This window comes from Festucalex cinctus, chromosome 8, assembly GCF_051991245.1.
Source record: "Festucalex cinctus isolate MCC-2025b chromosome 8, RoL_Fcin_1.0, whole genome shotgun sequence".
Taxonomy (NCBI): domain Eukaryota; kingdom Metazoa; phylum Chordata; class Actinopteri; order Syngnathiformes; family Syngnathidae; genus Festucalex; species Festucalex cinctus.
In genome coordinates this window covers 9,795,531-9,939,709 of record NC_135418.1, presented here as the reverse complement: position 1 = coordinate 9,939,709, position 144,179 = coordinate 9,795,531, and the positions used below count along the sequence as shown (strand labels likewise).

The 144,179-nt window shown below is 39.4% G+C and overlaps 2 protein-coding genes and 1 long non-coding RNA gene across 4 annotated transcripts; 1 reads left to right on the top strand and 2 right to left on the bottom strand.

Annotated features, from left to right (window-relative positions):
- The first annotated feature begins 38,900 nt into the window (after nt 1-38,900).
- Nucleotides 38,901-74,082, top strand: camkvb (CaM kinase-like vesicle-associated b). The gene is made up of 11 exons (XM_077530744.1): nt 38,901-39,089; nt 63,957-64,064; nt 65,024-65,155; nt 67,831-67,905; nt 68,105-68,243; nt 69,040-69,160; nt 69,255-69,330; nt 69,602-69,738; nt 70,039-70,117; nt 70,222-70,309; nt 71,845-74,082. Exons 2-11 carry the CDS (start codon nt 63,970-63,972, stop codon nt 72,157-72,159), a joined length of 1,257 nt encoding a protein of 418 aa, XP_077386870.1. The 5' UTR covers nt 38,901-39,089; nt 63,957-63,969; the 3' UTR covers nt 72,160-74,082.
- Nucleotides 44,911-48,883, bottom strand: LOC144023340 (uncharacterized). Its single transcript, XR_013284533.1, has 4 exons — nt 48,833-48,883; nt 47,577-47,667; nt 46,666-46,726; nt 44,911-45,154 (listed from the first exon to the last, which is right to left on the bottom strand). It is a non-coding gene; the product is annotated as an uncharacterized LOC144023340 (long non-coding RNA).
- A 6,474-nt stretch (nt 74,083-80,556) lies between the features above and the next one.
- Nucleotides 80,557-140,238, bottom strand: sema3fb (sema domain, immunoglobulin domain (Ig), short basic domain, secreted, (semaphorin) 3Fb). 2 transcript variants are annotated; one of them, XM_077529240.1, is made up of 19 exons: nt 139,859-140,238; nt 138,090-138,255; nt 103,963-104,123; nt 103,589-103,651; nt 102,619-102,738; nt 100,299-100,388; nt 98,970-99,063; nt 96,360-96,479; nt 96,088-96,227; nt 94,663-94,777; nt 90,694-90,763; nt 90,461-90,605; nt 90,013-90,235; nt 87,366-87,454; nt 87,163-87,204; nt 86,465-86,621; nt 85,027-85,110; nt 84,606-84,739; nt 80,557-82,595 (listed from the first exon to the last, which is right to left on the bottom strand). In XM_077529240.1, exons 2-19 carry the CDS (start codon nt 138,205-138,207, stop codon nt 82,146-82,148), a joined length of 2,415 nt encoding a protein of 804 aa, XP_077385366.1. In that variant the 5' UTR covers nt 138,208-138,255; nt 139,859-140,238; the 3' UTR covers nt 80,557-82,145. The 2 variants fall into 2 exon arrangements, with proteins under 2 accessions (XP_077385366.1, XP_077385367.1); XM_077529241.1 differs by lacking the exon at nt 100,299-100,388.
- Between the last annotated feature and the right edge of the window lie 3,941 nt (nt 140,239-144,179).

Sequence of the window (144,179 nt, the reverse complement as noted above, 5' to 3'; positions counted from 1 at the left end):
CTCCAGGAGTTAAATGTGCCTGTTGTTGTTTAGTGTTGCTTGTACATGGTGGCCTTTACAGCTAATTTTCAAGACAAATATATCAGCAGCATTTCCATTTACAAAACAGGAATTATAACCTAAGTATATTTTATTTTACTATTACTGTGACCTGTCTGTCCTCTCATTGTGAGTTGTTTCCTTGTTGTCTCTACTAATATACAGAGCAGTATATAATGCTTTTCTGAGTCAGCAATACAATGGTGGGTGGACTGTAAACACAAACAACATCAACCTATATTTCAAACATGCAAGCTACAGCTGCCTTAACCCTGACACATTTATGAAATTAATGAGGACATATTTTCAAATCATGCATTTGCTCGTGTACACTTATTATATGTCTCCATATAGTTAATCAGTTTTTCTTTTTCTCTTGTTTATCATCACCTGCAGTTTGTGTCCTTTTTCAAGCAAGCTGGCATGCACATCATAAAGAAAGCATCAATCTTGAATATTTCTCCAGGGACCCGCCTGTCCCACAGCCAGTGGCGCTCCTGCCATTAGGCGGATTAGGCAAATGCTAGGGGCGCTTGTGAGCAAAAGGGGGCGACAGGGAAAGAAGTTTTTTTTGTGTTTTTTTTTAAATCCTTTGTCAGTCACGTAAACTTGCGCCTTCTGTTTCAAGTAAAGCATGGCCAGCCAACCACATGCTTCCTTTCAGATGTAGCTTTGATTGATAACTACGGCTAGCCAATGACAATCGGGATTGGGAGGGTGGGGTGGGGGGGGGGGGGGGGGGGCGCACCCTCTGGAGACGTGCATTAGCCAAATTTACTTCTGGGTTAGATAGTCGTGCGCTTTCGCCGGCCGGCGCTGACATAATGACCACCAAATGCCAAACCTCGATCCAGGTTGACACAGTTGACTTTGCTGGGAATCCTGCGTCCACTGGTCCACTAAACAACGTTTACAAGTGAGTGGCAAACTTTTTTTTTGATTAGTCAAGCCACACAGCACGGACGAATTGTAGCAATACACACTATACGGTTAAAAGACCCACGCAGTCACACAAACAAAACAAAAACTTTAGAGCATACAATTATTTATCACTAAAGCACAGTTGCAGTACAATGTAAGTTGAATGCTCTTTTTTTTTATTTCCAGGTTTGTTAATGTTGATGACTGTCACTAAGTTCTAATTAAAAAACAGCACTTTACACATCCTTTTGGATTGATATTTTGCTTAGTTTTTCACTGAACTCATGCGGCGTTTCTGTATATTATCGACATATCTCAACTCAACCTTATTTATAAAACACTTTAAAACATCCATTGCTGCATACAAAGTGTTGTGCATGGAATAGAAATCAGTCTTGCAGTAAAGACAAGTGAAAGAAAATAACACTAAATAAAATTAATTCTAGTAAATATATGTAGGTAAGTATAAAAGCAAAAAACATGTGAATAAGTAAATAGAATAAGTATAAATAAATAAAATAACATCATACAGCCCTAAATGTATGGTTGTACCAATAAGTATAAAATAAGTGTGGGAGATGCTCTAAATGCAGATTTCATCAGTAAGAAATTAATGTGGATATAAATTTTCTCTAATAAGGTATTGAGTACTACTCATATTGTTCTGCATCATCAGAACCAGTTATAAGAACCATCAACAATGAAATGAAAGCAAAGCACACCAGAAAAAAACAATTCTTGTGAAATGTAAACCCAACTTCTGCACGTCCCTATTCATGATACTGAGATAATACTCTGAATGGTTGATGTACATAATTAAGTTCGTCCTTTGCTAGGCTCTCATTATCCTATACAGTGATTTATTGTAGTACAATTACTACATTATTAATTTTGAACTGTAACTGCGGTTTTAAAATTCCAGAGACGTGAAGATACCGTGTGCCCTCTGTGAGTTTATGATAAATTATTTTGTGGTTGGTCTAAGAAGTTGTGCAGGGTCGTGTTTATGTTTGGTCTAATAAGAACCCCTCCGAGGGAGGGAGAGGGGGGCACTATCAGAAATTCTGTCTAGGGTGCCAAGTTGCTTAGGAACGCCACTGCCCTCAGTACACTCCTCTCACTCAGCATAATCAATATCCCACCAATGACTGCCATATCCAGTGACAACTATCTGACTTTTAGGCTGCATATGTTATGGGATCTTCATAGTGATGCTCTCGTAGCCATCGGCATCCATTTTTAATGATAGTACAGTATGTGGCCTCGGTGCTGCTCATCAAGTAGCTCAGCCTCCTGTCAGAGTGTGGGCTTGCTGAGAGGGATGAGAGCTCTTACTGCTGCTATGTGGAAATAGATGTGCCGTTATTACTGCCCACCTCTCCTGGACCATCTGTGGAGTGGCAGTGCGATGTGACAATTACATAAGATGTTCACAACAAGCCCTCTTTTTCCGATATTGTGCAAAATCTTTTACATCATTTCAATTTCTCCCCAGAAGGGTTTAACTGGTTTCATAATGATGCTTCCAAATTTGTGACTGTTGATTTTGACCAATACAGGTATTTTAAACCTGCAATGTATTTTTGTGTAAATAATTGGATTCATTTTTCAAGGCATCCCTGACTTCACAAATATTTTGTGTTCTTAAATTAATGTTTTTAAAGTGATATGAAATTTGTTATGTGCTGAAGGGTTGGATCACAAAGCGCAGACACAAATAAGGTTTTAACTATTTATTCACATAACTTGACTAAACGAAAAACAACGAGAATGCATCGAGAATCACGAGACGCCAAGTCCCCTTGGCTGCAGAGAAGCACAGAGGAACAGAGAGCAATAATTCGGCAACACACACGTTTCTCGGACAGCTTATATAGACAGTGAATCAATCTCATTGGTTGAGGTTAGACATGTACTGACATGGAATTATCTGATTGGTTTTTGACCTGTTGACCCAGTAATGTGATTAAAGATACTTGACATCACCTAACATCACATAGCATTAAAGATTCCTGACATCATACAGCATCACATAGCATTAAAGATTCATGACATCACATAGCCTAAAACTAGTTGAAACTAGATGATGGTTACATCAGTACAAAACAGACACTTGACTTCACACTCAACAGGTCATGAACTCAACTCCAACTTAACCCAGGCATGACCCCAGACATAAGACAAGACCCAAACATTACTCCTGCATGACCCGAGTCATGACAAAATTGACATCATTGATCATGTCTATTTTATCCTCCACTCAATAACATGATGAAATTAACAAGTTGGTTTCAGAATTCAAGCAATTAAAATAGGTTAATATTATTAATATTTATAGTATGCAATTAATTGTTCCTGTCTGAATCAGAATAATGCAACTTAAATGAATTCATAAATATACAAGACACATATACAGGATTACAAGTTGATATGATACCTGAAAATTACTTTTTTTTTTCTTTTGTTTTTACATTTTGTTTTTATATTTAGGGCAGGGAGAGGCAACTTAAACACTGCACATTTCCTAACCAGATGATGATGTATGCCATATCCATGTAAATATCATTCAAGATCAACTTTTTGGAGCGTTTAGCCATGTTAAATGTTGGTTCTTCACCCCCGCCTCAAAAACCACCCAAAGTGGTATTTATTTTCCTGCATTCACCCATCTGTGAGAATTCCAGAATTGGAAGAAGTGAAGCCGCCGCCGGCCATCTTACATTGCCGGTCACTAAGGTGTTTTCACGTTATTTTCTGCCTCTACCATTTATTACATGGAGTTGTACCAAGTCTGGGAGAAGCGCAAGATTACTTCAGTTGTGAAGTCCGGCTTCCTCCAGCTGTGCCAACTTGCTACAGTCACATCTGTTGTACCTCAACATGACTTTGAAATTTTCATTCATGCTTTTATCACTACTCGTTTAGATTACTGCAGTGTCAAAAATGAATTCCGCTCTGCTTGTGACAACTAAAACTGATCTCATTAAAGGCAGACTTTTTGACAATGGATCGCATTTTGAAGACAGTCCTGAATCCATTAGGTTTCGTATGCTCACAGTCTTTTGCTGTGATATATTTATGAACTATTGTTTATTTACTGACATATTTAAAAAGCTCATATTGCAATCTTATAGTTTGAACAATAGAAAGAGGCAATTCATTCAACTGGGGCTGAGATCCTTTCAGTGTGATAATTGCTGTGTGTTGTTTTTGATAAACCAAAGGCTATAAAGCCACTTTGGACTTCCAGGATCACACAAGGGCTTTAAGGGCTGTTCCACTTCACATATTACTGCCCCCATGCAATCTCGCCACAATAATCTCTTGCAGGTTTTTCACCCTCAGGAGGTATATTCACGCTATGCCCAGAGAAGATGACATAAGAGTAAGAAAAGAGAAGCAAGAGAAAATATACACTAAAATATTCCATTGCCACATTGTGACATGTTCAAAGGCATTTACCCAAGAGCTGGCTTCGTTTGAAAGTTTGCCAGCAAGTCCTACTGGGAGAGGAGATGAGATACTATATAGACCAGGGGTGTCAAACTCATATTACCTCAGGGGCCACATGGAGGAAAATATATGACCAAGTGGGCCGAATCAGTAAAATAATGGTATATAACATAAAAACAATTGCCATCAATTCTACGCAGATTTTCGCTATTTGTGGACCACCCCTAAATTACGGAGCTCAGCTGTAATCTATTGTTCCAAAAATTGAACACGAATGCCAATGGAACACGGCAACACTTTGCCAGTATGAGTTCCGGATGTGTTAAATCGACCTGTTTTGCATATATATTGTTCACAGAATGCAATGTCTGGCGCAGTTAATAAAGATATAAGGACGTTAATTCTTCTCATTTGTATTTGTGTTACCAGTAATTGAATTTGTGTCGTATTTATACGTTTGTCGGTCTATGATTTTTTATTTTTTTTTTTCAGAAAAATTTGAACAAACCCTAACTTTAGATTGTGTGTAAAATAATGACTCTAGGACAATTCCTTGTACAAGTTGCATTGCTCATCTAAGGAATGCTTGTGAGATTACGAATTTATGTTTGGATTGTGGCCGGCTGATTTATTAGTCTGGCATTACAATTTTTTTTTTTTTTTTTTTTTTACTTTACAAAATCATCTCGCGGGCCGGATTAAACCCCTTTGCGGGCCTGATCCGGCCCGCGGGCCTTATGTTTGAAACCCATGATATAGACACTATACACAGGCATTACAAAAACAAAAAAAAAGTCTGTTTAAGTGCACAATACATGCCGGTCATTGATGAATGGATACTGAAACTAGAGATAAATATGACAATCAGTTCAATGGACCGAGATAAATGTCGTCATAAGAGAATGAATTTGAACATAATACTTGTTCCCTTGAATTTTTTTTTCTACCTTCATATTAGGTCTCAAGGCAGCTGCAGTTTTAAAACCTAACCTAACCTGAACATGCGTGCAGTGGTCTTGTCTTTTCGTGGCAGCATTTGCCACCCACGCCAGCCAGCGGTGATGCATCCGCACACAAGACTAGATAAATTAGCACCCATCTTAAAATCTAATGAAAACCTGATGCTCTTCAAACCCCGCAGGGGCAATTTGCATAATAATTATAACATGGCAAAACCAGTGGGGGAGGATGGCACAACAAACTCCTGTCAAGGGAATTATTATTGAACATACTATAGAAAACTGCTTGGGACGAGTCAGACCTCTAGATTTGCCTCCAAAACGTAACTGATTTCACTACACACAAATATTTAGAGGGAAGTGACATTCACTCAAGACTAAACACTACATTATATACAGAAGACAAATGAAAATCAGAAGCACATTTACTTAAGTTTTATTTGTTTTGGACAAGCTCATAATCAACCTGTATTTTGACTCAATGGGTGTTTTCATTCTTAAGGAGAAAACTCAACAAATGCTTTATCCATCCATCCATCCATCCATCCATCCATCCATCCATTTTCTTGACCGCTTATTCCTCACAAGGGTTGCGGGCAAATGCTTTATTTATACCATAAAATATGTTTTAATCAGAATACATCAACTCCCAGCATTATTATAAATGTTGAGAAATTAATTTCACCCTCTTTCCTTAATTTACCTAACAAGATTAATAGAATTTCAAATTACGTAACTATGTCCTGTTCTGATGAGGGATGTGCGAGTACCGATAGCAGGTATCAGAATCGAGCCGACGTTCGGCCTTATCTCAAGGAATCGGTAGTCGTGACCCAATGGCCGATACCAATAGGCCTATCGGCCACTCTCTTGTTAGCCGTTTTACGAACAGGAACTAGGAACTAGAAGAATTGAAAACCACCATTAATTTCATTTTAAGGACAAATACTATATTGGGATATATAGGTTTTCTTTAAAATTATCTTTTATAGTTTTTTGGGGGAAATTGTATGTATCAAAAGTATCGGTACTAGGTATCGGTATCACTAACTACTCAAGAGTTGAGTACTTGTACTGGGATATATCTGAGAAAAAAAAAAAAGGGGTATCGAATTCAGTGATCCATACCATAACATAAGTTTTAATCAGAGTACATTAACAACTCCCAGCACTATTTAAATGGTAATAAATTAATTTCAGCCCAGTTCCCTATCATGATTAAATTAAAAACAAAAAAAACAAAAAAACATTTTCCTTCTCTATGTAAAAATGTGCCCCAAAATAGCTTTACAATAGCCTTTTATTAGACCATTTATGACTGAAACATCTTTTAACTAGTTACATGAACACCTTAGCTGTTCACAATGGGTACTCCTGCAACTGCAATCCTCGGGCAAATAGTTTTCAGACTGGATTCAGGTATAAATTTCCCGCCCTCTGTCTACCCATCATGTGCGCATTGTGTGTACGTGAAGACAGGAGTGTGTAGTTTCATTCTTCGGCCACAGGTGGCAGTAGCGATTAGAAATTGAATTTTCCACATTCAGTACCTTTAATTTCCTTCACAGAATTAACAGTATTTTGATATATGTCTTATTATGCATGTTCTGTTTTAATGATCTCCACCTTAATGAATGCATTTAGAAATCAGGTGGAATACGAAAATTGTCACATACAAAGTAACTTAAAAATTACAGTTCATCACTCAATGTTGCTATCATAAATAAATTATGTATTTTTTTTTAGATTGACTTTGTCAAGGGGTATTAATTTAACTTGCCCACAAATTAAGCTCTTTACACGTAGGGATTAAGTTCATCCTTTAATGTTCACAACCACTCTGGGGAGTGCTGAGAAATTTTACAGTTGGCAGGCACAATATTGGGAAAAAAGTGTAGGCAATTAGTGGAAGGAAACAGTCTTTCGAATAGTGTAGGAGTCCAATGTGAGTACCGAGAGGTGCTTAGTCGTTAAGAATATAATAATTGCACACACACGGCTCTCTCTGAGGAGGCAAAGTTTGCTCATGTTGAATATGACCAAATCATGCGACTTTGTGTTCATCTGCTTGCTTCTTCATGAACAAGGCATTTTTTTTTTAATGGCAGAAACAACCTCTCACTGTCACAACAATGTTGGGGAGCTCTGTTGCTCCAGCTCAATTCATTTTGCCCGGGCATGAGTGTTTCCAGGCTGGCGGTTGTGGGGCGAATCAGGACTGGCCACGATACTGTTATACCCAAGATTCAGGATTCAAAACTGAATTCACAATGCGTATTGAAGTAACCAGTCTTTAATGGCAAAAAGTTCAAGGCTGACAAAAGAGGGGAAAAAAACAAACTTCCAGGGAGGAAAATGTGGCTGGAAGAGCTTGGTGAAAACAGAGCTGAAAATTCTTTCCAGTTCACATATATTTTTCGTACAGCAAGAGCAACTTTCTCCTGGATTCTAACAACAACAAAATGTCATTTGAATGCAAATTGTAAGAAGTAACACTTCTCTGTGTGATGAAGTTGCAAATGTAAAAGGGCAGTAGTCCAATAATGGTCTTGTGTGTGTAACAGTTGAGCCAACGTCCTGGTAGCCAATGGAGGTCACCTCACTCAAGAGTACAGTTCAGAAGTATGTAGCTACTTTACTACTTTACTAATAAATCTCAGAATGGAACACCGAATCAATCTTTGTCAGACATTAAGTTGAAGTATTCATATAAAACAACTCTCCATAATCTAAGGTGGATAAAAAAATACATAAAAATAAAAAACCTTACTGTCTTGGTTTGAATGGCGTTTTGGTTGTTTTTTATTTTTACTTAGGTCATTAGGTTTAGGGTTAGTTTTTTTATTTTTTTTATTTTATCCTGGTTTTCTTAGTTTCAGTTATCTGTGTTTTGCGTTGTTGTTTGTCCTTGTGTGCCCCCCTAGCCTTGTCAAGCATTGTCACGTCCACCTGTGTTTGCCTGCCCTTCCTCATGTATCCACCAATCAGTACCCTCTGCCACTTGTGTCTTGCCCAGCTGTGTCTAATTGTGTCAATTACGGCGCTTTTCCACCGTACCGGTTCCACACCGAAGCGGCAATTTTTGTCCCCGGATGTTAGTGTCTCCACGGGACTTTTTCGGGGCCGAGCCGTTCCGTTGTAACCGCTGTTTAACCCTTTCGGCAACAGTTCTGCTGCGCCGGTCGTCGGGGGACTAGCGGGGCCGTGACGTCACCTGTCGTCTGATTGGCCGACAGCAACGCCGCAGACAACGCCGTGGCACACGCCCATTTCCTTGTTTTGAGCGAGAGAGGCAGAGGCCCCGTCGGTCTTCATCAAGTCATAAAAATACAGTATATACAATAAATATAATAATGTTTTACAACAAAGCTGAACTCTATTTATAATTTAAAAGGTACTTGTGGATGGATTTGTAATGTTTGTGGTTTTAAAAAAACATCGCAAGGCTGGTCGTGTGTTCCTATTTACTTGAATGAGGGCTCCAGCGGCAGCTCTTCCATTCACAAATAGCGTCGCGAGCCGGTCGTGAAAAATACATTATATACAAAAAATATAATAATGTTTACAACAATGCTGAACTATATTTACAATTTAAAAGGTACTTGTGGATGGATTTGTAATGTTTGTAGTTTAAAAAAACAAAACATCGCGAGGCTGGTCATGTGTTCCTATTCACTTGAACGAGGGCTCCAGCGGCAGACCTCCATTCACAAAAAGCGGCATTAGAGTCTGTGTATTTAGTCTCTTGCCCCCCCTCTGTCCGCGTCCATTCATTGTTGTTTCCCCCTGTCATGCTGCCGGTTTTCTGCCTTGTTGTTCCCCCGTATTGCATTGCTTACCTTTTGGCGATAGCTTTTTGTTTGGTTTAATTAAATTCCCTTTTTACTTCACCTTTTCTTCCTCGCCCCGCTTTTCTGCATTTGGGTCCACAGCCACACCTAAAACCTGACACTTACAAGAAAAATAAATTTTATTTCTGAAGAAAACAAAAACAGTTTGTGTGTTTGTCAATATCCTTTGTCATCTAAATTACCCCTTATATAAAAATACCTTCCAATAAAGTCTAGCACATGCTAGTCCCTAAAATATTTTTTTTGTTTTGTTTTGTTTTTTACAAATGTGTTTTATATTGGTCACAGTAGAGTGTATCTGACTGAAAAATTTCCCAGAGGGAGCCATCCCAAAGGGATCAATAAGGTCAAGTCTAAGTCTAAATCTAAGTCCAAGTCTAAGTCAATAGTGTCATCTTTTCAGACTGTGTTCATGAGATGACAGCAAAAAAAACAAAAAACAAAAACAAAAACAAAAAAACAGTATTTTTGTAAATATATGTATGATTTTAATATAACTGTGTATGTTGTGACTGAAGTGTGTATGTTGTAAAAGAAGTGTATCATTTTGCAAACAGTTTAGGAGTTATAGAAATTTAGTGTGGTGTTTGGATAATTGTGGCAATATTTTAATAAAAGGAGCCCTGTTTTCAAAAATTGTGGGTAAACAGTTGAAAGCCCCCCCCCCTGTAAAACACGTGTTGACTGCAGTAAGTGAAGCCTCATTTCTCACACCAGTGATATTATTTTATGCTTGTCAGTGAAAATTGCTTTGTTTAATTATGTGTGGTCAATTAAGGTTATACATGTGGAACATCATAAATTAAAATAGATCTTAAATATTGTAAGGCACAATGTAATGCTGATGCATCATTCTGAATCTCAGTTCAGCACTTTTAGCATTCCCTGGCAAGCTAATGCACAATTTGATGTGTGCCCTACATTTCATGATAATGACTGTGTGAGCTTAGTGCAAATACTTGTTAAAAAAATAAAAAAATAAATAAAAAAAATAAATAAAAAATCAGGACCGTAAACCACAAGGCTTACTGTAATAGATAGTAAAAGATAATTACATTGCTGGGAGAGAAGAAACAGTTTCCTCTATGAAATGACATTCAACTGAAAAAACAAGATAATTTGCCATTTGTATTATCTTATTTCAGTTGTAGGGCAGATTCTGTTATAATTATGAGAAGGAAGCTAAGATAATTTATGCTTTTATGATAGTGTCTTCTCTCCCTTAGTACCTATACGAGTATACGGGGCTTCACAACAATACTGTCAAGGTCTTTTCACACTGCACTTAGTTTTCATGTGGGGCAGCAAACAAGGATGACATCGTCCCAGTGGAAGATTCCCCATATTTGGAAGTGCTCGTGTAGTAGACAACGAGGAAGGCTGTTCTCACTCATTGCTTCTTGTTTTGTGAGCTCGGAGTAGATGAAAAGTAAATGTGACCGTCTTGTGCATCCTAAAGAACCACAGAGTGGAGGAGAAATGGGTGCTGTTTATTTCAGAATAGCAGCAGCCCAGGGCGTGACACACAAATACCTGTTTGCCCTTTGGCACGTCACTGAGCTGGAGGGTTTGAAATGCTAGTTTATAAAATGCACTGAGGCAAACATAGTGCTGCACTAAAAAGTCACGTGTCCGCCGAGCTCTAACTCTTTTCAACTGGCTACACTCATGATGATGAACGTGAAAAAAAAGAATTTATTTGAAGACATTAAAAATGTAATTCTATAATAGTATTACTATGTACAGTATATATTAGGAGTGGGAGGATACAGCTACCTCATGATTCAATACTGTGACTTTATATGGCCCATGATAACAATAATATCACAATATGTATGGTATTTGATATATTGTCAGAAATTTTATCAATGATATTTCACGACATTCAGTATGTGACAGTGGAAATTTGCCGATTGTTCTTCTTCGCCAAAAGTGTCTAGAGTATCACTTCTTCACCAATGTTTCCGCCTACTTTACCGTCATTTAGGGGATTAGCGCCCCCACAAACAGAACAGGAGAGATTAAGTACTGACTGTGACAGCAACAGATCATAAAAGTCATGGTTCCGATCAGATCATAGATTTGATCGAATAGTTTTTCGGATCAGAAAAAAACAAAAGACGATAAATAGTACTTTGTCTTCATTTATTTTTGAAAACACTATTGTCCATTAAATAATAATAATTAAAAAAAAATCAACTCAAACTGTCTAATATGGCCATTTAGGATTTAGGAACACAACTTTAAGTTCAATATGAGCCACATACATTCTTATTTTATACATGGTCCATGTATAAAATAAATATTACAGTTGTTCTCCATAGGTTTGGCACATTTTTTGAAACTGAAATGACATTTTCAAAATACCATAGACAAATCCCAAAACACAAACCCCTAATATGAAGCCTCTTCTCCCCTTTGCTACCAGCTATGCCAGTCTGCTTACCAAGACCAAAGCAGCTTGAATCACTAGTTTCATATAATAGAATAACTCATTCCACAAGTACTGTGTAACAGATGCTGTACCGTAAATGTACCGTACTTGATTATATCAAGTCGATTACAGTTCCAGCTTCCAAGGTTGTACAGTGTGACTTGTTACAAGTAGTCTCCTACTCTTTGTGATATGCTTGTTGGTGCAATGGTAATTGATTTCTCAATGAGTATGTGTTGGATGGCAACAGTAATCCCACGCTTTGCTTCAGTAGCACGATAGCTCAGGTTTTACAGGTCAATTGCAACAAATTTGCTAAAACGTACCCCACAGCAGACCCTCCTGAAATCAGTGACGAATGGTGATGTTCATGACTGGTGAGGCACTGACTTGTCTGGAGTTGGATATATGAGCCCAAAAAAGATTAGCCTATATTTCAATTTTGACCTTAATTGAAATCCTGTATTTGTTTTCAAATATTTGAATTGTTCTTCAATCAATTCCAACCTGTCCAACAAGGTGATAGCAAGAAAAACAAAATATTTGATATCGGCTAAGGTCAAGTCCATTGTTTTTCTTTTTCTTTTTTGTTCTCACATTTAAATGTTATCAACTTCTGGTCACTAAAACATAATAAACTGGCTCCAACATGACATTTCTATATTTTAGACTGAAATACTGTCATGACTGGGTCATGCCAGGGTTAGGTTTGGGTCCTGCAAGGGTTATGTTTTGGTCATGACTGTGAGGTCAAGTGTCTGTTTTGAACCGATGTAACCGGCATCTAGTTTCAACAGGTCTTAAACTATGTGATGTCAGGAGCTATGTGATGTCAAGAGTCTTCAATCTCTTTATCTGGTCAGCAGCCAATCAGATAATTCCATGTCAGCCCTGTTACCCACATGTCTAGCCACAACCAATAAGATCGATTCACTGTCTATATAAGCTGTCTGAGAAATGTGTGTGTTTGTCAGATTATTACCTCTGTTCCTCTGTGCATCTCCACAACCCAAGGGGGCTTGGCGTCTCCTGATTCTCGATGCATTCTCGTTGTTCTCGTCTAGTCAAGTTTGTTCTACGCCTCTCGATGTTATGCGAATAAAGAGTTCAAATCTTATTTGTGTCTGTGTTTTTAGGTAAGGATCCAACCTTAGAACGTAACAAATACACATAGACGGAATTTTGCATTGAAATTTTCAGTCTATGCTCACAGTCCATTAAGCACATCCTGCTGCACCTGTCCCATGTACTCTGTTGACTTTGGCCTGAGGACCAAACCAGGAGGGAGTTACTTACCTGCACAGGACGAGTGATTCATTGAATAATTTATGTCGGTCAGGGTAGTTCAAACATTAACGGCTGAGTGGGAGTTCCCCTCGGCACCTCCCAAGGGACATGCAGTAGTTGAGCGCCCACTCTAATTGCTAACTCTTGTCCAATGGAAGCCTTTAATTAAAGTGTGTGGAGAGTGCTTGAGTCTTCTTGAAGCGTTGCTTGTCAACCTTTGGAGTGACTAAGGGGGATGAGCAAAGTGTTCCTCCTATGGCCACTCTCATAACTCTGCAGCAATCACATGAAGGCATATTGGCCCTGACTGTAATAAGCCATATTAGCTGAAACAGTTATGAGATTTCAATCTATATACTGTACATTACACATCATTGTCATTACAGTCCAATATATTGCATGTGCTGCTGTAGTTGAGAAAGAGATAATGAGTGACCCTAATAATAAGTGTACTTTCTATTATAGTTCAGGTGTGACCACTGATCTTAAGAGCATAACGAGAAGAAAGGAACACAATTTTTCATCTTCTGGGGTTGATATATGAACAACTTTTATTGGGCATAGCATGAATGAAATGATTCTTCCTTACAGAATGATCATGTGTTCCTGAACCTTTAAACAAAATTATACCTGCATATACTGTTTACAAATGAGATATAAAACGAGAGCTCTGTGTTAAATATAATAATAATAATAACAATAATAGTAATAATAATAATAATAATAATAATAATAATTTTTAAAAAATCACCTATAAAGAGTGTTAATTTAACAATATGTATTTACAGTGTATTATTCTGGTTATAGTTTACAGTACTGTCAAACTTTTTCCAATATTTTGACTCTCATGCATCTAAATCAAACTAAGACTTTTCTACAGTAAATACATCCATCCATTTTTTTTTTATTAATTTTTTATTTATTTTTATTTTTATTTTTTATTTTTTTTAGGGGAAGTCAACTGTAAACATTTCTTGACAATAATATGTCATATGTAAACTTACAAGTCTAACATGCCATTCTGATTAATTAACATTTGTGGAATATGAGTTTTGCAGCAAAATCCAGCCGTTTTCATCCATCTCAGGGGGCGGCCATTTTGCCATTTTACTGTCAACTGAAGATGACATCACATTTGCTCAGGGCTCAGGAAATGACCAATCACAGCTTACCTGTTTTCTGAAGCTGAGGTCTGACTGGTTGTTGCCTGAGACCTGAGCAACTGTGATCTCATTTTCAGTGACAAAATAGCCGCCTTGTGATATTGATAAAAACTGCTGGATTTTGCTGCTTGGATTCCCCCTAACTAAACCAATATTAACCCAAACACCATATTTAGACTATAGGCTGCATAGAACATATTATTGTCAAGATATTTTTGGGGGGTTGACTTCCTCTTTAAATATGCCACTTGCCCTCATTAGGATTGAGACAGAGCAGAGGACTATAATGTAAAATAATTTCACTTAAACATCCTTTAATTATTATTATTATTAATTTGAGCTCATGACGAAAGTGTCTGGTCAAAGTTAAATCACAGCCTATTTTTGCCGAGTGGACTTTTATGCAACTGTGTGGAAACAAAAACAAAAAACCCTGATTGATCACGACACTGACAGAAGTGCGATGAAGAGCCCTCATGGCAGCTTTCCTCCTTGCTGAAAAGCATTAGCGCCACAATCACCACCTCCACTTCACAGGTGTGCCTGCCAAGCCCTATACAGTACAAACCGCCCACCTGACCACCCACCCACAACCTTGATGCACTTGTCACCTTTTCATTTATATGTTGCCATGGCCTTTGACCCAAATATATTGTTTATTTCTATTTATTGTCACTGCCCTCTTTCTTACCATCCTCCCCTGTACATGATTTTTTTTTATGCCGCTATCACAAAACTGTATTTAAAAAAAAAAAAAGGACAATTTTTGTGTTCCCACAGGACAGCGACGTTATACCCTTTAACTGGTGACTAGTCCAGGATACTGGAGTTAGTCATGCTCAAAAGGTCAACCAATGTTCAAGTTCAGCTTTCATTGATTGTTTGGGTGGGATTCAACTGTTATGACACTTTTACATGTTTTTTGTTACAATAGCAAAATACTATTTTGTTGTATTTTCTTGTAACCATATTGATCATTAGAAAGGAATATTTTGCACTGATGACGCCTATGCATAACAAAAGAAGCATTTATTGTTTTCCATATCTGGTTTTGCATGATATTGCAACACAGAATGTCCAAATTGTGAAAAGAGGATTTGGCAGATTACGCCCATTGTTGATTTGGTTCAAACATAGTACAATGGCATTTTTTTTTAGTACATAAACATTACAAGAAAATTGAATAAATAAAAATGGGGGATTGGGATCTACGAGTATCACGCTATTGTGAATTTTGGATTGAGGATCAGGATGCTGTTGGAAATTGAGCCAAAAAAAATTGTTAGCTGCATTTTGTTTGTTTCGTCCATTGCAGAAGTAGAGTGACACACAAACACACGCACCAACATGATGATTAAATCGTAGACAATATCCAAAACTTAACATTAAGAGGAGTATTTAATGTATGCATTTTTACATTAATTCAATTTGGTATATTATGTAAGGATTTTATTAGAATTAACTGTTCTTGGCAGTAGACAAATTTGTCAAAAATAATAATAAATATGTGTTCTGTTTTTCCACTTGTTGATGTTTTCTTCCAGCAAATGTCTTGAAAGTGGCTGCAGTCCATCATGCCAGTCAATGGAAAGCCTCTTGTCTTCCTGAAGAGAACTTACTATCTACCCACAAGCACACGTCGGCCACAACTCACCACCTACCAACTATTTGTAATGCAGACACTGTGTGGGGGTTGGCCTGCAGCAAGTTTAACTCATGTGGCAGCTCACTATTATGTATTTTATTTCCGCTTAAAGTCGTTTTTTTTCTTTTCTTTTTGCCTTTCTGTTCAGTGGAGTTTCTCACACTCTCTCATTTATCAATGTGCATGCACCTTGAGTAATGCTGTCAAAAGCAGAAGCTCCTGGTGTGATGTCCTCGGAGGATCCACAGAGCCAGGCCTGCCGTAGGATATAGTCATGCTCATACTTTACATACAGAATTTGTGAAATACTGCACCCCCCCCCCCCCCCCCCCACGCCCCCGCTCCACCCCTTATTTTTGGAAAGTATGACGATCGACCTTTTTTGCCACAATATCGTTATCGTCATGTTCACAATATTTAAAAGGAACACTTCTGTTAAAAAAAGTCAGGTTGATTTCCATTTGTGCAGTTCTAGCACCCTCTAGTGGCTAGTTATTAGTGCAATTTAATTTTCACGAGGGATGTTTTGGCCATCTGTGTTTAAAATCTATGCTAATTGTCAGATGAAGGGGAACCTAATTTGCTTGTGAAGCGATCAATGTGTGCTTGCATTACCAAGTAAGTGCCTCAATATTGTTATTAGAGATTGTAGGTTGTTTATATGCATTGTTGTTATGTACAAAAGTATGATATCGTGCTTTTTTTAGTATGAGCTCTTTTTTTTTTTTTTTTTAAACAATATATAGTGATCTCTTTTAAATATCGCCAACGCCCCCACAATATCGTGATAATTATCGTATTGTGACCTTCATATCGTGATATCGTATCGTGATGTTTGGATATCGTTACATCTCTAATAATAGGCTCTGATTAACAGTTTACTCACCTATGAAAGTTTGGCCTGACAATGTACACCAATGTTGAAAAATACAGGTTTTGGTGGTCATGTAGGGAAACAAAAAATTCAGCCACAACTGAAAGAAAAACTAAAAAAACCACATCAACAGGTGAAATACAAGCTTCTCTGTAAATAAGTGTTTTGCATAGAATGGGTCACATCTTAAAAATTCTGCCATTGCCTGTAAATTTATGAGCACAACTGTAACTTCTGGCAGAGCCACATGCAGTTGACATTTGTGTTTGTTCAGCCTGGTAGGTTGCTGGCATTTCAAAAGATAAAGATTATGTGGTTAAATCATATTCAAAGGTTAAAGAATAATGGCTGGAATGTAATCACGTTGCCTTGTCTTACTTTATCAATATTCATTCTTTTATGAATATTTCACTTTCATCAGCCATAATTCTGTATTTATTTTTGTTTGTTTCTGCCCCAAAATCTGGCACTGGCTCACAATCTTCTCCTCACATTTAAAAGATATGGCGTTTGTTTGTTGCTCTAATTTAGTTAGGGGGCAATTAGACTTGAAAGGTCACATTTATTTGTGATCATAAGCTTGTTGTGATAGTTTGATCTAATCAATGATATTCATTCAAAATGCCTCACAATGAGATAAGAGATGTATTTACATGTAATTCAAACAACAGTTTATGTCTTGTGTAATATAGTGCTGTTTCCAATAGGGAGTACAATGAGTGTGTGCCAACCGTACTTTATTCCTAATATCATAACAAATGTACACATTTACGTAACACACACAACACAGAATATGGCCATATACTCCATCAGACAATTGAGAACAAACAAAGCAAATCCAAATACACAAAGTATACATACTTCACATTCACAATGTGACATCATTAAGTACAGGTTCATCATAAAAAGTGAATGATGCAGTGAAACATTATGAATACAGAATGTATATATATATATATATATATAGTTTTCCACACAATTAGGCTTTCATGATGAGCAGCATGTGAGACAGAGAATAAACATAATGTGATCTGCGTTTACACCAAAAATATGTTTGCAGAGCGCAAATCGTCTACCAGCACCCGTCATTGCAGCTGGGCAGCCTGAAGGATAAACATTGTTTGCGTCCAGTGGGCACTGTGCCAGACAACTGGGTCATAATACCGACACAAACCTTCTGGTGATTTCAAAATGGTTATTTGCTATGATGCTGAATATGATGTCGACCCTCCCTGGGAGCCAGGATTGATCAAACCTTATGAGGTGATGCGCAGTAAGTCAGTGTTAAGTGTTTGATTTCGAGAAATACAGTAGTGGATGATATCTTATGCTTCCCCCAAACTTCTTTAATAACATTGTATTGTGAAATAAAATGTGAATGGCTGGGTTCAGAGTTCCTGGCATTATGCAACATCCATTACACCAAAACTGTCATATCTTGTCTTTGTTTTGTTTTTGTTTTTGTTTTTACCATTATAATTAAGGATGGGCAAGTACTGATGCTGATTAGACTTCGACTTGACTTTATTGATCCCTTTGGGATGGCTCCCTCTGGGAAATTTACATGTCCAGATGAGAACAGATAATAAAATAAAACAAAATTCCTAACCCTGAACATATTGGGGTATTCCTAAATAGCTTAAATATACCTCAGTTATCTATTGAACATAAAGATATTCTAGATGCCCCGCTTACTATAGATGAGATGAGTTGTATCGTGCTTTAGACAGTATGTCTAATGGCAGAGCACCTGGTCCAGACGGCTATTCGGCTATATTTTTTAAACATTTCTGGTTAATGTTTGCTCCATTATTTCTAAGAGTAGTAACTGAAATTAAAAGTAAGGGTGATATACGTCAAGATATGAATATAGCAGCAATTAAACTTTTATTAAAGCCAGAAAAAGACCCCACCCTCCCGTCAAGTTACCGACCGATATCACTAATTAATACCCATATTAAAATTATCGCTAAGGCCTTGGCATCTCGACTAGAGACAGTAATCTCGACAATTATTCATAGCGATCAAACAGGTTTTATTAAAGGTCGTCATTCTACTAATAATATTAGGAGGCTCTTTAACTTGATTAGTATGTCACAGCGGTATGATAAAAAGGCAGTTGTTATTTCGCTGGATGCAGAAAAAGCCTTCGATAAAGTTAACTGGTCCTTCCTCTTTGCTGTCTTAAATAAATTCGGCTTCGGGGAGTCATTCATTCAATGGGTCTCAATATTATATGATTCTTCTAAAGCTACAGTTACTACTAATGGGATTACATCACAGAGTTTTACTCTACAAAGGGGAACAAGACAAGGGTGCCCAATGTCTCCTTTATTATTTGCTATATTTATTGAGCCGCTTGCATTAGCTATACGTCAGGATAGACGGATCCAAGGAATCCACTCCGGGACAATAGAACATAAAATTAATCTATATGCCGATGATATACTACTCTATTTAGAAGAACCTGCTATCTCGCTAGGGGAAGCATTTAACTTAATAACTAAATTCTCTCACTTATCAGATTACTCTATTAACTGGACAAAATCAACATTATTACCTATTACAGAAAATTCATGGAATCCTACAAGTCAGGATCCACACTACTCCTTTCCTACAGGTAATTTAAAATACTTAGGTGTTAAAATTTCACCAAAGTTAACTGAATTAACTTCTTTAAATTTTTTACCATTATTGGATAGTATCCGTAGTGACCTGGAGCGCTGGAATAATCTTCCGATCTCTTTAATAGGACGGATAGCTACTATAAAAATGAAAGTTTTACCAAAGATTAATTATTTATTTTCAATGATTCCATTTAAACCTACGTCTAACTGGTTCCAATCGCTGGACTCTGCTATCATAAAATTCTATTGGAATAAAAAAAAGCCAAAATTAGTCTATCTACTCTTCAGGAAAGTAAATCTAAAGGAGGTTTAGAGGCACCAAACTTTATGTACTATTATTTAGCTAATCAACTACAATATCTTGTGCTATGGACACAACCCAACAGAGATACTAACTGTTGGTTGGAATTGGAGCAGAAGGATTGTAATAATCTTAGACTGTTAGATTTACTCTTTATTACAAAATCAATAAAACGACATAATTGTTTTAAAAACCCAATGATAGCCGCCACCCTGACTGCCTGGTGGAAGGCATTAGAAATTACAAACTCCCAATTGGCGCCCTGTGGGCTCTCTCCCATTTGGCATAACCCCGACTTTCAACTTAATAATCAGTCGTTCCATTTAAGCTTATGGGAGCAGAAAGGAATTGCACACCTTCATCATCTTTTCTCAGATAATAAGTTTATATCGTATACAAACTTGGTCCAAAAATATGAAATAAAAAACGGAAATTTCTTACATTATCTGCAAGTCAAAAATATGGTTAAGAAACAAATCCCAACACTTCAGGATACGCTCCAACTGCCTGTCTTAGCTAAAGATATTATAAAGCTTTCTCCAACAACAATAAAGAAGATATCAAAAATATATAAGTTATTTTTATACACAAATAAAACGTATTTACCGACTTTAAAATGGGAAAAAGACTTGTCTATAGTTCCGGAACCAGACTTTTGGACCCAAATCTGTGAAAATGTATTTAAAATGACCAAACAGACAAATTTGCAACTTATCCAATATAAGATACTTCATAGAACATATATTACACAATATATGATGAAAAAAATGGGACTCTCTGACTCCGACCGCTTTGCTGGACCGCGGTTGACGGCTTCTTTCTTTGGTGGTGGTCCTTATGCATGCCAGATCCGTCGCACCAGCATCTACTGAAACTCAACAGAAATAGCCTCTCCCTCCCACAGCCCCTTGAATCAGTGGGTGCTGGTGTCTGTGGTTCTCACTTTGCTTTATCTATCCTTCCCTCCTTCCTCTCTTTAGTTTTTCCTCTGGTCACTTGAGATCTCAATTTATTGGAAGTTTGAGGTTTCTGGGGTTGGCATGAGACTCTGGTTTTGTAACCACGCAGGAGGGGTTTTGTTGGTGCTGGATTTCACTTTGATGGATTGGATGTACTGGCTTCTATGGATCTCACTCTGCCTTATCGATCCTTCCCTCCTTCCTCTCTTTAGTTTTTCCTCTGGTCTCTTGAGATCTTGCTAAATTTGCTGGAATTTAGAGGCTTCCGGGGTTGGCGTAAGACTTTGATTTTGTAATCATGGGGAAGGCAGGAAGTGTTTGGTCGGTGCTGGATTTCACTTTGATTTATCTTTCTTTTCTCTTTATTTTTTTCTGACCTTTTCTCTGGTCTCCTGACCATTTAAACCTCACGACTCTGGCAAGATTCTGAAGTACCTGGTTAAGGCGAAGGGTAATGGGATATTTATAAGGCTTTAGGTGAATTAATGAGTATAAATTTATACGTATTTGCACGCACACGCACGCACGCGCACGCACGCAAACGCACGCACGCAAACGCACACACGCAAACGCACGCACACACACACACACACAAAAAAAAAAAAAAAGAAAAAAAAATGATGATAAGACGTTGAATCGGTAAGACTACCGAATGAACAATTCTGAGCTCTTTTAGAAAAAAAAATAAAAAAAAATAAAAAAAATAAAACAAAATTCAATCAATCAATAAATAAGGTTATTACACCAGAGATTGAATTAATAATAACAATAATAATAATAATAATAAAATGAAAAATAAGAATTCAGTCAATCAATAAATAAGGTTATTACACCAGAGATTGAATTAATAATAATAAGAAGAAGAAAAATAGAATAAAAAATAAAAATTCAATCAATCAATAAATAAGATTATTACACCGGAGATTTAATTAAATAAATTAAAGTACAGTAAAGTGCCATATATGTGAAATATGGGTATTTGATATCTGTATCCGTATGAAAAAAAAAAAGTGGTTGTGGTATGGAACATCCCTAATTATAACACAACCAGGGTTTTTGATCACTAGCCAATGTGGCTGGTCTAAAGTTACCAGCCAATCAGAATTTCCACCAGCCATTTTTTTTTCTAGCTCTACAGTTAATCAAACCGCCTCGCGCTATCGCTGTTTTTTTTTGTTTTGTTTTTTTCCCACATTGACTGCATTCTAGACAGCACAAAATACCAGCATTCGCACAGCCAATGGGTGTATTAAATATGATTATGGCACAGTATTATATACTGGAAATGTCGAAGTCATTGCCAAAGGTACAAATGCCGACCAAGAACAAAACATCGCATAGTGCAGCGCTGCCCACATTTTTTCCAATAAAAAAAATATGTATTTATAAATATACTAAGACTTTTTTTTATGGACAATATTGTGGTGTACTGGTTCCACCACTAGAGGCACTATGGAGAGGAGTATCTCGATGGGGACATAGAGAGAATACGAAGAAGTAGAACGGCGACAAAGACGAAAGAATAAAAAAGATACATTATTGAATGCTATTTTACGACTATGTGCTTATTGAAAATTCAGCAAAGTAAAAGGAAGTGCTTCTCGGAACACGAAAAAATATATGCAGGTTTGGCTTGTACAAGTGCATGAACCCATTCTGCACAATGCAACTCGTGTACATGTTTGTCCTTACTTGACGCTGATGACATGCAATGGAATCAGCCAGGCGGGATGCAAAGTCTGGACATTAGCTGACTGATAACTAGCTGCTCTTCCAAATTATCATCAGTTAGGGTGGAAAACGGCACTTATTGTTTTTATCAATGGATGAAAATAGCACTTCTTTGGAGTAATGAGAGCACACTGGCAGATGAGGCAAACACTTTGACACGAGATTATGAAAAATAGGGAGAGGGTTTCAAAGTAGTGTTTCAAAGGGGCAAAGAAGGGCTTTAAACTAGGGTTTCAAGATACAGTTTCAAATTAGGGGTTTTAAACTAGAGTTACAGTTTCAAAGGGGTTTTAAACGAGGGTTGTAGGGTTTCAAAGTGGAGTTTGGGGTTTCAAAAGTGCAGTTTTGAACTAGGGTTATGCTTTCAAACTACAATTAGGATTTCAAATTAGGATTTTAAACTCGAGTTAGGGTATCAAATCAGGCTTGTAAACTAGGTCTCAATATCGGGTATCAAACTATGATTTCAAAATAGGTTTGTAACCTAGAGTTAATGTTTCAAAACATGGTTGCAAACTAGGGTTAATGTTTCAGGGTAGGGTTTCATACCAGCGTGAGGGAAAGCATCCACAGCCACCCCACCCTCGCCATGTCCGTACCTGATCATAGATAAATGGTCATGTTGAAGGGCCATCCTGCTGTGATCAATGGTCATAATGTTAGGAAATGTTACCCTCCAACTTTGTCACCAAATTATTTTTTCAGGATATCAAAATGGCTGTGCTTTGCACGTCACTGCGCTGTTTCTGGCTTCCCACTAGATTTCTGGAGGGTTTCTGTAGGGAGTTGGTGACTTGCTCAACCTCGGGCATGTTTGAGTCATTTTGGTGTCCTGCTGCCTCAAGAGAATTTTGCCTGAGAGCATTGAAATGCTGATTTAAATCCAATACTAAGTGGTTGCATTTTTGTTGTAAGAAATTCAAAGCTATACATCAAGAAAAGGAAAAATATCCATTAAAATATTTATTTGTAATTGTGTGCTGTTGAATATGCTGCATACGCTTTTAATTTGCTATTTGCTCCCTATCATTAATCTGTTTTCTTTGCCTCCATCTATATTTTGAATGCACAACATAATCTCTTACAGTATGTGCAAATCATAGCCTATTGTAGTAAGCGGATCTCCATTTGGCATGGAAAGACGATGGGATGTTTCCTGCCGACGTCTCAGCTCAATGTGCTCGAGATTAACTGACCAATAAAGGTTTACTGATGGAGCGCTGACACTTCACGTCAGCACAGTGCACTGCTCCTGGAAGCTACGCAATCAGAGATAGAAAATCCATTCCCAGCAGGCATTGTGAGATGGATGGAGAATGAAAAGATGCTTGCTCGCTTAAAAATTCCATTTTCTTCATGTCTACAGGAATATAATAAGGCCTCCTGCTCTCTTGTCTGTGTGGCTCTGTGCCAGCAAAGCTCAGGAGTCAATCTTAACTTAAGGGTATGTACTGTATTTGTAAAGTTTGATTTTCCTCGTCATTTGATATTTACTCAGCGACAGTATTTGCAAACACACATATCCAGGAAACCATATTGTGCTTAAGTATAATCTACGAGTCAAAACGAGGTTATCACTTTAGGGAACACACATGCCGAGATCCGACAATCATACAGAAAATTCTGTGCGTTTTCATCTGAGATCGCATTTTGAACGCACGCGCCTGCCGCCGTGGGAGGCTAAAGACAAGATATCAGCAATAATCTCACTCGGCATGTGGGAATCATTTTTTGCCTCACTCTTCCCTGAGACTGAATTCACCTATTAACTCTTTCTGTTCCCCCGATGTTACACTGACGCTTGGTGGACAAACTTTCTGGAAAAAGATCATTTCATCTTAATCTTCACGTGGGCTGTTGTAAGTGCTGATCATTTCTAGAGGTGATGAACAGTGGAGCATCATGTGTGTTGATCACACAAGCCTATCAATGCAATATTTATGACTGATGAAGGAAGTGGATTTTTTTTCTACAGGAGATTTCTCACAGGAATTGCCAGCTAGCCCCTGTGCTCAAAATGTTTCCTCCTAAAAATGATTGTGTTCTCCTTTCCTTTCTATCTTCAGTAATGCACCACTGGAAGCTAGGAATATGTGTAGTCCTACCATTTTGAAATTAGGATTCCCAACTTGTTTCAGATGCAACATTAACGAGCCAACATTTTAAAATGCTTCATGTACTTTCAGCGCAGAAACTGTTCTTGGCTTTGGTCATTTTTAATTTTGTCATAATTTTCCATGGGTTCTGTGTCTCCCATTAGGTTATTGTGTTCACCTGGGCTTGTCAACCCGGGCCCCTGTGTCGTCCAATCAGCTCCCTTAGCCACTTGTGTCTTGTGTCAGGTGTCTCTTGTCTCATCAGTTTGTTTGTATTTATGATGCATTCGAGGATGTTTGGTAGTCGGACTGTTCCGAGTTCAAGCCAGGAAGTGTGTACGGGAAGTGTGAACTCGGAAGTTCCACTTGCGAAGTCGGGGGAAAAAAAGCACCCCGACTTCGCCGACGGACTACAAATGATGTCACTCTGCATTGGCGACCCCTTTGGAAACACAAACCATGAATGGTAAAACACAATTTACTCGAGTATAAAACTAGATAGCTTTCTGCATTCAAAAATATTCAACATAACTTCACATAACACAACGTAGGTGACCGTATGCTGCTATATCCCTGCATGAAATCATATGGTGAATTACTAAACTGTATGAGATGCTTATGAAATAAGATTAAAAAGAAAAAACAACAACAAAAACACTAAATGAAGCAAAATTGTGACAAGGTAAGTTTGCTGGAAGTCACAATGAGTTTTAAGAACCAAAAAAATAATAAATTACCACTATCCGCCATTTTGGTTGTTTACTTTGGCCTCGAATGCTTTAAGGTCGGAACTGGGGAAAAAACAACTTGGATATATCCGACTTCTGACCATCCTTGAATGCAGCATTCGTTCACTGCTTTTGTTCGGTCCTGGTTGGTACACTGACCATGTATTGTCCTTGTTACCAGTGTTTGCAGAGGCGGGCATTTTTACAATTTTTTGCTGGACTGTCTTTTGTTGAAATTACACCCTGTAATAATCGCTCTATTGCCGCAGTTTGAGTTTTTCACCCACACTTCTGTAGTCACTTTGTCCCCGCTATTTTAAGAACGACTGCCAAACGTGTCCATCAGTACTGTGCTTTAAGTGGAAAAAACCCACACTGATACTGCCCTTGTCGACTGTTGCCAAGGAAAATTCACAATATGAAAAATTCATTTTCATGTCAATGGGAATTGTTTATATTGTCACATAGCCGAATGCCATAAACTGACACACGAGCATTTTTACAATCATATCCTTGACTCAAACATTCAATAAACAAAGTATCACATGCATGTGCACCTTGAATCCCACTAGCAGATAAATCCAAAAATTTCTCTCGCTCTCTCTCTCTCTCTCTCTCTCTCTCTCTCTCTCTCTCTCTCTCTCTCTCTCTCTCTCTCTCTCTCGCTCTCTCTCTCGCTCTCTCTCTCTCTCTCTCTCTCTCTCTCTCTCTCTCTCTCTCAATCATTGGAAAAATTGAAATTTACCATTAATCCACAAATCTATGCTGTGTTTCTAATAAGAAATAATGGTGACAGATGGGACATCAAAATTTCTACTATAAGGAAACAGCATTGGATGAGCGACAAAACGCTACATGTTAAAATGGCATCCATGCTATGTCTTTGCACCCCCCTACATAGCACCCGCCCACCACTGCCATCAGCTGCACTCTCACACTCACATACATCCATTCAGTATTATCACATCCTTCATTCACACATATATTCATCACTTCACCAATAAGGAGTGGCAATGACACTCTGTAGACTCTGCTTCTTTCTTAGAACCTTTTCACGTACAGTAAATGCATATATGCTTATGTTCTACATTCACATATTATAAAATCCCATGCTTAGTCGCATCTCACCAGGTATGAAGATGTAAAGCACGCCACATGAATATGAGTGTCAACGCTTAGAGGATTACACAACCAGGCTGCCTTAGTTGCCGCATCAACAACCTGTCATCACGCCGGATCCGGTTCACCAGGTTACCATGGTTACAGTAGTTTATCTCCAATCAATGGATTCCATTTTTGAGTGATGAATCATCTCCATAAAAATCTGCAAACACATTTTTACAAGAGTGGAGCTCATCATAAAGTTATGTAATTCATGAAACTGTCATCATTTGTAATGAAAAACAGTATCTGTTGACTGTTAAAAAAATGCAAGAAATATTTAACCTGCAATAGAAAGTGATAATGAATAAATAAATAAATAAATAAATAAATAAATGCTTAAATGAAGGATCTAGTAAAATATACTCATACTCACATAAACAGAAAAGATGGAACAGCTAGCAAATATGATTTGGATAATCCCATATTATAGGGTTTCAATAAATTGCGGCACTTACTGCGTATGTATTTCTGTCAGCCAACTCCCATGGAGTGTGATGTCATGTGAATGCAATTGTGTTCTGAATGCAGAGTTGACATATGGTGTCCTGCTCTGGCATAATCGGGCCCTGTTCGAGAAGTAACTGCTTATGGCACACTGGGAAAGAAAATTCTTGACATCCTACAAACAAATAAGACGTTTAAAAAAAAAAAAAAAAAAAAAAAAAAAAAAGTATAAGCCAGGACATTTAAGTCTGATTACAAAAAAAGTTAATAATCTTCACTGGCTAATGTCGGCAATCATTTTATTTTATTTTATCTTGTCTGTACACCGTTTTAATGATCTATGCCAGGGAGAGGCAACGTAAATGATTGAGGGGGCCACACGTTTTCATCAGAGCTATGTATGCCAAAAATGTAATTAAATAAGGAGAAAAAAAAAATAAATTAAAAAAACGTGCTGGCCCATGCATAGTAAAAATCCTCAAATAATTGACGGCCGTTGAAATGCATTGGAAAAATTGAGGGCAAAAAATATAAACCCAAAATATTCTCCAAAAAACTCCAATATGTGCTTTGCATGAAAAATGTGGGCTGAAAAAAATAAGACAAAATAATAATAAGAATATTGAAAAGAAAAAAATTGTGTTATATGCTGAGGTTGGATCCCAAAGCGCATACACAAATAAGATTTTAACTCTTTATTCACATCGAGAGGCGTGGAATAAGCTTGACTAGACGAGAAACAAAGAGAGTTGCACAGAGGAATAGAGGTAATAATCCGACAAAACACACATTTCTCAGACAGCTTATATAGACAATGAATCGATCTGATTGGTTCTGGCTAGACGTGGGTAACAGGACTGACATGGAATTATCGGATTGGCTTTTGACTAGATAAAGAGATTAAAGATTCTTGCATCACATAGCTCCTGACATCACATAGCGTATTACCAGTTGAAACTAGATGCTGTTCCATCAGTTCAAAACAGACACTTGACCACACGGTCATGACCCAAACATAACCCTGGTCCCAAATAACACCCAGGCAACACGGTCCTGACAAATGGTCAGTGAATAGTTGAATCTATAAGTGGTGAAAAAAAATAAAAAATAAAATAGTGTATATGTAGTTCAACTAGCCCGGAAACTGGCCGTTTGGGAAACTCTACCAAGTTTCTTTCTCTTCACACTGACATAACCTCCTGTGTTGGGTTATATGGAAGTTGTTTTTATGTTTTTTAATGAATCACTTTGAACCATGCAGTATATAGTCCACATCTACATCATCCACTTCATGTTCCACCATTATCTCTAAACTACGCAAGCAAATGGAGTAACTAACATATTTGGATGTGGTATTAAATATGTCTACAGCTGTGAGAACAAAATCAAGCTTGTGGAAAACTTCAGCAAATCCTCAACCTTGGAGTCAGGATGATAATTTGCTGTGTCCTTTTTTCTTGGCAACAACTGATGGATGAAAGCATGCAGTCATGAAGTCTCTTTGACACATGCTTCTCCTGCCTGGAGCTGTGTATGAGGAGCATGGCAATCAGGAGCCGCCGTTACCATATGGGTGACCTGGTTTTGGCTGTGGGCCTCACAGATGGATCCCGTGCGAAGGAACCATCACCGATATCTTCTTACAAAGCAGTTGTATTTTTCACAAGAACACATCCTGTGAGGACACCAGGCTAGGTTTATAGTAATGGTGTACTTTCATTTTCATTGTCTCATTTTACTTATTTTGCATGCAATTCTGACCTCTGACTTTTTTTCCTGGGCTATTTTTGGCCCAGTATGCGTATTCCATCTCACTTCCTCCTGCGCACCAGGACAATAACAACGTTGGTGCATGTCCGATCCATTAGTGTGATGTCAGTCTGACAGATGGACCTGAAGAGCGCTGCATGACAAGCTGCTGGTGACATTTGCTGTAGCTCAGAATATTTTCAGAACATTGTTCAAGATGTGTTTCTCACCCCCCATAGAATGACAGAATATGGCAGTTTTATGAAATTATGGTTGTCTGTGGGCTAATGATGAGGATAGAGAGTTATGAATATTTTGATTTTATAAAATGAGAATATTATTGGAGGTCAAGAACAACTCTGTAAAAAAAAACAAAAAACAAACAACTTTCAAGTAAATACTTAGGCTGATGTGAAAAATTTCATTCCTGCAATTCACAACAAAGAAATTCTTGTCCCTTGTGTTCTCCCACCTACTTAAACAGGAAGTCAACCCAAAATTTGTCTTAATTTTTTCCTAATGAATTAATGTTCATAATGTGCTCAATGTGGCCCCACTCATCTAAACAAGATACTTTGATTAATGTTGTGTATGTGGAATATGAGATAAGGGGTGGGATGTTGATGGGATTTTGCCACTTGTGTTGACTGAACATGACATCACAGTTGCTCAGGGCTTAAGTAATGACCAATCATGACTCACTCGTTTTCTTAAGTTGAGCTGTGATGTCATTTTCAGTTGACAGCAGGTGACAAAATAGCTGCCCCCAGCGTTGGATAAAAATGGGAGGAATTTGCTGTTTAATTCATGTTCCTAAATTGCCATATTAGTCAGAATGTCGTCGTATTTAGATGAGTGGGGGCACATACGACATATTGTAAAGAAAACCATTTGACGACGTAAAAACAACTCAGCAAATTGTTTTGGAGTAACCAATTTGCTTGCTTTATTGTGCGCTAACATTAATGCCAAAAATGTCAATAAATTATATTTTAAAGTTGTTTCAACTTAAATTACTGTTTAGCCCCAAAAATTACAAGTTGTTTTTTTTTTTTCTTTTGTGCGATAGGAAAATGACATTTGGAATTTACTTCACTTTTGCACAAGACACCACATACTGTAGATAGAGCCTCTTACACGTGGAAGCCAAACAAGAAATTTGCTGCAAAGTCTCTGCCCAGTGTTGCCAATTTAGAGCTTTTGTTGCTATATTTAGTGACTTTTCCAACCCCTCCAGTGGCTTATTTTTCACACACAAAAAAAAACTCCTCACCACCACCTTTTCTCCTCGCCATCTTGAAGCTCGTAAGATTTGGCTTAAGGTAATCGGAAATGGAATCTTTGTATTCATGCATGAGAACAGGAATTGTAACTGCATCAAATTGTTTGTTAAATTGTTTTTCTATAGCAGTTTCAAGGGTCACCTACTTTATTTTCATTGATGTAATGTGAATGAAGCTTTCAATGTGTTTGACAAAAACGATCTTATTGTGTTATTTCAGGAGAGACAGAATCAGCACAGCTAGTCCTGGCAAGTATTGATAAACAATGGTTGCCGTAAATAAACATTCATGAAGACATCTGAACGTTGCACAGCCCTTTCACTTGGCTGGTTGCCTGCACTGGAAGCGTCCCAAGCCCAGCATAGACACACTCACCTGATAAACAGTAGGAACACTCTTGTTAATTAATTTCCATTTAATTATTCACACAATGGCTTTCGACAATGTCAAATGCATTTTTTTGTTTCAAATGCATTTTGGAGGATTTTTATGAGAAAACATTAACACAAAATATTTAAATGAAAGGATTTGACTATATCTATTTTTGTTTAGTTCCAAACTAATGGAGATTTAGCATCCACTCAAAACAAAAATAAATGAATAAATGCATTGATTGGGGATATCATGTGGATTGGATTGCTGCAGTATAAGACTTTCATTAAACAAAACCAGTTTGATCAAGTTTTGATCTTGTGGAGTTTTGTGAGGTTTTTTTTTCCACAGCAGTTCCTAAAACCACAGTGTATTAGACTACCAATGGAGTTTAATTTTTATTTTTTTCCACAGAGTTTAATTGTGGACCTCTGTCTACAGTACTGTGTGTTGTGCGTGCTTCAAATATGGTAGCAAATCTCTGGGAGTTTGTCATTAATAGAACCCTGGAAATTGACAAATTGGTCCCAAAATGGTTGCTTCAAACTAAAAATAATGGGATTCCTGTGTATTACACAAGCATGATGTTGAGATCTCAATCCTGATGGCAATTGGTAAAAATTGTGTTTGGCTTTATCTGTTTGTCTGTCTGTCTGTCTGTCTGTCTGTCTGTCTGTCTGTCTGTCTGTCTGTCTGTCTGTCTGTCTGTCTGTCTGTCTGTCTATCTATCTATCTATCTATCTATCTATCTATCTATCTATCTATCTATCTATCTATCTATCTATATTATTTACTTTTTTATATTTCCCACACTTTGCAGAACAAGAGATATCGTTCTGGAGGGCTGCATTCAGGACCCCTAAATGGGATATGTACTCTCCTGCCATTTTGGGATTTTTTTTTTTAATATGGGAAAGACACACACACACACACACACACACACACACAAAAACAATTAAAGATTGAGTGTAAAACATTACAAAGGGGCCTTACACCACTCTGTGCTTGTAGCCTAAAAATAACACAAGAATATCATATCAAAACGATTTATTTTTCTAGTTACTCTGGGAGCATTTTCACAGATTTACAGCAAATGGATGGGTTGTAGATATACTGATACTGCCTTCAAAACATTTATAAGCATCTCACCCATAGCAGTGAAGTTTATGCCGTGTTGTGTTCTAAGCTATAATACCCTCTTGAGATTTACTCAATTTTGAGCACAGGCTGCACTCTGCAAGACTCAAAAGACACTTTACACTAGAATGCTAGAATAAATAGATACACAGTGGAACCGCTGAAGTCGAATACTTTAAAGGTTGAAAGTTCGGAGTACAACAACATTTTGTGGAATACTATGAATCAAAAAATGAGCAGTCATTATGTGTAATGTAATGTCTAATGTAATCATGCTGCACAATGCGATGGGGGGTGGAAGATCGTCTCCAAGTGGCCACTTCCCAATGGACAACTTTACAGAAAGGGAATGAGGGGAGCTGCGTTCATTGGCCTGGAAAGATGCCTGTGTCCACTCCCATAATAGTGTAAATATTTTGTATTTTTTTTTCTTCCAGCGATGGCAAAGATGAGACATCTGATGAAGACCATTGAACTAAAACTAAACCTGCCATTTGGGCTTACGGTGTGAATACTGTTGCTCAGTACAATATTGCTGAAGGGATTTAATGTGTTGTGTTTAATTTTTAAGGAAGATGTCAGTGCTTGATATGAATCGACCTTCAGCATCTTCCCTGTATGTCCCCACAGACATGTCCGAGTCTTCATTTGGTATAAACATCTCACACCTCGATAATGATACTTCCCCTTTGGTGCAAGCAGGTTCTACCAGGTCATTGTAATACTGGAGATTACAAATGTTCAAATGCAATCCTTCTCAAATAGATGGTTGGGCCTCCCTTAGTGCAATGCCATGCGGTGACGTGTGTGACCCAAGGGAACAAGTTTTTTTTTTTTTTTTTTTGCTGTATGGGAATGAAATGTAATTGCACATCCACTACAGTAGGTGGCAGTGGTGCTCACATTGTCAGAGGATGCGCAGGGAGTATTAGCTCCTCCACAGAGGTGTACAATATAACAATTTTACAGACAAATGACACTATTATAGATGTGGCAGAGAGTTATATATAGAATGTTTTCTACCTCCTGGTGGGGTGTAACAAAAAATAATTAAGAAGCACTTAGCTAATCAAATTGCAGAACTAAAAAATGAGGCAAGTAGAGCTACTCTGGTGGTGCTGTGTAGTGGGAATGAGCAATAACAGTAATAAAAGACTGACACTTGAATTTGAGGTTATGAAATGTCATCAAACTGGTTGCCATGCATTGTCGAAATACAGCTGAATGCCAGGGATGTCACGATAAGGACAATATCGTGATATCGTGATATTAAAACTGCCACAATATCGTCATCGTCATGGTCTCAATATTTAAAAGGAACACATCTGTTAAAAAAGTCAGGTTGATTTCCATTTGTGCAGTTCTAGCGCCCTCTAGTGACTAGTTTATTAGTGCAATTTAATTTTCATTAGGGATGTTTTGGCCTTCTATGTTTAAAATCTATGCTAATTGTCAGATGAAGGGGAACCTAATTTGCTTTTGAAGCGATAAATGTGTGCTTGCATTAGCAAGTAAGTGCCTCAATATTGTTATTAGAGATTTTAGGTGGTTTATATGCATTGCTGTTATGTACAAAAGCACAATATTGTGCTTTTTTTAGTATGAGCTCTGTTTTTTACAATATTGTGATCTTTTTTAAATATCGCCAACGCCCCCATAATATCGTGATAATTATCATATCGTATCGTGACCTTCATATCGTGATAATATCGTATCGTGATGTTTGGATAAAAAATGGGGGGGGGGGGGGAATGGGGGGGGGGGATGTCTTAAAATATTAAATTATTAGTGCTGTTATGGTTAATGAAATTAAACATGACAGTGATGATCTCACACTTTTTTCTAAATTAAAATATAGAACAATAACTTTTAAAAATAGAATTTCTGCAGAGGACTTTAACATTGCCAAAAGTAAATAATCTACAACACACATATTTATGTTGCGATATTTATCTTGCAAAACTGATTGTCACGTTGCTTGTTGCCTTCGGCCGCGACCTTTCCAAGAGTTCCCAAAGTATCAGCATGCAGCATCCCCTCTGCAGGGTTGATATCATATCATGCTGTGCCCTTTGTGATTTCACATCCTGTTGAAGGGCTTGTTTGGGAAGTCAACGCCGCCATGCTGCACTTTTTCCACCAGAGGAAACATCAATAATGCCAAGCATATATTATTACAGCCATTACATCACTTTCTTTTTGTTTCTGTTCCGTAATGAGGAATAATAACAGCTTGATTTGTATTGCTCTACTGGCGTTTTTTGTTGCTGATGGATTACGAAATCATATTTCCCTGCTCATCGCCTCAATACGCACACAAAAAGAGCAACAAAGCTTCCGATCGCTCGTTGCTATAGCAACTCCAGCATGAACACTGTGATACTACAAGGCCAGGGCTGCTGTTGTGATATCAGGCACATGCAGAGAAAACAGCAGGTCGCTCTGACTACAAGTACAAGGCTTGCTAGCCAAACAGTGGCAGAGAGCAGCGGCAGGACGACAGGGCGTCTCCAATAATTAGTTGAGAACCACTGTGACCTAAATGGTACTCTACATGCTGAAACGAGAGGATAAAACCCACGTTAGAGTCTTGTCTGAATGGAAGGAAGTCGACTTTGTGAAGAACGTTTGAGTCTCACTTACGAGAACACCATCTTGAATTACCAGCTGTCACTTTTGTTCTAGAACTGAGAAATGGCAGCTGTGTCAAAGAAAGAAAATTACAATTCGGCTTTGCTCTCATTAGCACACTGATATAATCATGATAGGGCATAAAATGACTCACTATAGGTGCTAAGCTATCTGACACCCACTTTCCAGCTCCAACTGAATGACTTGGCGTTGTTTCACAACTCTTACACATATAATGGTCCTGCCTCTTGAAATATTTCATCCCCAAGAATTCAGGTTGTTTAATATGATATAAATTACAGATCAAAGTCAATTTTCCTTTCTTACTGTGTAATTTTAGGAAAGATAACTTCCGCTCAAATAGTGTCACAACGGATCCTTCATTGAGCTATAACCTCACATGAAGAAGGAGAGAAATGACATTGGGGACTCAATCATCCAGAATTTGAATATTTCAACACCGTTTTCCAATTCCATTTCAACACATCTCATAAAGCAAGATAACAATTAGCCTGCCTGTAAAGTTAATCAAGTGGCAGAGATCTTGTTTAATTCATAACCTCACCACCACCACCACCCCAAATGACACAGTGGCTCATTTGTCATTCCTTTGGTTTCAACAACCTTCGAGAGTTCATATAAACAGAAAGGGGAATTGAAATGAAGTTAAGGGGTATTTTCAAAGCTAAAAACATTTTGATTCAGATCACTTTCCCTTAACTTAATCACTATTTCTCATGAACCCAACAAACCTGATTTGAACTAGTAATAAACTCATTCCTAGATGACAGGAGTCATCTGAAAGTTGACACAACTGCAAACATACAAAAGTTAATCATCACTTATTGACATAGAAATGCTATAAACCGTCACCAAAATTCACATGCACATCTCTTCTCATGCCTACTGCCCAGAGCCTTCTCCGGGTACTCCGGTCTCCTCCCACATTCCAAAGACATGCATGGCAGGTTAATTGGGCGCTCTGAATTGTCCCTAGGTGTGCTTGTGAGTGTGGATTGTTGTTCGTCTCTGTGTGCCCTGCGATTGGTTGGCAACCAGTCCAGGGTGTCCCCCGCCTACTGCCCAGAGCCAATTGAGATAGGCGCCAGCACCCCCCGCGACCCTTGTGAGGAATAAGCGGTCAAGAAAATGGATGGATGGATGGATCTCTACTAATGTCAACTTGAACCTCTGAATATATCAAAACAATTGTTGCGAGAGTATTTTTGGATTTTATGGGCATTAAGCTTTTGTCTCACCATGCAGTACACTCATAAGTTTACATAACATAAGTTTTCATCCCCCTATGGTATGTAAACTTATGAACACAACTGTACACATACTGGTACTTCATGGTCTTATTGATTTGGGGGGGACAACTTTTGCACTTTTGAAGAACTATAAGTTTGTTTCATGTAATGCTTAAAGGGGTTTGGTCATTGCGTCTTCCGGGTGGATCATCTTAACGATTGGTTCTCGCACCCGTCAATCAATCTGCCGTAACGATGTCGTGCGTGCTCGTTCCTAGCTGAGCATGCGCACTTCGAGTGTTTGTAGCATGTAGCTTCAGATTCAGCCATTCATCGTTGTAGCTTCCCCGACCACACCGCATACTTCAAAAATGGCTGAAAGCCGCCAGAGGACATCTATGAAGTGAGGCAGGTTGCAGAGACTGATGAAGATGATGATGAAGATAAGGTCGCACGTTCGGCGCCCCCCCCCCCCCGCGGACGAGCAGGAGAGCTGGTCGGATGGTTTGCCACATGTGCATTTTTTTTAAAAAGTGACAAACGGACATTTGGCTTCTACTTTTTGAGAAGATCCTTGAATGCACCTTTAATACTTTAAGATCATTTGAATTTGACAGTTTACCAAATAATTGTGTTTTATACAAAACAACCTATAGGAAAAATAAATAAATAAAATAAAAATACAATAATAATAATAATAATAATAATAATAATAATAATAATAATAATAATTACATGTAGACAAACATGTCGAATGGTATCGTTAAAATGATTTTGAAGTTCACCATGCTATATCAATATTTGTTAATGTTATAAAACGAATGCTTGTTATATTTCTTGTACTTTAGAGTGTAGAATACATTTATTAGTGTTAACATGTTTTAAAATTTAGCACCCCATTGGAATTTGGCACTTCTGTCTGCAGTGTAAATCCAGCAGATGAGTGAACATGATTAAGGATCTGCTCATACGTTTATAACAGTCAATCAGAAATTATTTGATATCGCTAGAAGGCAGCAGGCTGAAGAACCCAAAAAAAGAGATACCTCTCACTTGTACATTAGCATCCTTTTACATTTCCACTTGTATGAGAACTTTGTAAGTCGATAGTTTCCCTTCATTGTGCTAGAATAGATAAGCCATTTGAATAAAGAAGCGTCCACATGTATAGAATGAGACGTCACAAATTCAATCCGAAAGGTATTATTATTGATTCTTTATTTCTCCAGTGGCATTCCTGCCAAATATAAATCATTTTCTTCCATGCTCATCTTCTCACAGTCATATGAAAAGGACATCCAGGCTTCTCTTGTACAAGCTGCTGTTTACTCGCCCACATGTACTCAAATCTGTTGAAGCCGGATTTTATTAAGCCCCTCAAACAACTCGGTGTCCACTAAAGAAACATTACAGTGTCACCTCCATTTTGGAATTGCAAGACTTTAAAATGGTGTCATTTGAACTCTACTTACTTTATAACTAATGAGTATTGAGGCAATAAAGAGGAAAAGAAATACTTTGAGCTTTACCTTGCATTTTTACAAGAATAAAGTTCTAGGCTATCTTTTGGAGGGGAGAAAAGGTAGTATATTTTCGAGAGGAAAAAAAAGTGTCACGCCGCCACCTGCGTGACAGGCCATGCTTTTATTGTCATAGTCATGTTTCCTGTTTTATTTTGAATTTCTGATTCCCTTCGCACCCCAGGTCACTTGCCCTTCCTGCAGTTCACTAATTACCGGTCCCCGCCCATGATCATGTCCACCTGCCACCAATCAACCAAGACAATAAAAGCCACCTGCATTCTCCCCTCCGTTGCCGAAGTGTCACACACAGTCAGTGCATGGAAGCGTCCCACAATCCCACAGTCCTCGAGTCCTTGTTCCCGGTACCTTATTGTCTTGCCTTGTTTTTGTGCCTTGTCTTGTTTTTGTGCCTTTTCCTCCCCAGTGGAGCGCCTTTTGTTACCCCTTTTGCCTTGTGCCTGTTTTTTCCTCCCTAGTGGAGAGCTTTTTGTTCTCCACCTTTTTGATTCCCATTTCTACTCTCAAGTTGAGAGTAGACAGCTGTTGGCGGAAATAAACCTGCTGCCTTGGTGGCTTACCTTATCCTGCGTCTGGGTCCTACCTCCTCGCTTCGTGACAGTACACTTCGGCCAGCATGGACCCAGCGGGAGTGTCCAAATTGGAGACCTGGCAGAGGCTTGAAGACATCGCCCGAGTCATTGCAGAGATAAAAGAGTTGATGGCTTTGGACCGTGGCGACTGGGGTGAAGGGTCGGACTGGCCTCAGAACCCCGAACCTCGTCTGCTGCAGCCTCTCGCCCCTGAACCTCGTCTGCTGCAGCCTCTCGCCCCTGAACCTCGTTTGCTGCAGCCTCTCGCTCCGGAACCTTGTCTACTGCCGCCGCAGCCCCTGGCCGCTTCGCCTGTGCCGCTGCCGCCGCAGCCCCTGGCCGCTTCGCCTGTGCCGCTGCCGCCGCAGCCCCTGGCCGCTTCGCCTGTGCCGCTGCCGCCGCAGCCCCTGGCCGCTTCGCCTGGGCCGCTGCCGCCGCAGCCCCTGGCCGCTTCGCCTGGGCCGCTACTTCCTGTTCCTCGTCAGGCGGCGCATGGATTGCGGCCGCCTCCTCTTGCACCAGTTCCGGCGGCGCCCGGCCAGCGGCCGCCATCGCCTGCACCAGTTCCGGCAGCGACCGGCCAGCGGCCGCCTCCTGCTCCTCATCTGGCGGCGAACACCCCGCCGCCACCTCTGCTCCTTGTCGGGCGTCGAGGACGCCCTCCTGACTGGCCCCGCTGGGACTCTCTTGTCGGGCGTCGAGGACGCCCTCCTGAACTGCTTTATGTCTGTACGGATGGGTGGGCCGTGTTCCCACCTCCGTGCCCCCTTCCGCCCGCCCTTGTTTTTGGACTCTTTGGGTCGGATGGCCGTCAGGAGCCGGCCATTGAGGGGGGGGTACTGTCACGCCGCCACCTGCGTGACAGGCCATGCTTTTATTGTCATAGTCATGTTTCCTGTTTTATTTTGAATTTCTGATTCCCTTCGCACCCCAGGTCACTTGCCCTTCCTGCAGTTCACTAATTACCGGTCCCCGCCCATGATCATGTCCACCTGCCACCAATCAACCAAGACAATAAAAGCCACCTGCATTCTCCCCTCCGTTGCCGAAGTGTCACACACAGTCAGTGCATGGAAGCGTCCCACAATCCCACAGTCCTCGAGTCCTTGTTCCCGGTACCTTATTGTCTTGCCTTGTTTTTGTGCCTTGTCTTGTTTTTGTGCCTTTTCCTCCCCAGTGGAGCGCCTTTTGTTACCCCTTTTGCCTTGTGCCTGTTTTTTCCTCCCTAGTGGAGAGCTTTTTGTTCTCCACCTTTTTGATTCCCATTTCTACTCTCAAGTTGAGAGTAGACAGCTGTTGGCGGAAATAAACCTGCTGCCTTGGTGGCTTACCTTATCCTGCGTCTGGGTCCTACCTCCTCGCTTCGTGACAAAAAGTTGTTAATTAAGTCAAATTACTGAGATTAAATGTTTAATTGCTGTCACCAGGCAACAATTTAATGAACATTACTGATCCAGAATATTTCTTAGTCTAATACGCACGTTTTTCTTTCTTCAGGAAAGGCAGAATTGTTTATCAATTCATTTCACGGTAGACTGATAATAATCTCGTGATGACATCATTAATGGTACAATTTGCGTGCTTGTCCTTCTAAATAAAAGTCCAAATGTACAGTAAGCGTTGTTGAGGTGACGTCGTCGCCCCGCGTGTGCTCGCTGTGAAGCACACACACCGCCGTCACCCCCCACCCTTTCGCTCCTCCACCCTGCTCGACGCACAGCGGCACAACAGATGGTGCACTATACACTACTATAGCACATATTTTGCTTTAGAACTTTCATTATACGCACTCATATTTACAACAAAGAAACCTTTTTGCGAGGAAAAACTCGACTTTTAACTCATAAAGCCCGTTTCGAGACGGAATTTGGTGTCAAGGTAAGTTGGTTCCAAATTACCTTATAATCTGTTATGTACAATTTGAAAAGCACAGCGGAAATGCATTGTTTTGTGTGTGTCTCGCTTTTGTTTTATTTTGTATTTGTTTAAGAACCCATGCAAGTTTGTTGAGGACGCACGCGATGCGCTCTGAGCAGAATGCAACCCAGCCAGCTTTATACGGAACGTCTTTCATTTCACTAGAAAGTGTTTTGATTAAACACATTACCTCAAGAGTATTTCATTAGTTTTCAGTGCGCACCTCGTTCCGTCCTTTGTGGCTCATGCTGCAATTGCAATTGCTGTCATTATCACTTAAATAAGTTTGTCAAGTTTAACATATGAGGAGACAGAGCCAGACGGTGCTATATTAATTTCCATATTATGTCCTACATTTTACTGAACAAATTACTGTACAGTAATTCCAATGCTTTTCAGACAGACTACACTTTATAGAGCTTATCTAACAGAATATATACCAAAGGTGAAATTGATTGTAGCCTATAGGATATGTTGTAATTATTTTATTTATTTATTTACTTAGATTTTTATTTTTATATTTAATGTACTTTTTGTAAGTCATGCATTGTGCTTTGAATAGACGTGCGTTTGTGCAGTAAAGTCGCTATATGCAGGAGATGACACATTTACTATCGCTGCCTGTGCCACACTGACACTAATCTGTCTGACTCGTTCATGTTCTCTGCAAAGGCGGAATTAGCTTGGGGACATCGCATATTCTTACACTTACTCCCTTACACTGTAACCATGGCCACCATCTGCATTGCTATAAAGTAAATAAAAAAAAAATCCCAGTTTTCCTTTTCTGTGCTGCTATATTTGGTTTATTATTGGACAAGTAATAGTCATACACATGTTGTACAGTGCACAATGGGAACATTTGTACTTGGAGTTGAAGTCATTCATCCATTATCATACAGCCCTATGGAGTAGGAGTCATATTGGGGCACCAATGAGCCATGTGTAAATGATTTGTTGAACCCTATAAAAGGTGGACACTTGCAGTGGGCCCAAGGTGGGCCATGGCACTAACAGCTGCTGATGGAAGGGTGGAAGATTACTAAATAGTCTCTAGCAATTTGTATGAAATTAGATCCCTGGAGCGAGATGCTTCATGTGCTCTTGAATCGGCACGTTGTTGGCATGGTGGAGTGTTATGGAAATGGGAGTAGTGCCTGGCAAATGAGGCATCAGGCTTAAAAAAAAAATACTGGCAAAAGAGGATGTTAGCAGTCAAAGCGGAATGAGTCTCCTTCCAAAATAGATCACCACTCTCTGCTTTTCCTTACGCCAGGCAGTACTTCAGTATTAAACATGCAGGCACCCTCAGTTTACCTTAATTTCAACAGTATGTGTATATTCACTGTCCATCCTGAATGCATTTTTAATATTTGTATCCAGTACTGATTAAAAATATAATGGGACCTTAGTGATTCGTCAGCCGTTAGGAGTCCTGTGCAAGACCCATGCTGCAAACTATTGGCACTCTGTGAGTAGTGAGGGAACTAAGCTGAATGTTCACATAAAACAACTGCAGTAATACACAGAAGCAAAAAGGGAAATACTACTGTGGTGAAGGTGCCATGTTGATATTAGTGTTGTTCCGATACTGATACTGGTATCGGCAGAGGTGCCGATACTGCATTAAAACAGTGGTATCGTATCGGTGACTACTCACAAGTAACATGCCGATACCATTCATTCCAACACTAATATAGGATTTTGGATGCAGCATCTTGTGTCTTGCTGGTGCACGATATTCACTGATATGTGACATGTTATCCTATTGGCCCTTGAATGCTCTGAACCAATGGCAGGACAGCTTTTTCATGTTGAGGAAAAAAAAACCTCAAGTATCGGTATGGTATCGGTATCGGCCGATACTGCAAAGCTGGGTATCGGTATCGTATCGGTGGCCAAAAAACGGTATCGGAACAACACTAGTTGACATCCAGTGAAACATAAGTCTTGCACTTCATGTTGACGTTGTGTTTTATTATTTTTATGTGCTTACTTTGCTGAAGCAACAAATATTCCAAATGGAATGTAACAAACTGCAAAAAGAAACAAAAGGTCAATCAGAGTGCTAGTGACACAACAGATGGAACAGTTTGTATCACAATTCTGTGAGGTCAAGAGTTGTTTGAAACTGTGGAAAGGGCAGTCTTTCAGAATGTCACATCTATTGCAGGCCAATTATAGTGGCTATCAAAAGTCTTTTCCGCACATATATTTGGGAGAGATTGTTTTGATCTAAAGAAGCAAAGGTGGACCATTTTGGCCATAATCCCAAAAGTTATGTTGGTACAAATACAACACCACTCATCATTAAAAGAACAGCAGTGAAATTGTCTTGGCAGTATCTTGCATGCTGTTTTTCTTCATCTGCAAGTGAGACATTAGACAAGGTGAAAGAAATTATGAACAGTTCAAAATAGCAACCAGGCTTCTGCTGATGAGCAAAAAAAAGTGCCCCTTTGTGCCCCTCTAATGGAACCTTCACTGCTTGTTCTTTTCATGACACAGAAATACAAATTGCGACTGATTTATCAAGTGGGTCTCAATTGTTTGAAGTATCATTTATTGCAAGTGTCGAGCAATCCGGCAAAGGAGATCGTCTGCCTGCAAGTCTTCTCCATAGTGCAAGTGTTACCCATGGCATCATGGAGCTTCAAAGGGCCATCCTGACTATCGTTCACAAATAGAATGATAGATTGAATTTGATTAATATTTCACCTTGGCATTGATTCGTGCCGAGACCGTAGGCACGTTTTCATTTGACATTTTAGTTAGGAATGGTCCAGTGTATGAAATACAGTCATCCCTTGCTATATCATAGTTCACTATTTGTGGCTTTGTCTTATTTTATTTATTTATCTATTTATTTTTTTATGCAGTGATTATTTTTCCACATGGGCTGTTACTGCAAAGCAATAAACAAGACATGAGGAAAGTGTGCAGGACAGAGTTTCAAAGCTTGGGATAATTTCTCACTTTATAAAAGAAGATAAAGTGCAACATGTGCCTGTTGCAAAGCACAATTGGTCTTAAGTTACGCAAGTGCATGTATTTTGCCTGTTAAATTAGCAATCGCTAATTTAATAAAGCCAACCATTGCTAGTAGAACAAACTTTAATCCTGCACCCACAGAAGGATCAACACAGCCACTGGTGCACTTTCAATCACTTTATTGAACAAATGTAACAAAATAGACAATCACATATCAAGGTTATAATTAGGGATGGGCGAGTACCGATACTAGGGATGTAACGATATGCAATATCGTGATATCATGATATTAAAACTGCCACAATATCGTCGTTGTCATGTTCACAATATTTAAAAGGAACACATCTGTTAAAAAAAAAAAAAAAGTCACGTTGATTTCCATTTGTGCAGTTCTAGCACATTCTAGTGGCTAGTTTATTAGTGCAATTTAATTTTCATTAGGGATGTTTTGGCCTTCTATGTTTAAAATCTATGCTAATTGTCAGCTGAAGGGGAACATAATTTGTTTATGAAGCGATCAATGTGTGCTTGCATTAGCTAGTAAGTGCCTCAATATTGTTATTAGAATTTGTAGGTGGTTTATATGCATTGCTGTTATATTATAAAAGTATGATATTGTGATCTTTTTTAGTATGAGCTCTTTTTTTTTTTTTTTACAACCCCCCCAATAGCGTGATAATTATCGTATCGTGAGCTTCATATCGTGATATCTTATCGTGTTGTCTGGATATCGTTACATCCCTAACCGATACCAGGTATCGGTATCGGGCCGATTCCAGCCTTTTTTCAAGTACTCGTGACGCAGACGAGTACAAGCGACCGATGGCAGAGGAGGAAGACGTTAAGTGAGTCCTCCTTGCCTGTAACTGGCGCTAGCTTGCAGCAGTTTTTCAAAACTTCACCGGTTTGGAAATACTTCAAAATTGTGAATCTTAAACTAAAAGAGCATTTTTGTGTTTTATTTTGAGCGTTAAGACTACTGAAGAGTGACTGTGCTGGTTTTTTTCTTGGTCAAAATTAAAGGAAATATATTTGTTTAAAAATATCTTTTAGTGATTTTTTTATTTGTCAAAATGTACTGCTGGTATCGGCAGTTGGTATCGGTATCAGTGAGTACTGAGGGTCTGAGTATCGGTATCAGTGAAAAAAAAATGGAATCGGACATCCCTAGTTATAATAGTTGACTACATCTAAAATTGAAAAAGAAATTGCCTGCGAAATGAAATAAAAATAATTTAGAAAACAAAACAAAACTTAACTCAAGTAACATTAACGTTTATAAAAATTAACTATTATCAATGCGAATATGTTCTTTGTTTTCACCTTTGTCAATTAATATTAGACATGAGCTTTCAGGGCTCATTTTAAGCGTATTTATGGTATTGATGTATGTTCATACATAAGAAAGAATTCTTTTCAGAATTGTAGTTTACTTTATTACACAGTATATAGTGATCTTTTTTTAAATCTTGCACTCGACAAACACTCCATATTAAAAGATTAAAAAAAAAATAGTACTATAAAAAAAAATAGTACTAAAATTAAGAAAAACTTAACTAATACAAACCAGTCTTGCTCTAAAAAGTAATTAAAGTGAACTGAATTTAAAACTCACCTAATATGCAGACAGGTTAACAGGTAGTCAACACTAGACTGGCTGGTCAACCGGGCACATGCCCGGTGGGCTGGCCTCTTTTGGGGTCGATGCGGTGCTATTTATCAATTATTATTTTTCCTCCATTTTACCCTAAGAGACCAGCCTACAATTTAGAGGGAGCAGCCCATTAATCTAATTAGTCACATCAAGTTTATTTATATACCCTTTATCACACAATAGTCTCAAAGGGCTTCACATTCCCACAGTTGACACATGTTAATGACATCCCCTGATAGAACCACAAGAGGACAAGGAAAAACTAAAAAAATAAAATAAAATAAAAAAAATGAAAAAAAACCTTCAGGAAAAAACAACCTCTCTTTCTTTCTAGCATCTCTGTTGCTCTGTAGCAGTGTGCACTTTTATTTTTCATCATTCTCTGCTATTGTACCAGTAAATATAGTCTATAACAGTCTATAGCTGGGAGCAACTATCCTTTATTATACTTTTATTGGTCATGATTTTGGAGATCTTTTTCAAACATTCATCAGTGGAAACAAACAGCGATCAGGGAATGTGTTTTTTATATTATCAATGAAGGATCCACCTGGTTTTATCTTTCATGATGCTTTCAAGACATGAACAACAGTGAAACAGTGAAAAAAAGTGTGCCTTACATTTGTGCAGTATGAAACATGAACCAATTTCAATGGGCTCTTTGCACAAATCCATTACTTCCTGAACTCATTACCACTTTCATTTCCTGTCTTTCATGAGTGGACAAGATGATTAATCCAGGTGTGCCTGATCTCAGTCACAACAACGGCAATGGCCAGGCACACCTGGATTAATCAGTTTGTCCAATCATGAAAGAAAGGAAACAAAGGAGTGGTTTTAAATTCAGGACGTAGTTAAGCTGTGCAAAGAGCCCATTGCATGGAACAGAAACAGGACAGTAGTGGCATGCCACACTCAATGATTTTTGTAACCAAGGCAACCAACAACAGTCACACAGAACGGTCAGATTAGCTACTGAGGTGTGAAGAAGAACCAATTCTGATTTTACATGAACCTAAATAGCCAATCTGGTTTGCATGACGACTATTAAAACAGGAATACCTTGTAGTGGCTACTTTTTATGATAATGTCAACCAGATCTGGAGATGCAACTATATAATTGGGTGTTTTATTAAATCAATCACAGTTTAATCGCATAGTGACTTTCCATTTTATATGAGCAAAGTGCAAGTATCAGAACTTGTTGATGCTCCATTAGTGACAATATTTCACATCAGTCATACAGCTCACCACCTCCTACCACACTGACCTCCTGTCACATGTTCCTCGTAGCTGGCGTGATGCCGCTTCACGCTTTGGTGGTGTCATTATTGAGCAGCGCCACACACCACATTACAACAAAACAGATGAACCTGCATCACTGCCGACACAAAGAAGAAAAACAGAGGGAAGTATATTTAGGTACAGACTGCTACTATTGACTGGAGAAAGGCCTCTGAGATTCAATTTCCTCATTCACGTGGGTGGAAAAGAAGCTGGAGTCTAGCTTTGTGGTAGATAGAAGATTTTTGTAGTGTGGCGAGTCTGCTCTTCGAGCCCCATTAGTTTATATGAGAAAGGCCAAGCATGCATCAGAGGACCAACCCCATGGGCTTTTAGTGTTCTTGTGCTGGAGCCACTTGTTTGCTTTCGATGAGTCAGTCAGTTAAAATGGGCTTCATTGTGCCCGCAGAGTTGCATTTCATTGGAGCCAATGTCGCAGAACAGAACAAGTTGTAATGTAAATGGAAACGGAATTTGAATGTACCGAACTTTAAATCAAGAGGAAAAAACACACGATGAAAAAAATTGCCTTTTTTGCAAGCCATAGTGTTATAGTGTTCCTGCGGGGGAGAAGCACACTTGACTTAAGATGGGGGGGGGGGGGGGGGGGGAACAAAGATGAAAATTTAAAAGCATTATTCAAACGAGTATAAGTAAACAACAATATATGCTCAGATGTGAGTGCATGACTATACGGCTGGTAATGTTGCAAATATAAGGACTGCAATGTGAAACGATACCGTCCAAAAAGAGAATTGTCTGGAAATGCCAGAACATCTATGCACAGCCTGATAACCATCACACGACGAATATGCAATTCCCTGTGCAGTAATGCGTCCTGCACACTCTAAAAATAGAATTGTTGAACCAATTTAAGATCACAAATGGAATTGTTAACCAATTTAATGAAATTGCTTCAATTTGTCACATGCGATTGAATTAAGTTAATCCAAAGTATAATCATTCATCCAACCATTTTCCTAACCGCTTACTCCTCACAAGGGTCAGAGGGATGCTGGAGCCTATCCCAGCCGGCTACAAGCAGTAGGCGGGGGACACCCTGAACTGGTTGCCAGCCAATCGCAGCAAAGTGAATATATTAAGTTGAATTAATTCTGAGTTCATTAAACTTAATATATTCACTTGAATTAAGTTCAATTTCTGACTAATTTTTGATTAACTTAATTCAAGTGAATATATTGAGTTTAATGAACTCATAATTAATAAAACTTAATATATTCACTTTGCATTAACTTAATTCAGTCAGGTGTTACCAGCAATTTTATTAAATTGGTCAACAATTCAATTTGTTCATCCAAAATGAATCCAAAGCGAATATAGTCAGTTTAATGTATCATAATTAATTAAACTTAATGTATTCACTTAAATTAATTTGATTCAATCGTGTGTTAACAATTGAAACATTTTTATTAAATTGGTCAACAATTTGTAATCTTAATTTGGTTCAACAAGTCTCTTTTTACAGTGGACCTTCATCAACGAGATCATTTGTCAAAAGGACATGCCATGTTCGTGAGAAAGTGGGCTTTTAATATAGGCCTATTGACTTTTTTTTTTTTTTTTTAAATAACAGACGGCAAAACTCACCATCTGACTGAATGAATGAGGAAATCATGTGTCATGTCTCTGATTTCAGTTCCCTCCCTTTCTGAAACAAAAACCACAGTTTCTGGCATTATGGGGTTAACTCAACTTTATTTATAAAGCACTTTAAAACAAGCATTTCTGTAAACAAAGTATATGATTATTAAAAATCAAGTCTGAGTCTCCTTTAAGAAAATTCCACGAGCTGCCACTGAATAGGTTGGTTGTTTAATTTCACACTTGACGGGTAGTTAGGCACTAAAGAGACATGCATGTTTGTCTACGAACAAAGGTGAAAATGTCATGTTACCTTTAGTGTGAAGCTTTTGAGCTTTTACTGCAGCTAATGGACCTAAATAATGGTGTTTGTTTTATGCATCAAACTATCATTATTACCCCTTTCCCAAAGCTCATACATACTCCAAACTTGATGTGTTGTGCTCTTCGGTAGAACCGGAAGGTGGCTCCCAAAAATACAGAGGCACGAAGGGGTGTGGTTCACAAAAGATTATTTTACACAACGATAATACTAAACATAAAGCGCTGGTTAAAGCCAAGAGAGAAAACAAAGGAATGCTGGACACAGCCAGAAAAACTCAAAAACAAAATGCACTTGTGGGCTACAAAACCGCACTGTGCGAGGAAATTAAAGAATCAAAACGGTAGCAAAAGCGGAATAAACTAAAGGCGACGTGGCAAATACCACCACGAGGAGAAACAATCACTCAGGCACAAGGTGAGGAAACGAACACTACGGCGCTTAAATGACTCAACGCGTGAAGAAACAAACACAAAACTACGGATAACAACTCACATAAATACAGGCAACAAAATACAAGACTAGACACTAGAATTTTGGTTGGCGAAATTGTAATAAGGCACTTGGACGGACAAGGACATAGCAAGGTCAATACCCCGACAAGGAGTGATTGCAGCTCTCAGCCTTAAGTAGATGCACTGGAACGAGCAGCAGGTTGCAGACACTCCCCTTCAATCAGACCAGGGCTGAAACACAAACAATGAACTGAGAGCGCAGTCATGACAATATGAAAGGTGATGGTCATTGCCTGAACTTGAAAGTCAGTTGCTATAGTTTTCTGAGTTGTTTTTATGTGAAAAACGACAATATCATGAAAACTAAGAGGCTACTATCTCTTTCTATATGATGCAGTTTCTCTATTCATGGTTTACTATGAAGCATTTGTGTGAAAATACTGTATCTGCCACCAAACGCAGACTGGCCAATGTGAATTTTGACTCACCATTTTGGTTTTGTCATGTTCCAAACCTACAATTTAAGGCTTTTTTTTTGTGTGTCTTACAGTAAGCTTTCTTTGTATTTCGCAGAAACAGTCAACATGATTATATTGTTAGTTGATTCCACATGGACGATCCATGTATTTCTCAGGGTTCCTCAAGGCCATATGCGGAACCGCTTCTACTGGGTCAGTTCTCACAGTAGGACATGTGCTCACACTCTACTTAGATAAGTGGACAGGCAGCAGGCAAACTTTCTGAAAAATAGAGGCAGTATCTGCTAATTCTAAGTGTTACCATGGCGACAGAGTTGGTACTAAACATAAGCATTTATGTCACACTGTTTTGTGACTTGGATGGGTGGAAAGCCATCAGCAAGGTTGCCAACAACTGTTTACTTGCACATAAACAGACCCACAAACAGCTTCTCCACTCTGCTGCAATTTGTAAATAAAATTCTATACAAGCTGGTTTATCTTGTATCATATAGTTATCCATCCAGCCATTTTCTTAACCACTTGCTCCTCACAAGGGTCGCGGGGGGTGCTGGAGCCTATCCTAGCTGGTGGTTGCCAGCCAATCACAGGGCATACAGAGACGAACAACCATCCACACTCACAAGTACACTTAGGGACAATTCGGAGCGCCCAATCAACCTGCCATGCATGTCTTTGGAATGTGGGAGAAGACCGGAGTACCCTTAATTTAAGGTTCCTTTAACGAGACAAATTTTAACGCGCAATTATTAATGACCGCCCCTTACTCAGTGTTACGGTTTGCGGGGGATTAAGGACCCAAGTGGAGGGAAGCAAGGCGTTGCGTGGCAGTGGCGCTCTCAAATAAGTTTTAATTTAACATAAACAAAGTGCAACACAAGATACATAGTACAAAATAACGCTTGGGGTAAACTTACTAATAGAAAACTGAACAGGCAGGACGGACAGGCACAGGAAAGTGTGACAGGGACAACAACAACAAAGACTCAACGAAAGCAGGGAACTAAATACACATGCTAACGAGAGACACCTGGACAAGACACAAGTGGCTTGGGGAGCTGATTGGATAACACAAGGGAACGGGAAAACGAGCACAGGTGGACATGATAAAACTTGACGAGACAGACAGAAAAGGAAACAAGGAAAACATGACCAAAAAAAAACAAAACAAACCATAACACTTAGAATACATGTACTGTGGGAATTCCAGTCACAACGCAAAAAATAAAAAAATAAAAAAATAGCAGTAATATATTTAATAATAATGCATATATATTTGTGGAGAATTGGGTCATGTTGTATTTTACAATTTTAAAAATGTGCAGAACTTTTCAAGTTATTTGATGTTAAATATTAGATCGCTCTTAATATGAAAAGAAAAATGCACCCATGTCTTACAAATACCATTATGACATCTAGTGGCAGAAAAATGCCCCAAACACAAATCAATATCACACTCGTTTTTTTTTGTTTTTTTTTATAGTACAGTACATCTTTTTAATTTGAACTCAATTTTATGAATTATTATGAATATTACTGTATCAATGACTGTGACTCTATGTCATTTTAATACAGAGATATTGCGATATTTTTTCTCACTGTTATAATACCATCAGAATCTAATATCAGCACGTTTAATTAATTTATTCTCAATACTAAGTGACGATTAGTATGTTAATTTGTAGTCTTGGTATTGCACTATTGCAAGCAAATCTGTGAAACATTTTCCCTGTGTAAGCTTGCGGAAATTTGCTGTTGACCTCAGAGGTGCAACTCGCCGTCAGTAACCCAACCCGAGCACGAGAATTTACGATGTGAGGATTATGCATGCTCCAAGCAACAACTTTAAAAACATACAAAGGCGTACAGGTATAATAATTTATACATTCATTACTTTGCCTTCTGAATCACTCGTGATTCTGGAACCAGCTTCTTTAGGTAAGAGAATATTCAAGCCAGTGGCAGTCTCTGAAATGAAGTACTTAAAACTGTAATGAACTTGAAAAAACATGCCTGGTATTTAATTGAATGTGATAATGTGTCTTACCACCTACACACCATGAAAAAGGTCTCCTGGTGATTGTGACTATACTAAAGACTATTTTACAGTCAAGTTGTGCAACACAATTATTCAATTCACGTCAAACTGTGAAAGTCAGTACAGCCGGATGTCAGACAGTCAGTATAATCCACTGGAGGTCACCGCTTAATCTTGTTTACAGTATATACACTAGGGAGGCATTCAACTTTTTTTTTTTTTTTTTTGATGTTGTTAGTTTATAGCATCTCCGCTTCCTTAATGCGCTCTATTAAATTTACAGCTCATAATTGGCAAACTCAGCAATTGAGGGAGCCTTTCAAATAATGTGCTCTTGACATTTAAAACGTGTCAGCTTTATTTACAACAAGCCTTTAGGTTGTCATCTTTCATGTAATGTTGATTTTATGTGGGCAATTAACATTTCTGTACACACAAGCAGCACAGAGGGAATGAAGTCTAATAGCATTGGCTCAGAACTTACAGTACGTCTCCTAATGTAGACAACGGGCCAAAAGACAACATGGTCCTGCACTTTAAATAACATTGCAATGTTTAAACGTGTGAATACAAACGGAAACATGTTTTCACACAGCAGAAGAATATTGATGGATGCTTCTCACTTTCTATGTAGCTCTATCACATCCATCCATCCATCCATCCATCCATCCATCCATCCATCCATCCATCCATCCATCCATCCATCCATCCATCCATCTCTGAACCGTTCGTTATGAATGGATTTTTGTTTTGTTTTGTTTTTACAGGCCAATGGTTGGTGGGTTTGCCTAACGCATGTTTAAATCTCAGGTTGAACCTTTCGGTGTGGAGATTGTATGTTCTCCCCATCCTTGCATTTGTTTTTCTGTGTATAAGTGGGTTTCATGTGGGGTTACGACAAGCGCCCAAGCCAAGATGGGGTACAGGAAGTAATTTACCCATAGGAAAGAGCTGAGAAGTTTTGTGCTGTTTATGGCTGTACCAACCGGTCTATTCGAGAAAAAAATAAAAGTTACTTTCGCGGCCCGAAAGTAGTAAGTCATAAAGGTGAATTAAAAAATACATAAATAAACAAACAAACAAATAAATAAACAAACAAATAAATAAATAAATAAATAAATTACCGAAAGTTGACGGCAGACATGGATTCAAAACCTTCAACTTAAATCCGGAGGAGCAAAGTTGGACAACGCTCGTACAGTGATCACTTCGTAAAAGGTAAGGATACAGTAATGAAATGACTTACATAGCTGAATAAAACTCAACAGGCCGATGTGATATTACATAGCTAACCAAAACATAGCTAACGTTGATAATACTATGTGGAGTAGGGGTGTGCTCAAAAAATCGATATGGCAATATATCATTGCGGGCCTCATTACAATACATGTATTGATACATAGGCGTCAGAATCGATATTGCTCATTAACTTTAAATAGGCAGTTAACGTTTGCCTTTGCAGCTTGCATTGTGCCTAAAAAAAAACAAAAAAACAGCAGCGTCTTTGAAGTTAATTGCCTTCAATTAATGCAAAAATAGCTCACCAGTGATTTGACACTGTATCTTGCTAAGAAAAATTAAAGCAGAGGAAGAATATCAACATTTATTTACTTATGAACTTAACATGGCACATGTGTCTTAATGTACCAATTTTCCTATATTTTGTTTAAAAAACAAAATAGAATGTGTGATATGAAAAAAAATTGCAGTTTTTATTTCCCCATATATTTCAAATAAGCACATTTTAGATCTGTAATTTTAACAATTTGATATTTTTGCTCATATCGGCTCGTGTCTGTTAGGTGTACATATGAATCTTATTATAAAATGCAAGTAAATTAATGTAAAATATCGGGATACGTATGGCCTTGAAGATCATGTATTGGGATACGTATCATATTGTGACCCCTGTATCATGATATGTATCGTATCATGAGGTTATACCCAGCCCTAATGTGGAGTTTGTTCTACAGCTTGTGTGTCCATGCTAGGTGGCTGTGTCTTTGTTTTTAGCAATGCTAGCTACGTTAACTATCACAACGAGTGGTTCTCCAAATTGAGGTCCTTCTTCCAGAATGGCCACAACATACGTTAGACCTCTGAGAATGGTTAACCTAGCAACACGTAGAAAATAGCAGGTAAAGTAACAGTTAGCCAGTTAGCTTGTAACCTGATGCCAGTGGTACCTTTGTGTACATTTGAGTTGAAAAGAGAATGATTCCGAATCACATTTACTCACCTGAACAAAAACAAGACGGCAGTCATTTAGTGCTTCTTTTGATCAGAATTCACTGACCCAACCACACACAAAATAATTGTAAGCTTCCAGGCTTCATTTGGCTCACGGCGTAGTACGATGTCTGGAGGACGAGGTAGTTCGCAATGCCGGTTGCCTCCACACCAGACAAATCCCACACGTTTTTGGAAAATCTCTTTTCCTCAGAGTATCCAACATATTTTACTATTTTTAGAGCCTGTCAGCTACGTCCAGGCTCACCCAACGCTTTTGCACAGTCGCTTTCCATCTTTTTCAATGGGTGTTCCCTACTTCCTGACACCCAGTTGAATTTCGCGCGCCGCCGGAATCACGTGATTGTAACTTCCTGCCACTGCAAAACATGCATAGCAGGTTATCTAAACACTAGAAATTATTGGGCGTGTGAGTGGATTGTTTATTTAGTCTACAATACAGTGATCAACATTCATTCAGTCATTTTTGTACAAATTTTATTATAAGCATTCGAAAATTGATGTATGAATCTTTGGGTTTAAGAAATAAAATTCTGTACTGTAAACAAGAATGTAAATGAAGGCAATGAAACCTTGCCTCTGGTAACCAGTGCAAGCACCATACTCAGTGTCAGCTTCTTAAATCAGTTTAATAATTGATAGAACAAAACCACTGAATTTCTTATTCAGGTTGTATTTGTGCAATTTAGGCAAAAGTAAACAAAATGTGTTTTGGCCTGTGATTCATAGAGAGAAGTTGATAAGATTAAACAGCCATTTTCAGTGTAAAACTCACATGCTTGTTTACATCTGGTGGACAGGCTACATGATTGAATCAATAGTTTTCCAGGTGTGCGGCTTGTTTGAAGCAGAAATAAGCATGTTGCTGTTCCCTGGTTTTATTGCAAGCAAGCTCTGAGGTGCTGTTCACTGGCTTTGCAATAACATAAATACGATTTCAAGTGTTGTGCTTCTAATGAGGCTTCCCTTCTCTGAAGCAGAACGATAATGTTCAGGTGGGTAGAAAAATAGTGCCAGGGGGCTGCTTGATGTATGGAACTGCAACTTCCTTTGTCTTTTTTTGGCCTGTTATTATAGATACACTTTAGAAAGTAGAAAACTGTTTATAAGGACAGGTTGTAACTTGCCTATTAGCTGCTGAGTGACCAAGATGAGGCTTTCTTTTCACAAGCTGTTAGTCAATGAGACTTACATAATGTGCGACAGCAGGTGACAAACTGATTAAGATCCTAAAATGATGACATGGCATTCCATGTCTGATTGATGCCTGGCAAACAAATGAGAAATCTCATAGATTCGTGAGAATTGTGAACCTGAGCGATAAGCTATACAGAACAATAACGGGAGATTAGAGGATGGGTGAAAGGAGAAGCTTGATAATTATTTCTCTACTTGCCCGAGCTGCCATGTCGGCGCTCCCTGCACATCGTTAACACAAGCGCTTCGGGATACAAAGATTCTCAATACAAGTCCAACATGAACCTCGGGCCTTGTGAGACACACTGAAGACAAGGAGACTGTTATTAATAATTCAATCAATTGTGTATGCATGGCCACTCTTAAACCACACTAACTTTATTTGGATCCAAGCAGCCTGCTTATTTATTTCACTTTCCATCTCTTCATTGGATTCCTACGTAATGTCCGGCGCTTTTCCCCTCGTTATGCACTCTTCATCACTGCTGTCCGCTGCTGCTTCTGGTAAGTGCTGTCACGCCGCCACCGGCGTGACGGCCCATGCTTTTGTTTTGTTATCCATGTTTCCCGTTTTACTTTGAAATCCTAACTCTCCTCTCACCCCAGGTCACTTGCCCTTCCTGCCGCTCACTCATTACCGGTCCCCGCCCATGATTATCACCACCTGCCACCAATCAACCCACACAATAAAAGCCAGCTGCATTCTCCCCTCAGTGCCGAAGTGTCACCGTCAGTGCATGGAAGCGTCCACAGTCCTTATGTCCTCGTTCATGTTGCCTAGCGTTGCTGCCTTGTTTTTGTGCCTTTTCCTCCCTTTTGGAGCGCCTTTAGTTACCCCTTTTGCCTTGTGCCCTTTTTCCTCCCTAGCGGAGCGCTTTCTGTTGTCCCCAGTACCTTTTGCCTGTTTTTTCCTCCCTAGTGGAGCGCTTTTTGTTCTCCACTTTTTCCCCTCCCTGTTCTCCTCTCAGTTTGAGAGGAGAGCTCTGTTGGCCGGAAATAAACCTGCTGCCTTGGTGGCCTACCTTACGCCTGCGTCTGAGTCCTACTTGACCCCGCCTTGTCAGTACACTTCGGCCAGCATGGACCCAGCAGGCATGGTCGAGGCCGCACTGCAGAGCCAGGAGGCCCGGCTCAACAACCAGGACCGGATCCAACAGACCATGCTGTCCCGGATGGAGGAATTGACCAGCCAGGTCCACGAGCTGGTAGGCCTTTCACGGCGTCGAGCGCCAGCTCCCACTGGACAGATTCCTCACCCTGAGTTCTCTGTACCGACCACGCCATTCACCGGGGTAGGATTGAGACTGGCCTCCCCAGAACGATACTCCGGTGAACCCGGACGCTGTCAGACTTTCCTCACAGAATGTGACATTCATTTTGAACATTTACCACAGGCATTTCCCACAGCCCGGTCCCGAGTGGCCTTCATGGTGTCTCACCTGACGGGACGGGCCAAAACCTGGGCGACCGCGGAATGGGCCAGGGGTTCCTCGGTCTGTCAAAGTGAACAGGACTTTCAAGTCGCTTTGCGCCAAGTCTTTGACCCAGAGAACAACGACCGAGAGAAGGCACGAGCATTGAGCCGGCTTCAACAAGGCAAAGAACCTGTCAGCGATTACGCTGTCCGCTTCCGAACATTGGCAACGAACAGTGGCTGGAACGCCATCGCACTTCACGATCATTTCTTAAAAGGACTCTCACCTGCCATTCAAGAACTTCTGATTCCCGTAGAACTCCCCACGGACTTGGACGCTTTAATCTCCCTCGCCATCCGCACCGATCATCGTCGCCAGGAGCTGGCTAAGATCGGCGGACCTCGAAGGAGGGAGGAACCCACCCCCTGGTCACGGCAACCGGAGGCCAGAAGGCTGCAACCCATCTTTTCTTCCCGACCGGAACCAGGAGAGGTGGACCTCGCCAGCGACGAACCCATGCAACTGGGAAGGGCTCGGCTTTCGCAAGAGGAAAGACAGCGCCGACGCCGAGAGGGCCGTTGCTACTATTGTGGTGGTCTTGGACACTTGGTGGGATCCTGCACCACGAAGGGCAACTCTCCGGTGAGTTCCCCGTCACCCCGACCCGCCAAGAACCACAGACTCACGCAAATTCAGATAGCCCACCACAATGTCACCACAGATCTGTCAGCCCTTATCGACTCCGGATCCGACGAAAGTCTCATGAACTGGGAGCTCGTAAGGCAAATACGAGCCTCCACCGAACCCCTTTCCTCGACCATCCTGGCTAGAGCGCTGAATGGCAAAGAGCTCTTCAAAATCACCCACATCACTGAACCTCTGGAAGTCCGAATCGGATCTCACTTGGAGACTCTCCGCTTCCATGTTTTTCACGCATCGTCCTCCACGTTGGTTCTGGGCCATCCTTGGTTGCGTGTACATAATCCCAGAATCGACTGGAACACTGGAGTCGTTCTGGAGTGGGGAACGGACTGTATCTCACACGGGTTGGAACCACCCTCACCCCGAAACTCCACAGCCCAGGTTCACCAGGTGACTCTCGTCCCACCGGCTCAAGAAGAGTACCCAAACCTGCACACTGTTCCCTCCTGCTACCACCACCTGCGGGAGGTCTTCAGCAAAACCAAGGCCATGACTCTTCCTCCACACCGACCGTATGACTGCCCGATCGATTTGATTCCCGGTTCGACCATTCCCAAGGGGAGACTGTACTCGGTTTCAGGACCAGAACGCCAAGCCATGAACAATTATATTGACGACTCCTTGAAAGCCGGCCTCATCCGACCGTCTTCCTCACCTGCAGGCGCAGGTTTTTTCTTCGTGAGTAAAAAGGATGGATCCCTACGCCCATGCATTGATTACAGTCCCCTGAATGACATCACTGTTAAGAACCGGTACCCCTTGCCCTTGATGTCCTCGGTGTTCGATCAGCTGCAACAGGCTAAGATTTTCACCAAGCTCGATCTCCGGAACGCCTATCACCTCATTCGGATCCGCGAGGGAGATGAATGGAAGACGGGCTTCAACACTCCACGAGGACATTATGAGTACCTGGTCATGCCATTTGGCCTCACGAATGCTCCAGCCGTCTTCCAGGCCATGATAAATGAAGTACTCAAGGACTTCATAGATCACTTTGTGTATGTTTACTTGGACGACATCCTGATTTACTCTCCTGACCTAATGAGCCACCGAGACCACGTAAACCGAGTCCTGCAACGCCTACTGGATCATCATCTGTACGTGAAAGCTGAGAAGAGCCTGTTCCACGTCATCACCATCTCCTTCCTGGGATTTGTTGTTTCACCCGGGAAGGTGGAGATGGACTCGGACAAGGTCAGCGCCGTACGAGAGTGGCCCACGCCGGACTCTCGGAAAAAGGTTCAACAGTTCCTCGGATTCGCCAACTTCTACCGTCGTTTCATAAGAAACTTCAGCACCATTGCCGCGCCCCTACACGCCTTGACCTCCCCACAAGTCCGGTTCATGTGGAACCCGGAAGCCGAAAAGGCATTCAGAGACTTAAAAGCACGATTCACCAATGCCCCAATCCTCAGGGTCCCTGACCCCAAACGCCAGTTCGTGGTGGAGGTAGACGCCTCCAGCATTGGAATTGGGGCAGTGCTGTCTCAGCGTTGTCAAGAGGATGGCAAGACACATCCGTGCGCCTTCCTCTCACGAAAATTATCCAAAGCTGAACGCAATTATTCGGTCGGAGATCGGGAGCTTCTCGCCGTAAAAGTGGCTCTTGAAGAATGGAGACACTGGTTGGAAGGCGCCGAACTCCCTTTTGTGATCTGGACCGATCACCGAAATCTGGAATACTTACGCCAGGCCAAAAGACTCAACCCTCGACAAGCCAGATGGTCCTTGTTTTTCAACCGCTTCGTATTTTCTCTGACTTACAGACCAGGCAGCAAAAACGTCAAGGCGGATGCGTTGTCAAGAGTCCACGAATTCGAGCCATTGAAAGCCGAGCCTGAGACCATCCTGCCCCGGGACTGCATAGTTGGAGCCATGAGATGGCAAATTGAGGACGATGTCAAGAAGGCACTGCGCAACGTCACTCCCCCAACGTCTTGCCCGCCACGTCGACTCTTCGTGCCTGAGGAACTAAGGTCTCAGGTGATACACTGGGCTCATACATCACAGCTGTTTTGTCATCCTGGAGTCCGCAGGACCATGTATGCGGTTGCCAGGAGATTCTGGTGGCCGGCAATGGAGACCACCATAAGAGTACATCGCCGCCTGTCCGACTTGTGCCCGCAACAAGACGTCCACTCAGTCCCGGATGGGTCTACTCCAGCCACTACCAATCCCATCCAGACCATGGGCAGAAATCTCAGTAGACTTTGTAACCGGACTGCCCCCATCTCACGGTAAAACCACGATCCTCACAGTTGTTGACAGATTCTCGAAAATGGTTCGCTTCATCCCACTAACCAAGCTCCCGTCCGCCAAGACCACAGCAGATATCATGATCCACCACATTTTCCGGTTCTACGGCTTTCCATTGCACATCGTCTCAGACCGTGGACCACAGTTCGTCTCCCGATTCTGGTCACAATTTTGTAAAGCTCTAGGTGCCAAAGCCAACCTGACGTCTGGATACCACCCTGAGGCCAATGGACAGGCAGAACGATTGAATCAGCAACTTGAAACCGGACTGCGATGCCTTGTCTCCCAGAACCCGACCACCTGGAGCAAGTACCTGGTATGGGTCGAGCTTGCTCACAACTCTTTGCCCACATCTGCCACAGGTCTTACCCCGTTTAAATGCGTCCACGGCTACGATCCGCCATTCTTCGCCGAACTAGAAGAGGAGGCAACGGTCCCCTCGGTCAAGGCCATGATCCGTCGGTGCCACAAGGTCTGGTCGGCGGCCCGGACGGCGCTCCAACGCCAGGGAGACCGGGTGAAGAGGGCCGCCGACCGGAAGAGGAGACCGGCACCAGAATACCGCCCAGGCCAGCGAGTTTGGCTATCAGCCAAACACCTCAGGCTCAAGGTACCATGTCCAGAGCTGGCCCCACGATTTGTGGGGCCTTTTCCAGTAACCAAGTCCATAGGTCCTGCCGCCGTTCGTCTTCGCTTACCAAGATCCCTCAGAATCCATCCCACGTTCCATGTCAGCCAAGTCAAACCTGTCCGTGAAAGCGCACTGGTGCCCTCCGAACCCGACCCACCCCCCCCCGGAGATGATTGAAGGCGGCCCCGTTTACAAGGTTAGAAAACTTTTGGATGTTCGTAATCGGGGCCGCGGGAGACAATACCTAGTGGACTGGGAGGGATACGGCCCGGAGGAGAGGCAATGGGTCCCCTCCCGGTTCATCGTTGACCCCTCGCTCATTGATGACTTTTATGCTGAACACCCTGACATTCCTGGGCCGTCAAGAGCCGGCCGTTGAGGGGGGGGTACTGTCACGCCGCCACCGGCGTGACGGCCCATGCTTTTGTTTTGTTATCCATGTTTCCCGTTTTACTTTGAAATCCTAACTCTCCTCTCACCCCAGGTCACTTGCCCTTCCTGCCGCTCACTCATTACCGGTCCCCGCCCATGATTATCACCACCTGCCACCAATCAACCCACACAATAAAAGCCAGCTGCATTCTCCCCTCAGTGCCGAAGTGTCACCGTCAGTGCATGGAAGCGTCCACAGTCCTTATGTCCTCGTTCATGTTGCCTAGCGTTGCTGCCTTGTTTTTGTGCCTTTTCCTCCCTTTTGGAGCGCCTTTAGTTACCCCTTTTGCCTTGTGCCCTTTTTCCTCCCTAGCGGAGCGCTTTCTGTTGTCCCCAGTACCTTTTGCCTGTTTTTTCCTCCCTAGTGGAGCGCTTTTTGTTCTCCACTTTTTCCCCTCCCTGTTCTCCTCTCAGTTTGAGAGGAGAGCTCTGTTGGCCGGAAATAAACCTGCTGCCTTGGTGGCCTACCTTACGCCTGCGTCTGAGTCCTACTTGACCCCGCCTTGTCAAGTGCAGCTCTAATTAGTGCAATAAAACATTTAAGAGACACCAAATTTACATCAACATCAATTAAATAATAATAATTATAATAATAATAATTATAATAATAATAATAATGATAATGATAATGATAATAATCATGCAGGATGTCCAATGAGGTTCTGAGCATGGAGGTAGCCTGTTTCACACTGAGCCTGCAAAAAGCCATGGAAGTGTATGTGATGGTAGTATGTTTAGATTACTGGCATTTTAGAAACACTTACACACAGGAAGTGGCACCTCTGGTTACATGTTCTTTGAAGTTTTTTTGAAGTTTGAAGTTTTATTGAACATGTAAACATAACATATAAACATAAACAAATAGCAAGCAAAAATTGAGAGAAAGAAAAGAAAAAACAATGTTCAAACTGTGATACCACCTCAAGAAAAAAAAGCAAGCGAAATGCATTTACAGGGATTATGTAAGTTGTAGAGCTGTCAAAATGAATCGATTCATTGACAAGTAATCATTTATCAAATTAATCGACAACTATTTAAATAATCGAGTAATCGTTTGGAGTCTTTTTTTTTTTTAATTTAAAATTGCCCAAATCCTCTGATTTCAGCATGTCAACAGTAATTGTTCACTGATTTCTGTTGGCCTTAATGAAAGAAGACTGATTAATAATCCGTCTTCTTCAGAAGATAATCAGTGATTATCTTCTTTGTTAATCAAACTAAGACATTTTCAAACATCTGTTTTTACTTTGGAAAACAATGGCCGAACCAGTAACATAGTACAAAAATCAATCCCTCTTTTTTAATCACTATATGAATACGAAGTACGAAATAAACACCAATCACTGGTTGATAAACAGTAATCGGGAAAAATGCCAACTTAAAATGAATCCGATTAGTCGATTAATCGATTGAATAATCATTCATCGATTCTACAAATATTTAACAGTGACGGCACTAGTTAGGAGGTTGTGTATGTACAGAATTAGTGACATGTGACAACTGCCTCACACCCAATCAGAGGTGCCAAATACATGTCCAGAAAGTAAAAAATACAATAAAACAAATGAGGAATACCTGCCACCATTTGGCTTAAGCCACAGGAGCGCCAACTCAACCAGCAGGTAATTGAGCTCCCGTTTACCACCATTTACCTCCATTGGCATGTCAAGGACTGCGCCGTTCACGCACCAATTTTAAATTTCCATTTAAATTTCTATCTATCTATCTATCTATCTATCTATCTAGTATCCATCCATCCATCCATCCATCCATCCATCCATCCATCCATCCATCCATCCATCCATCCATCCATCCATCCATCCATCCATCCATCCATCCATCCATCCATCCATCCATCTATCCATCTATCTATCCATCTATCCATCTATCCATCTATCCATCTATCCATCTATCCATCTATCCATCTATCCATCTATCCATCTATCTATCTATCTATCTATCTATCTATCTATCTATCTATCTATCTATCTATCTATCTATCTATCTATCTATCTATCTATCTATCTATCTATCTATCTATCTATCTATCTATCCACCCACCCAACCCCACCCATCCATCCATCCATCCATCCATCCACGAAAACCTGGAACTGGATAAACAGTATAAACAATAGGTTAGATTAATTTGTGGTTCTGTTTACTGATCCATAATATTTTTTTTAACCAAAAAGTCAACCTTTACTGCAACGCACCACCCTTGTTTTTGAAAAAAAAAAAATGGAGGCTAAATGTCATCGTTGTTTTGGTGAAATTTACTCTTGACCTTTTGCGGGTAAAATGTTTTATTTGTGTTGTTTCCGTACACAGATAGAAAAGAAGGCTTTTCATCTTGCTCATGGCAGAAGGTTTGTATAAAATGTAGTTGGTAAATGCTGAGGCTCAGCACTGTTTAACTTCACTTCAGTAAATCAGCATTGGCTCCGAGTAGTCAGCAGTTCAGTGAGTTGCTGAGCCAGAAAGTCAGTGTGAAGGCGGGGGGGCTGGAGAAAAGGATGGATTTGAAAAGTAAACATTAAATGAATGTTTTCCAAAACGTGCTAATGTGGAAGCATTACGCTGAGCAAGTTTTTTTTATTTTCTTTAAGAGTAATGATATTGTCAAATTCCTGAGGATGTAGTTCCTGAATATAGCATAGTAGCAGAATCAATCCAAGGTTCCTAATCATTTAAATGTATTGACTCCGTGCATACAAATGGCCAGATAGTATGTTTAGACTCAGAAATATCATCTTTCTCATACGCTTCCCTAATCTGGATGGAGCTGTCTTTGTTAAACAGAAGCAGCATCTTTATCACAATCCATTTGAACTCTCGTAAATTTTAGATGCTCCACTGTGGAAGACACGTGGCCATCTGAGTAATAAAGCGCCTGCAGACATTGATTGGTCAATCCATAGAATTGATAACAGAGAGAGTGAATGCTTTAACAGTGCTGGTAGTGATTAGGGCAAATGTGCCATAATGGGGTTACAAGCCATCCCTTTTCATATGACATCTTTTCACTATACTTTTCTCAGTGTTTTGCCACACAATATGTTATACACCGTGATTTTTAAACATTTTTTGCAACAGCGCATACCAAAGGTTGCTTCCTGGTTGACTATCGTTTTGTTTCTGTTTAGTCCATGGCACGGACAACCCTGTTGTTAACCACACAACAGAATGTTGAACATTTACGATTGGTGACCTCAGCTGTTTTCCGGACAGGTTGGAGAAGAAAAATTGCTCTAGAGACATCTGAAAATCTGGCCTTTGTTGACTTGGGAAAATGCTTAAAATTGCGCTAAATAAGAGTTTTATATTTACTCTTTAACTGTTTTTTATTTATTTATTTAGTTTTTTATAGCTTCCTGCCGAATAGCTTTACTTTACCATCTTTGTTTGCTTGATTTAGCTGGTAGAAACATTACAAAATGCTCTTTTGGAGTACAACTTTGCTGAGCAAAAGCATTTATCAAATGGACGGTATAGTGAAAGTGACACGAAGAGATGCAGAGGCAGCAAAGGTCACCCACTCACATCAAGTACAGCACACAAAGCCGTGCCTCCAATGAGAAAAAGGGAGTCCAGAGAGCACTTTTTTTTCTTCCTCAAACAACAGTTTGCTGAGCTTTGTTATTAAAAATGGCATTTCGGTCTGCTTGCTCAGTTACAATTAACTCATTCAGTGCCACTGACGGCTATACACGTCAAAGTAGGGCTGTGCAATTAATCGAAATTCAATTATAATTTCAATTATTACACCCCACAATTACAAAATCAGCATAATCATAAACTAAAAAGATTATTGATTTGTTTAAATTTACATTTTTGCACCTTTTTTTAATTTTAAAATAACAAATTTGATCGATTTTGTTTCATCCAAAAGGAACTTGAATATAATGTTTCAAATAATTTTATTTGTCTTAACATATTTTTTTTATGTTTAAAAATGTTCTTGTTTTGCACCAAAAAAATAAAAAATAAAACAAATATTGCCCGACTGCACAATGCATATGCTAGGCTCCAACTTTCACGTTTTTGCCAACATAAATAAATATATATTATTATAAATTCTGTTTGGTTCTAAACTTAATTATAGTGTTTCTATTTTTTTTCTACTCTGGTCCGAATATTTTTAAACACTTAAACATTTTCTTGTTTCATGCCAAAACATAAATAACCGTTTAAATAATCGTGATTTCACCTATTGCCAAAAATAATCAGGATTATTATTTTTCCCGTAATCGAGCAGCCCTATGTCAAAGATCCATTTTTACTGGGCTGGCAGTGAATGAGTTAACAGATTGCGCTTCTATCTATCTATCTATCTATCTATCCATCCATCCATCCATCCATCCCACTGACTGGATGATTGTGCAAACTCACAAAATTTGCCCGATTTTGGGTTTGCATCTATCATCCAGGCTGCCAGCATGAGTGCGGTGTGCAAAACAGTGTGAAAAACATCCATTTTACTCTTCACTCATTTGGATACATTTTTACAGCGCACTGATTTAGAAAGGCTCACCTTTTTATTCACACAGCCCAACTGATTGTGTTCACTTCTGTTCTGTGACAGCCGACGAGCATTAAAATGAACTTCTGATTAACACAGACAGGTTACCCTTGAGGAATAAGTGTTGTTTTAAGAAAGAAACACAGCCTTTCAAAACATATCCTCGTGTGAAGGGATTAAAAGCAGAGCATCTAGTACTACTGTACTCTTAATTGTGTTTACATATGCAAATATCTTATTTCACCATTATTGAATGGTGAGCTGTCCAGGGTGCACATGCCACCTCTCACTCCAGTCAACTGATATAAACGCCAGTGAACCCACAAACCTGAAATGGATCATGTGAATATCATCACCACTATATCCATGAGTTATCGAAGCTGCTAATGCTTCCCCGGAGCCTTTTTAAAATTCCTCTTTATTGCAAAAGTATTTCTATGTGACAGCAGGCACCACGTTGTGCCAAGACATCACCTACTGAAATTCTGCGACACAAAATGAGACTGTAAGGAAATTACTCCCATGACAAAGATGGAAAATGTATCTCCTTATTTAATATTCACCTCTTTCTCTGTCTGTCTCTGTCTATTTGTCCCCACAGGTCAGGAGTGGCTATGCCATTTGGCTGTTTAACATTTGGTGAAAAGAAGGATTATCACAGTCCTTCAGACGTGACAGACAAGTATGACATGGGTCAAATTGTTAAATCGTGAGTACTATAAATAGCAACAAACTTTTCCCCTTGTATTTCTTACAACTCATTGTATAAAGATAAAGTGGAACCTCTAAGTTCAGCCTGGCTTTGTTTGGATTTCCTTCTTCCACACTAAAGAATTGTTTCACCATGAAAACCTTAGCAACGTAGTTTCTAGGGCTGGGAATCTTTGACTGTCTCACGATTCGATTCGATCACGATTTTTGGGTCTACGATTCAATTCAGAATCGATTTTCGATTCTCGATTCAAACGATTTTCGATTCGAACTTATTTGATTGACAAATGATTTCTGCTTCAATTTACAGATATGCACAACATTGTCATGATCTACTCCAGTCTGCTCTGCAAGACAAAATGACAAAGACATTAAAGTGTCTTTTTTTTGTTTGTTTAAACATTTATTAATTTTGTATTGTAAGTGCCTTTTTCCACAAAAACAGCATGTGGGCTACAACTGCCTTTTCCCCTTCTTTTTCATTTCTAATTTAAATAAAATCGATTTTTGGATATTAATATCGATTCGATTCGATTAATAAGTGAGAATCTCTATTCTTTTATGAATCGATTTTTTGGCACACCCCTAGTAGTTTCCATCAACCGCATATCAATTAGACAACAACGTAATGGGATCATATTTTGATTTGTGAATCGATTTAAAGTATAAAGACATGGTATCAATTTCAGAGCATAAATATCAGTGTGTGGAACAGACACAACCTGTTCAGGAAACAAAACAAAATAGGACGACCTACGAGGTGATATAGAATGGGGGTTCCGCAGACTCACCTCATATTTGCACATGAAAAGAAAACATAAGGGAAGGGTAGAGGAAAAAAAACAACAATGTGATTTGAGAAACAAACAAGCAAAAAACCTCAGCAAACAGGCATACATTAAATAAAGTCACGTTGCCTATTTCCTTGAATTTTTTTTTTTTTTTTTTTTTTTTCAGGGAGGAGTTCTGCGAGATCTTCAGGGCCAAGGACAGAAACACGATGAGAATGTACACATGCAAAAAGTTCTTGAAGAAGGATGGAAGGAAGGTGCGCAAAGCTGCAAAAAATGAAATCCTCATTTTAAAGATGTGAGTTCCTTTAATCATGCAATCTCTCTCCCTGGATTTGATTGTTGAACACTCTTCTTGAACCCCATATAAGCATGATCTGGGCATAGCCCACTGTCATACTAGCAAAGAAATGAACTACCAGTCAAGCGTTTGGGCACACTTTTTAGTGCTATTGGATGAAAAACTGTGTCCAAACTTTTGACTGATAGTAGAAATAAACCAAGATGATGCAAGTTGTGTTTCTCTGTAATAGCTCATTTAAGTAGGGCTGTGTCAAATTGCATTCAAATTCAAGAGGCATATAAGCAGGGGCATGTGTTTTTAATTAATTAATTAATTAATTATTATTATTATTTTTATTTTTTTCATAAAGATATCACATGTGTGGTATTCTGTCTGGAGTCTTACAATTGAGTTATGCATAGTTCAAACTGTATATATATATATATATATTTTTTATTTTTTATTTTTTGGAGACCAATTACACAAACAGTGTGATAAACGATAATGTTGAATCAGAGTTGGGATGAACAATACAGAGAAAATGTCATGTCATTCTGTTCATGCCAGATGTTATCGATACATTATGATATGATAAATTTCAACTGTGGGACAATTGAAAACATAACATTTGTTCTATGTGGAAAGTGTAGCATTTTTGTTTAGAACTCAGTCAGTCATCCACATTAACATATGTCATCAGTCAATAAAGTAGAACTGTTGATCTGTGTTTTGCTGTCTAGATTAGATTTGTTTCATGTTTTGTTCCTTTCAGTCCTTGTTGGTTGGTTGTGTTTGCTGCTTCTGTTGCTGTCTGGTCTTGTTCCCATTTGTGGTTGGTTTGTTACTCGGAATATTGTTTTTGGAGCTTCTTCTGATGTAGTAGCCTGGTTCTTCTTGTCTTGTTTGATTTTTGTTTTGTTTTTGGAAAATAAATGCTCATTGTTTTGGAATACATCTTGTCTGAACTTGGGTTCACATTTTATTGCCACTGTGAAAATCCTGAACTACTAACAAAATGGCAAACATTTTCAAACATTTTTCTTTTGAACAAATAATAAACGCATTATAGTGTAACTCAGGGGTCTCCAAGTTGGGTCCTCGAGAGCTCCTATCCAGCCTGTTTTCCATGTTTCTCTCCACTAACACACCTGATTCATGATTGGGATCAGGCTTCTGCAAAGCTTTCTGATTAGCTGATCATTAGATTCAGCTGTGCTGAAGGACGGAGACATGGAAAATGGGCTGGATAGGGTCTCTCGAGGACCAAACTTGGAGACCCCCTGGTGTAACTGTTGGAAGTTGCAGTGTGATTATTTTAGAGCAGGGGTGGCAAACTGCAGTCCTCGAGGGCCGGAGTCCTGCAGGTTTGATAGATTTCCCTACTCGAAGTGCAGCTGATTCCAATTAACAGGCTCGTTACCAGGCTTCTGCAGAGCTTGCTGATGAGCTGATCATTAATCAGCTGTGTTGAAGAAGTGAAATAACCAAAACCTGAAGGACTGCGGCCCTCGAGGACCGGATCTCGCCACCCCTGTTTTAGAGTCTGAAAAAGACAACATATCTGAATGCAAGAAATATTTACAGGTGTTCTTGTGTGTTGAAGTGTATCAATATTCACACGTGCGTATGGCTCGACCTTACATTACAGTGAAAAGTCTATAGATTCTTTGCCAGGAACTCTTGCTAGTTAACTATAGGGGCTTTTCCATCGCTGGAACGTTCGGAGAACTTTTCAGATTACCTTGGTAAAATTCAGTTTTTGCATTTTTACACCACCAACAATTTTCAGGGTAATTAAATTCCCCATGGGGCATCCAACTACTACCTCAGCAGCAGGGTCTTGCTGAGCCAGGCAAGAACTTTGAGGAGGCGGGCTGCAATGACCAAGGCTGATTGGTCAAATTGTTTTTACATCAGCTGGGCTGATCAAACTCATTTGAATTTATTACCGAGAACTCTAAGACGCTGTGGAAACACAATTTTAAATTCACTGCTGAACTTTTACAACCAAGAACTCCCTTTACCCAGAACTCAAAGATCCTTGGCTTGTTGGTGGAAAAGCAGCTTTTGCCTATCTTCAGACAGGAACTCTCACAACTTACGATGTTGCCCGGTGTCTCAAAAAGTCTTCCTAAAAATTCTATATTGTTGTTGTTGTTGATTATGCAGTGTTAATATCTTGAATGCTCATATCTCAATATTATAACAAGATATTGTTAAGCTCTAGTGCCAACTTCCAGTCTGTAGTTTCTTTCACTTGTTCACGTTTATTTATGGCTTAGTTGTCAGCAAGAAAGAAGTAGGCACTTTATTATTGTCAACAGTAACAAATACAGTAATTGCTGGGAAATGTAATTAAACGAGTAGAAGAGGCTGTCATTCAAGTCTTAATGTAATATCGTTCATCATTAGGGGAAACCACAAATCGGCTCCTGACAAGCTTCCCTTATTGATGCTGCTGATTAGTAACACATGCTCACTGCTAATCACTGTCACTTCATTTGAATTTTCAATTCATCAGGTTTCTCTCAAAGGCTTTTACTTCTGATCACCAACGTAATAATTATATATATTATGTCTTTACTAATTTGCCAAATGGATTACATAATGTATTTTTTTCTTATTTTTAGTAAAATGTTACTGTAACGTGTTGGATCGGTTTTTCTCATCCTGACTGTTGGTCTCCTCAGGGTGAAGCATCCCAATATTCTCCAGCTGGTGGACGTCTTTGAGACTAAAAAGGAATACTTGCTCTTTCTTGAACTGTAAGCTTGAAGGAAGGAAACATGTCTGTTTGTATCCTTCCTGGCCCGCTGTGTTGATCATATACTGTACACATGAGTAGCAAAACTGTTTACAGCGTTTCAAATTTGATATTTATATTTTATATTATAAACATAAAGATACAGTACACCATAGATGTCTAACATGTAACAGTATAAATAACTTCCTCTTCTTCCTCAGTGCAACAGGCAGAGAAGTCTTTGACTGGATCCTGGACCAAGGTTATTACTCCGAGCGGGATACCAGCAATGTGGTGCGCCAGGTTTTAGAAGCTGTCGCCTACCTCCACTCTCTACACATTGTTCACAGAAATCTCAAGGTAACATGCAACTTCCTTCAAGAGCTTCTCTACATTGAACTCGTTCACATCAAAGCGTCAGAAAAAAATCCAACACATTTCATTTTTTGAAAATCCAATTGATTATTCTTCTACTATGAGAGAAAATTATATACAGTACATGTGCACGTCATGTTCAATATTGATTGTCCTTGAGAAAAAATATGATTTAAAATTTGTATTGCCTATCTCTCTCCATAATATTTAATTTAAGAGAATTTACCATTGGCCATAGGAACAAAGTGACAAGTATTCCAGATATACAGGACTGTCTCAGAAAATTAGAATATTGTGATAAAGTCCTTTATTTTCTGTAATTCAATTAAATGAGCAAAAATGCCATACATTCTGGATTCATTACAAATCAACTGAAATATTGCAAGCCTTTTATTGTTTTAATATTACTGATTATGCCATTTTCAGTCAAATATCCTTTCTCAAAATATTGGAATATTTGCTCAGACCAAGTAAAAAAAAAGTGCCATAATCATCTATATTAAAACAATAAAAACCTTGCAGTATTTCAGTTGATTTGTAATGAATCCAGAATGTATGGCAGTTTTGCTTATTTAATTGCATTTCAGAAAATAATGGACTTTATCACAATATTCTAATTTTCTGAGACAGTCCTGTACATGTTTTTTTTGTTTTGTTTTGTTTTTTAACCACAGTTGATTAAAACAACACTTTTGATTTTTAGGGAGCGGCTATGAGCTTTTGAATTATTCTCGACAACTTTTAACATGTTTATTACATTTATTCTTTCTAATGGGCGTAGTTGGAGAATTTGGTTTACTATAACCGCCTGAAGCACTCGAAAATAGTCATCAGTGACTTCCATCTTGCCAAGCTGGAGAATGGATTAATCAAAGACCCTTGTGGGACACCAGAGTATTTGGGTGAGATTTTGAAGTGCAAAACGAGGCCAATAAGACAGTACAGAGTTTTTTTTTTTTTTTTTTAACTAAACTTGGTTTCTTTGTTCCTCTGCAGCTCCAGAGGTGGTTGGCAGACAGCGATATGGTCGACCTGTGGACTGCTGGGCAACAGGTGTCATAATGTACATTCTGTGAGTCATCATGCCAATCACTTGTGAGACACAGTGTCTATGGTGCAGTAAGTTATATTGGTTAAGCTTTAATGCTAAGGTAGGCTAAATCAGAATATTTCCTCTGGATTATAATTGTATTGAATTAAAGAGTGATGCTTAAGTTTGGCCATGCAAACCCATTTTTTACATCTTTACTGCTTTTTTTTTTTAATTAACTTTTTTTTTTTTTTTTATATATATGTGAGATATGGATGAGGAAAAAAATGGCATCTGTGTTTATTGCTCCTAGACTGTCAGGCAACCCTCCTTTCTATGATGAGAGTGATGAAGATGATTATGAAAATCATGACAAGAACCTCTTCCGAAAGATCCTTGCAGGCGATTATGAGTTTGACTCGCCATACTGGGATGAGATCTCAGATTCAGGTATTCTTATGCTGAAGAGACAAAATACAATAACAACACTCCATGTGCGCATTATGCCCTGCGATTGGCTGGCAATCAGTCCAGGGTGTACCCCGCCTACTGCCCAAAGCCAGCTGAGATAGGCTCCAGCACCCCCACGACCCTTGTGAGGAGTAAGCGGTCAAGAAAATGGATGGATGGATGGATGGATGGATGTGCGCATTATTTTTGAAGTAAATGCCAAACATTCCAACAGTAATCCTGACATCCATGAGGTGAATAAACCCTTTGTTGAAGTTTCCATTCATTTCCCTCTGGTAGCTAAGAGTCTGGTTGCACGTCTGATGGAGGTGGATCAAGACCAGAGACTGACAGCCCAGGAGGCTATAAACCATGAATGGTAGGTGGCGTAGACCACATGAATCATTCTTTGTAAACACAAGCAGAGCAATTGAATAATAACAGACGGTTTCTGTGTTCTCTGTCCCCATTTTTATAAAACAGGATCTCTGGTGGCGCGGCGTCAGATAAAAACATAAAGGAAAACGTATGCGCACAAATCGAGAAGAATTTTGCTCGAGCCAAATGGAAGGTAAGTCCCGTGTGTCCTCTGTCAGATGGCTTCTTTTTTCTAACTTTAAGAGCTCATTGGATAGAATATTTACAAAAACAATTGAAGGAATGGAATCTAATCTAATTTATTGTCACTCCACATGTCATGAGGACGGAGCAATGACATTTACTAGTTACAACTTATCCAAGAGACAAACAAAAACAATGGCCAAGAGAAGGAGACAGAATGGGAAGCCTGACGGGTCACCAAATGGTGCCCCGATTTTCATATTTAAATCGAAAAACATAAATGGGAGGGGGGTGAAAAACCTCAAACTATGCTCCTTGCTGAAAAATTTGTTGAGAAAGGTTTTCACACTAATTGCACCACTTTATGAAACTCTAGTGAGGTTGGGCTGATAAGGTATGGCACAAAAGCGGTATGATGGACACTTACGACCAACAGTAGATGAGGAGGAAAACAAATGCCTGATATTGAAGAACATTATGGATTACGACACAATTCAAGGCAATTTGTGCATCTTTGAAGAATGGATAGATGGCATTTTCGCCTCATGGTTCTGAGCGGAGCACGTCCGCCTCCCAGTTCTGAGAACTCGGGTTCGAGTCCAGGCTCCAGCCTTCCTGGGTGGTGTTTGCATGTTCTCCCCGTGCCTGTGTGGGTGTTCTCCGGGTACTCCGGTCTCCTCCCACATTCCAAAGACATGCATGGCAGGTTAATTGGGCGCTCCGAATTGTCCCTAGGTGTGCTTGTGAGTGTGGATGGTTGTTTGTCTCTGTGTGCCCTGCGATTGGCTGGCAACCAGTCCAGGGTGTACCCCGCCTACTGCCCAGATCCAGCTGAGATGGGATCCAGTAAACCCCGCGACCCTTGTGAGGAATAAGCGGTCAAGAAAATGGATGGATGGAAGGGTTCTGAGCGGATGAGTTCAAATCTGTTCTCCAGCCTGTGGTGGTTTTTGATTTGGGCAACTGCCCAGGTCAACATTGTCCAGGGATGGCACTAGCATGAGTTAACCCTATAAAGCCAAACATATAATATTAAATAGAAGACATTTTGAGCCCTCTATTTCATGAGTATAATATATTTGTGTCCCATTAAGACTCTGACATATTTGATCTGCCACATACATTGCACGGTAATCCATTAGATGGCCGTATTACCCAGATGATGGCTTTTCCAGCGACCTTGCAAGATCGCCCCAATTGAGAAAGGAGAGACACCTGTACTTATTAATAGTGGGAAATGTTCTTTCAGATTTTTGTAAATACTAATATGTTTGATATGTCTGCTTGTTATTATATTTCTGATAGTCATAAATGTACGAATTTAAAGCATTGTGACCGGATGTATCAAATATGACACAAATGAAAAGCCATATGTGGAAGAGAATCTGATTGTTCTCATATATTTCATTCAAGGTTTTTAGGGTTAAAAAAAAAAATAAAACATTCACTATTTTTAATATGAACAGCTAAGCGCCAATCCTCATCTGAAGGCGTCAAGTTCAGTTATTATATTTTTAGCCTGCTTTCCAAATTGTCCTCCCACAGAAAGCTGTGCGGGTCACCACCATCATGAAGAGAATGAGAGCAACTGAACAAAGTAACACCAAGGCCTCCAGTCTAGCAGCCGGCGCCGCGGCAGACCCTGCAGCTCCCGAGGCTGCCGCAGATCCATCCGCACCTTCACCTGCTGCTGCCACACCGGACGAAGCCGTCACAGAGATAAACACGCCAGTTCTAGAGGTTGAAGCTGTGGCAGAGCCACCACCGCAGCAGGAAGCAGAGTCCACATCTGGTTGCAACGGAGATACTGTGGCTCGGCTCCATGTAGGCACCGATAAAGGGGACGACGAGCAGGGCTAAGCTGTGACCTCTGCAGACCCACCAACTCCTGCACACTGTACATTAACTGCTAGCATGGTGACACACTGACTCTGCTTCTCTTTCACTTGCAGCGTTATTATCATCTGGAGGCTGTGTGCTACCTTTCCTGACTGATCTGCATAGATTGAGCTTTCAATTTAAATTAATTGCGTCTTCTTTTACTAACCCCCAGTGTACAACAGAGTCTATGAAATATTTACTTGCGTTTTAAGGGGAAGAACAGATTTGCTGTCAAGCGGTGGCTTAAAAGACTTCGTTCTGATATGTGTCTCAGTGAAGAGGAAGAATTTAGGAAGTTGATTTCCTTTATTTTAAAGCTGACTTGGGAAGTCTTTCTGCCTGTATTTGTGCTGTAAATCAGAGAAAAGGGTAGACTTGAAAATCACCCCGTGTACCTCCTTGACCTTAACAAGGGAGTTGTCCTGTCATACTCACAGTACCTAACAGTTGCTGTAAGTTTGGGTCATTCCATACCAAATCCTTCAATGGGTTTAACCAAGCAGATTTTGACTTTAATGAAACTCGCTGTACTTGTTGAGCGTGATAGCACAACACTAAACCTCAAACTTACTGTTGATCGGAGAATAGGTTTGGGAGGTACAGCCTGTCGAATTTTAACATTTTCAACAAAAAGGGGCTTGGCCACCTTCCTTTGAACCCTTATATCTCAGGAACGACTGTGTCAATCTTCACAATACAGTTATTGTTGGAAATTAAGTTTAAGAAGGATTCCAATTCTGCAATGATTAAGACGATTGGTGCATGTAAACTTTTGTCCTTGTTGTTTTTTGTTGTTGTTGTTGTTTTGTTTTTTTATCTGAGCTTGAAATTGACATTTACAAAAATGTTCATAAAATGTAATCTTATCAGTTTCAGGGTAATTTTGTTTGTACTTCAATTGCTTTTATCCTGTGTAAAGCACTTTTATCAACTGCTGTCGTCTTAAATGTGCTCTATAAATAAACTTGACTTGTCTACCAGCAATAGAGATCCTGACGTTGGCGTCACGCGTCTCAAAATGGCCATTAGCGCAACCATTTTAGCAGCATAGAAAGCGCGTCTACCAGTTTGAGTAAATAGCAAACGCCAACTTTAAGAATGTTGTGCCACAATGAGACAAGGAAAAAAAAAAAGATTGTGCATGCTCCAGACTACCAAAAGAGTAGTAATGTGTCGCCAATGCTTTACTTGGTGGCCGAATCAGCAGATGCTCACTGTTACCACACGCAAAATGTCGGGGAAATAATCTGTTTCGTTCATTTCTGCTGCTACGGTTTAATGGATATTACACCGTTGAATTTAATAACTGACCAAAAACATAAAGAAGACTTTTTACAGTATAGATGATGGCAGACGATTTAGCAGCTGCTAAGTTGCTAACGTACATAAATATCACTGCAACACTTGAATCAAACTGGCAACTTCGATAGCATTTTGAGCACACACAAAGGGGAAATAAATCCGCATTGTACAAATTTTGTATGCATACAATTTGTATACAAAAAGCTTTTGTATGATCAGATTTGAAAGCACTAACTGGTTTAAGAGAGGGGTTAATTCCACATACCAGTGTCGCCAAGGTGAAAAAAAGCCCTTCTGACAATTCATCCGCATCCAACATGTTCACCTCACGTGTATATCATGTCCTTTTCATAAAGTGACTGTCAATGCTCTTGGGTGGAAAGCTGATGGTTAAACGCAAGTACAGTATTAGCTCTCCATGCCATTGCAGCCTAATAACACTGTGCCAATACGTTCCTGCTGCAGGGGGGCGTGTTCGGAAAAATAGTCACGTGAAGTCAGGATCTCTATAAGTGGTCAAAGTATCTATGAATAGTACTTGAAAGTTCATTGAAATGTGAATATTCAATGAATATCTGAAGGTAAGGATACTGTGACTCTATTGCTTGCTTGCTTAAAAAAAAAAAAAAAAAAAAAAAAAAAAAAAAAACAACTGAAACTTTTATGTTGTAGAGAACATGTGATAAATTACACATCAATGAAAAGTTTTGTTGAAGTCACAAGGTCAATTTTAAGGTCAACTAAAACAAAAAGTTACTCAAATATGCACCAATCTTTTATTGGCGATTTGGAATCCTTGATTCCTCTTTCCAACAACACTTGTTTTGTGAAGATTGATCCAGTTCCTGAGATATAAGGTTTCAATGGAACGTGGCCCCTTATGCTGAAAAAAAAAATATATATATATATATATATATATATATTAAAAAAAACAAACAAAAAAAAACGGTGGGCTGTCGCTCCCAAACCCCTGCTCCGATTGGCCTAAAATTTGAGATTTAGTGTTGCGCTAACACATAAAAAATAATATAAAATCATAAAAAAGCACAGCAAGATTAACTAAAATCTAAATCTGCTTGGTGAAAAGTTTTGTTCTTTCTTTTCTCTTTTTTTTGTTTTTTTTTTTTCCTTTTTTTTGTGGTGATTTGTCATGGAACGACCCATTACACAATGCTGACATGGACAAGTATTTGGCCCCGATGTGACCTCACACATAAGCACAGAAGAAAGAGCAAAAGTGTTTGGTCCTTTGCTTACTCCCTGCTCAGGAAAGAACCTCATAGAGAACTTTGTAGAAGTAGCGAAAAGAGCATGCATTCTCACTTTTTGCTGTTCATTTGGCATTTACAGTGACATAAAAAGTCTACACACCCCTGCTCAAATGCTCTTTTGTGTTCTGAAAAAAATGAGCCCAAAATAAACTATTTAAAAACTTTTTCCACCAGTAATGTACAGTATGTCACCTATAACCTGTCAATATCAATGAATTAAAAAAAAATAATGAATTAAAATGAATTTTTAAAAAAAAAGTGGAAAATTGTGTGCAACCAGTTATACTGTAATTTTCAATTAAGTTTTACTCATAAGTTACATTGGTGGTGGAAAAAGTTTTGAAATGTTTCCTCGTGGTCTCATCTTTTTTTATATCACAAAACTCAGTATCTGAACAGAAGCTTTTATATTCACTGTACAAAGCCACTTGGTGGATAAAGATGCACTGGCTCCAACTTGACACTTGGAACGAGGCGTAAATTGTTTTAAGAGTGTCCTTTACTCTGTGTTGTTATTTTGTGCCCTACTTCTATGTTCATGTTTGTCTTGTGAAATGTCTTCATCTCATGGCAGTTCGAAGCATCTAAATTCATTTGTAGCTTTTCTTTGTCCAAATCACCACAATAGACTTAATGATGCCACAACTGATCACTTTTCAAAGAGTTATTGTTTTACTACATGGCAGTCTGAGCCCATATACTTCTGTGCTATGATTACTGTATACATTAGCCGACCACATACGTCTTTTATGGGAAGTTTTGTGAACGTTCATTTTTTTTTTTTTTAAACATGATCGGTCATATACACTATTTAGCTGACTTCTTAACATGTACTTGATAAACAGTAATAATCAATATGTACCCATTCTTGTCACTAGTCCCCTTGAGCATAAATTATGAGCCACAGAAGAAATTCTAGAGGACATTGAGCAATACTTGACAGGCTGCAGAAACTGTGATTCTTGCTGTCCTTTGGATTGTCCATGTCTACTGTTGCTTTTGGAAGTCTACCAATATGATACATTTTTTTTGTGTGTCTGTGTGGGTGTGTGCATGCGTGAGTATGGAACAAAACATAGCATAATATAAGCAAAAGGCGGAAGAATTTACACTCCATTGTTCAAGTGAAACACATTGGCACAATTTGGGTATTGTATGCGTCAGCAACAAATGAACAATTTATAATGCCTGCTGATAAATACAGTGACCATATAAGCAATTACAGTAAAATCCTTTCAATAACACACAACTGTGTATAATCACCCTTAAAGCCACAGTGTGTATAATCTTTAGTACCATCTAGTGGTGAACTAACAAGTCATTCAATTTAAAAACCTACTATTGATCTCAATAACATGTACAAAAATAAAAAAAATAAAAATGTTCTCTTACATTAACTTTTATATATATATATATATATATATATATATATATATATATATATATATATATATATATATATATATATATATATATATATATATATATATATATATATATTATATATATATATATATATATATAATCATAGGTCTCATAATCACTGATTATATTACATGGCTACAGCCTCACTTTACAGGAGGCTGCCATGTTTCGCCGCCATCTTCCTGCTACGAATGCCTAAATGACAACTTTGCAAATTGCATCGACTGTTGGACCCAATGGGTTGACCGCCGCTTACCTTCGACAGCTGGTGCCTGCATGTGGTCATCGCTGAGTCCCGTGATTCGGATTCCGGCCGCTTGTCACTTTTTTTTACTAGCTACTAGCGTCTCCTGTTAGCAGCTCTTGTTAGCCACTCCAGCCTATGGATCCAATTAATGCCCGCTAGCCACTCTTGTGAGCTCCGTCGGCTAAATCCGGCTCGCTCGGTCTTTCGGCGTCGCTCTCCGGGCTTCACACCGGATGTCAAGTCGCCGTCGCTCGCCGAGATGCTCGTTTGCTCTCGCAAAATAAAAATTGGTGATAGGCTTGCGGAGTGTGGTCTCTCTGAGCCAACGTATTGTGCGTGCATGCGCTTCGGCTGCATTCTATGCTATAGCGACATCTAGTGGTCACTTATTACACATCCATCCATCCATTTTCTTGACTGCTTATTCCTCACAAGGGTCGTGGCGGGTGCTGGCGCCTATCTCAGCTGGCTCTGGACAGTAGGCGGGGGACACCCTGGACTGGTTGCCAGCCAATCGCAGGGCACACAGAGATGAACACACATCCACACTCACAAGCACACCTATGGACAATTCGGAGCGCTCAATTAACCTGCCATGCATGTCTTTGGAATGTGGGAGGAGACCGGAGTACCCGGAGAAGACCCACGCGGGCACAGGGAGAGCATGCAAGCTCTACCCAGGAAACCTGGACTCGAACCCGAGTCCTCTGAACTGGGAGGCGACGTGCTAACCAGTCATCCACCGTGCCGCACTTATTACACACTGTACCTTTAAAATATATTTTTTTATTTCTTTACTTTTCTTTCAAATATTGGTCTCTGTAACAGCCTATTGCACTATATTGAGTTATGTAGTGTCTGCGATTGGTTGGCAACCAGTCCAGGGTGTCCCCCTGCCTACTGCCCAGAGCCAGCTGAGATAGGCGCCAGCAGTCCCCGCGACCCTTGTGAGGAATAAGCGGTCAAGAAAATGGATGGATGGATGGATGGATGTAGTGTATGAAACATGATAAATAAATGATTGCATCCATTTATTATAAATATTTTTACAATCCCTGCAATTGGCTGGCAACCAGTTCAGGGTGTACCCCGCCTACTGCCTGAAGTCATCTGGGATAGGCTCCAGCTCCTCCGTGACCCTTGTGAGGAGTAAGCGGTTTTGAAAATGGATGGATGGATTTTTTATAATCCTCATACTTCCTAGGCACTGGTAAACATCTAAACAATGTCAACATTTTTTTGTTTCCTATTAAGCTCCCTGTATAATATCCCCCACTTTGTTTGGGGGTAAAAAGAAGAAAAAAAATGCTGAGAACGTGTGTTAATCACTGGATTTTACAGTAAATCAAGACTAAATACGCTTCATAAAATAATCATTGACGACCAGGAAGAACAATTTATCCCCATATATGTGTACTTTTTTCCCATTTGTAGACTTTTGTGGGTGGAATCTAACCCTTGTGCGCATGTGCGTGCAAATGTGTTGTTCGGGTGATTTCACCAGTTGATCTCCACACACCAAAAATATTGTCCATAGCATAGAACAAATGAGGATATGTATTTTCAATTTAAAAAAAAAAATGAAATGAGATTGTAAATGAATCCTTTCAGTGATTTGTTGCTGCAGTTTAACACATTCACTCTTTGTGCTTAAAATGATTTTGTTATTTCTTTTGGTGTTTTTAATATCTGTTAAATTTCCGAGATGTTTGTATGATTAGATGATGTAATGTAGTCCATCCTGTTGTTTAGGATGCCAGAGCCAGTTAATACTGTTTGAACACTGTTTACACTGTTTGAAGTAATGCTTTCTCCTCGTGACACTCCTCACTGTAGTATTCCATGTCTGGTCATTTACCACACATTCACAGGTGTATTTTTGTGGTTGTGATGTTTGCCAGGACCAGTTGTCACCTGTTGGTTCTATTTGGCATTTGTGGGTTCTGTAATGTTCCTCTTGATTCACTTGATGACTTTGGTGGTAATAAAATATAATTCATTTCATCTATGTGATGCCTTCTTGTGTTCTTTCTTTGAAGTCCCTTTAAAAAAAGTATTACGATTTCAGAAAAAGACATTTAAAAAAATGTTGATGTAGATTGCATCTTTGCAACTTCTCTCATTCTTGCAAGAGCTGATAATCAAGACAACCCTTGCTGTTTTCTACAAGAATAATTAGAAGAAAATTTAGTTGTGCATGGTGATAAGCGTTCCATGTCAGTATTGGTTAAATCCATACACGAGCCAGTCATCTTATAGTAGTTGAACATATGCACTGATCATCAGTCCTTGGCGTCGTGACCATTTTTGTTCGAGACAGCTCAACCAGTCAAACTGTCATTTCTGTCTCTCTTACTTCATGTCTACTCATGCTTTTGAGACAAATGGTTTGCCTTACATATGCTGATGGTTCCCTCTAGTGTCAGCTCTGTTTTCCACAACAGCCGCTCTCAAAGCTTTTTTTTTTTTTTTTTTTTTCTCGTTTTTGGTGGTCCCTTATCATAACGTGGATTGACATTGCAGGTCCCACTGCCTAATTTAATTTTAATGACTGTATCCAAATGTTGTTTTTCCAATTACACCTTGTTTATTTGTATTTGTATGTTAATATCCCATTCAGCTGAGTTTACATTCACAGGTGACATGAAACAATCCACATGCGCAGGTAACCCAAATTGCACTTAAAGAACAACACAAATATGATATCAACAAGACAATAGTATAAATAATGTGAATATTATTTCAAAACACTTTTAATTGGCCTGCTCTGAGTTGCTCTCTATTGATTGACTGTAAATGAGGGTAACCTCCACATCACAGAGAACTCGCCACTACTTGCATTCCAAATTTTGCCACGAATAGGGACCGAGCCCTGCCGCAAATAGCAAAAATCCACCAAGTAAATGATGCCCACACAAAAAGCTTTTAATTTGCCGAAAGATGTTGCATGATTGTGCCAAAGCACATTTTTAAAAATGTGTTATCAGATAAAGCTATGGCCTGACTTCATGAAACTCCAAAGCAATATTTTTTTTGTAAGACATAGTTTTGTCGAAAGTCTGCAAAAACATTTTATCTGGCAACTTTCAGAATCCAACACATCCTGCCAACATTGTACCCCATCGAGGGAAAAAAGTGGAAGATCTTAAACTGGCCAAGTTAATCACCAGATCTAAATCCAATAGAGCATGCATTTCTCCTGGAGGAGACTGAAGCAAGAAACCTCCCAGAAACAAAACAAAAGTTGCACTGTCCTGAGTTGTTCAACACATCCAGATGTAAATGCCATGAAATCAAAACTGGAATTCTCAACTTTTGTCTTATATTAATTGTTGATCTGAAACCCAAATGTTTTCAGTAACAAAGGAATCGACTTTGCCGTTCCAATACTTTTGAAGGGGACTGTATGTACACTTGCACTGTACACACAGTACCTATTGTACATACTTTGAATAGATCATGTCTCTGCTTCAACAATGAATTAAGTGTCTTGCACGCATTCATTGTAACTGACAGTGACCCACATTTCTACGGCTGAAGCACTGGGCCTAAGATTGGACATGGCGATAAATCGTCAACAAATTCCACATCTGTGTACGTGACACTATGTGGCTTGGCATCATGTCACAGGATAATGTCATTCGGGACATCGAGAATGGCTGTGCTGCTGGATTCTCGTATTGTAATTGAAGTCCAAGTTACTGGATTCGATGCATCTTGCGGTTGTGCATCTGATGGACGATAACACAGAAAAGATCCAGTGTGATGGAGGATGACTGATGCTGGCTTGTCATCAGACTCTTTGTGTGATGTTGCAGTGCAATTCCTTTATGCGTTGGCTTTATAATTAGAAATACTGTAATATTTATTTGTATATTAGTGGTTCAGATAATGGGTTCGATGGATTATACAACAAACTTGCCTAACTAATGAATTTTTATAGTCTATTGTCGAATTTCACATTTATTATTATCATGGATTTGCCATTGTTGAATTTATAATTGTCAGTCAAAACGATGTCTTCTTTTCACCAAACCTAACAACAGCAACGTCAAGACAAGGAAGTAGATCTGCACTTGGGTTTCTGATCTGCAAATGTGGTGAGTATTTGAAACAAAGGTGCATACTTAACACTTGAACAGATACAACTTTATTCCAGAGAGTTGAACATAGAAAACATCCATTAAAGTTCATCACAATGAGTAGGGGGAAGCATTCAATTCTTATAAAATATAGAGCTTTAATTTATTAGTTAGCAACAACAATGGAATGGGATGGATAGTACAAGTAATTTAAACATTTAGGTAATTATGCTTCATTTCATTTTGTTTATTTTTTTCCTCCAAAATCTGCCTCAGACAACCTTCTTTCTTCACATTTTTGCTGAATAAGGTTTCTTTAGCCAAACTATAAGAGAAGAGAGAGTAAAAGGAATACTTTTATTTTTCAAACATTTAATTATTATTATTATTGGTTTTTTTTTTTTAAACAATTTTGGACTGTCACATAACTATTTATAGGCAGTCAGTCATTTACAGATTGTGGATTCATCCACATATGAAAGTAAAGTCAATGGCCAAAATCTTGAATGTCCAGTTAATTTTTTTATTACAGTCTGTTTGGAGTTGAAGCACATTTACTGTTTTATCAAGTGTACTGTACTAGCAGTGATTCTCACATCCTATTATTCATCCCTTAGGTCAGAGAACATAAAAAAATAAAAACAGACCACATACATTTGATCAGAAATGCAGTACAAATATATTTTCATGCACACAAAGAAAGCCAGCTTCCCACTATTTGGTTAGTGTCACAACATTGTTACAATGCTCACTTGTGTGTACAGTAAATGGAAATTTCCTTTCCAAACATGGATGTCTGAAGACAGGAGAGCAAAAAGGTGTATGGACCTATTGCCAACCTTTTTTTTTTTCTTCTTTTTTTTTTTAAACAGTATTCACAGATGTCCACAATTGTGCCTGTGGCACTTGGCCCCAGCTGTCGGCCCTTTAAAATTAAAAGAATGCCCTTTGTACAAAATCTTGACTCTATATTGCACCACAGTCTCAGTATATATGACATTTGTATTTGGTAAAGCCCCACCATTACGTTATTTATTTTAATCTACTGTATGGTTCATGTAGAAGTGACTCACAGCAGATTAAAAAAATATTTTTTGTCTTGTATCTTCTGATTAAAACAGTGTGAATATTCATGTCCATGTTCCCCGTAAGTGTCAGTCCACATGCATCCATGTCGGGGTTGCGCACCAGGCGTTCCTGCAGATGTCCTGGTACGGCGTCAAAACAGTCAAGAAACAAGAGCGATCCCGTCACCGCTTATCAGCAATACATTTTCCCCTGTCACACACAGAGCTTCACAGCTGGGCTCCACGCAGCTTACGCAGTCAATAGCACAAACTTTCTCCAATGTTGTACGACAGATGAGTTTGGTAATGACAGTAACAGCAACAATAAAATTAACAACAACAATATTTGCCCCAAAGTTACCTATACACAAAGAGCCCGTTTTCTTTTAAGTACAAATAAATCCACAGAATGAAAGGCCTACTATATACAACCTACAATAAATACTGACATAGCATATGTGTTACAGTTTCAAACAATGGATGTTGTTGTTTTTCTGGTTTGTGTGAGTGTCTCCCAGTTTTCAGGAAGTGGTGGGGGGAGGTCGAAGGTGTTTGGATGTGATTGGCCTCCTCATGTCTCTACATCCTCCTGCTCTTCTTCCTCCGCTGCCTCCCCGTGATGCCGGCGATTGCGAGGCTTCTTCTGCTCCTTGAACTCTTTCAGGTCTTTGACCTTAAGGGCACCTAGCATGGGGTCTCCGAACTGCCAGTAGTCTTGGCAATACTGATTGATGAGGCTCATCTCTGGCTGGCTGAGAATGGTCAGCAGGTCCTTGTACTGGCCTGCGCTGGGAGTCCACTGGGTGCTGGAGTGGAGAGAAGATGCCAGCAGGCCCCCTCCGCTTTCTACCAGGGCGTTATTGACGGCACGGCTGGATAGCACCACCAACTGCAGCTTGACGAGGGTGTGCTTGAAGTTCTTTTCTGTGGCGGTGCACTGGTACATGCCGGAGTCGGAGGGTTGCAGAGACCGCAGGAGCAGACCTTGCTCGGTTTTTAAGATCCGTCCGTCAGAGCGCATCTACACAGAGAAAAAAATACTATGAATAACACTTTATTTTTTTCCCCGCTCCCAGCTATTTTAATGGATTTTGACTGATTTGCAAGACCCACAGAATATTCTGTTCTATTGCTAGAAAAACAACCAAAAGAAAGATGAGTTTCTTCTTTCATCAGGAAAATATAAAGTATATTTGTATCTGTTTCAGTTTTGCAGCAGTTAGCATTAGGATATAGCTAAGTTTCATTAATATTCACACTCCTGGTGAAAACACTGGCAAAAAGAGCTTGTTGCAACATGGCCCTTGCTCTATCGCAGTGGTGTCCAAACTAGTGTTAAACCTGTACAATATTTCTGATAGAAAATCCTTATTTGGTCAACAGGGATGAACGAAACAGAGCGAAAGCCAATTAAGACATGACGTGAAGCCCACCCTGTTGCCGTACAAGAGACGTTTATTGCTTCTGTTGAGTGTTTGTATAATGTGTCTCCCAATTAATTTCCTAAATAACAATGACGAGAAGAGTTTGCAACTGCAAAACCAGCAATTAAACAAGCTTCTTCTTTTTTATTTTCTAGTTTATTGGTTCTTTAACCTGGGGTTTGATGGAACCCCGGGGGTTTGGTGAGTTGGTTTCAGGGGTTCAGCGGCGGTCAAGACGCACACCCGACATGATCCATGATGATATGACCCGCTTGGCCACCATTGGCTGCAGGTGATTACGCTCCATTACGTGGCCTATCTGTGCTGCAGGGAATTTGGTGCACTCAGTAGTCGACGTGTTGTTGCTGTTGGTACGTCATGTGATTGCTTTATTATTGTAATTCATCCATTTTCTTAACCGCTTACTCCTCACAAGGGTCGCGGGGTTTCTGGAACCTATCACAGCAGGCTTCGGGCAGTAGGCGGTGTACACCCTGAACTGGTTGCCAGCCAATTGCAGGGCACACAGAGACTAACAACCACTCGCACTTACAAGCACACCTAGGGACAATTCGGAGTGCCCAATCAACCTGCCATGCATGTCTTTGAAATGTGGGAGGAGACCGGAGTACCCGTAGAAGACCCACAGGGGCAGGCACGGGGAGAACATGCAAACTCCACCCAGGAAGCCCGGAGCCTGGACTCGATCTTGTGTCCTCAGTACTGGGAGGCAAATGTGCTAACCACTCAATCATAATGCCGCCCCATACTATGTCAAGCAAAAAATAATAATTTAAATCGTCTGGTGTTCCACAGGGCTCAATGCTGGAGCCTCTGCTGTTTTTATTTGTACCTTCTGCCCTTAGTTCCACCTTAAGAAAGCAGCAGTGGTTGTTTAAAAGTACTCTACAGAATTGAGTTGAGTGACGGGAATCAGCGTCCTAACTGGCTGATTAGCAATGCCAAGTTGAGCAATTCTATTCCGGCACAACTAGCACTCTAACAAAACTAAAGGAACACTTCCTCAGGCTAAATGGAGATGAGCAATACAATAACACAACGCTTTCTGAATTCAAGCTGAAGAGAGCCAGATTTGAAGAAAAGACTACTCTCTCCCTGTTCATCAATCACCATAACCTGTAAACCATAGTCAGCTTGTGATTGACTTTTTAGGCTTGCTCTTGCTCAATTTGGGCATTTCACCATTTTTTTTTAACTGTCACTTTGTCCAGTTAGAATAATCATAGGAACTTTATATAATACTGTTGCATACAAAATGTTGCCTCATTCATTTTCATGATTGCCTGTGGGGAATATTGCATTCAAATTTGAGCATACTGAAGGTTGAATAACCGCTGAGAAAAGTGGCTATTTGGAGTCCAAGTATGTATATTATGACCTTTCAAGTATTTTGCATACCTAAAAAGCGAGAGGAAAAAATAGACCAGGAGTCAACTGAAAAGAAAATCATCAATCAGGAAGCATTAGACTGGTGTTGTATTATTGTATACTTCAAATGGAATTATTTATCACCAAGTTGAAAGAAAAAAATGTCATGTGCTCACTACCATTGGCATGTTTGAGAAACACATTTCCTTGCATCTCACCTCCTTCCTGCGGTCGCTGTTATCTCGCTGTAGATGCCATTTGATGATGGCATGCGGGGAGCGGGCCTGACACTCCAGGAAGGTACTGCTTCCCTCCACCCCATACTGTACCATCTCTAGAGTATTCTTGTTAGCTGCGGGGCAAAAGGAGAGAAGTGTTACCATGGCAACAAAACACTCATTACCATGAGCTCCCTTCACCCAAAATCTTAGGAGTGGCAAATCAAAGCACTTGGCTTCCGCAGATTAGCATAAAACTGACACAAGGCAACCATTAGGGCCCATTACAAAGAGTACCATGAACAGTTGTAAGTACCAGAGACACACAGTTGCTGCCACTCTTGAGCTGATTAGTAAACAAATAGCATCACCAAAAGCTGAAACATGAATTTGGGGATGGTGTGAAGAACAAGCACCTTACCGTTGGAGTTGAAGCCACGACACTGGCGAATTGGGTTCCCGTACTTGACGTCCTGTCTCCGGCTACGTCTGAAGGGGTCCGACCAGTGTTGCGCAATTAAGAGAGAGAGAGGGGGAAAAAAAAAACGGCATAAAGCAACTGGAAGCCCTTCAAAACATTCAACAACAGACATGACAAATTCCACTAGGTGTAAAACCACAAACCAGTGACTGCAACTTTAGCTATCACTTCAAGGGCTGAAAATTGCCAATTTATTGCTATAGTTATTTTCTAAGACAGCTGTTTTCGATCTTTTCACACCAAATACTGTACCATTTTAGAAAATACTTGGCTATACTAAGCTTCAGTAAAGAGGAGGCAGGTTAGAATACTAAAAAGTATCATTCATTTTGTGAGCATACTCATAACTCTAAACACCTGCAATCACCTTTCCTCATGGAAATACGTGGAAATAATCTGTTCCAGGCTCCCTTCAAAAAAAACAGCAAAACATACAGTGATGACAGTTATATAGTATTTAAAAGAATTAAAGGAGAAACACTTACTCCAATGCACATTGTGCTGCTCATTCTGGTGTGTGCATCTTGGCCACCAGATGGCAGTATAAGACAGATATACCCAGAGCCATAGATTCATAGTTTTAGAGCTACTACGATGTGATTGGTCAATTGCTTGACATGACATATGGACGCCATGTTGTTACCCTTCTGCTGGGATTTCGTAGTGTTCTGCAATAGGCGTTTGCACTTTCAGGTTCCTTATGACAAACAAATTACAGAGGAACCTTTTCTAATACATTCATTGGTACCATGAAAAATTGGCTTTAATATCAAGTATCTTGCTTGTTATATCAGGAGCCAAAGACAGGAGATAAAGCAAATATATGTAATCAAATCTCTTATTTTAACATAGATTATGTATGAACACACTGATATATTTCCAGGATTCACAACGTTGAAAAATCAAAATCCATGTACAGTAAAAATATACCATATACTAGTAAATAGCCTGTATCATACATGCAGTGCAATACATCAAATCTTAAAGAATAAAACAAGCGGAAAATATAAAAGAAACTGTACACCTAGTTTGTGAAAGAAAGTTATTTTGCGTGTAAAACGATAGGCATGCTTGTGCGTTACACGCTTGAGCGTACGCCCCCTCCTGTGGTCGAGGGTAACAACATGGCGTCCTTTCAGTTGGCTAGACTCACTCTATATACGGCTCTTGATATACTGTACTGGAGCCTCAACTCTCTTGGCGTCTTAGTACAAAAGTAATAGTCATTCTTTGTAGAGGATAAAGAATATATGCCATTGAGCATTGTTACAGTAACTATCGACATCAGGGGTGTCAAATGTACGGCCTGCGGGATGGAGCAGGCCCGCAAATGGGTTTAATCCATCTTTGTGTGCTAAAACCAGTGTTGGTGCTCACCTCTTTTGGGAAGCGGAGTAACGGGAGCACGACTTGCCATCCCAGGCGCAGTAAGGGTCTCTGGCCAAACAGCAGTCAGCACACGCTTCCCCGTAAACGTCACAGCGGTGGAGCGCTAGCTGGGTCAGCCCGACCGCAGATGACACATACAGCTGTTGCTGTTAGGAGAAAGAGAAAAAGGTGGAAAGAAATTGTTGTTACAAGGTCGAATTAGGCAACACAACACAATTTGATGCCAAAAAGAAGACTAAAATTAGCTCTAAAACTCTTATCGTGCAAACTTTTGTACGGTAAGATTTAATACATTTCTAAGATTCTTACAAGTGATTCTCCCACACACAGTTTGATCAAATATACTCTGTTACAATAGATGATGAACTAATTCAAGGAAGACCAACACCTTTCTAATGTAAAGTTTAGACACCTTTCAACACTGAAAATGTCATATTAAAATTCAGTCATTTGCAAAAAGTTCTACCGAATCATGAGCCATATACTGTGTTAACCAAAGTAACCCCCCCCCAAAAAAGGCTTAACTGAGTATTAAAATCTAATTGTATTTTTCCCCAGATGCATGTGATAAATGTCTTGCTGTATACAAACAAAAACAAAGCTAAACCACACATAAAATATGTTTTCATCATTTAAATTCCTTTACAGTACAACAAAACACATCCATTAAACAGACATCATGCTTACCCTTTTAGATGATACTTTCATTGTTGTAATAGGAGTTGGAACCTTAAAAATAAAAATGAAAAGGTATCAATGAAGTAGTTTTTCTATCTACGATAGATAGTGTCAAGCAAAGGAACTATGAGGACAAGCCAATGAACATTTATAGAACATTTAAAATATATGTGTGAAATGTGAAAGAGTAAAAAAAAAACACAAATGCTGACCCTGAAGACCTCAACCTCCTCTAGTACCAGCTCCTCAGTTTGCAGGGCGTCTTTGGGAAGAACAATAACTTTCTGAACTGTTCCTTTGTCTGTGGAGCAAACAAACACAAACGTGCATATCAACAGCAATTTGAGTGGATCATTTGGAATGCGGTGCAAATCAACCAGTGTGCTACTCTATTAATTTGTTATACTAAATATAATCCCACAAAGAGAAATTATTAAAAATCAATATTACAGGCAAAAATAGATGGGCACCTAAACCCAAATTCAGAAGAGGGCAGCGTTGCCATAATTCGCTGGAGGTTGTTGGCCGAAATCTCGCAATATATGGCCCTGTTCATCTTCTACTTAATATGGTGCAGTCATCCCGTGTAGAAAAACAGCGCCAAAGCACGACGCTTCCACCTCCTTGCTTCACAATAGGGACGGTGTTCTTGGAATGGTAGTCATTCTCTTTTTCATCCAAACATGGCGAGTAGAGTTAATACCAAAACATTCCAATTTGCTCTTATTTGAGCACATGACATTCTCCCATGATTCAACTGGATCATCCTGAGGGTCTTTGCCAAACTTCAAACGAGCCTGGAAATGTGTTGACTTAAGCTGGCGAACCTTCCGTGCGCTGCATGATTTTATGAATGCGCGTGCCTGTTGTAATGGAAATGCAATGGAGGCCGTGTAGTGTCGTTCCGTGCAGTGTGGTGTGGTAGCGTGCCGTGCGGGGCTAATTGAAAAGCGGCCTGTGTGTATTACCAAGAGTAACCTTTGAAACAATGGTCCCAGCTCTCTTCAGGTCATTGAGCAGCTCCTCTTGTGTAGTTCTGGGCTGATTCCTGGCCTTTCTTGGCATCACTGATACCCCACAAATTTGAGATCTTGCATGGAGTCCCAGTCCAAGGGAGGTTGACAGTCATCATGACCCTCTTCTATTTTCTAGTAATTGCTCCAACAGTTGATCTTTTTTTCTCCAAGATGTTTGGCAATTACCCCATAGCTCATTTCACCCTTGTGGTGAGGTCGACCATTTTGTCCCTGGTGTCTATTGACAGGATCTTTATTTTTGCGGATGGTAGCAGTTGTCTGACAGATTGTGAGGTGTACATGTGTTTATGCACCTAACAATCTCATGAAGGTGCTACTAAGTAAGATTAATAAATGTCACGAGCTGGAGGTTGGATCCCAAAGCGCAGACACAAATAAGGTTTTAACTATCTATTCACATCGAGAGGCGTAGAACAAACTTGACTAGACGAGAAACAAAGAGAGTTGCACAGAGGGACAGAAAGCAATAATCCGACAAACACAAACACTTCTCAGAACTGTCTACTACAGACAGTGAATCGATCTGATTGGTTGTCACTAAGTAAAGGATTAAAGATTGACATCACATAGGTCCAAACATCATCTAAAGGAGTAAAGATTGACATCACACAGGTCCTGACATCACATAACATCACATGGCGTCTTTCCAGTTAAAACCAGATGATGGTTACGTCGGTACAAAACAGACACTTGACCTCACGGTCATGAACCCAAACTTAACAGGTCATGAACTCCAACTTAACCCTAGCGTGACCCCAGACATGACAATAAGTTGATCGGCGGTGGACTTTTTTGAAGGCACAGTAACAGGTCTTTGAGGGCCAGAATTCTTGATGATTGACAAATGTTTACTTATTTCTAGCTCTAATATACAAATAAATTATTTAAAAATCACACAGTTTGACTTCTTGAATTTTTATTTTAGATTGTGTCTCTCACATTGAACATGCACCTTTGAGGAAAATGTATTTCTAAGTGGGTGAACTTGCAAAATTGTAGGGCGTTCAAACACTTATTTTCCTCACTGTATATGCACGCTTTGAATATCTTTACCTTCCTTGCACTGACTGATTGATTGGTTTTAGCACATTTAATGTAAAGAGTGACAAAATGGCCACAACATTCCTGATTTTTTTTTTTTTCTGCGTATCCCTTGATATAAAAACTGGGGCCACTATTGCTCTAAAACAAACTTTCGCTGTCCTCCTACTTCAGAAGAAATAGAGCCTCCTTGACTTCTGTTGGCATTCCTGTGAGCAGGATACATAATTTATTGTTATGACTCGTGTGCAGGGAGTCTTCAATGGTGGGCTGAATGGTTGTGTTTGACAGCAGCTGAAAGCCAACACATTCCTCCAGCAGGCCCGCCATCACATATAAAGCCATTCGTTTCCTCTCCATAATGCACAGATGAACAAAGACGCCAGTTGGGAAGTGGCGGAACGCACAATGTGGGGGCTGCTTACTATGCAGTGTTTGTTGTCATTAAGTATGTCCGCACCTCCCTGGTGTTAATCTGACATTGCCCTCCAGGTAAAACTACACAGTTGTTTTTGTGAACAGAATGAGTTCCAAACAATTTGAATAGGTCAAACCACCAAGTTCCACAACAGCAGAAAAGGCAAGAATGCATTTATTTTTGTGGTAAATCTCTCCATTTATAGTATTTTTCAACTCCACGCTGACTGGTAATATCTCTTCAGAGTAAACAAGGAGCCTTTGAATTTGTTGTCACTACAGCTACTTAAACGTTTTGTGAAAATAAAAGAGATGCCACCTCCTATTTGTGTACAGGTAAAAACAGAAACAGGTCCCAACTTACCAGTTCCCAAGAAAAGCACTTCATAGTTGCCATCCGCAGCAGTCACCTGGTCCACTGCAATGGTGGTGAACTCATAGTCCACGTTGGTGCGCACCACTAGGGGGCGCTTGTGTACTGGGTAGACTGAATTGTACATGGCAGGGTGATTCCTCATGAAGTTGATCACGTCATCCGGGTAGTCTTTAGTAGACTTCATGTTGGGGGTGAATGTACCTCCAGGGCACTACAGAAGAGACAGAATCAACAATATTCAGCATGTTCAGGTGTAGAAAAACACATAAAGACCTGTCTTAAAGAAATACTGAGTTTAGGTGTGCTGACGCTACGTTTTGGTAACACACTTTCTATTTGTGGTTTAGGGTCAAGAAAAATCAATGTTATGCCAGCTTGCTGTGGGATTCATGTGTGGGGTCCATGCAGGGTTAGACCTTCTATAGGTGAGCCTTACTGTGCCTGGGCGGGGGTAGGGGATCTTCCCAGTGTAGGCCACCCACTGGTAATTGGGACCTTCTTTGTGAGCAAAGGGTCCATTGAAGACCATGCGGATGTCAGCCATGGAGTAGACACAAACGGCCGAGCCTTTGAAGACAGAACTGTGACAAGGAAGAAAATATTTTTAACAAAGCTGAACAGCATGAATTATAATTCAATTATTTTGTAGTGAGTACATAGGAAACGAACCCAGAGACAGAAAAGACTCCGAATATAACGGGATTTTTGGTGTCCTGTGTTGGCTGTATGTAAACATCACCTAAAAAAAAGAAAAGAAAGGTGTCACATTACTTCAATGTAAAGAGAAAAAACTAATGCAACAGCATACTCATTTAAAAATATTTACACGGGTTTCTGTTAACCTTTGTAGAGACCCACCCTCCCAGAAAAGGACGTCATCTGCCAAAGATGCTGAACTTTCATCTTTGTGGAAGAAACATGCTACCGATTGTTAGCTTTAGAAAAAAGTGGGATTTGTGCCTTCACGCTTTGAAAATCTCCAAAATCCCACAAGAAGCCAAAATAGCTATAAAAGGTCAGGTGGGTCGTGTGACACTTAAACAGGAGTTTAAACAAATAATTTAGTCTTATATAGAAATCAATCCATCTATCCATTTTCTTTAGCCCTCAGAGTTGCAGGTGAGCATGTCCCAGTCGCCAGACAATCGCAGGGCACAAAAAAAAACAAAAAAACAAAAAAGAAAAACTGATATCCACACCAGTTAACAGTAGTGTTCAATTAACCTAATACACAAGTTTTTGGAATGTGGGAGGATGCTGCATATTAAAATGCTATTAACAAAATATTTTTAAAAGAAATAATGTAAAGTAATCTCATCGACTATACATAAAACCTACTTTAGTTCTCCTTTATTCAGAGTTTTGATATTTCCCAAATGCCAAATTTAGATAAACGTCATTTATAAGATGTAAATAAACTTTTTTTTTTCTTTTAAGGAAAGCTACAGTATGACTCTCGTGGCTTTTTGGAATGGCTTCAAATAGAAACAGCTTACATCATAAAACTGAGTCTACACTGAGCCTACTTTGTGTTGTGCTAGAAAAGTGTACCCCAATATAGGCACAGGTGACTAGCTGAAAAAAAAGTTGAAAAAAAAAAAAAGTTGAAAAAAAATGTGAACAAAATGAAATAAAAACGAGTGCTTAAAAACAAACGAACTGAAACTATGCTTTAAGTTTATAACACCAACACTAACTATAATTATGCATTGCAAAAGTGTTCTTCGTTTTCATCTTATGAACATATTTACCAGATAAAAATGCACAAAGCGCCTTTTGCTGTTCAAATTCAACAAGGAAACAGTGAGTAATTCTCCGAGAACAGAATTAATTGAAGCATCCATTCGTCTGTTAGGTTTGTTTGCATAACATGTTTAGACCAGTGGGGCTGCATAAAACATATTATAAAGAAAATTCTTGGTCTGACGTCTCCTTTAAAAGTTCAAGTCCAGAGAATACACTTCAAACTGTTGCCCTTGATCTAATGAAGTTTGGCAGAAACTGCACAGGAGTCTATTACATGGATGGTTACCACAATGATTCAAAGGGCAAAAATCAATTGCTTTGCGCAAACCTTGATACAGATTCCTTATATAATGATTCGCTGGGGAAGATCCAGTTTCAAACAGTATGTCACTAAAATCAGAGCACCATTTGTAAAAAGACAGATGAGTCACTATTTTGTGTGCTCGCAGACGTGTCACACATTTCTCAAGTCGGAGTCACCTTTACAGTTGTTCAAAGGGTTTGAAATAATTGTCACCTATAAAAAGCAAGCTATGCTTTTCGGGACTGCAGCTGGGTCAAGATGAAAGCAAGAACTGGGTCATTATGATAAAGTGACCTAAACTCTAATCAGACACCTTGAGCATGGCACTTTTCATTCTTGACATTAGTTCAAGAGCATTAGTGATCTCGTGCATCAGTCCTCAGTCACTGCGTGCCTCTAGTGAGAGAGATACAGGGACATACCCAGCCCCCTTCCCCAGAGAGACTATTCTCACAGTCACACGCATTCCTCTTTGGTGATCTGATCTGCAGACCATCATTCCCCGTTTCCACACAAACTTAAAAAAAAAAAAAAAAAAGCAAGAGAGACTTGCGCAAGACATCTTGAAAGGAAATGATATGGTGAGGGGTGGCGGGTGGGGAGGGTCCTGCGTCTTATTACAATACCCTTGATGGGTCATAAAATGGAAAGAAAGAAGAAAGCAACAATGTGGCCCAAAAATCCAGCACATGTGCGTTAGTGTGTATGAATGTAGGACACTTTTGGCAGGTGCTGCTGTAGAAACAGAACCTATAGGTTTCCTTTTAGCATATCAGATGCGATCGTACTTGACAGGTAGTTGGAAATAAATATGCTTTGAATAAATCTGGCCTTTTTGTCTTATATTTTGAGCAATTTGATACTTGCTGCCAAAATTATGAGCTGCATGAAATGCTAGATTTAAAACAGATAGTCACAATAGTTCCTTACAGATTTCACTTTTAGAAAGTGTATTTGTATTACATTTTAGGTGATATGTTCAAGAGATACTTCGCTTATTTAACCCATTATAGCAAATTTTAGGGGTGTTAAAAAAAATCGATTCGGCGATATATCGCGATACTACATCGCGCGATTCTTGAATCGATTCAATAAAAAAAAAATCGATTTTTTTTTTATTTTTTATTTTTTTAAGAGCTCAGAATTGTTCATTCGGTAGTCTTACCGATTCAACGTCTTATCATCATTGCCTTTTTTTTTTTTTTTTGTGTGTGTGTGAATCGATTTTTAAACTTCCAATTTTAATGGAAAGATATTCAACAAAACGTCTGACTTCGGGTTAGGATTCACACCTTGAGCATGGAAGAATGTTATATGAACGGAACATTAAGCCTTAATATTTTATTTTAATGCTGTTCAAACATGAAACATATTACAACCTCTATAAGACTGAAATTTCAGATAAATAAATAATACATTTTCATATAAATCTTACACTCTACAAGCTTACTGATTAGTATTTTCTAAATTTGAATGAAAAAAAATCGCAACAATCGAGGTATAAATTCGTATCGGGATTAATCGTGATACGAATCGAATCGTCAGGTACTAGGCAATTCACACCCCTAATAGCAATAAAAAGTACCGTATTTTCCGCACTATAAGGCGCACCTAAAAGCCTTCAATATTTTTACAAAAGCTGACCATGCGCCTTCTAATCCAGTGCGCCTTATATATGGATCAATATTGAGCCGCAACAGGTCTCGCTGTCAAGACGATATCGGTGACCCTGCACGATCGGTGACGCACATGCGCAGAAGATCCCTCCATCTTGGATCGCTAGCTAATGCTAATACTTTACCTCAGAGAAAATAATAAAACAGCTGTTTATTCATTTTGGGAGTGAATGGAGTTGTCAGAAAGTTGGATTGTAATCTATTAAAAAAGTTTGACTGATCTATCTGACTGTTTTGTTGACATTCCCTTTAGCGCAGCACCATCTAATGGATGCATAACGTAACCCCAACCTCTACTGTAGCACCTTATAATTGGAAAAAGTTTTAAAATATGTCATTCATTGAAGGTGCGCCTTATAATGCGGTGCGCTTTATAGTGCAGAAAATACGGTAAATATTTTGTCTATAATTTGATACTTTCATTATTTTTCACGTACAAATAGTACCTTTAAAAACACATTTTGCAACTTGCTGTCGACTGAAAATGACATCACAAGGGCTCAGGTAACCAATCACAGCTCACCTGTTTCTAGGTTTGGTCATGTGACATTCACAAGCTGAGCTGTGATTGGTTACCTGAGCCCTTGTGACGTCATTTTCAGTCGACAGCAAGTTGCAAAATGTGTCTTTAAAGGCACTAATTGTACATGAAAAATAATAAAAATATCAAATTTATTATAGGCAAAATATTAATGTTTGACTGCCAAAAATGGTTAAATAAGTTAATTATCACTTTAAAGTTCTGTGCTTGGTAAAAACGTTAGACTTGAACTTTGATCTAAAATTACTTGAAATGCAATTAATTTGATAGAAAAAAAAAAGATGACGCGGGAAATACATCTTCATTTAGGAAAATATTAAAGTGTTGATAGCAATGTTAATTGATGTTGCAAACTGCATTTTTGTACTCACGGAGTTCATCAAAGTGCGTCTCCATTGCATCTGCCCCTGGCACCGAGCAGATGAGGCGGGCCTTCAGGAAGGTGCTCCACTTGTTGACGAGACAGCAGTGACCGCCATCATCATTCTGCGGGAAAAAGGTGAGAACGCTAAAAAACGTTTTGCCATGGTTTGGCCACAAGCACATCCTATCCGCCTACTCAGCTTCCTACTCGACTATAAACAAACCACAGGTGGAGTCTCCCACACAAAGCTCAACATGTTGGTTTGCATTATGAGGAAGCTTCACGGAGGATGGGGGTTGGGAGGATAAACACAGTCTCCTCGTATTTATACTTTTCCATCTGTGGTGGAGTAAACTAAGACTGGAATTGATTTAGCCAGCAATCATCCTTAAAAACAATACACAGTATTACTGCTCCATGATAGAAAAACCTATTAAATATGAAATTGCATAATACTTCCTCGACATATGGAGTCATATTGATGTGGTCCAAGATGCTTTGTCAAGTAAGTTTACCGATTGTAAATGATTTCAAATGACACCTTTGACAATTTACAGCAGTGTGTCCAAACTATGGCCTGGGGGCCATTTGTGGCCCACCGTCCATTTTTCAGTGGTATGCGGCATATGCTAAAATTGTATTGACATTTGAAATTGAAATAATATGTAAACACACTATACAATTCAAAGAGTCCCTTTCAGCCTTCAAGGTTTCTGTATGTGCCGCATGGAGGAAAACGTTTGGAGATCCCTAATCGATCGTGTGAGTAATATGCAACTTCCTCAATCAATTTTATGGGATTTTTTACATATTCATCATATAAATGTAAGAATAATTATGATACAGGCTGTAGATGGAGTGCAGTTTTGATGGCAATAGGGTTGCAGAAATAACCATATATGTGATGAAGTAACAATGTCTCCCAATAATGTGATAAAAGGTACTGTGAAGGGGATGTTTGTATGCTATATACTCTTAGTCGCATTGAATATAATGTGAATGCAAATCCAGACAGACAGTATAACCAACCACTGTCCAGAATACCGGTACTTTTTTTCCATCTCATCTGGTCACTTCGTATTTTGTGAAGCGTGCAGATTTTATTGGGAATAAAAGTCTACATTTATGAATCATAACTCTGTTACTTTTCACTGTATTTCTACACTGAAAGTGATGTAGGGCGATCAGACCGAAAAGACCGTAAGGTCAAGAGGTGAGAGGGCAAAGGTCAGCCTAACAGACAGAGGGACACATTGTAGACAGGAAGGTTAAAGACACGTGTGGATTCCAGCACATCAGTGTTGGCCAAATACAAGTCGAGCATATAAACACTTCAACACAGTGGGCGACTCTTAGGACTGTTTTCATCTTGATGCTGGTTTTCTTCAATATGTTTACACCCCCAAACAAACACACTGCATAGTGTACACACCAGACAGATGCGTCCAATGCGGGATTGGGTCGCAGGACTCTGGCCCATCTCAGACGATGTCTCCCGGAAGAAGAAATACAACTTGTCGTCATTTCTTTCTGCACTGTCAGGGATGAGGTGCACATGGACGAAAGTAGGATCTGTGGGTGGAAGAGGCTGACATATTTTATACACTGAATGCACTTCCTGCTTATTTCTTGTTGATAAACTCCCAATTGAGGGAAGAGTTGTCGATTTAATATGGTAATGTCTGGAAAAAGTACGACATTTACCATTCAACCATCTGGAGTTGTACTGATCGGTTCGCATGGCTGTCTTAGACCCCAAAGTCCGGAAAATGGCTGAGTCTGTTCCCATGAAGTCGACATAGACTCCAGCATACAGTTCACCATCTGAAAAAGAAATAATTCCATTTAGTAACATTTCACCACAACTGGCACAAAATGTACAGTATAAGTATTTTACAGTAATGTATTTTCTGATCTAGATCTTTATATAAAGTGATCTGTATGTACTAAAAGTCTATTTTAGGATGATTGTGAACAACAACAAATGGCAAGTAAAGCATGCAATTACAGTATATTTTCAACTATAAATCATCTTTTTCATAGTCTAGCTGGTCGTGAGACTTGCATTCAGTTTTGGCTTGTGTAAATTTAAAAAGTTTGGACTTGCAACCGAAGTCCTCGTTCCCTTAAACAACTACTTTTGGTGCATTACTGCCACTTTCTTTAGCATGAAGCATTCGTCACAAGAAGGATTTACTATTTACAGCACCAAAAGGAGCAATAACTGACCAAGATTCTTCTATCTTTGGTCACAATGAATGCAAAGCGGGATTCTAGCTAAGGTAAGCCATTTTTAAACTAAAAAGAAAAACTTTTATACAGTTAGAAGTGGAAGTTTCGGATATAACCAGACCTCGTTCACTGCCGTCAACATGATTAGGGAATGCGGATTTTGGCTGTGAATCTGAGCTCTACTGTTCTTGGGCTCAGTTTTTGTAAGATACATTAAAAATAAAATGCAATTATATCTAGCGACTTAGTGTATGTTTCTTTCTTCTCTTGCATTTTCTGACCGGTGTGACTTAAACTTCAGGGCAACTTATAGTCTGAAAAATACGGTAAAAAACGGTATGTTCACTTTTGATAGTATGCCTAAGATGAGGTCAATAGCACAGGTAAGAACCTAAGCAAAGTAAGCTTGTTCCGTTTTTCTTTCAATTACATTGGGTAAGGAGGACATACTGTTATAAATTAATTTCACAACATACCATTTTTAATGAGCATTTTCAGAAGTATATTCCCCTGTTTCTTTCCATTTTGACTGCATTACAGGCAGTTTCGTGTGTGTGCTCGTGCGTGCATGCGTGTGTACGTACGTACATGTGTGCATCCTATTACCGGCTTACAAGGTACTTTTTGGAAAACCCATAACAATTGATTAAGAACATATATGACAGGTAAACCATTACTAAACAGTTCACTAGAAACCTCTTCAACAAGCCTTCAATCATTATTAAGACATAAAATATAAGCACATGCGTGTGTGCGGACAGATGGGTGTACTGTATACGGCAGCCTTATTATGCCACAGGAATGCAAGGTGATTGTCCTCCAGCTGCTGTGTGGGCCCCAATGGAGAGCAGGTGCGACAGCAGAAGGTGGTGCAGAGGAAACAAAGACCCGCTTTACATTCAATGTCCCAGTTCTCTGCGACACAATGTATTTTTCCATCCATCATTAAAATGTTGACGGATGATCAGATCTAATGTGAAATGTGGCGTAGCCAATGGTAAACTCAATGCTCTGGCTCACAGCTTGACAACATTGTCCCTTCTATGATGCCAACTAATGAAACTAAATCCATCTTTGATGACAAGATTTGTTCCATGCAGGTCAGTCATGAAGAAAAACTGTGCCTCACAAAGAGACTAACTGTCACGGCAAGTATAAGGTCTGGATATGACCTTGAGCCACCTTTGTGAATGGAACAACGACAGACAGTTGTTTTTGTTGATATCTATCTATATATATATATATATATATATATATATATATATATATATATATATATATATATATATATATATATATATATATATATATATATATATGTATGTATCCTCCACGCACTTTTGTTAATATTGAGCTTTGATCAATGATCATTTCTCATTGATTAATACAGGGATATCTTCAAAATTCATTCATGCGCAGGAGGTGGGTATCAATATTAAACCGACGAATAAAAGACGCAAAAAATAGTTTATAATATTGAAGGGCAAAAAATTGGGGGAAAAGATCTGTGAATCAACGGGTGCCGCACAACAACAACAACAACAACAATAATAATAATAATAATAATAATAATAATAATAATAATAATAATAATAATAATAAAATATCATAATAATAATAGATAGATAGGCGAGTACCGATTCCAGGTATCAGTATCAATACCAGCCTTATTTTAAGGTATTGGTACTTGTGACTGTAGCCGTTACCATCATCGGCCGCCCTTTCATGGCTGTTGAGGAACTAGAAATTAGAAATTAGAGGAATATAAAATTGCCATTAATTTCAATTATATTTTTTAAGAAAAATATTATGTTGAATACATAGGTCTTTCTTTAAAATTATCATTTTTTGGGGAAAAGTTGCGTAGTAGTGGTATTGGTATTTGGTATCGGTGACGACTCAGGAATTGAGTATCGTATCGGCATCGGACCGAAAAAAAGTGGTATCGAACATCCCTAACAATAATAATAATAAAAACTAATGCACCAGACCTTTAAAAAAAATAATACACTAACTAGTATATAATAGTATATAATGATAAGGAATAATACTGATAACGATTGTACTATCATAGCCACTCACTAATTAAAGCTGAAACACTGTTGAGCTTGGGATCGTAGGAGCACTTTCCTTTCCCAGACTCCACTCTGCCAGGCTCCAAATGGAAAATATTTTCCTGCAATTGGAAAAATCAGAAGGAGATGGCAATAAATTCAGCACTCTTGATCTTGTCACAGTGATTCCCTTGTGTAGGGAAAATGAGGCTCGCTCTGACTCCGGTGGGACCTGGTGGGGGATGGAGTATTAGAATAATGAGTGTGCATTCACACAGACACACAAAAAAATGCAATACGGGGAGAAGGAGGAATTTCAAATCCATCTTAAAAGTACTGTAACGCAGAAGAATGTGCTGTGTGCTGCTTTTCTCAGCACAATGGAGCCTATGCCAAATATTCCTCAGATACAGGTCTACGCTTGACACCTGTAATCCAGCACAGTGAAAACAAGACCAAGATAGAGGTTGCTTGATGGATGCTCATTGCATCCCAGCACGCCAGCACTGTAAAGTGATTATTAGAAATTTATGAGTGGGAATAATTGAATCAGAGGCATGCAATGGCATGTCCTCTGACTGCGCCTCGAAGACCAGCAATCATGTCAAATCCTCATTTCAATTCACTGTAAGGACGGAGTTGTCTGTCATGGTCCATCAGTACCAAAGTGCAGGATCGACTGTGCCATCGTATACACCCCTTTACATATTCCAACTCAAATTTGATTACAATCACCATTTGTGCAAACAAGAGCATTTTGGAAGCTCTCTCTTAATCATTGCCCTACGTTGACATATTAAAAAAAAAAAAAAAAAAAAGGTTCAAGGACACATGCTCCAATTATTTTATCATCCTGCTGGACTGAATATGCTACAAGCTCCTACAAATAATATAACTAGAAATTATTCACTCAAGCCACTAGTTAATTATTTAAAGTGGTTGGGGAACATGTTCAAATATGCAGCTCTTTTATTTCCTTGCTGCACAGCCAGTTGACTGGTGTTTGCTTTGGGCTAATACAGTGGGAGCGGGTAAGATGGTGACGAAACCTGCTGCATCTGAGGAAGACACTGCACAACATTCCTGTTGAAGGGTGAGGGGTGTGTGGGAGAAGGAATTGATAGCTACATAGTATGGATAGGAATGAGATCATGAGGTTAGCATAAAGAAATATGTATTTTAAAATGAGAACACACATGTTAAAAAAAAAAAAAAAGTCCACAAAATGGTCAAAAAGCATGCTAGGGGTTGAAAAGTTGAACGTGATGGTCAGAAACAAAGAAATGGCGCATGCAGCTTGTGATTATGATCCAAAGTAGTATGCAGGCCTGCGGTGCAAACAGGGCCGACATCACACCTTTAGTCCAAGTGTCTCATGCACAGTGTTGGGTTCAGCTGCACGGTTTGCCCTTCCTCTGGCCTGGGCCATCTGTAGATACATGGATGTCTAAAACAGGAGATAGCAACACAGTCTAGGTGTTATGCCACTGAAATGGAAAGGGGTGGGGAACTTCGAAAAAGTTTAGAGACTTTCAGTTTCATAAATGACAACTACCGGTAAGTATTTGCATTACAAGTATACGTTTGAAGATTTATTTATTTATTTTTTGCGCAATTGTTTAATAGAAATTTGGATAAACAAACACATGAACAAATAAACAAATAATAAATAAACAATGACAACAAATATTGAAAAAGTTTTCTTATGTGCATCTGAGCAAAGTTATAATCTTTGAATTCCTCACTTGGCTGACAATTGCGCTCACAGCAATACAGTGGTACCTCTACTTATGAAATTAATTGGTTCTGGAAGAAAGTTCTTAAGTAGAAAAATTTGTAAGTAGAGACGCATTTTCCATGTAAATGCCCTAATCCGTTCCAAGCCTCCCAAAATTCAGACATAAATGTTTTATAAAGCATAAAAATGCATCAAAACATGTAACAAATACATGTTACAATTAGATTATTGCACAATAAATGAGAGTTGTGCATAATGTAAATAAAGAATAATGAATAAAAATGATGGTCATTTACCTTTTTAACTGCTGTCCTCATCGTTTTTTTGCCCTCTTTGGTTCATGTTCTCCTCTCTCAGAAGTGTTTTTTTTTTTTTTTTTGCCTGGTGTTTTGTAAAGAACTGATCCATGGATGTTTTTTTTATTTATTTTTATTTTTAAAAAAAACAATCCTTCGTTAATGTCCAATGCAAACATCATCTTAGTGAGCAAACGCCCGACTGGTGAACACTTTTTCTGGGCGATTCTTTTAAACAAATTCTGAAACTTCATGGAAACTTCCGGTATGGCGAGGCATCTTTTTCCAAAAAAAGGCCCGTCTCGTCGCAATTAAAAACTTACTGTGCCTTCATCAATAACCAATTGTTTGAATGTTTGCACAAATTCGTTGGCCGTTAGTTCATACATTTACGAAAAACGGAACACCTCATGGGCCGCGGGATGAATGATGAGGACGCTGTATAGACACCGATCTAGTATACGCTCATAGATACCTATGGTAGAGGTTCCTCTTAGCCAATGGGATGCCAGAAACATGCACAAACACCGATCTAGTATTTATGCTCATAGGTACCTATGGTAGGAAATAGCCATAGCCGAAAGTATGTTGCGTTCGGTAATGTATTTTTACCTTTCGTATCTAGAAATTTCTTTCGTAACAAGAGGCAATATTTTCCCGTTGAGGCGTTTCGTAACTCGAAAATTTCGTATGAAGAGACGTTCGTAAGTAGAGGTTCCACTGTACTCAAATATGTGTAAAACGTGGAAAGAAAACAACCTTCTCTTTAACGGACAAAAGCAGGAACTTTCCAGTGACACACCATAATGTATTATGTACACAAGTTCTCCCATAGTGGAGTTTACTCAAAGTTCTAGATCAGGGGTGTCCAAACTACGGCCCGGGGGCCATTTGCGGCCCGCCGTCCATTTTTTAGTGGCCCGCCATATATGCTAAAAATGGCATTTGACTCAGTTCAAATAAAATAAAAACAAAAATGTTTGGAGATGGTCAAAGGAAGAAGGGAAGGTGTCGAAAAACACAAGTGCTATTAAAGGTTATTTTAGTTAACTAAAACTAACGAAAAAACTAAAATTCAAAAAACAATTTTGTTCACAAAATAAAATAAAAACGAAGATGCTTTTTAAAAAAGAAAATTAACTGAAACTACTTTTTATGTTTACAAAACTAACTAAAATAAAACTAACTATAATTATAGCAAAAATGTCCTTCGTTTTAGTCTCCAGTAGTCAATTACACCTAATATGTCCTATTTATTGAATTCCCATGGTCATCATTTGGAAACAAGTACAATACTTAAACAAGAGAGGATTTAATGCAAAGGAACAGGCAGGTTATGGTTCCTGGCTTGGTTTAGGAAATTCAAGTGGTACCATTAAAGGCTGAGGCTAAGCAGAAAGGGCTTTAACAGCGCATTTGGGACAACAGCTGGGTGTGAGTAAATCTGTGGCGCCCACTTACAGGCAATGCACCACAATCAGGCTTAATAGTGTTGGAAAATCATTAAATATAAGTACCATAGCATGATGTGGATAGAGAGCATATAAATATATAAAAGGAAAAAAATGAGGCCCCAAACTGTCCACAATGAGTGGAGAATGAGATTTATTTATTTTTTTTAACTTGCCCGGGTAAATTCTTACCTGAGATTTACGCCCCCTGTTGACAAAGGTACAAACTGGATTGTAAGCACCTGTCCCACAGACATACAACTGTGTCCTATTCCATGGCTCAATTAGACGGATGAAGTTAGCACACTCTTCCTGAAGAGATTAAGAACAGATCATAATTGTGTCAGAATATTAAAGGGGAAGTCAACCCAAAAGATTCTTTACAACAATAAATTGTATGCACCCCCACTAATCTAAGCATTGATTAATATTGAGTTTGTGTAATTAATATGAATTAAGTAGCAAAAATCCACCCATTTCCATCTTTCTCAAGAGGCAGCTATTTTGCCAATTGCTGTTGACGGAAAACAACATCAGAGTTGCTCAGGTCAGGTAACGACCAATTACGGCTCAGCTTGCAAATGTTACATGACCAAATTCAGAAAACAGGTGAGACGATTTATTGTTTCTAGTGTCTCCATAGCCCAAGTTGTGTGTCATTTTGATGTTCTTCATCATATTATCAAGGTGAGAGATGGCACCTCTGTCCTTTTGCACCCTTTTTGTCATTTAAAGTTCATCGTATGCTGTGAGGACCCGTTTTGGACTGTTTTGTGTTTTTGGCTGTGACTTTCACTGGAGGTGTTTGTTGTTTCACATGGTCAATAAAGACTTCAGTCTTCTCTCTCAATTAGCTTCAAACCACATGCGCAACAAAAGAAAGTACCAATTTGAAGTGAACAATGGTGTATTTTGATTGGCGAAGAAGATTTTGTTTTGCTATTTCTGATTGTTATCGTTTTTCTGCACAGCAGTTTGTTACAGCTGCAGCTGTAGAGATTGAGAAAGTATGAGTTGAGAATTACAGCCAATGGTGTAAAATTATACTGGGGGGATTGCAAACTTTCAACTAAATACATATATAGAAAAGGCTGTGGATATAATTAATATAAATCTAATGACGTGCTGGGACTACGGGTTTGCTGTCAAGAGGGATACTTACATTGGCGTCTTTCCCACTTACGAGGCATTCCATCTTTCTTCGTTCAGACACTGGCCAGTGGATCTATGAGCAGGAAAACAGTTAATATTTGCAAACAGTTACACTCCACTTGTATTTATGAACGTTTCAGTTTAAATTTGCAATGGACGTCCACCAAGGTTAATATTAGGCCTTCGGGACTCACTTTAATGACTCACTATACAACAGGAAAAGTAAATGCCAAAAAAAGTGGATTTGAGCTAACCCAAACAGCTGCTGCTGGTGTACTGGAGCAGAATATTTTGCCCTGAGGGCAGTGTTGAGTTGAAGTAACACCACTTCATTTCAGTCTAACATGTAAGGGGAGAATGTGTGGGCGAAAAAGCAGTTCTTACAATATGAGGATCCTTGTTGATGTCATGGAGATCCAGAGACAGGATGTGATCCTTGCTACCAATGTACATGCGGTCATAGTCCTCGTCCATCCGCAAGATCCGGTAGTCAGATGTGTTGAGGAGGTAGGCAAAATGATGAGCAGTACCAGTAGATCTTAGCTCTGTATGGAGGAAGAAATATTCCTATTTTTGAAAAATGTGGTACAAATGCATTAGACTCTCACTCGTACAACTCAGAGGTCTTTGTGACTCTCCTATTTATCCGTTTGGAGTTATCTGATGGTTTTCCATGAACAATTATGTAACTTTACCCCACAAAGGAAGAAGTGCGACTGAGAGACTGTCACAAGGTGTTGATGGCTTGATACCACCTGGGTAGATCTGAAGATCTGTAGTCTTTCATCAAAGGTTCTCAATGACTCGTTATACACCGGTCATCTAAGCATTTTTGTTTGTAATATGCCACCTTCTGAGGTAACATCAGAGGCATGACTGTCATTGTGTAAAGAGAGGATCAAGTTTAACATCAGAGATTCATTGCTCATGAAAGGAACGTGAATAAATCACAGCTTGTGCCCTGCGATTGGGTGGCGACCAGTTCAGGGTGTACCCCGCCTACTGCCCAGAGCCAGCTGAGATAAGCTCCAACACCCCCCGCGACCCTTGTGAGGAGTAAGCGGTTCAGAAAATGGTTGGATGGATGGATAAATCACAGCTTAACTGTCACACGTCATATATGTTAGTTTACTTGGAAGCCGTGTAAACGTGCATACAGCTTTGATGATCATCTTCATTTATATTGAACAGTCTTTGGTGAAGGTCAGCTTGGAGTGTGCCTTTGGTAACCCAATGCAGTAAACGTCCTCTCATGTCAAGTGTAAACCAATCTTCCAACAGCAAAGTGCTGGAGTGTTTGTTTGATACGGCCTTCTGGGTTCAACAACCTTCTACAAGAAAAGCAGCGAGGCCATGCCACACCATGGGCAAACACACGCTCTACAATCAATAGGGGAGAGGCATTAGTGGTTAGGATTTGCATAGTGTTGGACAAAAATATATGTTCCTCTTCAACTGGGGGAAACTTCTACTGTTTCATCTCCATTCTAAGGACAAGAGCAAGCTGAAAGAGAGACACACATTTCAAGGATACCCTGAATCCAGTTGTGTTGATTTAAAAGCCAAAATGTGCTGGAAGGTAATCGGAGGATTATCTGACAGTTATTTTCTTGAATCATTACGTTCAAATTTTCACACGTTTTGAAAGACTTATTGTGTATTTTGCATTACAAGCTTGAACTTGGGAAACATTCATTTAAACTCTCAAACTGTCCACCATTAGGGCTAAAAATAAAGACCATTGCAAGAAAGTGACCCACCAAGTAAGGTAATACCACTCAACTTTTTAGACAGAAGTACATTTAAAAGGACTGCACTACTAAGTAAACGTTTTAAAATTTAAATCGCTATATTTGGGTGGTTTAACGTCATTATACTGCCCGCCAAGGAAATGTTTACGTCAGCCAAGAGATGGACAGCTGTCAAAGCCGTGTGCAGAGGAACTACAACATGTGGCCTGACCCTGTGATTATTTGTGTTGGAGTCTTAAGTTGAATGATGACTCCCCATACACCCAGTTGAGCTGCCCAGTTTGTTGTCTCTGTGTGTATAACACGAACAAAATGGCCAGGCACATATTGTGCACTCACACCCATCCCTGGGCCAGTCAAAGACATTCCTGAAGCAGGTTTTCAGCAACTCTTCATTATATTTGTTGTAGCGCGATGGGATCTTCTGTCAGCTGAGGTGGATATGTGAAGAGTACATAGCAACAACTCCCTGTGCAGAGAACTACACTATACTGAACAAAAATGATCATGATCATCTGATTAATACAGTCGGCCTATATGATGTGTTCTAAATTTACTGCACAGTATGTCAAGATTGGCCTCAATTTCTTAAATCCAGAATTGAACACTTACTGTATGAGGTGATGGCCCAGTGAGAAAAGCTGTGCTTGTAAGTGAAACTTTGCTCTTTCATTACATTGAATAACTCCGAGCTTAAGTTAAGTCTCTGGCAATGTTCGGACCTGACATTAATGTGCCTCTCAGGTGATCCGATTACAAGTGGACACGTTAGCTCACGCCTGGCATCTGAGTATGACTAAACATGTGCCTCTAGTGACCACTTGTGATTAGATGTCACTCTACTGCTCTATAAACATAAACACTGACATCATTTATTTTTATGCAGTAAAGTCAGGACTGTAATTTTAACCAGTAGAAAGCAGCACTGGACTTGTCAAGCCTTGTTTGACGAAGTGGCTTTGAATTCTTTCATAAGGGTTCCATTAATACGGAACTTTTTTTTTTTTTAAATGAATCGCCTATTAATAAAGCCAGTGTTGTTTCATATGCTTGTGTAGATGACAGCATTGCTTTGGAAACTAATGGGAAGACATTGGAAAACTGGTCTAAAAGAGAACAGTTTTTAAAATGTATAAATGCTAAAAAGGAAGCCGTGTATATGTAAAGTGATCAGTTTGGGAAAGGGCGGACCCAGAACTGTTACCTCAGTTGTACTCCTCAAGATCATTTTGTTTTGATAACACTTCCCTAAAGCAACATGTACACACAGGTTACTACACCAGTACCGTGTAAAGGGAGTGTCACATCACATATGCAGTAAATATGAGACGCACATGCATGTCGATGATGAAGGGTGTTCAAAACATGCTTTTGGATAAGAGTTGGTTAGGATAGGTAGATGTTTTGCATGTACGATTCTTTGTGAAATGTATGTGAATAAATATGGTTTTGACTATGTTGTCATCTTGACTTCATTTTGTGTGTACGTTTTGGTTAACTTTGTTGGGTCTACACTCACAAAGGGCGGCTTTGACTCGTGAAATGACCGCACCACTCTGTGGACTGGCAATAGTGCCAATAGTAGTGAAAGTAAACCAGGGAGGGGAATAAGATACTTGCACTAAGCAACATCTTGACTTCAAGTCATGCACCTGTACACTGGTACTTGTGTGGTGTGCAGGTGGGCAGATAGCAGATAGGAACATGAGCTCTGTCTCAGGTATTTAAAAAAAAAAAACATACAAACTGCTCTCTGTTGAACACAGACAAGAGGTCTTTCGCACGCCATCTCTAAGACGCAAAAGGAGAAAGATTTAAAAGTTTAGAAAGATGAGTCCTGAATATGTAGTGGGTTCACGTTAACTGCCGCAAATAAGAAATGGGTCATGACGTAAAAGTAAAAAGAATATATACCTTTAAAAAGAAGTGCAATAGATTAGTTGATTAGGGAAGTAGTGGATTATCACTAGAATTATGTATTGTAATTCTCTATAAATGTACAGCCTTTTTGATCCATCCGTGTAGCAGTCATGCTATCCAATCAGCATCGATATCCCATATCTATTAGGTAGATGGATTATCTCGGCAAAGGAGACTTACTTATGCATATTTAGATAGATTTGTGAACAATAAAGTGATATAGGCCTGCTGTGTATGTGTACATACAGTAGAAAATGTTAAAAGTGGTCTTTTTTAAGTTCAGCTAAAGAAAATGGGAGCAAAAACATAAGTGTGTATGAATGGAGGGTGGGGCAGGCATGAAGCCAAGCATCTCACATTCCCTACAAGACAGTGATATGGGTATTCTAGAACATAGTGATCAGGTTTCAAATACGGAAATATAATCACACACCACTGCCGATGACAGAGCAATGTATTTTCTTCTTGAAGGCTGATAGGGAACAACTAGAGTTTCATGATGAGGGGATATCAAAAGTAAGCGGTGTGCTTTGATACTGACTATGAATCACCTGCTCAAATATTGAGCTTGTGTCCTAGAACATCACACACGTTGGTCTACCCAAGCTGTGTCCTGAGGCCATTTCCAACAGTTAGAGGAGTGTTAGAGAGGAGTGTAGAAGTGCAGGAGCCATAATTGGGGTGAGGGGTGGGAACGGTGTCATGTTCTCACACATCTAAGGGAGTTGAGGTCAGGATTCTCCACAAAATATTGTCAGTATTAAAGAGTGGGGAAAAAAACAGGATAAATCTATTGTCTCAAAAAGCCCTTGTAGCATGTAGCATGTTGCTACTACCTAATTGGTACAAGCTGAGCTGTGTATAGCTCTAATGTTTTAATTTTTGCCTAAATAAGATGTGCCTTGGCCCTTGAAAAAGTTAAAAGGCTTAACTGGTGCTACACAGATTTATGACCGTGTTAGGGCACCCCCCCTTGCCCCAGTGTAGCACAGTCTATGATTGGAGCCTGTCAGAATTAGCTCCTGTCCAGCAGCTTATATCTTAAAGAGATAGTTCGGATTTTTTGACATGAATCTCTATTTCATCCTCACCTCCAGTGTGTGCGATCAGCACTGTACTTACCCCTGACAGCGTTCTGTGACACAAGTTCTGGTCCGGTGTTGGACGAGAGGAAAATAGTCCAGCAAGCTGGCTGCGGTCACGGAAATAATAGTTTTTTCTTCTAAAAACAATTTGTGTTCAGAAGAGTGATACATTTGCATCCCAATACTCCTTTCTGAAAAAAGTCAGACGCCATTACCGCCGGCACTACTTTTCTGTTCGTTCGTATCACTGCGCGGCGCACCGCATGCAGCTGATAGACGCGCACTAATCTACAAGCTGTTTGTCTTTTCGAAGGCGGAAGGCGCGACTATCAGCTGTCTGCACTCTGCAGCGCGTCATTTAGCTGTCTACAGGGCGACGCGCAGTGATACGAACGAACAGAAAAGTAGTGCCTGGCGGTAATGGCGTCTGACATTTTTCAGAAAGGACTATTGTGATGCAAATGTATCACTCTTTTGAACATAAATTGTTTTTAGAAGAAAAATGCTTTTATTTCCGTGACCCCGGCCAGCTTGCTGGACTATTTTCCTCTCGTCCAACACCGGACCAGAACCCTTGTCACAGTACGCTGTCAGGGGTAAGTCAGTGCTGATCGCACACACTGGAGGTGAGGATGAAATAAGAGATTCATGTCAAAAAATCTGAACTATCCCTTTAAGGAGTTGTGGTTTCCCCCATTATCTATTCAGTTCAAGTTTCTCACAGTGATACCGAGTATTAGCCGGATAAGGAAGTACCTAATGCAGTCTAAAGGCAATCAGTGAACACACCATCAGGAAGATTAGTTAACGCGCTTCTGCATTTGGTGTGTATCCACTGGATGTGGCTGCTTTTTGTCACAAAATTTGAAATCTAATCAGTAAAGCCACAGCACGTTCCCACACCGTACTAAACACATCCTTCTGTACTATTTGTGTTTGTACCAGACATGGGTTGTTTAGCTTTGTGTCAGGTGCACACTTCAAAGGCAATAAAGGAGATGACACCATCGTTTAAGTATGTGATTTCTGTGTTAGAGGTTAGGTTTAGTAAATGAAAAGGAACAGCATCTGACCACAACACCTGTTTTCTGCAGCTTTGTGACATTCTGGACTGAAGAATAATTAAAAGACACTGTGTCACATCAGATTGGTGACAGCCATCAAATAGCATACAACAAATAGCAAAACATCCTGAGATGAGCCACCGCACCGGCCATGTCAGAAAAAGAGCATTTGTTTTGTATTTATCACCCTCAGATTGCAATGTCGATATCCCCCAACCGCCCACCACTACTCTATGATTAAAAAAAATAAAAATAAAATCTTTATTAGTTGATTTTTACGTCTTTTATTTATTTATTTATATATATATATATATATATATATATTTTTTTAGCATTTATCAACTGTAAAGTTATTAAAGTAGCACAAGGTCAAGCTAATCTACTATGGCCTATTTGTATTCTGTTACTATGAGCTCTTTCACAAGGTGTAACCTTCTCATGTCTCAACAAGTTACATATGATCCTTCATAATGGGTAAGCTATACGAGTGATATCACTAACCCTCTTCAATAACTACCACTCCTGACCCATATCCATACTGTCCTGAGTTGCACTGTTAAGCTCTGTATCCATTTGATGGATGGCGCTTTTTTTTTTTTTTACCACCACAGGCACCTCGTTACCACCCTTGCTGTCCTGACGCTCTCGTGCCGACCCGGGGTGCTCACCCGCTCTATAATTAGGATTCACCGTAAGCCCCATCCTTCGCCAATCCTCTGTCACTCCTTTGCTAATGGCACCAATTTGTATTCTCTGTCAGCTCTGATGAGCTCTCATGCGAAAAGATGGCCTTATCAAAGGACTTCTGGCTACCATCACCTAAGCTCCGCCGTTGTCTGCCAAGCCCTGAATACTGACAGACAGGCAAAAATAGGTGAAGGAGCATGGGTGCAGAAGGACCTGGTGATATGTGGCTCAATTTTCAAGTCCATTCTAAAAGCACCAAAACAAAATGGCATGAAAATGCCAATTCGTGTACAGAAATCTAATTCCCAGAAATCAGTGCAGTATCCAACCACTACAATTAGTGAGACAATGATGTCATCTGTAAATCAAATTTAGCAAATAGTGCACTACACATCTAAAGTTGTAATTTACTTGTGGTTCCTAGTATTTGTAAAACCCTGCAAATATCAAGTCCTGTCCTATGGAACCATCTTGCAATTTTAGTCTGCAAGACAGACATTGTTAAATCAAGTCAAGTCACCTTTATTTATATAGCGCTAACTAGGGGTGTGAATTGCCTAGTACCTGACGATTCGATTCGTATCACGATTCACAGGTCACGATTCGATTCGATACCGATTAATCCCGATACGAATGGTCACGATTCGATACCGATTAATCCCGATACGAATTTATAAGTCGATTGTTGCGATTTTTTTCCATTCAAATTTAGAAAATACTATCAGTAAATTTGTACATGTACACTGTAAGATTTGCATGAATATATTTATCTAAAACTTGAGGCTTATAACCGTGAGCCACTGTACACAAACAGTTTGCAATCTGTTTCACATTTGAACAGCATTAAAATAAAAATATTAAGGCTTAATGTGCCGTTCATATAACATTCTTCCATGCTCAAGGTGTGAATCCTAAAAAAAAAAAAAAAAAAAAAAAAAAAAAAAAAAAAAAAAAAAAAAAAATCGATTCTGCCGATTATTGAATCGATTCGAGAATCGCGCGATGTAGTATCGCGATATATCGCCGAATCGATTTTTTTTTAACACCCCTAGCGCTAACACAAGCTAACATTAATTTTTCCGTGTGGGGAGGGCTGACTTATAATAATGTTTTACTCCTACTTTTTAATTTACAGTTCTGGGTCCTAGACATTGGTTGTACAATTCTGATTTGGGATGGGAATAGAAAAGTGTTTCTTTTTTTTTCTTTTTTTTTTTTAGAACCAGTCTTTTTGATGCCCATGAATCGGTTGCTCGACTGACCATTTCACTTATCAATTCCACTTACGCCGTAAGTGGAGAAGGATATGAAGTGGATGTGAAGCAGGCTTGCTGATTAGCTGATCATTATGCCGATGTCAGACTACACGAAAACAGCCCGATTTTAGCCCGACCGACGTATCGTGGACAAACGGGGCATGTCGTAAATGATTTTAGGTTGTCTTGACGTAGCTTTGCCCGTGTAGTGTGACACGTTCAACGATTGGTCGCCTGTTGTCCGGGACGGTTCACGACCATCACGACGAAAGTCTAGCATGTTAGAATTTTTGCTCGTCTTGACGCATAATGTGACATACCTACGTTGTCGTCCGTTTGGTTCCACAGCATTGACCAATAGCGAGAGGGAGCGAAGCGTCAATCACACACTGAACAGCACTTTATAGCTCTTTTTATATATGTATACATGTGTTTATTTATTCGTTTATGTATTTATTTATTTATCCCCTGGATATTTCATGGGATGGGGCCAGACAGGTGCATCTCGAGGGGGGGGGGGAGCGCCCGGCTGCAGCGCTGCGGCTGCATGGAGCGCGCACGCATCCGTGCAACCCGTCAGGCAACGGCGACTTGAATAGAGGACCAAAATATATGTGACTTTTCTTCTAATAATTTCAGAGATTTGGGCATATGAGTAGGGATGGGCACATATTTAGTGAGGATCGATCAAAATTTTATATAGTCGGGCCAGGCCTCGCCGCCTTAACTGTCACCCGCTCTCACTTGAAAGTTTTTTTTTTCCCCTCGGAGTGAGTAGCGTACTATCCAATGCACCGTACTAAAACAAGTCAAATCTGAATAAATGAAGCAGTAAAAAATACTCAAACAATATAATATTTCAGTATTTGCTAAAATAATAAAACAAGATGTCATCCGCAAATTAATTAACAAAATCTGCTATAATTACCCCGGCGCATATAGGCCTAAATAAATTAAAATACAGTGTTGGCTACTAAATCATATTTTAAACACTATTGCGGAGCAGGGAGCGCAAGCAATGCGCTCACATCACACTTTTCCCATGCATGCTCCATTCACGCAAAGACTCCCTGTCCTTGCCTCTTTTTTTTGTTTTGTTTTGTTTTTTTGTCCCACCTCCCCGACAAACACGGCCGACGCGTCTCTCTTGGCAAGACAACACGCGATGATCGGCTGGTGTCTTGTCGCGTTCAGACGTGTAGTGTGATTACACGCCCCGTCCACGACACGGAGCAAATTTGTCGGGTAATGTGACAGCGCAACTGTCGTGTAAGACAAAAAAATCACGTAGTCTGACATCGGCATTAGAGTCAGCTGTGCTGAAGGACGGAGACATGGGAAAAAGGCTGGATAGGGGATCTCGAGGACCAAACTTGGAGACCCCGGTTGTCGGGTGTCGCAATTCTCCAAGTGCGTCTCAGAATGATTCGGAAAACTGAGACACTATACACACTCACACTCATCAACGGGAACGCGCAATTGAATGGCACAAGGGTGGCTTTGCAAGTATTGGGACACAGCCTATATGTCGTAACAGTAACCAGAAACAGCGTAGGTGTGTGATTTGCGGAAGTCGGAAGTCTGTGGCATCTACTCCATTTAAACACTAGAACTATATGTCACTGTTGCAAATAAGTGGGCTTGTTATTTTTGGTTATGACAGGTGTACGATAATGTCCATCAAAATATGATCGTTTTGAGTCCATGGTACGACAATCCTATATTTCCCACCTGGCAACATTGTCATCTGGTTTGATTGACAGCGGTAGTATCTTTATTAACTGTTTGATTCAGATTTAGAATATTGGGGTATCCCCTGTAAGCATTTGAGGATTATGTGGATGTGGAATGTAGAGAACTTGTAGGGAAGGCAATCGCCCCAAGAGACATTTCTTATAATAGCACACATCTGCACAAGCAGGCTTGTGTTTTAACTGATGGTTTTATGAACCGTCTCCAGCTCCGTATATAATGGCCTTGTCCCATTTCACATGGCAATTCTTCCAGCCATCATCATTTTCCTCTCAACTTGTGTTATGAATTGCATGAGAATCTGCCAACAACTGATTGCTTGACCATGTCTAATACTATTTTCTTGATTGATCCAAATAGTAGAATTTCCCAGCATGAGCTGGATCTCACGAATGCTGGTCAGCGGGGTTATTGTAGCTTGAGCCAGGAGACATGAGCAGGTCAAAGGTCACTGGGAAGCAGTGGCAATGCTTTATGTTCTGGTTTAATCTGGGATTAGCTCAGGGTCAGGGTTATCTCTCCTCAGCCTGAGTAGAATCAGGAAACAGGGATTGCCTGGGGTAAAGTGGCATTACAGGATAGCCTGCCCAGAATCACAGCTAACATGTGTTTGACAGTACAGAGGAACACTGATAGACAAAATGTGTCTGTTTCAATGAACACAATGTTGAACACAATCCTCTCAGCCCTTCTAATAATTCCAAACCAATGGGTTTCACCTTGGCAGAGATTCACATGATTTTGGACCATGAATTACTGCACCCAATAAACCATAAATCACTGGTACTGTCCATCCACGCTCATCCATACGATCCGGTGTTCTGACTACAGTTTGCATGGTAAATATTAATACAGATACTACAGTAACCATACAGTACATCTGAGACTGTATCAAAGAATCGTGTGTACCAGAAAGAGTATTAAATGACAGCAGAGGGATTGTGAGAAGACATGAAGACTTGTGCTCCCTGCCCAAATGAGCAATATTCCCTTTACGCCTTATCTAGGAAGGTCTCAGACTCTTGTCAAGAAATAATCCCCACATTCTAGACACACTCAAGAGAGAGACACACTCAGCATCCCTGCCCGGCGTCTTGGAAACAGACACAAATGACTTTAGGACAGTTTTGCTGTAATGAAGATGGAAACCCCTCTCTCCCAGTGGGGAATGTTGCAACAATGAATATGTCTTGAAATCAGTCACTGCGGGAAACTTGGAACTTGAAAAATACTTAACACATAACCAAAAACAAATCTAGCAGATTTCTAATGTACTAAAAAGCTATTAAAAATGCCCATCTTTGGGGTTTAATTTTAATGGCAATGTTGGCTTTTCAGCCATAAAAGCCAGTGGTGGCCAATGGAGTTTTCTCCAAGAGGGGCTGCCGTTGTTGTCATCATTGTCTTTTTTCAAAGGTAAGTATTGGAGCATGTAAGCATCATTAACATCTTTTTAACCATAATTATTATATTAAATTCAAATTATGAAACTGCATAGACAGAGCCCGGGACACACTTTGTCAGATGTCATGGCAGCCAGCTCTGGGTGCTAGAGCGCTGTTTATGTCCAACGTAAAGTCAACGGGTAGATTTACGCGGCCCAGACCAGAAATGTATCAATATCTCTCCTGTTTATCTAGCTAACAATCTATCAAACATGTGTTTGACAATGGATTTCCTTGGAGCGGCACCCTAGTGCCTTCCATTGACCAGTCGCCAATAAAAAAAAAAAAAAAAAGCCCTCATCACTATCACATTATCTCTGTTAACTATAAAAACACACAAAATCCATTGAAGACTCAAGATAGTTATGATTTTTTTTTTGTCATCTTATCTGTTTTCTACACTAAACAAGAACCCGATGGTTCCCTTCTTTGAAGGAACAACCCATTTTAGCTGAAACGTGGGGGCTTCAAATGTCTTAATGAGACAATCACTGCCTCAGGTGAATCCTGACAAGTCAGTGGGAGATTTAAAACACAGGATACAGCAGCCTTTGGACGTGGCACCTACTGCCATGCCCCATAGATATGCATGCTTTATTTGTTGAAGCAGTGTGGGGTCACACTGTGGGAGTCCTGTTGTTCCAGCCCCTTCATGAAAATGACAGGAAAGCAGGACAGACTGTGACAGAAGCCATTGTGGCTCTGGTCAGGTTTCTTCCTACCGCTATGCTCATGCTGCTCCCCCACCCTGTGAGGTGACACCTCAGCACGCATCCTCCTCTTCTTGGGGGAAAGCACGTATAAGTAGTGCACTATTAAGTAGTATTAATAGGAATGTATATTTAAAAGACTGAATCATCATTTATTATGATATATGGGTGATCATCAAGTGATAGTTGGTCGAGAGAGGTGCTGATGAGAACAGGATCCTTTCTTTGAGGAGGTTGAGTTTTAAATGTTCCTTTAGGGTAGTGTTGTAGTCAAGACCACACCAACCGAGACCAACACATTATAGAGGCCAGAGAGTATCGAGACTGAGGTGAGACCAAGACTTTTGGAGGTCGAGACCAAGACAAGACCAAGACTATAAATATATATAAAAGAAAAATTACAAAAGAAAGAAGAAGAAGACCAGTATCTTTTCTTTTCTTTTTTTTCCCCATTTCGATTGTCGGTACAGTATATGTATGTATACTGTACATTATACAATTAGAGCTGGGTTAAAAAAAATGTAAAAAAACATCGAATAATCAATATCGAATTGATTTTCATTTGAGCCTGACATCGATTCTTAAAACCCTGAATCGATTATGATAATATCTCTTTTTCCCATAAATTCATAAGAAAATTAAGAATTCAAAGACAATTTTGTTTTGTCCTATATGGTTTTCTTGCAATTTACTGTTCACATGAATTTAAAACTATTTTCTTACATTTATGAAAGACCTGATTTATTATAACCTGGCAATAGCCAGATTGACAATTGTGACTTACTCAACGGAGTTCTCCACAATAGTTTGTGAACTCACAAAGAATTCAGCTTGCAGAGCAAGGTTATATTTATTGCACTATAATTCAGAATCTTTTTAATTTATAGTTACAATTATTGAATTAGAATTTCAAAAATATTTTCATCTCCTCCTTGCTGATGTCAATGTTAGTTAACACTTAATTATAACACGTGTTACTTACAGTAATAAACTAGATCATTTAACCAGTTACTGCCGCTGAAAATTTTTATTTGGAATTAATTTTTGTAGAGTTTTTATCATGTCTTTGAGAAGAATTGCTGTTCCATAATTAATCAATATCGATTGAATAGAAGTAAACTGAATTAAATCGGAAAAAAATCAAAATCAAATCGAACAGAACTCTTGTGAATCCAATTCGAATTGATTAAGGAAATCAAAATCGATACCCAGCCCTATACAATATCCATCAAATCCATTTTCTTAACCGCTTGTTCCTCACAAGTGTTGCGGGGGTGCTGGAGCCTATCCCAGCTGGCTTCGGGCAGTAGGCGGGGCACACCCTGGACTGGTTGCCAGCCAATCGTAGGGCACACAGAGACGAACAACCATCCACACACACAAGCACACCTAGGGACAATTCGGCACGCCCAATTAACCTACCACACGTCTTTGGAATGTGGGAGGAGACTGGAGTACCTGGAGAAGACCCACGCAGGCACGGGGAGAACATGCAAACTCCAACCATGAAGGCCGAAGCCCGGACTCGATCTTGCGTCCTCAGTACTGGGAGGCGGACGTGCTAACCACTCAGGCGCCCCCTATACAATATGTAGGCTGTGATAAGAGTAACCCATATTTATTCAGTGTTAATGACTGTGTACTAGTTAGCAACACAGTGTAGCTTACAGGTTCACTGTTGAACCAAACAATCCACTTTCTGCTCAACCCATTTACTGGTTTAATGGATAGTAGGGGTGTTAAAAAAAATCGATTCGGCGATATATCGCGATACTACATCGCGCGATTCTCGAATCGATTAAAAAAAAATCGATTTATTTATTTATTTATTTATTTTTTATTTTTTTTATTTTTATTTTTTAAGAGCTCAGAATTGTTCATTCGGTAGTCTTACCGATTCAACGTCTTATCATCATTGCCTTTTTTTTTTTTTTTTTTTTTGTGTGTGTGTGTGAATCGATTTTTAAACTTCCATTTTTAATGGAAAAATATTCAACAAAACGTCTGACTTCGGGTTAGGATTCACACCTTGAGCATGGAAGAATGTTATATGAACGGAACATTAAGCCTTAATATTTTATTTTAATGCTGTTCAAACATGAAACAGATTACAACCTCTATAAGACTGAAATTTCAGATAAATAAATAATACATTTTCATATAAATCTTACATTCTACAAGCTTACTGATTAGTATTTTCTAAATTTGAATGAAAAAAATCGCAACAATCGACTTATAAATTCGTATCGGGATTAATCGGTATCGAATCGAATCGTGACCTGTGAATCGTGATACGAATCGAATCGTCAGGTACTAGGCACACACGCCTAATAGTGTTTCCTTTACTTAAGAACTTCTCAAGTACCTTGGGAGATCGACTAATACCTGAAGTTTTCATTGTTTCTTTTTCTGTTCCCGTGCTTTTGACAATGCTACGCAAGCTAACTTTGGCTATAATATTGGGTAGGTTCGGAATATGCTCTTAAATCCGTGTACTACACTGAGAGTGTGAAGTGCACTTTTCTCCCATTAATTCCCAACACAGCAGTGTGTTGCAGCAAGACCAATACTTGTGTTTTGTTTACAACTCAGCTCAGTAGTAATTAACTCACTAGCCCACACTCAGCTCACATCAACGTTAGCCAGCCAGCCAACAACCATCACCAGAAAAGCTAGAGACCAAGCGCCACTTAACTGCAAACTTCCGGTGGTGGGGGGAAGAGTTCATAACTTACCAAATAACTTTACTTGAGATTATCTATGGTACAGGAATGGTGAATGGTGTTTATCAAGCCACAACCGTCACTTCCATCTCCTACTGCCCAACATACTGGAACAGTGTTTCTGCTTATATGCCGCTTATCATGTGTTTGCTGAGTCATGTGTCATGTGTGAATGTCATGTGTTTGCTGAGAAAGGAAATCGGTAATTGTAATTAATGAGTTCTACTAAATGTGTAGTTCTCTTAAGGCTCATTAGAATACGTAAGAATGCACAAGTGTTTCAAGTGTTTAAACATATATTCTTCTAATTGTCATACAGTGCAGCTGCTCTCTCTACACACTGGTTTGTAACCAGAATGAAAAGGTTCGTTAGTCCTGCTACACTGGCATCCCATTCCAAACCAAACAAAGTAAGCAAAAAGTTTGGGGAAAGCTCTTTGTTCACTCAATGTTCAAACAGTGGGAGACAGTTGAGTTTGCATGTGCCTCGGATACCCCGACCTTCCCAGACAGGAAGTGGGATTAGAAGACAAATCCCAAATTTTAAAGTATATGTCAGCACAGTCACTACATGTTGTCTCATCACGCTCTGTCTCTATTCAAAGATCACTCATCTGAAATAAATGTGATTAGTCTTCTACAAACAGCTTTGTGTTTCTGGCTGCTGCTGTCTCTCTGGAGCACTCAACTCAGGGAAGTCCAAACTGGGCTTCATCACCCAGAGGGTCACAGCATTAACCTTTTGTATACACACACCACTGTTCAGCAACACTGCAGGCTGCCCGTGCTGAGGTCACAAAAACAAACCAAACAAACACACACAAAAAACCAGCAAAGCAAAAGCCATTAATTCTAACATGCACTGTGATGGTATAGGCTTGCTGTTCTGAAATCACGGCTGTTTTTAAAGGCATTCTAAGACTCTCAGCTCTTATCCTGTTTCTGAGGCAGAACAAGATAATTGGTTCTTGAAAGAAGTAAATAATCTAATGGGAGGGGTTGTCCCCACCTGACCAGAAGCATTTAATAGCTCTTTTAAGTCGGATTTGCACTGCAGGTCCAAGTAACAATTTTGATCAAATGTATGTATATCTTGTTTTTTTACTGACATGTATGTTTCCAAGAGAAACATAGCCATAGTGTTTACACTCATATGAAAAAGTTTGGGCACCACTAATAGTTTTCAAGAATTCCCTTTATAAACATTGGTTGTTCGGTGAAAGTTCCGCACCTGCCTAATTTTGTTTAAGTAATTACTGCACACTTTCTGTAAATCCAATAAATTCATTTAACTTCTCAAGTATCATTGTGTCCGTCTTCTATATGATATATTTATCTGAAAGCGCTGATCCGAAGAACCAATGATTTATGAAAGAAAATCTTGAAAATTATTAGGGGTGCCCAAACTTTTTCATATGACTGTACATTAAGGGGATTGAAGCTCCGAAAGCATCAACAACAGGCAGTGATAGCATAGAATTAAGCAATAATACAAACATATTACTTATCTTTACTATTTATCTTGTCTGCATGACCGATTCCTGTTTAATGTGCAGCCCTTCGTATACAGCAATGCTTGTTTTAAAGTGCTTTATTAATAAAGTTGAGTTGAATTCAGTTGATCCTTCTCCTGTCTGTATCAGATTTTACACATTGGGAAGACACCTTCTGATCTGAGGATTGACGATTCCATTCATGATTTTTACTGAGTTTGCCATTGTGCCTATCTGAATCATGCAACTTAAGAGCAAAAAAATAAATAAATCTGAATTGTGTCACTTGAATCATGCAGTGTAAATCCAGCCCGACTGATTGGATTATTCTAAAACCAGACATTAAACACTATGGCTTAATATATGCCAGTACTCCCTAAACACATTGCTTTATGATGGTAACCGCTTTCTAATAAAACAGTTTGGCATGATTTAAGAGCGAGTCTAATTTGTTTAGCACTATCATTTTTCAAACAGCAATTTTGTTTTGCAGGCAACCCCTTGTACCTCTGTAAGGTGGTTGAAGGGAGTCAATGGATATAGGTGTTGAGGGTAGGAAGAGGATGGCGGTAATGTCGGGTCAGTGAGTTTGCCAAGCCGATTTGCTCATCCCAGTTTGTCACTGTTAATCTCTGTGCAACTAACAGGCTGATAGAATCAGCCTGATAACTGCAGGAGATGGACAGAGTAAGAATAAGACTGAGTGAGTGAGAAAGAGATGTGTTGTGGAGTGTGTTTGTGTGTGTGCACGCTCCTTCATGGCAATGGCATGCATACTTGGGCTTATCCCTGTTTTTGACACGCGTACAGATAATATGCACAGCATGCCATTGCACACATATAGACATGGACACACGCACACACATAAATCGCTTACAAACAGGTGTGACACACAATGGCTTGTAGTTGGACGTGGCAATATGTGTGGTTTTACACTGTTTGACATTATCATAGTCATATAATGGATACAAATGTGTGCAATAAAGTAATCCATACGCATGAAATGTTTCTTGGAGCTTTAGGGAGAGATTGGGCTGCTTACCAAAAGCAATACTCTTAGCCCTTATCATAGTAGCCATGTGTGTTTCAATATAGGTTTTATTACTGTAAGTAGCATTAAAGTGTTTTCTGTATGAAAGCAGCCCATTTAGCATATGATTTACCAGGTAGAATAGAAGAAAGAGAAGGCAATATACAGTATGTGCTACAGATCATTAGAGCTTCTTCAAAAGAAGGAATATGGGAGTGTTTGCTTTGGCAATGAGGAGTTAACTCAATGCTAAACAAACCCTGTTCTTTTTCTTCAAACCCCACAAAGGTCTTTTCATATCTCACCATAAGCACATCGTGTCTTGCACAATTCAGGCAATATGCTTAATAAATCAATTTCCTACCAAACAGTATTTCTCTATAATAGTGGAATCCATTTTGAACATGACATTGCTGCCATCCAAAGACACACATGCCATCTTAAAACTTAAGTGAGTGACATGATGGATTTTACTTTTGGCAGGTCTTCATTTAGAAGACCAGCTTGTACATGTTTTGTCTGTCTAAAATCTGACAGTATTTTAGACACCTTGTATTTCAACAAGTTAAATGGAAACATAGCTGTCAAAATATATTGAGAAAATATCATAACGACTCAGTTACCAGGGTGTGTGTAAAGTTTTTAAAGTCAAACTCAACTTCAACAGCTACTTCGGAGGAACTGCAGTAGAGATTGACCAATATGTTTTTTTCAGATACAGATACCAATTATTAGTATTGAAGAATGAAAACTTAAACAAGTAAATAGCACCCGACAGTAAATAAAGTTTGACAAAATTTCAAAATACCTAAAATATTAAATTTTCAATTATTTTAGTTTTAATTTGTAACAAAAATATCAGATGCAGAGTTTCCAGGGTCAGCAGCATCTCTTATAAAGTTAACTGAAAGTGAAAATTTAATAAATACTTCCCTCAAGTCAACACGGGTTTCATTTGATGTATTATAGGCCATCAGATTTTTTTTTTTTTTTTTTTTTTTTTTTTTAAAAGGCTGATGCCAGTATTGGTATCAGTGTCAGTATTTGTCAAAATGCTGTCAATAATGGCCCAGCTAATAATCGGTGTATCACAAGACTGCAGCATCATACGCCTTCTTGATGAGACACAAAATCAAAATGGTCATTTAATCATTCTGAAAACATTTTACTGCTGCGGTGAGATTGTTTTAAGCTTTGCTGACAGTTGGTTGCCTGCTTAAATCAGATCCCAATTTGTTTTTTGTTTTTGTTTGCTTTTTTAGCTGTTTGTTAAATAGTTGGACACTGCACATCTCATTCCAACCTTCTGCTGCTAAATCAAAAGCTTAGGAGAAAAAACAAGCCTTCTTCATCGCTTGTCACTGCTTTGCCCTGCTGCTCTGCTTCCCACAGAAGTCATCAAAGTAACCTTGAATCTCAAGTTGAAATAGCAACTGTCAATCACTGATTACCAGCAGGCTTTACACATTCACTTAAGGGCTTCACTTTCAAGTTTGAGCAATTTCAGACAAAATGCAGTCAGAAAGTAACACATGAGTAGGAATTAATGGGACATACGAAGGCCGAGAGAGGACACAGCCAGTATGCAGAAGAAAGTGAGAACATGTGTGTCAGGACTCAGTACACCATACTGTTTGAAACCACCTAATGTTTGTTATATAGGTACCGTATTTTTCCGCACTTATAAGGCGCACCTAGAAGCCTTAATTATTTTCAAAAGCTGACCATGCGCCTTATATATGGATCGAGATTGAGCCGCAACAGGTCTCGCTGTCAAGACGCTATCGGTGACCCTGCACGATCGGTGACGCGCATGCGCAGAAGAGCCCGCCATCTTGGATCTCTAGCTAATACTAATACTTTACCTCAGAGAAAATAATAAAACAGCTGTTTATTCATTTTGGGAGTGAATGGAGTTGCCAGAAAGCTGGTTTGTAATCTATTAATAAAGTTTGACTGGCCTATCTGACTGTTTTGTTGACATTCCCTTTAGCGCAGCACCATCTACTGGTAGCATAACGTAACCCCAGCCTCTACTGTAGTGCCATATATATGGAAAAAGTTTTAAAATATGTCATTCATTGAAAGTGCGCCTTATAATGCGGTGTGCTTTATATACGGAAAAAGTTTTGAAATATGTCATTCATTGAAGGTGTGCCTTATAATTCAGTGCGCCTTATAGTGCGGAAAATACGGTACTGTAAAACAGTGAGAGAGCAACACACGATCCAACTGTTCGCATGTTTTGAGTTTTTTTTCTTTTGTTATTTTTGTAGATGCACACAGTTAGAAACATGCGATTGTACCGTTGTTGGCATGAACCCCGCCAACTTGCTTCCCTTCCAATGTAAAAATTGCAACAAACTCTAAATTGTCTACCAATTAAATATTGTGCATCCCTACCAGAGATAATTCAGAAAAAACAATTTAGGGAAGCAAAAGCAATGCCATCTGTGCCCCCATCCATCTAGCATTTCCCATCACCATTGTTCTCCTCATTAAGAAGAGGAAACCACTTGTCTAATCTCAGTTGTGCCTGAGGTGACAACCACTCAGGGTAACCGACATAGACAGTTTGACAGCTGAGGAAATGTACTGAAGTATGACAAAATCAAAATTTTAATGACCAGTCAGCCTCTCCACACTTGACTTTCAATTCAAAACGGCAAGACACATGTCAGACTTGATATTTGACTGACAGGTTGAATATCCCACATTGTGACCTCTGCATGAGCGATTCCAAAATGGGATAACGAGCTACAGACCTGAATGTTTTTTCAACAGATTTCTGACACTAACCAGAGACCACAAATCGTTTGTTATCCAAAAATTAAAATTAAAAAAGGCAATAAATGCATTTTAATGAGTATTCCTACTGTACATGTGGTGAGCGTTCACTTTTTCGAGTGGGCATGCTTAAGTGTCACATATAGAAATATTTACATGGAAAAATTTTGGGGTATTTTTATTATTAATTTCAATATTAAATATTATTGAATTATTATTTTATACCACTGTCTAGGTATAAAATTAAAGCAGAAATATTCAGGACTGACGCAGGTTGTTATGCACACACTGTAAGCACCTCCGTGGTGAGTGAAATGACAAAATCATAATTTGCCAATTCGTTGGAATTTACAGTATTCGGAACTGGCTCATGCCCATCATGTGGGCTCAACCCGGGAGAAGTTAAAAAAATGACATCGCCGAGAGCCGCAAGAGGTTTCAACCAACAATAAAGTTTGCTCACCTGTAACTGCAACTAGCCACTGATGTTTCTCGTACGTCCTTTCTTGAAAGTGAGGGACGAAATTCTTCCCTGTTTTCGTGACGATTACTTCAGTAGGACGACCACTTTAAATTATATTCTCGCTGGAGCATTCCTGGAACGGGCCGGATGACCGCGGAGCACGGCCAAGAATGCTGGAGCCTCCGGGGCGTGAAATCTGACATTTGCCGGCCCTCTGTCTCCGGGACGCAAAGCCACTGACTGCAAGCCAAGTACGCCAATTATGCGCATGCGTGTTGTCAGGCATGCAGCTAGACTGTCAGCCTTTTTGCCATTCAAAAGCGCACATACAGAAACAACCTCTCGGACTAACACAACTTTATTTCTCATTGCGCATGTGCAAAAGCTGTCGGCTTTTCCGGTTTACAAAGCTGAGCTTCCTCTCGCAAGACACTCGTCTATCTGCTGTCGACTTTCCAAAAAAAACAACAAAACAAAAAAAAACACACCTTTCCGCTGTCGGTTTTCCACCTCTCCGCAAGGAAAACAGGACAAATTACACAGGAATTTAAGACCAAAGCAGTAGAACCAAGGTATTATATAACTATAATTATTTCAATGATTTTATTGAAGGGCTTGGGCATGCACCGCATTAATAGCTTATTATGACTGCTCGACACTGCTGTACATGTAGGTAGAAGATACATTTTAAGCCTGGTTTGAGTTGCATTGGCAAAACAGTGAGAAAAAAAAACTCCTTCAGATATTATTCAAAGAGAAAAATAACTCTTGATAATTGTGTGCTCTTATTAAATGGAATTTCTATTACAACCAAGGATGTGAGTGAGACAAACAGGTGATTGACACTAAATATTTTATCTTAATGTTTTAATCTTAAGAAGACTATGTTGATTGCATTTTTCCAAAATAAATAAATCAGATTTCAATACTAACATACGCCTTGTCCGTGCATGGCTGCTGCTGACTATTCACTTCCCCTTCAACCCTGGAGGCAATAAACGGCTGTAAACAAAAGCTACCTCCCAATTGCACGATCAATGTTTCTCTAAAACATTTTAATTGCCAGCAAGTGAGACAAGTCAAAACAGAGTTTGTGGTAAACCAGCTAGATTATCATGACAAAGTCAAATAATCAACACGGATGCCAGAAATTGACGACCACAAAAGAATACGTTTGCGGTCTTAAGATGCGCACTTCCTCCAATGCAAAAAGCTCACTCAATTTAAACAACAGCCAAATAATTATACACACACACACAAACATTTTTTACGGTCTGTGTAATATTTTGTATGTTCATTACTGAAAATCAAACAACTGTCACTCTGCTACTTTCTTCAGAAGTTTGAAACAATATACAATTACCTGCTACAAATCTCTATAAGGATTACTTGGAGATTTACTTATGTTACAATTTCAGAGGGGCACTTAGTCCATTGCATTCAATGGAAAAAAAATACTTTTCAGTCTGTATGTGATACTAATATTTAATCAACTTAATACTGCTACTAAATATCTCTGTGAAGAACCAAAATAAAAATAGTAAAATATTAGCCCTTGCACCCAGCAGAGTAAACAAACAGTATTACGGTATGTAGGATACGATGAGATGATGAAGATTAAATGACAGGAAAACTATTTGAAGTGAAAAAATCAGATGCATTCACAGCAGGCTATAAATTGAGAGGAAAACTATTTGAAAGGGGTAAAAATCAAATGTATTCAAGACAGGGTTCAAGTTATAAATACTAGAACTACGGGAGCCCTGATTGTCTCTTTTTATGGGGGGCTTGGGGCCCTTCTTGGTGGCTTTTCAGGGGCTTGGGTGTGCTTTGTGGCAGCTTGGCTCCCATTGGCTCCCACATAACTCGAATCCTGATCCACAGGCATGACAGCTCTATTCATAGATGGTTCAGACTTGCCCTCTGATGAAAGTGAATTTCCTCAACACCTCAAGAGGCCATTGCCAAGCTGCCAGTTCATGTTGCTAAGAGAGATCAGGGATGTGTTAAAATAAAAGAAATGAGGAGACAGAGGTTAGTTTAGCCCCAGGAGTGAAAGGCTTGTTGCTGCATCGATACTAATCCTGCTGCCTGCAGTTATTTTAAAGCATGTCAGAACTCGATCATCCTCCGGCTACGTCTTAACTACGTATACGAAAAGATGTTAACTTTACCTTGATGGAATAGCTGTGATTTTATGCATCTCATATTTATGGACTGTGAAACTATGCTGATTTAATTTTCTTTCATTTCCAAGTATTTTACATTCACATTAAAAACAAATAAAAACAAATTCTGACAATTTAACAATATAAATGCATTTAAATTCTTATTTTTTAAAGGATGAAGTTGCTGAAACAAAGTGGCCGAATATAATGGTTTGACATTTCCATATACAGTCGCACAGCAATGAGTCTGAACATACCTTAGAGAAAGGGTGTCCAAACTTTATTTATTTGAGAGCTGCATACAGAAAAAATGGAAGTATGCAAGAGCCAATTTGAATGTATTCAACTTGAATTTATTAAACATGCAAAAATCAATCAAGTAAGCAATTACACGTCTGTACTTTCTGGTGAATTTGGGAAACTTAAAATTAGTTAAGCGTTTTTCCAAATTTTGGGGTGGCCCATAGCCTTGTATTACACTAAACTAGATACACCCCTGCACTGAACAGCAGTCGATTCCCATCTCAACATTCACATCCAAAGCAAGAGCAAACTTTTAGAATTGCTCTGCACAAATTAATTATTAGTAGCAGTGGCACCTATCTTTTTTTTCACACACTCCCTTGTCATCAATCTGTTCACCTCCAACTTATTTCTTATTTTTTTGTTTTTTTAACAAACTTTTCGGGCCATGTCAAATGTCATTTTTATATATAGTATATGCTGAGGGCCTCTGAAAAATGAATGGTGGACCGCAAATGGTCCCTGGGTCATAGTTTGGACACCAATGCCTTAGAGATTGTCGACAAATGTGAGTGAGCTTTTCGGTGGGCCTGTAGCCTCAACAGACCTACTGAAGAGTTAAACCCATTAGCCATTCTATCCACATAACGTGTCATTAGAAGTGTCACATCTCACCTTACCATCATTTATCTCTTAGAGCTCATTAATTCCAATCAATTACCTTTTCTCAATGCCTCTTCCACATTTAGAAAAACAGCAAGATCGCCGTATTCACTCAAGCTCGTTTGCCTGCCTTCCTCAAGTTGGTTCTACCAGCTATTTTTTTTTTATTATTCTTGATGGATTGTCCACATTGAAAGGTCATTCCTCACCACAGGGTCCAGGCATGTGACAGGGGTGGGTGCTATAATCTTACTCTGATCACACATTGTGATGGGACTGGGAGGTAACTGTCTTAATTGTGGGTGTTAAAATAACACTTGTCACAGTTGCGCTATTTCTAACAGACCATCAAACAGAGGAGTGACACTATCAGGCATTGAACCTAAAGTCGGATTAGGACATTTATTATAGCTGTGGAAGGGTCATAGATACAAAAAAATAATAAAAACAAGCATATGACAGTATAAGATACAGCAGATGGGCTTGGTGAATAGTTAAGGTTAAAGAAATGTGTCTGTCAGATGCAATGTATTCCCAGCAAAAGTCTCATCCAACTCACTAACACCTTGCTAGGATATTTAAAAAATAAAAATAAAAAAAAAGTACGTACGTACGACGTATGTCAAAAGGGATGAACAGTAAGAGAGTGAAACTGGATCCAAACTGTAGCACAGGGGAGAGACTTTGAATTGTCTCCTAGAATGTGGGAAAACAAGTAGAAGTCAGAGAGAAATCCTGGTCCGTAACCTGCGTGCCTCATTTCTCTGTGAACATTTTTTCTGTCTCTGCCTCCCTTCGTCAGAGTAGTTCATCTTGGACTTCAGGCCGTTTGTCTTTCAGAGAAGAAATGCAAAGCAGGCTACTTGGAAACTCTGGGAAACACCGCAGGACTTTCCTGGGGGGGATATTAAATATGCCCAATGAAAGTCACATGGTAAACTGGCAATAAAGTATTCATTACCTTTCCATTGAATGGCTAAGTAGAAAAACAAGCAATTGGGAAGTCAAACATGGATTTAGTATTACCACTCTCTCACTCAAAGATTTACAAAACAATGAGGGTTCTCATAGCTGTACAGCTTTTGCTTCTTGCTCAAACAAGCAGGGAAACGACAATCAGAAGGGGGTGTGCCGAAACAACATGAGCAACATTAGGGTGTTACCAAATATTTTTTACCAACGCTCCCTCTAATACTCATAATCCTCTGTCACTTGTAACGCATCATCCACTTTCTGTTCAGCACAATGCCAGAATGGGTTTGTTGTATTTAAACTGCTACTTCTGACATTTTCCCCTCAATGTAAAGAGCTCATTTTTCACCTCTATTCTAACCTGCTGTCCTCTCTTCACAGCTTCACAATGTGCTCTTTGATCATGGACTGGGAAAATCTATAAGATTCACTGAGTTGGTCCAGCGGGAGGTTTTGCGCCACATTCATTGACCAAAAAAAAACTCTGATGCCAGTTTGATGGCCACCCCCAGGTCTCCCAGAGGGTGAATGAACTTCTCTGAATAACACCCAAACCTACACAAACGCCCCTGCAGCTTTAGGTCCTTCATTAAGCAAAAGTGTGTGGGTGAGGCCAAAACAACAACAACAAGGGGAATTGTACGGCAGAGTTCCCGTTTCACTTTGTCACCATCACAAGGAGGCACCGCCAGGGGACGGAGTGAAAAAGGATGGGTCACTGACAAAAGCAGCCTTCCAGGGGGTCACCACTGGCTCCGGACAAGTCTCAATGGATGCTAACTAAAGTCCATCCTCACACATTATAATTAACACCTACTCCAAAAACAAGCAATAGGGAAATCTCCAAATCAGCATTTCAAAACCACAATGACATCAAAGTGCACGCATTGTACTGCACCCAAGGATCTTATGGTAGCAACTCTTCAGTGTCAACGTCCAAGAGCCTCGTTTCTTCTCATAAGAGAAAGACCTCATCACCATTGCTCTTGAAAAATAAATAAATAAATAAATAAATAAATTACTATATATGTTTACGTATATGTTCAATTAACCCAAGCAAACTTTAAGCACCAGCATCCCGTGCCGTGTAGCTGATTGGCCGACGGGGAGAACCAAGGATGTTGTTTTGCCCCATTTTAAATCCATCTTTGTCGTGTGTAGCTCGAGCAACAAACACACATTTCTTCCCTGGCGTCGACATCCGTAACCTCACATATATGTGACACTTATTGGAACATGTGGTCACATGACCGAGTATACTGAGTGCTTCATTATTACTCGAATGGGAATAAGATGAATCGCCACTTGTTAACAATGGCCAATCCGTTACTTAATTCAAGTCCCGACTGGTAAGTAGAATAATAAAATACTTTGTGCTTCCACCACTCCATCTCTTGTGTTTTGACGTTGTGCCGTCATGTGATTTAGCAGCGTAAACAAGCACAAAATCCGAGGGATGTCGTCCATCCATAAACCAGCACGCATCGACAGCAATACAAAAATCCAGGAAAGAGGTTTTGCATTTCTACTGCTTGCTAAGAGCCCTTTGACATGCAGTCTGAGGGGTTGAACAAAGAAAGTTTTCTGTATATTCATAAAAATGTTCATAAAACTGACAAGTCTCCCAAGCTTGGCAGAAATCATCTGCAGACCTTGCCCTGTCAGCTTTTTTTCATTTCAGGAATGAACCCTGTTCAGTTTTACATGGGTTTAACATATGGAATCATTTAATGCATCCCCATGTTTTCTTTAGTTTTTTGCTTTTTGATTAAATTCTGCAGATAAAGTCCATGTTTTAAATGTAAATGCATAAAATCAGATATTACCCTGGCAGGGAGAAATTTACGTATCTAATCTTGTATATTAAACCCATAGTGACGAGTGGTTTGTGTAAGGCAACAGATGCAACAACATGTCCCTGAAACACAAGACTGATAGACAACACTGGGTCGTCAGTCTTTGGGAGAGCCGGTCTCAGTTTCATGGAAGCCGGCCACAGACAGACGCTGTAACCTGAATCAAGATGCTGTACCAGTGTAACACTCAAAACACACCGCAAAGCACCGCTCAGACCAAGTTCAGCACATGCCATGACAGGAATCCCATACTGCACATTGTGATTTCATGAAATTACAGTTCCAGTGTAAAAGGTTAAATAGCCTTAACTGAATTCCAAAAGGTTTTATGCTTGCACTGACGGTATTCTGTCACTTTCACTTTCGTCTGAAATGGGGACGTAATAGAACCTTATTACCTGCTATCTTAGTGCTATTGTTGTTGTCCATTGACGGATTTGGTCCATCAGTCATCTCCAATGTGTTAAGGCTAAAGGTGCTCACAGACATGCAGCTAGTCAATCTCCAATTCATCTTACATTCATCTACTAATGTCTGGATTTCAATATAGCACAAACTCTACCACAAGGGAGCTTCTGTTGGTTTTCTCAAGAGAGAACACAGACACACACCCACACATAAGTAAGAAGTGACTAATAATCAAAGATTAACAACAGACCTCAACTCTCAGACTTAAATACACTTGATGGTTTTTGTTTTGTACTCGGTTTCTTGCCAGCTAGCCTTCACAGCTTGAGCACAGCAAAATGAAAGCTGCGGTCTTCCAAGATGTGCTTATACTTAAACTTACGTCACTACTTTGCTATCTGAATTCACTATCTAATTGTTATCAATAATTGCAAATGGTGCGTGCCTTCTGTATGTGGGTAGATAACAGTAGAACATAATTTTTACTTTGCTACAACTAGGGCTAGGAACAAAAGTCGACCAAGTTGGTTGGGTCGACCACAAAAATTGGTCGACGCAAAAAATGGATGCATCAAAGCTGTTTTAATCATTTTTAAAAAGATGTTTGCGGCACCTGGAATTTGCCAATTTCGTGTTTCCGCACGGGCACTTATTGCTAACGGACTCCAACCGTCATTCACCACAACTAACTAAGATGCTTCTTAGAATTCTAAGAACCCTGTTTGTGGTCTCTTTAGACAAAAAAGGGAGAGAAAAAAAAACATTGCTACATGTATTATTTTTGTAACAAAACAATCTGCGTCAAAATCGCTAAATAAATAAGAGCTTTAATTAATTTGGAGGAAATTAGGATTGCAGAGAAGAAAAAAATGGTAAGAGTGAGTTAAGATCGGCTTAGCTGTGATCAAAGATAGTATGTCAAATGTGGCGTGCATATAAAGTAGAAACTCAATGCATTGCATGAACAACGGTAATAACCCTTTAAACATTTACTAGTTTAAGTGACAAAGCGGTAGTAAACAGACACTCCCAAAGATTAACTGACAGTGAACTGCTGACAACACCCCATGCACTTAATATAAACTTACTTTCTGCTCACATCTTCCTCGCAAGGTATTAAAGACCAAAATACAGTCAACCCCCACTTTTCGGCATTTTCAAATTCACCTACTCGTAGATCTTTTCTTGAAATCTATTTGTTTGGGTTAAATCTCCAGCTGCAACAAACAATGTACCAATGTAACAATGTATGTAACAATGTAAAATACCATGTGCAGTCTTGTGTTTATCTCGTGTAATCAGTGATGGGAAATAAAGTATTTTGTTACTTTACTTGAGTAGTTTTTTTTTCAGTACTTTGTACTTTCCTCAGTATTTATTTTTTAGACTACTTTTTACTTTTAACCGTTACGTTTTAACACGAGTATCTGTACTCTGTACTTGATACATTTCCAAAACAAGGTCGTTCCTTTGTTTTGAAATGCATGAAACTATTTTTTGACCTGGAAGAAAAAGCAGCCGTCAATGTCTCCTGGCTCCGCCAATCATATGAAGCGTTTCACACGGTCCCGTACATCCGCACTTGTGATTGGCTCTATAACACGCGATCACATGATGTGCAATTAGCTAGATTAGAACAACCCGCAAATATGAGGACAATGCGCCCCACCACTACAGGGGATAATTTGAACTTGATAGTAAGTCACAGTCAATTGGCCGATGTATACCAATTATAGCTCCATTAGCTAATATCTTTCAAAATGATGAAGGGAGAATCATCTGGTAAAAATACTTTTTTTCTTCTACTTGTCAAAAGGCAGTACTTTTTTACTTTTACTTGAGTAATTATTTGAGTGAGTAGTTTTACCAAAGTTGTTTTTTGCTCAAGTAATTGCACATTTACTGAAGTAGATAATGTCAGTACTTTTCCCATCTCTGCATGCAATACAGCTAATGCTGTAGTGTAGCTTTGTCAGCTGGTGGAAGGATGCAACTAGCCAGCATGAACACAACACTGAACTCCCTCATTGGGGGTGGGGGGCTTCTGACACTGCAATGCAACACATCTATGTTCACACTTCACACACAAAGAATTTGCCAGGGAATGAAAATAGGAGCAAGCTGTCGGCCATTTACTGTAGTGTATGCAGACGAGTTGTATTTGGAAAAACAACTTGGCAAAAGCACCCGTGAGTTTGTGTATTGTGACAAAGGTGACTCATATTCTGTTGTCCCAATGGTTTTGGCCTTTGTTTTATTTCAAAGGGATGGGAGGTAATGGAAAAAAATCATGCTTACCAAGGCTGTCGCGATAAGCAATAAATCAATTCAAGTGGCACTAAGGAACTTTTCAACCTTTATAAAAATATTTTTATAACTGTTCTGATGAAACATCGACTTAAAACTGGCTTGAGGGGCTCTGTATGATTTTTACTAGCACTAAACAACTTTGAGGCGGATGGTAGGAACACTGCCACACAAAAAAACTACAAATGTGCTGACTACTTTATGGCGTACGTCACTTCTCCCTTCCCCTATTCGTTGCAAAGATGGAAGTCAATTCAAATGTTGACTCCTGTTTTCAACAACTGAAAAGTTTTGACAAGACAATAAAGAAAAAGGGAAGCTACCCAGATAAAAGGACAGTCAAGGGTCAACATTGGCCTGGCTATTACTCGCTGGCATGAGCTCAAAAACATCATTTTGAAATAATATGGACAAATAGAGCTGATATCAAAGCCGAACGCAACAGCCCATGTGTGATTATTTGGATGTATTTATTATTTTACCATTATCATTTTATTGGTTATCATTTATATTAATTTTTATATGAAAACCTCAATGTTATTGTTTGGCGAAATAATTTCTGGGGCCATTTATTGCCAAGCAAAATTTCTTATCATGACAGGCCTAATGCTTACTAGTATACAGTATTATAGTATTTTATTTTATTCATATGAGGCGGCATGGCTCAATAGTAGAGTAGTCATCTCCCAACCACAGGTTGTGGGTTTGATCTCCATCCCTTGTGACCACCTTGAAGTGGCTTTGAGCAAAACAATGAACCCTAATTTGCTCCCAACTGTAAATTTTTGCGATGGTACGGGTCGGTTGTACAAGTGTGAGGCAGCCTTAATGTAACTAAAAGTATCGTTCGTGAGGTAGGTAGGGCTGTGCAATTAATCAGAATTCAATTACAATTTTGATTACAAAATTGGCATAATCGTAAAAAAAAAGAAAACAAAAATATTATTAAAGACTAGGGCTGAAATGGTCATTATTTCTGCCTCTTCAATTCTTACCAAAATAATCACGGTTATTATTTTTTCCATCATCGAGCAGCATGTGGCCAATTACACTTCAACTATCTCAAGTGCAGGCATGGACAGAGATTTTGCCCAGATGTCTGCAAATGTCACCCTGAGTGAAGGAAGGTGTTGCAGCCCAGATGAAAAAAAGTCATAATCATGGACTTAGCTTTGTACAGTATATACCCGATGCAAGAGGTCAAATCTGTTGAGAAGTAATGCAAGCTAAAAGCAACAATGTATTTGTAAAACATTGTCAAGCTCGACTGACCAGGGTACGAATCCATCCAGAAAAGGTTCTGTTTTTAGTCTCTTTAGAGTGTAGCACTAGATGGAAAAACTGGGCATATTGAGCTAATATCTTAAAGGCTTTCAGTTACAAAGGTACTTGCATGACTTGCGTCTGAGAGAGGCCCACTGCTCTCACACAATCCTTTCACGTTAATGCTTTATTGCAGCAGACTAATGTAAGTGGAACCTCGAGTTACAACTGACCTGGTTTTTAAACCAATCCCGCTATGCACCAAATTTTGAAAAAAAAATCACCATGACTCTGTTTTTAATTTTCCCCCCCAAACACCATGTGTGTTCAACCATTAATGTTGCATTATCAAAGAGAGTAAGCCATCTTCAACACTTTAGATCAGTTAGTTATTTGTCAAATTAACACCCACATATTGACTGACCAATAGTACAGTATGATTTGTGAAAAAGTATTAAATTTAGCACATTTTTCCATACTAGGTTTTGGCCCAACATCACGGATATGCTCCTTTAAGTTACAAAAATGTAGAGTCATCGGGATCTGGGTGGAGGAGTGAAACTGTCATTTGCTTGTGCCGGTTGGCGTGGGTTCACTTCCCCGCCAGGGAGACCACGTTTGATTGTGTGCATGTTCGTGTGAGTGAGTGAAAAAGTAAACAAAAAAAACAAATGTAGAGTCATCCAAACAATTAATATTTGTAATAATTAGATTGCTTCCTTACATTCTGACAAACCCAAATTTATGTGAGTATTCACTCAATCTTGCATATTTTTTTAAATGTTCCACACTGATTTTCTTCATAAAATACACTATGTCTCTCTGTTCTTGCTGGCGACAGCAGTCTTGTCTCAACTAATCTTAAAATGTCAACTGACTACCTGGGGGTAGATTTGTTTCACTCCTTCAATGAAAACAGGTTTCTCATCTGACATTGATTACACCTTTCCTACCTGAACTGGCAGTCGTTTTGCTAACTCTGCCCTTTCTCCTCAGTTTACTGGCGCAAAAGATGTGATAAGCTTGGACAAAGTTCCGCGTCTAAAGTTTCGACCTCAGACCTTTTTGCCTTGTTGGAGTTGATACCTTTTCAAACAGATTCTCAGAACAGTTTCACATTCGTTTTACAACATCGCCGTCTACATGCACTGATTGCCCTGTCATAAAAACTGAGTGCACAACAGGATGCCATGTTAAAGTCATTTAATACCATTTACGAAACGCAAAAAAAAGGAAGAAATTATAGAAATTACCGCCCCAGCCTTTTCAGCTAATGTAAGCATATTGCTCAATGCTTAAAGCAGCAATTTAAGCCTTCATGATAATAATAATAATAATAATACAATTTTCTCAAGTTGCAACATCATCCCAAACAGCTAAAGCCAAACGTGAACATCATAATGCATCAGAGGAAGTGCAGCCAGCTTTCCAAGGTGAGGACTACACGGGCCTCTCAAAAAGCAATTAAAGGAGATAGTCACGATATTGAACGTAGGGGGTGCATTCCTCTGAGAGAAGCAGCTTCAGCTTCAGTAGACGGTGAAATTCATATCGACTGGTGAGCCAAACAGGTAGGCAAGGCAGTGCAGCCTCTTTTTTTCCCCAACCAAAATCAAAGAGTAGTGCCTGCCTCAGACTGCAAATTATCTCAGTTGAGTTCATCCATCAAGGATGTGCCAATTGTAAAGCAAAGTACTTTCATTATGAACAGGTTTGTATGAATCAAAGAGAAAAGTGGGGACACAAACATACAAGCTGTGTGTAAAAAGCTGACTAAAATTATATTTGAAAAAAAAACTGGACTCTGGATGTGCTCACCGATGTGTTAAATCCTTCTTGATTAAAGAAGGAAAACGACTTCAACAATGAACCGTGCCGGTCCACTTAATTAAGTCAACTTGTTGGAGGGAGCGCTGGGAAATGGAAAGCAAAGCAAACAGGGGCGCTGCTGCTCGCTTCCTCGGCTTTTCTCTTGATGCTAATCAAAGACTTGATCTCCGAGCTGGACGGGCCTCAGGGACGGCGCTCTGCTTGACTGATCCTGGCAATTTGCTCTTGATAATATGGTCTCAAACTCGGACCCCAACAGAATACATCTCAACTAATCTGTACAGCCACTAACACACACGCAGACCATGAAATACACATTGCCAGGGAATGATCACATAATAGCCACAAGTTATTACACAGACCATATTATTCCCTAAAATTGTATAGGGAAGTGGAACAAATGTGGTCTGAATGAAATTATAGTATAAAATGCGTGTTTAACAGACAACAGCCTGAAACTTATTTCTCGAATACACAGAGGGGCATATTCACTAAGAATGCGCTGCGTCCGGTAATAGCGCTAAATATTACACCATAACTGCACCCGCAGTCTGTGCCCAGTTACCCACCTATTCACTAAGGATTTTGCTTTAATCATATACCGGCAAAAACACGCCCTTAAAACTGACAGCTTGGAGCAAATTTGCACCTGATTTACCACACATGGCAATGGATTTGCGCCAAGAACATGGTTGTTATAGCAACAGTTGCAAGAAAGATGACATTATCAGAAAGCGAGGTTGGACCGAGAGTAAGCGTTTAGAGTGCCATTTAACTGTACAGAGAAGAGAGAACGACAACACCGTCATTCATTCATAACGTACAAATTATTGGTGCGATCGGCGGTTGGCGTGGGCGTACAGTATGCATCTGGCACGTAAAAATGGTCGTAAAATGGCTCCCCGCCATTGCCGATCAGCCGGGTTACGTTATGTGTCATAAAACAAACATAGAAAAATTTACGTTATGTGTCATAAAACAATCATAGAAAAATTTCTCTCTCTCTCTCTCTCTCTCTCTCTCTCTCTCTCTCTCTCTCTGTGATCTGCAGTGGATGTTGTGCTGCAAATGGCATGCACTGCTGTTATGATCCCGGGATCGAGGTTGCAGCAGGTTAATACATGCTTTCCCAAAACGTTATTTGCGTCACGCAAATACGGTGTGGCAATTTACGCTGGCGTTAATGAATTAGACGCTGTATATCAATGAGTCTCATTTGCATTGGGGTGGGCATATTTTGAGTCAAATGTATGCAAATTACCTAATTTACATACGCGCAAATAACACTGCCGCACCGTGACGCAATCTGATGGCAGAGCACTTAGTGACGGATTTCCCCATCTGCGCGGTGTTTAGTGAATTAGGTGCTCCCTAATTGCTCCATTTTTACCGGTTAGCGCCGTGCAAAGGCAACACAAACCTAAGTGAATAGGACCCAGAGAGATACAGTGGAAGTCACTGATGGCTATGACAACTAACGATTAAGGGTCTGAATAAGTACAGCAAACACAAGTAGACATAATATGCAACTTTTGCCCAATTTAAAACATTTAACATTTATGTTTATAATACAAAAAGTACCAAGAATATGCAGTACATATTTTCACCTTTATTTTCTTGCAGTTTTAGGGCTGCCAGCTCATATGAGCTGGACTCTCAACTCAACTCAACTCAACTCAACTCAAGTTTATTTATATAGCGCTTTCAAACAGCCTGAACTGTCACAAAGCGCTTTACAGAAACATAAACACAAAAAACAAACAGAACATAAAAGATTACATACAATACAATCACAACAAATCAGCATTCTTCCATCCCTATATACGCTTTGATGTTTGATTTTCACCAAGCAATCAAGTAAGTGATTTTTTATTTGCATTTTTTTTTTTTATCAAAAACCTATACCGTTATCTAACAATATGCCAGAAAACAATGCAGCTCTGCTTACCTTTTGGCTATGACCGTGCTTTGGCCACCGCTTCAGAATAGTTCTTTTGCTCTGGAACATTGTTATTGGCTGAGAAAATGGGAGTTATTGTCCCTTTAACCCTTTTGTTTTCATAACACTGGCACATTTTCAGACATACTGAGATAACTTAAGATTTCCTGAGACTTCATGGGTGTGTAGTAGGCACTTATAGAGCCCCAACTATTTATAGAATAACGTTCAAGAGCAAATTCAATATCCATATATCATTCATCCATCCCTCCATTATCTGAACCGCTTATCTTCACGTCCCTTTAAATTCATCCTTTCAGGCCATTGTAACCCGAGTCTAATGATGCTTTAAGTTCCATTATCCTAACTACAATCACTCTAATTGAACAAACTCTAGCAGGATTTACAAAAGAGGCGCACAGGAATATAAATTGCTGTAGTCAAAGGAAAATAGAAAGTCTAACAACACAGTGAGTAGGAATGAATGGGAAACATCCATCCTACATTTCAAATTCCTAAATTGTGCAACATCAGCAATGTGTTTTGTCAGTGTTTTGTTGAGGGTGCTAGAAATGAGGCATCGAGTCTATGTAAGTATCAGTCAGATTAGTAAACCTCTACAACAATAATGGTCTGCAGCAGATGGAAACAATGCAGGAAAATAAATAATTGCAATTAAACATGATCAAGCCTTACCTTTGAAGGAGACGAAGACGCGAGGTGCAGCCAGTGGGTCATTGCTCATTGGGTTCCCCAGAGTGAAGCTGCACAGCGCCAGGAGGGTGTGTACTGTCCACAGACTGTGCAGCTGCATGGCCGATCAACTTCCAGTGATTTGACCAAAAAAATTAAATGAAAAATTCTGCAGGAACAAAATTGAGCCCATCAGCAAAAAAAAAAAACGAAAAAAAACAAAAAACAAAAAACAGCACATTAGAAATATAACAGTCTTTCCTTGTGTTTGCTTATTAATTGATGTGAAATGTCAACTCCATGACTCCCGGGGGGCTCATCGCTGCAGGTTCTGGAGATGCAGCCCTGAACTTTAACTGGATGTCTCTCACAGTCCATGAATGTTGGTGGAACTGAGCCAAGCTTTTAGAGATTTGTTGCACATTTCCATTTGGTATAAATTTATTGCATGTTGTTTTTTTTTCATCTCGACAAAACAAAAGCACATTCCAATCTAATAACATAATTGAAAAGTAATAGTTTAAATTATGGTTTCACCTCATGCCATGTTATAACACGTCCTCATGCTTTCAGGGGATAATAGAATGTATGTATGGCACAACCGAAAATAACATATTGCAAACTAACAATACAGTGGTTGTCAATTTGGTTAATTAATGATGTCACCAGAGAACAACATAATACCCTCTTAAAATAATTGCTTAAGTCATTTTCTTTCTTTTTTTTTTTTGCCGAAATCATCTCCTCATGATGCAAATGGCTCAATTTTTTGTGTTTCCTGAAAAAAAAAGAAAATATGACTTAGGCGATTATTTTAAGGTGTCAATATTTGGGACAATTATCTGTCATTTGTGATGTCTGATGAATTAAAAGTAACCCAAGTCACTGAACTCAAAACCTTCAATCTCCCGATTACACAATGATCCTTCTGCCACACACAATTTACATTTGAACTTTTCAAAAGTCTGCAAAGACATAAAAAGGCTCTCAAATTGTTTTGCCAGAGTGGTTTCAGGAGCAAAACCAGCTGTTTAAACCCCTGCTTTTTACTGACAATTTGTTAACAAGCCAGCTGTTTATTCTGAGACAGAAGCAAATTCATTCACACCAGCAGATGAAATCAAACAAGGAACTGAGAACAAATGACAATGTGGAGTATAGAACTCTTTCCGAGGTAATCCCTTAACTGTGTACTAAAAGGTAAACAATAAAATGTTCACTCCCATTTAGTATTTTATAAATGCATTCACCATAAGTAGAATTTTGAGCACATCTGAAAACAAAACCTTTAAGCCATGTAAGCAATAAAATGATCTATTTATGCATATTGAAAGCAGCCACATTATGGACAAACAATTCAATCTACCATGGAGTCACTCCTCATAAATCCCTATCAGGTTGATTAGCAATATTCCTCTACAATCACATTCAAATGTGAAAAAGTGAGAATGAAAACAATAAGGGTGGGATGGAAATGTTGCTGAAAGGGGATCTAGACTGAGACGCGTGTTGTGTGACAGACTGGCAGTCTTGGCTACACATGGTCGACAGAACAGTAAACAGTCTGGTGAGGTATTGGAGCACAAGTTATACTGAAAATCTACAGTACAGTATTTCATTAGTACATTGAGTTAGTAGTAGCAGTATTGAAGTACGATTTCACACAAACTGGAAATATATCCAGGAGGTAGTCAAATAGTCATTGGCAGAGAATAATATTAAATTTGCATCTGTAGTTAAAACAGCATTATGACAAGGAAAACAACACCTACCTGGCTATCAGCTAGATTAAAGGCCAAACTTCAGAGCCATTGTGGCCAGTCATTGAAAACAAATCCAATATCGATCACTTCCGTGTCCAAGTTGAGCTCAATAATATTTAAATCCCGGTGCCTGGTTCTGAACGGTCCTTGTTCAGAGGCAAGAGTGTACAGTACCTGTGCGTCCTCACTGCGTGGCTAGATTAGCACGAGAATAAAACAAAACATTCAATGAGAAAATGTTGACTTCAGCCTTGACAGTGCACGGAAGGCGAGAAGCACAATCCGCATCTCTTGGTGGGCTGGGAAACAGCGTGAAACTAAGTCCCCGAGGTGGAAGAGGTCCAGACACGCAGCGTGGGCTCCTCGCTCACTAAAAGTTGGCCACTCCTGACTGGAAAGAGGCAGGGCGGGAGCAGGTGGATGCGGAGGCCGGCTTGCAGTGAACACACCCACGGGGCGGGCAACACCGAGGCGAGCCGCCCCTACGCCTGCCGGGGGAGATAGATACTACTGTACTTTCCTTCGGCATTGCGCCTCTGTTTTCGAGCTACTCAAACTTGTTTTTCTTTTTTTTTTAAGGCCGATTGTTGCTGTAGGATTTATTTATTTATGTATTTACTTATTTATTTATTTTACACCTAGCTGTCCATTTGGAAAGCGTTTATAGGAAAGGAATACATTATAACAAGTAATGTAGTAGTCAAATTGCAAGGCAAAAGATCCTCTTATTTGTGTTTTTGAAAGATAGGCCTAAAATCAGTCTTGGTTTTTGTTGTACTTTCACCAAACACACTTGATCACTGATCAATAACAGGGTCATTCCAAAATTAGGAAATTTTCGTCCCACCTAGCGTGTTAAATAATCCACATTCAAAATACTAAAACATGCAGTTTCTGAGTAAATTTATTTGTCCTGAGACAAAATCTTAAAAAAAAAACTAAATTTTTTTTTTAAAAATAGTTAAGGCTGGAGTACCACAAATAAGTCTCGAGTAGCCCCTAAATGTCGTTTTCTCTTGCAATGACCAAATTTAATCTCAAACAAAACAGTTAAAATGATATATTTGTTTCATTGCTATCTCTTGTAACTGTGGGAACATTAATTTAATAAACACAATATTTAAAATAATAATTACTATTCATAGAACAAGTGTGTTATGAATATGTTAGGCAGGACTGAGATGTAGTGTAGGTATAAAGTAAACAAAGCTGAGAATAATTACATAAAAAACTTTTGTATTTATACGAGTGATTATACTGTTTGGAGTTTCTTATTGGATGATTTGTGTTGCTGTTAAAATGACCAGGGCAGATGGTCATCCTCTGAGCCTGGTCTGCCTGAGGTTTCTTCCAACAACTGAAAATGAAGTAGGGAGTTTTTCTTACCACTTTTGCCGTTGTGCTTGCTCAGAAGGTACATGCGAAGTTAGACCTTGACATGGAGCACTTTGCGGTGACTCTTGTTTTGTTTTGATTTGGTGCTACTGCTTTATAAAATGTACAATTATTGAATTCATGATTATTTCTTGTATTTCGAGGTGCTAGAATGGTAGGAACAGAAATTAAAAGCTTTTGCTTCTGCCTACACCCTTTCAATTTTATATGTATGCATGGAATTTTGTTTTTGTCCATGTTGAATTTTTTATTTATCTTGCCAATGAGCCAAATAAATATTAGCCTAATTAATTTATTCATTCATTCAATCAATCATTCTTTCATTCATTCAAGTGTCTCACAACATGCACACAACTCTGTTAACATAAATTTTTTTAGCAGAAGAAATCAGCAAATCATGACCACCTGACATCATCAGTTTTCCAGAAGAATAGGTAGAGCAAAGATATGCCCTTTCCTCTAGTCTATTTTTCATATTTTTCTAATATTAGTAGTTAGCCTTGATTGAATGTCTCACTCTACCTCATGCAACCCTGTTGATCAGCATAAGACTTTTTTTTTTCTTTTCTTATTTCCATGTGTGTCCTTTTGGTCAGCAGTAACAGCTAGCATAACTAGCTTCTAATCCTGAGATTTTCCCTGATGTTTTTGTTGTTTTGTTTTGTTTTGTTTTGTTTTGTTTTGTTTGTAGTTTTGCCCTCTTTGGTTAAGATCAGGGGATGTCATTATTTTTCAACTGTGAATGTGCGCAGCCTTTTGAGACTCTTTTGTGATTAAAGGCTAACTTGACTGAACATGTGATGTGCGTCGTGAAGTGATCTTTAAATCCGGTTCAGGTTGGCAGTTTCCCACATTTTTAGTTTGGTGGGAGCTCCATGCTCCTTGCGAGTGTGCTAAATGTGTATTTGTGTGTTTGACTGTTTGTCCCATTCAATGAACAGCTGAAAGTGCTTCATTGACTGCTCTTCCCCTTTCTTTTCCAATTCACTTGAGCGCCGGCGTATCTGAAGCGCCCTCAAAACAAGGGATGAGAAATGATAAGAATTTAGTGATTCTGATTCAGTCATTGATACTGCTTTTTGATCTACCGTATTTTCACGACTATAAGGCGCACCTAAAAGCCTTCAATTTTTACAAAAGCTGACCATGCGCCTTCTAATCCAGTGCGCCTTATATGTGGATCAATATTGAGCCGCAACAGGTCTCGCTGTCAAGACGCTATCGGTGACCCTGCACGATCGATGATGCGCATGCGCAGAAGATCCCGCCATCTTGGATCGCTAGCTAATACTAATACTTTACCTCAGAGAAAATTAAAAAAAACAACAGCTGTTTATTCATTTTGGGAATGAATAGAGTTGGCAGAAAGCTGCTTTGTAATCTATTAATAAAGTTTGACTGACCTATCTGACTGTTTTGTTGACATTCCCTTTAGCGCAGAACCATCTAATGGATGCATAACGTAACCCCAGCCTCGACTGTAGCGCCTTATATATGGAAAAAGGTTTTAAAATATGTCATTCATTGAAGGTGCGCCTTATAGTCATGAAAATACGGTAATTCCTTACTGAATCCCTCATTAATTCTCATTTGCATATTGTACAATGCAATGACATGATCCAAGGAAATGCAATCTCTATTTCCTTGCTAAAAGCAGGGTAGTGGGTCATACTCTGTCCTGCAAAATGTTTGGTATGCAAATGCCCGTATCACACTTAAATCTATAGTGCACTTTTAAATGTTTTGAGAACATGTGCCATTTTGCACCATTTTTGTGCACCCCTCCATATAAAGACAAACGTAACTTCTGTGAACTGTATTTTTAAAAAGGTTATCATAGTGTGACATTATTATAAGTCAGTTTTACTGAATTAGAGCACAGACAATGTAATGAATGGTGCTTCAATTTATCATGAATTTGACGTCTTATCTGGGTTACTCATTGGTTAGGAAAGGGCGAGAAACTTCATTCATTTTGATGATAGACTGAAATTGATGATAAAACGTTTAATTTGCTCTTTTGTTCACACAATGATTGGACACCTGGTCACATAGCTACAGCACTAGATTGTCCCGTTTTTAATCACATTCCATTCTATTAAATACACCTTATTCAAGTTGAAGTCAGTTCTTTAATATGCAGCTGATTCATCGTCAACTCCTTTTGAAGTTTGTCAGGTGTTCAGCTGTCACCTCAATAGGGTCAAAAGAAGCTGTCCTGTTCATCGTTTGGCAGGATGTTGGCTCCAAAGTCTTCAATCTTCAAACTGACCCAGCATAATGAAAGTGTTTCCAAGCGACTTGGCCAAAAAGGAATCAGTCCACTTCCTGCGAGTTGACAACTTTTCTATTTGAGATAAATGGTGGAATTCTTCACAGGAAAGGTCTATAGATTCAACAAAGACATGTCATTCCGCATTTTGGATCCTTTCAAGCCCTTTGAAAAGATCCAAACTGTCAACTGTCAGCCTTGGCAGCAAATACAGTGGAGACAAATGCATGCACGTTCTGCTTGATGCAAATCAAAGGTGAGCTGTGTACATTACCCCGAAACACTCCATGCTCTTAAGTGGGCTTGTGCGATAATATTTGTGATAAAAATCTTGCCAGTGCATGTTTCGCCCCTACTGCTGACATCGTTCTAAGCGGCGTATGAAATTGTTTTAATGTTGCATAGAGAAAGGTGCATTCCTGCTGAGATGGGAACTATGATTTCTAAGGGCCTCTGCCTGCAGGGCATGAAGGGATGGCAGGTGTTAAATCACCATTTTTGATTATTATGAGGTTCAAGAGATCACCTGACAGAAAGTCCCAGTTTTTGAAACTGAAAGGTTCAGTAAAGGCTGTTTGAGTATGTCATGCTCTGCTGAAACATGCCGGGTTTTAGGTTCTATTATAGTAGACTAGTCAGTCTAAATATGGTAAGCAAATTACA

What these genes read in the sequence shown, in the direction of transcription:
- sema3fb (XM_077529240.1), bottom strand. Translation starts at nt 138,207, where the DNA reads ATGCAGCTGCACAGTCTGTGGACAGTACACACCCTCCTGGCGCTGTGC. An exon ending in CCTACCCCCGCCCAGGCACA is followed by an intron (nt 90,236 to 90,460) that starts GTAAGGCTCACC and finishes TCTCTTCTGTAG; the next exon opens with TGCCCTGGAGGTACATTCAC. An exon ending in AGTGCTTTTCTTGGGAACTG is followed by an intron (nt 87,455 to 90,012) that starts GTAAGTTGGGAC and finishes TTTGCTCCACAG; the next exon opens with ACAAAGGAACAGTTCAGAAA.
- camkvb (XM_077530744.1), top strand. Translation starts at nt 63,970, where the DNA reads ATGCCATTTGGCTGTTTAACATTTGGTGAAAAGAAGGATTATCACAGT. An exon ending in GAAATCCTCATTTTAAAGAT is followed by an intron (nt 65,156 to 67,830) that starts GTGAGTTCCTTT and finishes TGGTCTCCTCAG; the next exon opens with GGTGAAGCATCCCAATATTC. An exon ending in GGATGAGATCTCAGATTCAG is followed by an intron (nt 69,739 to 70,038) that starts GTATTCTTATGC and finishes TCCCTCTGGTAG; the next exon opens with CTAAGAGTCTGGTTGCACGT.